Source organism: Episyrphus balteatus, chromosome 1, assembly GCF_945859705.1.
Source record: "Episyrphus balteatus chromosome 1, idEpiBalt1.1, whole genome shotgun sequence".
Taxonomy (NCBI): domain Eukaryota; kingdom Metazoa; phylum Arthropoda; class Insecta; order Diptera; family Syrphidae; genus Episyrphus; species Episyrphus balteatus.
In genome coordinates, this window is record NC_079134.1 from 12,761,329 (window position 1) to 12,905,507 (window position 144,179).

General features: G+C 31.0%; 13 protein-coding genes across 14 annotated transcripts in view; 6 read left to right on the plus strand and 7 right to left on the minus strand.

The window, feature by feature from the left end:
- Positions 1-2,082: 2,082 nt before the first annotated feature.
- LOC129921297 (sodium- and chloride-dependent GABA transporter ine) lies at positions 2,083-30,606 on the plus strand. Of its 2 annotated transcripts, none has more exons than XM_056003058.1 (11): positions 2,083-3,006; positions 8,090-8,345; positions 20,871-21,052; positions 21,686-21,820; positions 28,385-28,514; positions 28,564-28,656; positions 28,719-28,851; positions 28,900-29,529; positions 29,585-29,785; positions 29,845-30,021; positions 30,084-30,606. In XM_056003058.1, the coding sequence occupies exons 1-11, from the start codon at positions 2,418-2,420 to the stop codon at positions 30,309-30,311; spliced, it is 2,754 nt and encodes a 917-aa protein (XP_055859033.1). In that variant the 5' UTR covers positions 2,083-2,417; the 3' UTR covers positions 30,312-30,606. The 2 variants fall into 2 exon arrangements, with proteins under 2 accessions (XP_055859033.1, XP_055859034.1); XM_056003059.1 differs by having other exon boundaries at positions 2,084-3,006; positions 28,912-29,529; positions 30,084-30,605.
- Positions 30,607-32,714: 2,108 nt separating this feature from the next.
- On the minus strand, positions 32,715-38,417 carry LOC129907007 (uncharacterized). The gene is made up of 3 exons (XM_055983040.1): positions 38,005-38,417; positions 33,337-33,667; positions 32,715-33,278 (listed from the first exon to the last, which is right to left on the minus strand). Exons 1-3 carry the CDS (start codon positions 38,327-38,329, stop codon positions 32,795-32,797), a joined length of 1,140 nt encoding a protein of 379 aa, XP_055839015.1. The 5' UTR covers positions 38,330-38,417; the 3' UTR covers positions 32,715-32,794.
- Positions 38,418-39,883: 1,466 nt separating this feature from the next.
- LOC129907000 (50S ribosomal protein L27) lies at positions 39,884-40,583 on the plus strand. The gene is made up of 3 exons (XM_055983037.1): positions 39,884-40,050; positions 40,109-40,272; positions 40,324-40,583. Exons 1-3 carry the CDS (start codon positions 39,987-39,989, stop codon positions 40,525-40,527), a joined length of 432 nt encoding a protein of 143 aa, XP_055839012.1. The 5' UTR covers positions 39,884-39,986; the 3' UTR covers positions 40,528-40,583.
- A 7,418-nt stretch (positions 40,584-48,001) lies between these two features.
- On the minus strand, positions 48,002-53,387 carry LOC129906488 (gastrula zinc finger protein XlCGF26.1). The gene is made up of 2 exons (XM_055982271.1): positions 52,907-53,387; positions 48,002-49,246 (listed from the first exon to the last, which is right to left on the minus strand). The coding sequence occupies exons 1-2, from the start codon at positions 53,372-53,374 to the stop codon at positions 48,269-48,271; spliced, it is 1,446 nt and encodes a 481-aa protein (XP_055838246.1). The 5' UTR covers positions 53,375-53,387; the 3' UTR covers positions 48,002-48,268.
- A 3,464-nt stretch (positions 53,388-56,851) lies between these two features.
- Positions 56,852-64,481, minus strand: LOC129906450 (PI-PLC X domain-containing protein 1). Its single transcript, XM_055982233.1, has 3 exons — positions 63,367-64,481; positions 57,265-57,538; positions 56,852-57,140 (listed from the first exon to the last, which is right to left on the minus strand). Exons 1-3 carry the CDS (start codon positions 64,283-64,285, stop codon positions 56,900-56,902), a joined length of 1,434 nt encoding a protein of 477 aa, XP_055838208.1. The 5' UTR covers positions 64,286-64,481; the 3' UTR covers positions 56,852-56,899.
- A 6,283-nt stretch (positions 64,482-70,764) lies between these two features.
- LOC129906183 (large neutral amino acids transporter small subunit 1) lies at positions 70,765-83,959 on the minus strand. Its single transcript, XM_055981857.1, has 7 exons — positions 83,038-83,959; positions 76,173-76,368; positions 75,772-75,874; positions 75,275-75,542; positions 71,283-71,607; positions 71,100-71,224; positions 70,765-71,036 (listed from the first exon to the last, which is right to left on the minus strand). The coding sequence occupies exons 1-7, from the start codon at positions 83,310-83,312 to the stop codon at positions 70,769-70,771; spliced, it is 1,560 nt and encodes a 519-aa protein (XP_055837832.1). The 5' UTR covers positions 83,313-83,959; the 3' UTR covers positions 70,765-70,768.
- A 13,753-nt stretch (positions 83,960-97,712) lies between these two features.
- LOC129906187 (hydroxylysine kinase) lies at positions 97,713-103,139 on the plus strand. Its single transcript, XM_055981860.1, has 4 exons — positions 97,713-98,082; positions 101,915-102,039; positions 102,103-102,302; positions 102,374-103,139. Exons 1-4 carry the CDS (start codon positions 97,802-97,804, stop codon positions 102,992-102,994), a joined length of 1,227 nt encoding a protein of 408 aa, XP_055837835.1. The 5' UTR covers positions 97,713-97,801; the 3' UTR covers positions 102,995-103,139.
- A 3,282-nt stretch (positions 103,140-106,421) lies between these two features.
- On the minus strand, positions 106,422-112,717 carry LOC129906184 (male-specific lethal 1 homolog). Its single transcript, XM_055981858.1, has 2 exons — positions 111,373-112,717; positions 106,422-107,370 (listed from the first exon to the last, which is right to left on the minus strand). Exons 1-2 carry the CDS (start codon positions 112,123-112,125, stop codon positions 106,645-106,647), a joined length of 1,479 nt encoding a protein of 492 aa, XP_055837833.1. The 5' UTR covers positions 112,126-112,717; the 3' UTR covers positions 106,422-106,644.
- Positions 112,718-114,509: 1,792 nt separating this feature from the next.
- Positions 114,510-115,574, plus strand: LOC129906189 (protein TIPIN homolog). The gene has a single exon (XM_055981863.1). The coding sequence runs from the start codon at positions 114,614-114,616 to the stop codon at positions 115,475-115,477; it is 864 nt and encodes a 287-aa protein (XP_055837838.1). The 5' UTR covers positions 114,510-114,613; the 3' UTR covers positions 115,478-115,574.
- Positions 115,575-115,599: 25 nt separating this feature from the next.
- On the minus strand, positions 115,600-119,862 carry LOC129906186 (sorting nexin-29). Its single transcript, XM_055981859.1, has 2 exons — positions 118,565-119,862; positions 115,600-115,945 (listed from the first exon to the last, which is right to left on the minus strand). The coding sequence occupies exons 1-2, from the start codon at positions 119,693-119,695 to the stop codon at positions 115,616-115,618; spliced, it is 1,461 nt and encodes a 486-aa protein (XP_055837834.1). The 5' UTR covers positions 119,696-119,862; the 3' UTR covers positions 115,600-115,615.
- Positions 119,863-123,064: 3,202 nt separating this feature from the next.
- On the plus strand, positions 123,065-125,914 carry LOC129906182 (polyphosphoinositide phosphatase). Its single transcript, XM_055981856.1, has 3 exons — positions 123,065-123,234; positions 123,298-124,915; positions 124,977-125,914. Exons 1-3 carry the CDS (start codon positions 123,154-123,156, stop codon positions 125,831-125,833), a joined length of 2,556 nt encoding a protein of 851 aa, XP_055837831.1. The 5' UTR covers positions 123,065-123,153; the 3' UTR covers positions 125,834-125,914.
- A 2,118-nt stretch (positions 125,915-128,032) lies between these two features.
- Positions 128,033-135,329, minus strand: LOC129906181 (NAD-dependent histone deacetylase sirtuin-1). The gene is made up of 2 exons (XM_055981855.1): positions 133,904-135,329; positions 128,033-129,898 (listed from the first exon to the last, which is right to left on the minus strand). Exons 1-2 carry the CDS (start codon positions 135,177-135,179, stop codon positions 128,559-128,561), a joined length of 2,616 nt encoding a protein of 871 aa, XP_055837830.1. The 5' UTR covers positions 135,180-135,329; the 3' UTR covers positions 128,033-128,558.
- Positions 135,330-138,282: 2,953 nt separating this feature from the next.
- LOC129906188 (dnaJ homolog subfamily A member 2) overlaps positions 138,283-144,179 on the plus strand; it is a 6,710-nt gene continuing 813 nt past the window's right edge. Inside the window, exons 1-2 of the mRNA XM_055981861.1 lie at positions 138,283-138,589; positions 143,773-144,179. The exon at positions 143,773-144,179 is cut by the window's right edge and continues 4 nt beyond it. Of these exons, the coding sequence (XP_055837836.1) occupies positions 138,515-138,589; positions 143,773-144,179 (482 nt within the window). The 5' untranslated portion in view covers positions 138,283-138,514. The remainder of the gene's footprint in view (positions 138,590-143,772) is intronic.

Sequence of the window (144,179 nt, forward strand, 5' to 3'; positions counted from 1 at the left end):
TTTTCTAAAAATGCATGTTAATATATCAATCAAAACTGCATACTTGTTTTGGAGGACAATTTAATTTCAGATTTTATTTTTTTTTAAGAATTTTAATTTTTTTCCAAATTTCTATATAAAAAGTCTCAAAAATTTAAGCAACTTTAACTCTAAGAGCAAGTTCGTGCGACCCAGTCGTGCATTTTATTTTTTAATGCAAAAATGATTTTTCTCGCTTAATTCTAACATAGGAGAACTTTGCTCTTTTTTTAAGATATATATTTGTTTAGATTTTACTACTTATTGCAAAGCATTGCTATTTTCGTCAAATAAACTCTCAAGATTTTACTTGCCATATAGGTACCTAGTAGGTACTACCATAGCCGTATTTAGGGGGGGGGGGTATGTTGTTTAACCCCCCCCTGAAATTTTTTTTCAGAAAATCAAAAGATATACCTAGTATAAACAATAGAATGTTTCAAAATAAAATATTTTTCTTTCGTTCAAAGTTATATCGAAAATATTGTTAGAAACGACGAAAAAAATACTGTAAAAGTAATGGCCCTTAATATTAATATTAAGTACTGCCTCATCGAAAATTTCTATTTCCCATATAAATCACATGGCAAAGATTGTGTTTTTGAGTTTGGAATTTTATAACTCTTAAAAATTCAATACAAGAAAATGATTAAATCTAGTCTTTTTGATGAAGCATTAAAAGTTATAAAATTTCAAATTCAAAAACACAATCTTTCCCATGTACATACATAAATCATATGGGAAATAGAAATTTGCGATGCGGCAATACTTAATATTAAGGGCTGTAACTTTAACAGTATTTTTTTTTCGTCGTTTCCAACAATATTTTCGATATAACTTTGAACGAAAAAAAATATTTTTTTTTTTAATCAGTCTAATAAACCAATACAAGTCTAATATGTGCAGCACTAAATCGTTTGTTTGTGTATTTTAGTAATTTTATTACCTATCTGAAAATCTCCCTTAAAGTCTCTACCAATATTGTATCCTTAAAGAAGCTGTCGATGAAATTTTTATAAGGGAAAACAAAAAATTTGTGGTCCGTTACAACGTTTGGTTTTTTCCTTTTTGATCATATAATAAAGCACCATGTGATCAGCTTAAAATGATCCTTTAAATAAGATAAGTATTTCTACAAGGTTTACGGTGCCGAGACTAAACTATACTTTTTCAAAGGGTTGCTGAACTCGAATCCGAAGACAGAAATATTAGATCACATCTCGTTTTTGAAATATTACCGTTAAATCTATTTAAATCTTTCCGACATCTTTTCTACTGTCCGAGATATCTTCAGTTGCTTGTTACAAACTTTTGTTCCAGTGTATAAACGAAAATAAATGTATTCTTTTATTCAGAGAGTATAGTACCTATGTAAAACATTTCGTTATAAGTATTTGTAGCTTTCTATTATCAAATTGTTTCAAATAAGAAAATTAAACAATTTAAATTTATAGTTTAATTTCAAAGTGAAGTACTTAGCTCATGCCAAACAACTTGGATTATTAAAAAAATTTTTTTTAAGTATTCCCGATTTAATTTAGAACTTAATTGAAATAATAGAATAAATCAATTTTTTGCTACAAAATTTCAGTACGAGAAATATTTCATTTTCCAATGTTTTTATATTTAAAATTGTACGAGCTAATTTTTTGTATAGGTAAAGCCTAAGAATGGTTCAAATTCATTTCTTAAAAAAAAAAAAATTTCTTGCTCGCTAACGCTCGCAATTTATTTAAAACAACTTATCACTCTTTGTACCAATTTAAACTAGAGATGCCGCCGAATATTCGGCCATTTTATATTCGGTACATTTTTAAATTCTTCTACGGTAAGCAGAGCTTTTTTAAACTTTTAACTACGAATTTCCCTCCTAAAAAATACTTAAAAAGGATATTGTCAAGTTTTTCGCTTCGACACAGTTCTAATGACCATTTGCTTTAGCGGAATTAAGAATCGACTGCAGTTACATATACATAGATTAGATATAGATATGATAAAAAAGTTTTGTGATTTCTAAAAAAAATTTTGTTTTTGAAAATGTAGATCTCTTTGTTGAAATTATTTACTATTGAACTTTCACCACTCAACCGACAAGCAGTTTGTAATGATTCCATAATGAAAACTCATAATTTTTCCTTATACAACAAAATATGCGTGACATCAAGTGAGACCATTTTTATAGCCCTTTCCATATAGAACAAAATATAAAAAAGCAACACCATGTGATAATAAAAAACAAAATCAAAAACAAAAAAATCTAACAAAAGAAAAAAACCCACAACAAAAGTGCCAAAGTTATAGAACATAACTAAATGCGAATATACCATACTACACCAGCTTCTAGCACCATACATTAACAATTCTCTTATAGTAATAAATAATTTCTAAACAATAACACCATGGATAACTCTAACTCTGCCACCAGTAACAACAACAAGTCACCATCAGTTGGTTTAGGTAACTCCAACCAGAAACCACCACAACAGCCACCAACAACTCTAAACTTACGCCAAAGTCTACTTCTCGAAAATCAGTCAGACAGTTTGGATGGCGGCGGCGTTGACGATCAAGCCCAACTTTTACGCACCCCCTCGTCTAGGACTAAAAAATTCATAATAATTCCATCAACACCGCCAATTTTAAAACACCAACAGCAGCCCCAATTTCCTGCTGCTGCACCAAGTGAGCAACAACTGCACCATCATCAAGAAAGCTGTGGTCTCGGCAGGCCCATTAGCGACGATTTGTCGGTAGCAACACCTAGCAGCACCACCAACCCCATCAAACTTAATACTGCGATCGCTATGCAACATCAAAGCAGTGGAATCTCAGCAGCTAGCAATGGAACTGCCAATGGCAATGCCTCAAATAACAGCACTTGCACTTGCACCAGTCCAACAATTGCTTCAATCAAGTCGTCATCGAGTCTCGGTGCTGATTTGAGGCTTAAAACGAACCGCAATAGCAGCATGAGATCGGTTGTGTCAGGTGAGTGTTATAGTCTGATTTGTTGTATGCGGGTGACAGTGTGATAATTTGCTATTAAAGTGACAGCATTAGTTTAAAGCCGCGACTAATTCAATTGCATAACACTCTGGGGGGTTATTATAGTTTTTTTTGTGTGATCATTGATCGTGCGAAAAGTTGCAATCGTTTAAGAAGGGGAGTGAAGTAGGGGTCTGCTATTTTGTATAGCATTGATTGTTTTAAGACACGCTCTTGTTTGGTTTGGGGCAGTGATTCTATTAGCACGAAGCTTTAGCAGACTATTTGCGTGGGCATAAATATCCTCTAGTGTGATTTTTGCATGACTTTTTTGATTGTTATAAATCATTTTTTGCAAACTCTCAAGTAACTCAACAAGTTTAAGTATTTTAATCTGAGGTATTTTCAATTTCAAATTGGGGTCTGTGGCTAAACTACCCACACACAAAATTTGTTAAAGAAATTTGTGCTTGTATATTCCAGATCAAGTACTTCAGATGTGACGTGTGTTTTTTTTTTTTTTTTTCTTTCTGGTAAAAAGAATCCCCCTAATTTAAGAACCGTGTCAAAGAATTATTTTATGCAACAATCCGTGAAGTCCAAGTTTATCTTGAAAAGTTTTCCTTGTTTGTTTGTTTGTTTAAATTACTAGTACACAGGGCCGGACCTTGCAATCACAAACAGTGCTCTGGTATGTACATAGGTATCTATAACTGCACCATGAAAAACTCATTTCGGGGACAATGTGATCGGATAGGGGTTGGTTATAATTTTTTAATTGCTCTATAGACTAATAGGACAAGTATTGGTTTCGCGTTTTTAATCAAAACCAGTATTACGATGATGGAGAAATCCGAAAAAGGGGATTTTCGTAATAATTGGCCTGTTCGTCTTTCTGTAAAATATAATATTTTCCAGGTATTGCAATTTTCTCGAAAACAGCTTTGAGGATTGCGATTAAATATGAAGCGAAAAGAACTTTAAATGATTCTAATAAAAATGCAATTTTAGTTTTTCTCAGATAAAATCGTGTAATGTCAATATGGCATTTGGGGGTATTAAAAAAAATGCCTTCTACACTTTTTTCGTTTATCTAACCGTTTAATAGATATTTGAGGTAGAAAAATCGAGAAAATCTTTAAAAATTATTTTTTTGTTCTTAGTTTTGTAACAAATTGAAAAATTATAATAGGTAATCAACCGCGCAAGACTTATTCTTGTAGGAAATTCATTGCTTCACAAAAAAGGTCTTGTTAACTTTTTTCATTAATAAAACCATTCTTAAGATATTTGAGGTCAAAGTTAAAAGAAATTAGGTGTAAAAAATTTTTTTTACTTTTCAAAATTTTCTAATTTACTGAAAGTTCATTACTTTCAAGTTAGCAAGATGTATTTTTATAGAGGCTTGAACGTTCTACAAAAAATTCCTTGGCATCAAATTGAATGCTTTGACCGTTTAGAAGATATTCGTATCCAATTCGCAATGCATACGGGTCATAAGAAAACTATTGAAATCAGTGGCCATTGGTTTGGTAACGAATAACTTCTAAACGGTCAAAGCAATCAATTTGATGTCGATGAATTTTTTGTAGAACGTTCAAGCGTCTATAAGAATACATCTTGCTAACTTGATAGTAATGAACTTTCAGTAAATTAGAAAATTTTGAAAAGTAAAAAAAGTTTTTATAATTTCTTTTAACTTTTACCTCAAATATCTTTAGAATGGTTAGATTAATGAAAAAAGTTACAAGCCCTTTTTTGTGAAGCAATGAATTTCCTAGAAGAATAAGTCTTGCGCGTTTAATTATTATAATTTTTCAATTTGTTACAAAATTAAGAACAAAAAACGAATTTATAAAGATTTTCTCGATTTTTTGGACCTCAAATATCTATTAAACAGTTAGATAAACGAAAAAAGAAAGGCCTTTTTTCTAGCGCGTTCAATTGCCTACACGAATATCAAAAGAAATTTGCTAAAAAGTCAATTAATACAAAAATGATTTTTGTTTAGTAGAAGCTTGATGTAAAAATGGAAAATTGCAAAGCGGAGGACCTTCCCATTAATATAAAGAGCTCATATTTGGTGTGTATATTCTAGAGGTGTCTAGCAATCGATTTTTCGGAGTACCAAATCAAAAAAAAAAAATTTAGATTTTTTGACCCACCCTAATGTATATATGTAAATATAAAATAAAAATAAAAATATATTAAAAAATTTTAGTTACGTATTTATATATATTTTTTTATTTTATTTTAATTTAAAAAATGTTTAATTTTTTACAACATTTAATTATTTTATATTGCGACGCGTTGCGGTTTTAAAAAACCACCATCGGGCTCGATTCAGCGACTTTGGTTGTTGGGTTGCCAAGATTTATTTGTTTTCAGTGTTTGCCGTGGTCTATGTTGAATTATTATAATTGTTGTTTGTGATTTATATATTTGTCTTGTTTAAACTGGGTTTGTTGTTTGCCTGTTTTGGTACTTAATAGCTGTATTAAATAGTGTGTTAGTTTTTATTGTTAGTTTGTCGCTAACAAGACAAAATACTAAACGACAAACTAACAATAACTAACACACTATTTTATACAGGTATTAAGTATCAGAAAAATAATTTAAAAAAATCGCAGCCATATATTTTGTGAGTTATGGGCATACGAATCGAAAAAATGGCCACCCTATGACGGTTTTTCATGTGCCGTGACTACAAATCTTAAGTTTTCTCAATTTTTTCTTTTGCTACGGAACCTCGAATAACCCTGCTACCAAATGCATTCAAAAATTCTAACTCAGCTGCATCAGTTTAAAAGCCAATATCAATTTTTTGCCCAACTAAATACTAAAAGAAATTACATGACCCTAATTCAATGAACCGCAGTATAAAAAAAATGCACTACGATGTTTCAGCAAGTTACCTTAAAAGTTGGTGAGTTCAATTCTCTTCAAAATGGCATAACATTATTTAGAATATTCCATAAATAACAGAGATACAATTTTTTTTCTTAAGAAATCCGACTTTTTTTATTAGGTAATTTTTCCATATTTTTTAATTTTTGTACCCTTTCCGAACTGAATTTGTATTTTTAAAAGTAGAAAAGTTTAAAAGATAAAAGAAGTTTATTTAAAACTCTTAAAGAAATAGTTGGTAGACTACGTTTTAGCAAAGGTTTATAAATGAAAAAAGTAGAAAAACCTATCCTTTCGGTCTTTAGACCGGATATGGCGACCGTAAAACACTGCGTACGAATGAATAGGTATTTGCTAGAAAATATTTCTTTAAAATTTTGTTAAGGTTAATTACACTGTGTTACAAAATAAAAATCATGTTAATTACTTGTGATGTGACCTAGCAGCGTTTGTAGGTATTACTGAGTACATCATATTTCGGCACTTGAAACTTTTAATATACCCTCAAAATTTCAAGTTATCGTCAAAAACGTTTTGCTATGTGTATGTTTTCACATTTCAACGATTTTTTACTCGGTCATTTTGCGGCAAATTTCAGATTTTTTTACACTTCTAAACAGTTTTACTTGCGTTCATTTATCAATTGCTCGGTTATCTTTGATGATAAAGAGTTGATTTTTTTCTGTAAAATGCAGGTAATAAAGAGAGCTATACAAAATTATGTTAGATAAATGTTCATCATAATATAAGCTTTTTTCGAAATAAAAACGAAAATTAATTTTTTTAACAACTAGAATTTGACTTTAACTGGCTGCCATTTTGTAGTAACTCACTTTAATACAATATAATTACATACAACGATAGAAAATATTATAAGAAAGAGAATGTATGTTTATTTTTTTGGTCTACGACAAACTGGAGCAAAGATATTAGCTTAGAAGTAAAATACCCCAATTTTTGTGAATAACTCCGCTAAAAATAATGATCACGTGGTTAGAAATTGGGTTTAAGCCTTTTAAATATACCCCTATCGATCCATAAAATAAAAACTGACAGTGCCTCTGTGCGCAAGGTTAAGAACTTTTTTCCGACGCTTTGACTGAAGTACCAAATTGGGTGTATATTTTATGGACTGAATCTCAACATTTTTCCCCGTTTTTTTAGGATTCTGAGACCGTTTTAAAGTAAATTTTGTGTTTTGAAAAAAAAAAAAAATGTTTATACCTAAACAGTTTTATTGTTCTATTTATGCTGAAGCAAATAAGTTTTTACTCATGAAAATCAATTTGAAATTGTGGAAGTTATGATTTCTTTACTCGAGAAAGATATTTCAAACTCCCATTCAGAGGAAATTGATTTGGTTCAAAAGCTATTTTCGTTTCAGGGCAGTGTTATTTAAATTGCTCTAACTTTACTTTAATTAACTGAAAGACTTTAGATTTTTTACTCAATTATGCCTTTTTATACAGTATATACGCTTTGCCAATCACAAGGATGCTGTAAAAAGTTATGCGCCCGAATTTGTTTTTCACTCGGTATAACTACATATTTGGAATTGTTGTGATGTACTTATTTTGAACTAATCTAGTTTATGACAATCCTATAAAGCATGGTCTTGAAAGCAAAAAGCAACTGGAAACATCCATTCATTGTTTTCATATGGATAACATTCTAGGTATCAGTTTCTGTTGGTTATAGAGAAGGGCTTGAAGTGAAACCACAAATCTAACAAATATTTTTCTCTACAGACCATGTCTTCTATTCAAAGGTGTAAACATTTTTAGCTAACATTTTATATTTATAAACCAGATCAAATGTTAATATCAATCACGTGCCTTCAAAAATCTCCTTACATAATAATTTAGCAAAATTTTGATTAATATACCGCTCCAAAATGATTAATAGTCAAATTGAAATGATAAGAAATATATTTAAGTACCTACTGTGTAAGTGACAGGTTATCACTTATAAATACCGCATCTGTCAATCAACTCTTACTTAAATACCATTATTTTTTATAGTTCTGTTTGTTTTCGTCGTCGTCGTCGTTTAAAATTTACAACAACCTTTTTTTGATTAAGTGAACGATTGTAATGGCAAAATGCATGTCTATTTTGTATCTCATAAATCCATCATATCGATAACATCTTTATTTATCATTGTAATTTTTTGCTTTCAGCTTATTCTCCCGATGCAGATCATCATCAAGACTCCCCCACATCATTGTTGCGCCCTTCAACAAGTGGCAAACAGCTTAGTACAAGTTCCTACACATACGCTGACAGTGCTGCCAGTCAGATATACTCTGACGTCACTTCAGTCAGATCGTTAGCGTCGATCGGTATTGGATCAACTGACGGCCGCAAATTGGTAATTCGAAGAGTTCCCAATACACCGAACGAATTGTTTAGCATAGTAAATCCACCATCTCCACCGTAAGTATTTGTTACATTCAATCAAACAGCAAAAAAAGATAGATTGCAAATAATTCTTATCTCTGTGCAAATAAATACAAAAAAAAACTTTATCATTATCTCTAAACTTTTTAAACGATCATCATTAAGCAATTTTAGTTGGGGCTTTGCTTCGGGGAAATAGGCAATTATTTGTGCGCATCTTTAAATCAAGCGAAGCATCATCACGTTTAGGTGAAGCCATGTGACTTTTATAAAACCTGCCTCTCTAGGTTCTGTGTGTCTCTAATTACCTCAAGGATTGTATAATTCTTTTTTTTTTTACTTTTGACATTCGACGAATGCCTCGTTTGCGAATTCTCAGATTGCAGTCCAATGGATGCATGATGCATCTATTTTATCCATAGGAAGGTATTGTTTTTCAAACAAAGTTGCTTTCATAAGCTCTGGGCATTGGGCATAGCCTAAATTGGGATGATGGCCTTGCATAGAGAGATAAAACAGGGAATTACTCAATCCATCCGTTCTGTACTAATATGTATAATCCATCGTGTCATATAAATATTGTTTAATTGCTTAGCTTAGGTAATCAACAAGTTAGTCTTTGCAATATAAAACTTTTAACTAGCAGATGACTAGGAATTTTTTTTTTGCTAATCACGAGCTTTCGAAATAGAAACAAAAATAATGATTCCGCAAAATATGGCCTAATTAAACGTGTCTGGACAGCAGTGTTTTAATTTTAACTCAAATTATGACTTACGTGAGTCGAGCTTCGTTTAGGAAGAGGACATTTATAAATTGTTAGTAGGTTTTTTATAAAAACTTATTATATGAACTTTGGCTGGAGAAGGAATTAAATTTCAACTGGAATGTCAATGACAAAAATGCGGCTTTGATCAAAAGCACATTTCGCTTGATGATAATCCCTTATGAAATAGGTTTCTTGTACAAGCTTCTACGTTTATTTCATAATGATAGCACTTTGCTTGAACTACAACCTCAAATGTGCAGTTTCATTTAATTACCTACTCTTAAATTTTTATTAAATTGTTATTTTTTTAATCATAGTGGAATGTAACTACGCTTTAATGTTAACCACAATACGACCAAAAACAGGATTTGAGAAAGGATCTTGATTCACACAAGTATTTAAGTTCGGAAGGTAAATTTCGGTACGACTTTAACCGAATCAAACGATCTCATGCTACTATTTTCCGACCACATAAGAGTCGATTTCAACATATCTTCGTCGGAACAAAGTTGGTAACGAGCTAGAAACCTCTTAAATGGTATACTTACAAAGTGAGTGAACTTAAGTCCATAATGGATTTATGTCCCAATGAGGTGGGTCAATTAAATTGGGACACAAGTTCGTAATTTTTTGTTGAAAAGTTGGACATAACTCTATAATCATTCTAGCTCTTAAAAAAAAAGAAACAAAACTTTCAAGTTACATTGGAAGATTTTTAAAGATTAATAATGCGCATAAACATTAAGATGCTCTCTTTTTTGGTTTATAGATTGTCAGTGTCACGTCATTTTTTGGTATTGATGTTTCGCTTTCAAAAGCTGTAATAATGCAGCGAAGCGGCAAATCACATTTGTCTCTATCTTCCTTCGTTTAAGCATTCTTTTTCAAAGTCAAATCAGCACTAGCTCTAACTACACCGGCACACAAAATAAAAAAAGTGTCATGTACCAGGAACCAGACCTATCTTTCTATATGTTTTTGGGCACGCTGAATCCGAATTTCAAGTCCGTTTGGCCCGGTCACCCTCCAGTTTAAGATCCAGATCCAGATAGGTCTGGTTCCTGGTATATGACACTTTTTTTATTTTGTGTGCCGGTGCTATTATTGGATTGGAGGCTTTCTTAAGGGCGACACTAGTCGTCAAATTATTGAATTAAACGTCAAAAAGTGAAATCAGAACCAGGGCCCCTGTTTTGTAACTTTTATAACTGGCGATAAAATGTTTCAGTGACTTTAAATTCCATTTTATCTCATTGAAATAAATGAAATTTCATTCAAAATCTTAATTTCTTAGTTCAGAAATTTTGAATTTGAAAGAAATTTTGCTTTATTTATGGAAGAAAATGGATTTTAGAGACGTAAAAAAACATTTATCGCCGGTGGTAAAGTTAAAGAACAACTCTTGGTTCACTAGTCGAGTGCTTTACCATCAGAGTTGAAAATTATGGAAGAAGAAAATCTTAAAATTTGCACACAGTATTAAGACGGAATCTTTTCATTTTAAGTCGGTTTAAGATGAAAATTCTTATTAAAATGAAATGAAGTTCACCTTAAATTTAACAGAATTTAAGCGGATTCCACTTATTTTAAGCGGAAATCCAATTGTTTTACGAAAGTGGAATTTAAAGTGGGCATCATTTGATTTTAAGGTGCCCTTTTTTTCCGTGTAGGTACAAATATAGCAGTCACACAGAGATAGCAAAAAAACAAATGGAAAATGAAACGGATCAATTAGACTCTCCTTCAAATACTTATTTAAAAACAAATCCTTAATTCAAAAATATTTAAATACTGATTCAGTAGAAAGATAAAATGTACACATTATCAAATCTCTGTATGTAAAAACTGTGTTACCAAATGTAAATCAAATAACGAAAATAAAGGTCTATCTATCTATCAATTAGACTCTTATTTTAGTTGATATTTTTCAAAACAACGCAGGACTAATTTCTGTAAATGCTTGACGTTCAATTCAAATTTTTTCGACTGCTAGCACATTCCAAATTTAACATTTAACTCGATTCGCACGAAGAGCCTCATGCTCTAAATCTACAGTGTTGGGCGCCATTTGAAATGAGTCTTACGATGATCAGCTTTAGTTCATATTTGTGTGAAATTTCTAGTGTGGGGGAATAAATCCAAAAGATTTTGAAAGATGGAACAATTTAAAGTTAAATGTTTATGATTAACTTCACTTGATAGGCAAATATTTATGGGCTTGTACACTGCGTCAGAATTTAATCCGCAGCTTGGTTTAGTTTCTATTGTTATCGGTAGCTGCGTGTTGTTTTTGTAATGCATGAACCTGACACGACGCGTCGTTATTTCGCTTTGACAAACTGCAATATGAACTGATATTAACTGTGTTTTTTTTGCCATTACTATCCACATCCGCAGTTGACGTTAACATGCATTACAAAAACACCACGCAGCTACCGATAAGAATAGAAACTAAACCAAACTGCGGATAGAATTCTGACGCTGTGTATAAGTTTACGTTTTCTTTTCTCTTGGTGCCTGCATATAAATTTTTTTTTTTCAGTGTTAATATTTGGGAAATCCTACTGCGGATAGCTTTGCCAAAAAAAACACGCCTATTATGTCAAAAAATAGAGCTTTTAGAAAGAAACTATTGTGTAGGCTTACCTACTGAGCTTAATAGACAAAAATCTAGTAAATATCCCTGTAAGTATTAATGTATATTCTTTATGACTTTTTAGTAAAGTTAGGTATATCATATATAGTCCAGTAATTTTAGGCATTTTTTACCCCAATCTGCGGAAAAATTCCTACTGGGCTCGATTTTGGTATAGACCTTCGTTACGGCGTTGTTATGAAGATGTGAAAAATCGACATTGATATCGCGTCCGCGTTAGAAGTTATAGAGGTCAAAAGGTCACGAAAATCAGTTTTTCGCATATATCTCGTGACCTGTTGCTCGGAGGTCAATAGGGGTCTATGGGAAATCTGTTTGTCTTATGCATTTTTCTCTAAATCCAACCGATTTCGGACTATATTAAAACGTAGTCATTCAAACTACAGAAATTTGTTCAAAGTTTCGACATGACTCTTAGAAGTAGTCTAAGATTGATTTGGGGTGTTTTGACCCTCAAATGTTTTTACCCTAAGACCAAAACGTCTCAGGGTAGTTAATTTTGACGTGAGGGTCAAAATTAATTGCTTAGATTTTATTAAGGGGGGAAATCCCTCTGGAATTTTTTATTTTTGCATTATTTTTTTTTTGCGTAATAAATTTATTTATCAACCGAAGAAACTATTTTCAGTGGTCTTAGCCTTAAATGAAGCCTCAAAAGTGCCCAGATAGTCCCGAAACCAATGTGCTCCGAACCTACCATAGTACGAAAACGAAAACTTTAAACGCATTTTTTTCGAAACTAGTTTTTTTCCGCGCCGTGCAATGTAACTCAAAAACTAATGAAGCTATCGACTTGAAATTTGAAGCAAATTACTCCTTAACTTATTGGCCACAACATGAACCTAAAAGTTGAATAAAATTTGTACAGTAAATATTTTTTTTAACTACTTCTTTGTAAAAAAAACATGGTTTTTTTCGTTTTTTTTATTTCTAATTTTTATTTTTCATTTAAAAAAAATAAATTTAGGTTCATGCAATGCGTACTAATATCATCTAACGGAAAAAAATTTCCTTTTTGATTTAAGATGATTTCCTGGACCTGTGCTTTGCACGGCGTAAACTAGAGGCGTCAACTTTGAAAGGCTCCAGAGCCGCCATTTTGTTATTTTTTCATTTCAAAAAAAATTTTTTCAATACTTAATAATGTCAATAATATCTTGTCTTTTTCCAAATTTCAATAAGTGCTTTCAGTTTTTCATAAAAAAATATTGAAAAAGGTGTCGTCCAGAGGGATTTCCCCCCTTAAATAGTTAGTTAGTAGCTAAGTAACTTAGTTAGTTAGTTAGTTAGTAAGTTAGTTAGTAAGTAAGTTAGTAAGTTAGTTTGAATATCGATTACAAGTGAAACTTATACAAACGTATTAATAAAAAGCAAAAGAGATTACACATGTATATACTGAATTATTCACTCTTAAATAAAACAAACCTATTATTACGTATCATGTATTATGCCTACGCTTGAAACAGCTCTATTCCGAAAACGGTTGGATTTACAGAAAAATGCATAAGGCAATATTTGTTTATAATTTTATGACGAACAGATTTTCCACAGAGCCTTATTGACCTCCGAGCAACAGGTCACGAGATAAATGCGAAAAACTGATTTTCGTGACCTTTTGACCTCTATAACTTCTAACGCGGACGCGATATCAATGTCGATTTTTCACATCTTCATAACGAAGGTCTATACCAAAATCGAGACCAGTAGGAATTTTTCCGCAGATAAAACCTAAAATTAATGGACTAATAGATATCATAAAATTAAACTATAATCCAAAACAAAAAAAGGATTTTTGTTTTAAACTGAAAGTGTATAAAACTGATCCACACAGGCCTATTCCTGACATTTATTTGAATGGTGTAGTGCTTCCTAAGTGTGAAAAGTTTAAATATCTGGGGTCTATGATAAATAACGAAGGTACTTGTGATGACGATATCAATCATCGCGTAAGCGTAGGGTGGATGAAGTGGCGGGAAAATTCTGCTATCTTCTGTGATCGAAAAATGCCCCCTAAGCTGAAAGGAAGGCTCTACACCGCAGTTGTGCATCCAGCACTCACATACGGTTCACAATGTTGGACAATGTACAAAAAGTATAAAAGGTAGGCCTAAAAACTCCTGGTACAAGCAAATGCAAAAACACCAGCATTCAGTTGGCCTTAGAAATGGAACAATACAAAACCGGGAGGCTTGCCGCCGATTTCTGAGGTCAACCCGGCGAACCCCACAAGCGGATCACTAGTGTGAAGCAGTAACGTGGGATATTTATGATCCCCTCGACATCGAGATCATAACAGCGCCGAGAAAAAGGAAGAAGAAGAAGAAAAAGTATAAAACTGCGGTAGCCCTGATAAAACTAAAACATAACGAAATAAAAAATCCTTTGTACCTAAGTAAAAATTATAATTTTTTTCCTTGCCATAAAGTGTATCAATTCTTTGTTTTAAATATAAATCTTAAATGTATTCAAACAAAACAAATCTTTGATTTATTTATTCTAATAAATAATTGATAGTTTGATTATCTTTAAGCAATAATTACACTTTTAATTGAATCTAATTCACCAACCCCATAATAATTATCAAATTAATGCTTAAAAATATACAATTCAATAGCAATATGGTAATGACGTTCATATCAGATTTAGATAAATCTAATTAAACATTCAAACTTATAATTATAAATGCAGAACATGTTGTTTGATCAATCAATTACTAATTATGTTAACACATCTAGATAGATACGTTAATTGAATAATAAATAGTAATAGTTGTTTTGTATTATAGAACAATTCGATGCACATTTATTATTATGCGATAACACACAAAGCGTAATAATATTGATCAATAGTCAGATTTATTTATTATTTGCACTAAAATTATAAATGCGAAATTTATTCGAATATTTTAACCGAAACTGAAAAGGCAGTCTTACATGATTATTATTTCCAACACCTATAGAAAATACTGTTTAATTAAAAATTCTTAAAAACAACGCCATTAATTTAATTAATTTATTAATTAAATTAATTAATTTAGAAATCAATATATGCAGGCCAAATTTGGACGAAATTAGAGTGGAAAATTAGCTAGGAAATGTCAAAACTTAATCAAGGAAATTCCATTAATTAAAATGTATTCCTCTAGAAGGCAACCACTTCTCAAAGTAGGCGTATTTGCTATTCAAAATAAATCAAGATTCAGAGAACCATAATAAAATAAGATCCTCACCTTTTTTTTAATTTTAAGATTTGTCATTCAATCTAGTACATTTAATCTAGTAGGTACAAAGCAATTAATTTTTAGATTTCTACAAAATTTTATCTCAGTGTAGTTAAATTTGTGAATTACAATCACAGTAATAAATAATAACAATGCGGTTTTGAAAAACTTAACTCATTTGTTTGATGCATCCGTCGATTATATTAGTTATTATATTGAATAGTTACAAAGAATTTTGATATGGCTTTATAATGGTGACCATAACGGATCTGTTATAACAAAATTCAATTACTTATTTAATAGATAGGTACTCATTCATGGAACATTCAATTTACATTCAATTAGATAAATAACTAAAAATAATAACCACATTTATCAGTCGTTTAACTTCATTTCATTATTTATTATTAAATTTGCAATTATATAGCCTTGAGATAATTTTAAACAACATGGCTAATATTTAAAATAAATAAATGTTGAATACTTCAGCAAACTTTTGTCAACACAATTAATTATAACCTTTTCATTACCAACTCTAGCGCCTACATAGTCTTTTATTGATTTAAGATATTTCACTTTGTCACAAATTGTATTTTTGCATTTTACTAAAATGTATTTGTTACAATTTTGTAGGAGTCTATTTTAGTCAGGCTTTTCGAAGCGTCGAGCAGAGACTTATCTTAAACAAAAATACTTCTATTCATTAAAATGGTTCAAGAAAATAGCGACAAAAAATGTGCAGTATAATTTTTTATCCCGCAAATTTCTTTGCAAACTTTAAATTCGGTAATTGATAATAATTTTTATACAAAGTTAAATCGAAAGAATACTTATAAAAAATGAACCCCTCAAATCCTATTGAAAATCAAACATCTGATCCAATTCAAAATGTAAAGCCAATTCAAAACGGTGGGCAACCAATACGGTACATGGAGCTTACTTGGAATGGATATAATCGGGTGGCAAAAGTGTAAGTGCTTGGTGCAAACATTTTTTACAACCTAAAAAATACTTCATAACTTATATACAAAATAATTTTGAATGTTTGTTGGGCGCCAGTTAAAATCTTTATGTATGTTACCCAAGAGAAAAATAGATTCTCAAGACCTTTGTAAATGGAACAAAATACAGCATTTTACAGTGAAATATCAAGAGTTTTTATGCATTCCTCAATAGTTAAAAAAACTGGATCAACGAACTGAGTTTCGAAGATGATACTAAAATTGCCGCAGTTTCAAAATACCTGAAAAGAATATAGTGACTCATACTCATACTCATCTCATACTTTTTAGGATTATGTTAAAGGCGTATACCTACATAACTACAAAATAGATACGTTTTAGGGTTTTGAATACGAAAATGACATTTTTTTCGAGATATAAATAAAAAGCCGACTTTTTGTTGTTTTTTCAAAAGGGGTTTTTTAATTTACTCCTTCTTTGAAAGAAATATCCTTTGACCTTAAATTATTTTAATACTTCCCTTTATTCTATATTGCTATCTAAAACGTAACATTATTACCAAATTTCATTAGGGTGGCCCATCAATTTCGTTTGTTTCAATGAAAAATGGACCCTTTTAACCATGCTTTTCTTAAAAGCACTTAAGATTCTGGTTTCCAATTTCAAATGTAACATAAGCTGTGTTTTTTGGCATTGATAACAACATGCAGCTGCCGATTAGAATAGAAGCTAAACCAAGATGCGGATAGAATTTTGACGAAGTGTATAAGTTTACGTTTTCCTTTCTCTTGGTGCCTGCATATAAATTTGTTTCAGTGTTGATATTTGGGAAATCCTGCTGCGGATAGCTTTGCCAAAAAAAACACACCTATAAATTGATGAATTTCAATATAACTTAGATTTCGCAATAAATCCGCATTTTGTCTACACCTTAAACACCCTTTCACATGAAAAAAAAATTTATAAAGGCTTATTTTTTTGTGATTTTCAGGCAAAAAAACATTTTTTTTAATAATTACATCGGACTTTTCGCGAATTTTCCTTGTTTTCCAAAAATTAAAACAACCCAAAATATTTGTATGAACTGCTTAGATTTTTTTCTTCTGTAAATGAAACACGCTTACCAATTTTCATTGGGTTATCATTTTTGTCACAGTTTTCTGAATTTGAATTTTATCTTTTCATTACAAAAATATACCCTTTCAGTCAGGATAATATTTTAGATTCTTGATATCATAATTCGAAGCTTTTTCACCAAGTTTAAAAAAATAAACAAAATTTATTTCAGCTGATATGAAACCCTTCTCAGACATAATTCAGCCTTTGAAAAAAAAAAAGAAAACATTCTTTCAACAAAAGTATTTAAGAAACTTATAGATCCCTTGCAACTGTTTTGCCAAGTTTCGTGAGGCTAATCATTTTTGTATTCATCAATTTTTTTTTATTTTACTAATTTGTTTATTCCTGAGTGTTTTCTAATAATCGAAAAGAAATTTCAAACACACAAATATAATCTTAACATGGCACTTCTTGTCATTTTGATTTTTATGTTTATCCGAGTAGCCAGATAGTCTATAATACTATAACTTCCAACTGCTCTTCCGAAACATTCTTACGTCAATCCGATCTACCCTGTATAATCATTTCATTTATTAATCATCGTTACAGGTAATTCATAATAATATTTTGACATTAATTAAATACTAACAATGACAAGTGACAACTGAGTATCTGTTTATCCATCAGAGTTTTAAATGTCACATGTAGGGAGAACTGATGCAAACAAGATAATTTAAACATTAATGGATATGTTTTTTCGTTATCTTGATGCAAAAGTTGTTATCATAATCGATTAAAATTTAATTTCTTGAAATAAATTCTCTTTCTCGATTCGAGACTACGAATGATAAAACTAGACACTAATTTTTTAACATGAGTTTTAATCTGCAATTAGACTTAACAAATGTCAATCCATCAATATTTTTTTTTTTTATTTGAAAAAAAAAAATCAATAATCCGAAAATTGTATCTACTCGTACTCAATAACATGTTTGTGGATCATATTAACATGGTAAAAGGTTGTTAAGTGAACAAGGTTAGACTTTTAAATGATCATTTTTTATTTTTTGTAAATAAGAAAAGTGTTTATTGAATTGTATGGTCTGTTTTCATGTGATTTTTAACAACATTTTTTCTCTTTTATTTACATGTTTGCTAAGTATTTAGCAAAAAGTTTAAATTTTTAAAAAGTGTTATTGACGCATGTTATATTGGTAATAAAAAATATAGCCAAATTTGCAACAAGGAGCATTATATAATGTAGACCAAACTTTTGGACAGTGGCCAACTTGTATAGATTTGGGAAGAATCCTCTCATTAATTTTTATTTTTGTTTAATATTAACAACTCTTTAGATATGTTTAAATTGAAACATTAATTATATAACTTTACATTTGCGAAAGGAATGTTTTTGCAGTTACAATAAAAATTCTCTCACTTTACTATTTTACCTACATATGTATTTTACAATTTTGAAAGTAAATAAAGTCAATCAATCTGTCAATATAAAATTACATAAGCAATTACGATTTGCATAAAACCATATTTTTGTCCAAGGTATATTTTTTTCTTTTTTACATTTCAAATTGTTAAACAACACATGAGAGCGGTAATTGAAAATAGTTTGACACTACATTGATTTTAGGAACCATTAAGTGGCGTATTGTTTCACAAAATTAAAAATTTTTTAATATAAATATTCGATGCCAATAATAATTATTCGTCAATAAAATATGTATGAATTTTGAAAAAAAGCATATCAGCCACAGAAAGGTCAAAATCTTTGAGTTGGGAAATTTCGAGAACCGAATTAAAAAAAAAATCAACTTTGTTTTATAATAAAAATTTCATGCTCAAATGTTCGCTGTAACTATTATTTGTCGGTTTATAAGGTAGTGATCGCTTTAAAAGGACTTTAGGGGTCTAGAAATAAGTAGTATCAATGTGAATGATGTATTGTTAGTATTAAGATAGTGTGTCTTAAATAAATCAAATACGACTTAATTTCTTTGTTCAGAGGCCAATTTCTACAAAAAATGCTTTTTATGCATTGCCGAAATACCAAGGCCATAAGTATTTTTTTTTTTTTTTTTTAATTTTTTTTATACAAGTTAACATATATTACAGACACAGGACAGGAAAGGATTCTAATTAAAAATACCCAAAACAAGTGGTGTTAAACGACATTATTTATTCAAACTTTTAAAGCGTCCCCGGAAATGACGTTTTAACCATAATTGATTTTAATTTTTACTGTCACAAAGTTAAACGAAATATTTTTGAGATTATATTGTAGTGGCAAGTGGCCTCGTGACCAAAAAAACAAAGTTTTAATCTTAATATATCCAAAAACAAGCTTTTTCGAAATGATGGTTAAATGATGTAGGCGACTAATAAATGAAAAATTTGCAAATTTTCTGTGAGACATGTCGCTCTCGAGATATTGAAACCTGTGCGTTTTTCAAAATGGCGAAAGCCCCAAAAGACCAATTTATACGCAAAGTGATATTTATACTCAGAGCAAACCTATTTTGTATTCTGCATCCAAACTTACCTCTTATCAAAACTATTTTCATATCCTCTGAAATTGACTCCTCATTAAATAAACTAACTGTGATATAATATACTTGATTTCAGTCGTTAGCAAAATTTTAAATTACAATAGAAATTCACAACACCAAAATTCATTTTCGATGATCGACAATTGACAAAAGTCGTCTATCGATAGACAAACGACAATCTCCACAAGGGCTCTGGTTTCAATTTAGTTTTAGCATTTTTATTTACGATTAATTTTTTTCGAGAGAAAAATATTACGAGAAAAATATTACACATACACCACAGTGACCATTTGGGTTTATTTATTAAATAAATATACACGAAACAAATACATTCCCTGAAAAAAAATATACTTCATCATAACTTTCTTTGAACAATAATCTGAAAAGTTTAAGTTAGTTAGAGATTTCTTCTGTGATTTTTGCCTCGTTTCTCAAATTCATGTTAGACTTGAACTATAACTTCGGATACGTTTTTCTTAAATGTGCTTCTATGGAAAAGATGTTTGGTCGGAACCAAATGTGCAAGTTTTGAATGGTTTGGTTCCAAAATTGTATATAGATAGTAAGATAAAAATTAATATATAATTGCTGGCATTGGAAAAATTGCATCAATTTTTTTAACCGCACACATCAATGGTCAATTTAAAAATTAAGTTCTAAAATTTAGATCAACTTGATTTTTCTTCAAAAAAGCTACATAATATATCATATTACCACTTTTTGCTTTATTTCGGCAATAAATTACTATTAATGAAATCCCCTCAATTTAAAAATAAAAATTTTATTGGATAATCAAAATCTCACTCTAGCCTCTTATTGCCACTTAAACTTTATCTACAATATTCAACCCATTTTGCAGCTTTTGCAGCTTAACCAAATGACACTCTCAAGTCAAGTATTTCAATTAAACAATATCATCGGCTTTAATTGTTATAGATTTTTTTTTTGCAACAAGTCAACGTGGATTTGTAATTAAATTGCATTTCCATCCTCTTGTCCCCTTAAATAAAAAAAAAAAAAAAAAAAACTTGGGGGCGATCACATACAAGTGTGTTGCTTACTTGTCCGTGTAAACTGGAACAAAAAAGCCTATAATCAGCTTAACCAAATGACTATACGATTGCATCTCATCTACTGAACAGGGCTGTCATTAATCACCATAAACGATACTTAAAATGTATAATTATATTTCCATGCGATTGTGATCGTTAAAAAATTGTGACTAATTGTTTTATTCACACCCTCTCCCATCATTTAAATAACTGTATAGAGCTCCTATAGCACTTTACAGAAGAAGATATGAAAATGTATGCTCTTTTTTTGACATTTTTCAGACCCCCAGCTGAAGATGATGACGATGACAGTTTTATGGACTTTTCGGATAATTCGGCATATCTGAAACCGAGACAGCAACATTGGGCGAATAAGATGCAGTTCGTTTTAGCCTGCATCGGTTACTCTGTTGGGCTGGGCAACGTCTGGAGATTCCCTTATATGTGCTATAAAAGTGGAGGAGGTAAGTTTTTGTTTAAGTTTTCATTACAGATCACCAACCAGCAGTTGGAAATTGGTCACTTATCTTTGAGAGAGATCAGCGCCAAGTGTCACAACAGATTTGTTGTTATAGCGCGTTTCCTTTTCGCATTTAGCACTTGTGCGGCAAAGGGTATCTCTATGTGTGCCTCCTCAACAGCGCCTAAGGGGTCGACATAGACACTTAGAGCTGTTGTGAGATTTTAACCTACACAACTTGTCCCGCTCTTTGTTGACAACTTTTTGAAAAAAAAAATAAATGTGTCAAATAGAAAAATGAGAGATGAAGATTAAAATCTTCAATTTCCTGGCGAACTTTTGTTCCAAATGAATGATGACAGATGCCAGTCAGTTGCCTTTGCCAGTGTTTCTTCTCACTTTGACTACAGCTCAGGGTGATGAAGCTGTTAAGAGATGACACTGACGTGCGATTTTTTGTTTACACCCGCCCGACTTGACAATGTGATGGTTGGTGTATTTTTTCATTGAGTGGGACGTTTCTTGTTCTATTGTCACTTCTCGTTGTTGTCACCCATTTTATTACTTTACATATTATGGTAATCAAGATGCTGATGATGTTTGTTTTTTTTTTTTCTTTCTTATTTTTTTATTGCAGGCGTTTTCTTAGTACCTTATTGCATTATATTAGTTGTATGTAGCGTACCGTTGCTGTTTATGGAATTGTCGGTGGGACAGTATACCGGACGGGGTCCAATTGGCGCACTGGGACAAGTTTGTCCGCTTTTTAAAGGTGAGTTGTTTAAGAAAAAAAAAAAATTGTTGGTTGGAAATGATAAGTGTGCATTTTATGTGTGTAATTGGGTGGTATGGTGTTAAGTGTGGATTTTTTTTTTATTAGAATGATTGTTAATAAATGGGATAAATTGTTTAAATTATGACGAGCATCAATGTAGTTTTCCAAATGATGTTGATTTAAAAGGTAATTGATGATAGCTTTAGTATTGGGGATTCTATAGTTTTTTTTTCGTCAAACCACAATTATATGTTCAGAAAAAATTGAACATTCCTAAAATATCCCTATTTTGAATGAAAACTACCGGGGAATCGCGTTCGGGATAAGGGCTCCCAAATTTTTTCATCATTATTTCAATTTTTTGATTTGGATACCTTTTCCCGAAAACAATTCCTCGGGAGTTTTCATTCAGAATATGACTGTTAAATAAAGTTCACAAAGTTCATAAAGTTCAGTCATATGCGAAAAACTTTTACCAAAGCAATATGGAGATAACGTAATTTTCTATTGAGAACTCTCGAAAAGATGTTTGTAAGATTAACTCCGGGTTAACTCTGAACAGGATCTGGGCTTACTACAAAACTAAGCTTTACCGAACTAAATTCCATCAATCAATAATTAATAAATACGACGAAGAAGTTTAAGTACCAAAATATAAGTAACTTTCGAGGATTGATTTTTGTCGTTTTTAAAGATGTCATGAAGAAACTTAACAAACAAATCGTCAAAAAAAAAAACTATTTGTGCAAATTTGTACTAAAAACATAATATCTAAACTCAATAAAAAAATAGGTACTTTTTCTTTTAAAAACGATAAAAAAAAAATTTTTTTTAATTTTAAAAATATTAATTTTTTATTTCTCTTAGTTTTAAAACTAAACTTTTTTCTACCAAAATTGTCTATGAAATCGCTCAAGTCTTTAACGAGAAAGTCAGACTTTAAGGAAGTCGTTCTTTGACTAATTTTAAAAATTCGACCTCTTGAAAATTACGATTTTTAGATATGTTTTTGTATTATTTTTTCGAATCATAAACTTGGTCTATATCGCAAGTAAAATAGTGATTGGGTACCAATGATATTTGGATATTGCCTTTTATGAAAACTTTATTTGACCTGGAGTGTAATTTACGATCAGCCATTTTGAATAAAGGATGCAAGAACCTGGAAATTAAAACTTTTTCCAAGCTGAAATTATATTTTTATAAATTTTTAACTGGACATTTTGTGGTGCATCATCATCATCATCAGTTTACCCTCGAGTCCAATTTCGGACGTACCGTCAAATACAGAGATTCTTTCTTCAGCCGCACTACGCGAATGTGGAACGCATTACCCGCCTCTGTTTTTCCATCCCATTTCAAGACTCATGACTTCAAAACTAATGTACATTGGTATCTACTTTCAAACCCCTCCTTCCTAATGCTCGTACTGTGTTCATCATATTAAGGGTAGATTAATCCCTTTAGTGCGCGCTCATTATAAAAAAAAAAAAAAAAAAAAAAAACAAAGTTCAAACTTCTTTTCACCAAGAATAGAACAATTTGCATTGAGAAATGTCAGTAAAAAAAAATCCACATACGCCACAGTGACCCAGAAGTTCCCATTAATTAAATCGCTCATTGTTCATAAAAAAACATATTGAAATAATAATCTTTTTTATCAAAAAAAAAAAAACCGAATTCTATGGATCAAAACTGGGTTTTATGGTTTTTCTAATAGTTCATATGGCTATAATTGAACGAAATTGAAATGGGACCACATTGCAGCCACCAGCTTTCCAATACAAAAAGAATTATCATAAACATAAACAAACAAAAAAATACAGGCGAATTGAATACCTCCTCCTTTTTGGAAGTCGGTAAAAATAAAAAGCACGACTGGGTCCCACGTACTTGATCTTGCAGCTCAAAACACTTTTATGTTAGATAACTGCTTCTATATAAATTTTAAAGAAATTTTGTTGATGTTGGGGAAGAGAGTTTTGAATATTACGTTTGTAAAGTTTAATCAAAATCGTTAGGGCCGTTTTTGAGTTATTTGTTATAAATTGAAAAATTTATATTGGAGGTACCTACACTTTCTAAGCGAGATATAAAAAAAAAACAACTTTCAGAATTCCATAAAAATTATCTGTACCAAATTTAAAGAGAAAATCCATCCACCCGTTTAGGCTGTGGAAATGTGTACAGATAGACGCATCACAGACGCACGGACGGAATTGCGAGACCCACTTTTTCGGACTTCTCCATCATCGTAATATTGGTTTTGATTTAAACCTCAGATTTTTTTTCGACACGAAACCAATATTTGTCCTATAGAAAAAGTAAAAAAAGGTAAAAATCAACTAAACACCGGAAACTATCATTTTCTAGCCAGAGTACGAAATTCGAAAGAAATGATAAAAAGTAAAAAAAATAACGACAAATGTATCTGTTATGAGATTTGATCGAAGCCATTTTCCAAATAACCTCTTTAATTGGGAATTGTGATTTGCGATCTGATAATGATTTAATAAATTGCTAATGGATTTAGTTCTAAACATCGTATACGGTTAGGTGTCCTTGCGGTCGATAGTTAAGTTAATGTTCTAAGATAACAATCTGTGACTACCGTAATAAGAATTAAATAAACAAAGTCTTTAATTATTGCACACAATTAAAGCTTTAACTAATTTCAATTAATAAAAAACCAGAAGCTTATACATACATATTTAACTGAACATTTCCCGAATAAATTCATTTAGATAATGATGTCAAATCCAATTGCACAATAATTTTCAATAATAACCAACGCATTTTTACGTCAAGATAAACAAATGTTTCTTTCCAAAACATGGACCATGATTAATCATTTGTTTAATCTTTAAGTTATATCAACATCATGATTTATTGATTTTTAAGAATGACAATTAAAACAGCAGGTACTCGTACATTTATAAATAAAATATACAAGCAACAAGTACTTAAATAGGAAATACAACTTAACATTCAAATTGTATAGCTATTTTTCCTCCCTTCGTGATTGTAAGTTAAAAATTATAAACAAAAAACAACTACACGTACCCCCTGACACTGGTTGTTGTAATGATCGAAATATATCATTTAAATTGATTTTAAGTATAGGGTTGGGTGTTAGTTATCGTGTTAGAAACTATCCACCTACAAACAATTTGCACTGATTTGTATAATTATTTAAGCTTTCTTGATATTTTAAATTCACATGGGAGAAATTTATTTTAACACAAAGTTCTGTAGGTAGGCAAATTAAAAAAAAAAATAATTCGACTTTAAACTTTAAAACCAAAACAAAAGCACAGTCATCGTAATAAATGTAGCAATCTCAGCTTTATATTTGAATTTGAACTTTGGTAGAATGTAGAAATCTTCAAAAGACAAAAGAATTGTCTTAGCTCAGAATCGAGAACTGTCCTAATTTAATGAAATATATAAGTCGATGTACATAATGTGTTACTTTTCCTTATTTTTAGTAAAAAATGACGGATTTGAATGTAAGCCGAAGACATTGAGAAAAAATAATTCTAAACCTTTCTTCATTGCTATGAGAGCAATAGTGGCGTAAGCTATAAAATTCAGTTTTGAGCTACGAGAGATTTACGAAACAGGGTGTTTAAAACAACACTTTTTGAGTGCCATCTAGTTTTGAGTGTAGCTAGCTGCATAAAATAGATATATTAAGAGACCCATTTTAATAAAAAAACTCATTTTTGAAAAAAAGTGCATTACGCCACTATTGTTTTCATAGCCTCAATTATAATGTCTACTCCATTTTTAAAGACAAAAAAACATTGCATTACAAAAAAATAAAACAAATGAAAATTTTCAATTTCACGTTCGAAACTCATGTCATGTTTACCATTATAATGTGAGTGCAAGAAGAAGGAAATATTGAAAAAATATTGATTCAAAACTACTAAAATCGTTTTAAATGGTTTTGATCTCTAATTTGATTTCTTGTATAAAATTGTAACGACCGATTTAAAAAAAAAAACTATGTCAATTTTTTAAACATTTAAAAAAAAATACAGTTCATTAAAACTTAACTGCAAGGAATATTCATTAACTCAGAAAATTGATTTTTGAAAAAAATATTTTTTTGTATATTTTTGAAAAATTAGAAATTGTCTTTTTGTTAAATTTTACTGTGGTTAATACGCGTTTAAATCGGCTTAGTCGTTGACGAGGAAGACCGAAATAATAAAAACTGCACAGAGAAAAATAGACCACATAAAATAGAACAAAAACAATAAGATTTCTCTATGGTTTTCATCCAAGAAGGAAACCTTATTAAAACAACCGGGTTTTACTTATTATTTTAAAATCTGCACTTTTAGGGTTTTGAAAAGAAAAAAAAAAAAAAACGACGACTAGACCGGAAATTGATTTGAAGACTTCAAATATTTAGTCGCACATCTCAAATTTTTTTTCAATTTTAAATTAATTTTTTTTTTTTCATCATCTTAAAACTATCTTAAAGCTAGACAAAAATTCATAAAAACTAGCCTACTTATCAATTACTTACAACTAACTTACTGGACCTATACAGGCACTCTAAGTTATACTTCATTTTTATTAATTCTAATGCGGTTCGGCCTTATAAGTATTTTAATACTAATATTTCAATGGTTGTTATTTTTCACCAAGAAATAATTTAAAAAAAAAAACTTGGAATCATATCAATTTTTTTTTTAAATTTTTTTTTGTATTTTTTTTTTTTTTTTTTTTTTGTTTTTTATTTTTTTTGTCACCACCTGAACCAACCTGCTATAAAAATATTGATCGCGATTTTTGTTCTATAGCCAAGTTGAAAAAAAAATGAACTTTTCACTCAAATTTTAATATGATTTTCTCTATAAAAATAATAAGTAATCCTTATAGAAAAACCTTATTAATCGTTGTTTTTAATAAGATTTCCTTATTAAACATAATGGGCATTAAAACAATAAGGCATAGTTTTTAATTGGTCATATTTTTCCCTGTGTCAAGGTATTAAAAATATATTTATCTGTATTTCTAACTGCCACTTATCCCTTACAAAAATCAAGCAAAAAAATATAAGATATAGAAACAGAGAAAAAGATAGAGCTAATCTTTTTGGTATACCAACCCAACATCTTGAATACCTGATGGCAAGAGTTTTTTTTACCACTAAACTTTTTTCAGAACAAATGACGAAATTGTTTAGCACCAAAAGAGACATAAAGTACTACTGTAACTTACTGTTTTCAAGAACACTTCGCTGCTTTTACTCTAATTCTAGCCAGAAACTTTTTGCCCTTCTTGAAGAGAGACATTTAACAACTTTAAATACAGAAAGCCAAAGTTTCGGATCATTACTACAAACTAATATCAGACCACTTGCGAAATTCGTGAACGTTTCCCTCGAAGGTCTTTAAAATTAAATTGCACGACTGGGGTCGCACGTACTTGCTCTTATGCTTAAAGTAACTATAATGTTAAAGCTTTTCATTCAAGAAATTTAAAATATGATATTTTGAAGAAATTTCATAAGTAGTATAAACAAATTAAATCTGTTTTTATAATTAATTAAACTCCGTTTTAAATTATCTTAAAAAAAATAAAAAATATGCCATTTTATTTCTTGTATAAAAAGGTATTTTTAGAAAAAAAATTTTCGAAAATTGTAGGAGCCGTTTTTTAAAAAAATAATTTTTTATATATAAAAATTTTTTAACATTTTTCAAAAAAAAAGTTGGTATGCCATTTTGAAGAAATAATTAATTTACACATAAAAACTTAATTTCAAAATTTTTCATTGATTCGTTTTCGAAAAATTGATTTTTCAAAAAAAAATTTTGAAATATTTTTAAAAAAACCAAAAATGCGTTTTTTGAAAATTTTCTAAAATTTTAATATTATCTTTACTTACACACTTTTGTATAAAAATTTTCATTTAAATCGGGTTAATGTTGTACGAGATATTCAGAAACGAAAAAAACCGTTCTATGACAGGTACCGTTAATAACGGCACAAAAAATATTTTTTTTATTTTAAAAGTTGGCTATTATGTGTAGTACTACACACAAAAATTTTAATCAAAATCGTTAGAGCCGTTTTTGAAAAAAATTAACTTTTCTATTTCCGTTATATGGCAGGTACCGTTAGTTTTGGTCATAAAAAAAAAATTTCAATTTCCCCTCTAGGGAATCACCAAAAACTGCTAACCACCAAGTTTGAAGAAAATCACTTCACTCGTTTAGGCTGCAGCTCCAGATAGAGACAGACAGACAGAATTGCCGGACCGACTTTTTTGGCATTCTCCATCATCGTAATGTCATGTAAAATTGTTATCTCGAGTTCGATTTTTTTTACGAATCCTAAACTTGCCCTATAGTACCTATATCGCAAGTAAAAATTCTAATGTATTCAAGCTAGAAAACTACTATTGCATGCTTGGCAATAAGTTACCCCTATTATGTAATATGTAAATATTGAAAAAAAAAAATGGTTTGGAAATGCACACATTTAAAAAAGAATTTAAAAACAAATATTTTTTATATTATATTATATTTTCAATTTCAGGAGCTGGCCTTGCAAGTGTGGTTGTATCATTTTTAATGTCAACATATTATAGCGTTGTAATAGCTTATTCCATTTACTACTTCTTCACATCATTTAAAGAACATAGCCCATGGACTGACTGCAATAATAGGTAACAACCTTTTTTATATATCTTTAAAGCTAATTAATTTATTTCCCAGATGGAACACACCCGATTGTTGGGTACCACGCCGAAGAGATTTAAATTTAACTGCCCCCGATATGTCCCGAACACCATCTGAAGAATTTTTTGAGTAAATTCTTTCATAATAATATCATCACATTCCTTTCTTACTTTCTTCCCTTTTGTTTATAGAAATAAAGTTCTCCAAATTAGTCCTGGAATTGAATTTCCCGGCATAATGAGATGGGAACTCTTTGCTTGTCTCATTTGTGCTTGGCTAATGGTGTACTTTGCAACATGGAAATCAATCAAATCATCAGGAAAGGTATGGTTTTTTTGAGATGCCAAGTTCGGTTCATTGATTTATTTTAAGAAATTCTCACAGGTCCGCTACTTCACAGCTACATTTCCATTCTTCTTGATTGTTGTTCTAATGATTCGAGCATTGTCTCTGGAAGGTGCTGATGCAGGTCTAAGATACTTCTTCCGACCAAATTGGTCAGAATTGAAGAATGCTAATGTTTGGATAAATGCTGCCTCACAGAATTTCAGTTCACTTGGAATTGCTTTTGGTTCTATGATATCGTTTGCCAGCTACAATAAATATAACAACAATATTTTAAGAGATACTATTGCTGTATCGTTGGTAAATGTCGTCACCAGTTTTTTGGTGGGAATATTTGCCTTTGCAACTCTTGGCAACTTGGCTCTGGAACAAAATACAAATGTACGAGATGTAATCGGCGATGGTCCTGGGTTGATATTTGTAGTTTATCCACAAGCTATGGCCAAGATGCCGTATTCCCAATTCTGGGGTATTATGTTCTTCTTTATGCTACTCTGCCTCGGATTGAATACTCAATTTGCGATTGTTGAAGTTGTCGTCACGTCCATTCAGGATGGTTTCCCCAATTGGATCAAACGTAATCTAGGGTACCATGAGGTCTTGGTGTTCTTCGTTTGTTTGATTTCATTTCTATTTGGACTGCCAAATTTAATACAAGTAAGGAAGTTCTTGCATTCGATGAGTTATTCATTTTTTTTTCTTTTTCTAAAAGGGAGGAATCTATTTCTTCCAATTAATGGATCATTATGCTGCCTCGATATCGATAACATTTTTAGCTTTTTGTCAAATGATTGCTCTTGCATGGTTCTATGGAACTGGAAGATTATCCAAGGATATCAAACAGATGACTGGAAAGGCTCCGTCATTTTATTTGAGGTCGTGTTGGTTCTTTTGTGGACCATTGTTGTTGTTTGTAAGATAAAAAAAATGTTATAAACAAGGAACCAAAATTGATACTTTCAATACTTGCAGTCCATTTGGATTCTTAGTTTGATAAACTACCATGAACCAACTTATCACAATGGAAGATACAAATACCCAGAGTGGGCATATGCTATGGGTTGGATATTTGCCTCGATGTCATTAATTTGCATTCCAGGATATGCATTATTGAACTTTTTACGAGCTCCAGGAAATGATATTTGGGAGGTAACCGTTCTACTTCAACTTTATATTCATTTCAATCTTAAATATTAATTGTTTTCTCCTAGAAATTTCTAAGTGCCATCAAGCCAAACATCTACGAATGCAAAATCTGTGGAGAACATCATTGTGAACATGATTATCCAGAGCAGGAACTATATATGCTGACACATGACCTTCCAGTTTATCCACAGGAAAAGGTCTATTTGAAGCAACCTCCAGAGAAGAAAATCCATTTACAAAATCCGCTGTTAAAATCAGATGATATAACATCGCAGATGGACGAAAAGAGATAAGAGATTTTCTTTTATGAGAAAAATTTAGTTCATGTATATTCTAGGACTTCTTTAGAAGATATTTAACATTCCATAATGATTTTTCTGACTATAAAGACATATTTATCTTAATTTGTTTATTAGCATAAAAACATGTTACATAGTATTATTTTATCATTTAAAAAAAAAAAACAAAGATGCTATATTCGAATCCGAGTTAAATCAGTTGCAGGCAACTTTCAAACACATTTTAATGAATAAGACCTCTGTTCAAGTATTAGCTTTTAATGTAGAAGCAGATTGTAAAATATTATAGAAAATGTTTCGTAATAAAATTCATTTAAAATAAAGTTTAATAATAATTAAAATAATACTAAACCGTGTTTTACTTTTATATGAAACTTATTAGTTTCGTATTGTGTAGTTATAACTTGATTCTGATCAAATCTAATCTTTAATAAAGAACTCCATTCATTCCGTTTTTCCACTAGGGAGTTGCTTTTGCCGCTACGCAATTGTTTTCCATCAGATACTGATACTGATGTCCTTGAAGTTCTTGGATGATAAACTGTAGTCAAATTGGCTTTGGGAGAACTCTAACTTTCGAAAGCAATCCTTTGTTTTGTTTCCGTCTGCTTTAGTAATTTTAAAGAAAAAAAAATTGCTTAACTTTAATTTTAACCGACATTTAAACGCTTCTTATTTTAACTTTGAAGTGAATCTTCGTTGACCGAAAGTTACAAATTCCGATATTTTTCGATATTTTGTCAAAATCAACCAATTTCTCGAAGAAATCTCGATATTCTTCAATAATGATACTGAATCCTGATACTTTGGATAACATTTGGGGTTGACTTAACTGCGACAAACCCGCACTGTTAACTATCCAAGACTCCTAAACGATCTTCATGGTGTTTGACATCAGCTTAATCGAACGGTTATTATCACAGCACAATACTCACGCTATTTGTGAAGAATTTCATTGACTTCCACAAGAAGTTGACCTTGAACACTCTTAATAAACTTCGCGAACAAATCATCTGAGCAGTTCTTCTTCTTCGAGCGGCTATTTTGAAAATCGTTGAGCTTTTATTCGTGTTTGCTTGCAGGTCTTGAATAGCACCAGCTGTCGTGGTTGAAATTTCCATATTATTTTCTTCAATTTGGCCGCATTGGTGGAACAAATTTTAAACTGAAAAAAGGGTAACACAAATGCGTCTCCTTGAATCTTAAACAATATCAATATACTACTGCACTGTATTTTATTTATGCTTCAGTCAAATTCCATGGACTTTTAAACATGCTAAGAACATTTTTATAAACTGCGGCAGTACTTTTAGGCAAACCTTTTTAAGGAATCTTTATTTAAAGCATTATACAACAACGCTATAGAATTGCTGTAAAAGATAAATTAGGCATGTGTCCGATCTGATGAGCTTACGTAGTCCCCGTTATGAGTCTAAAAAATCTCAATCTTCTTCTTCTTCTTCTTCTACCACGTAATCGATGTGACGTTATCTCGACGACTGTCTTGGCGAGTGTTTTGGACAGTATCAATATCTGAACAAAAACTTCAGATTTTTCTGCAATATTTCAAAGAATGTTGACTTTAATGATTACGAGAAACTTGAAGCAATTTTAACAGCAAGAATTGACGATGAAGTTTAAAAGGATGTAATAGCTAGGGATCTCTTTAGGGATCTCTTTTAATATATTCAATCAAACGCCAAATCATACTGATCTCAAACCGCTATCAGTTTTAAATTATTTAGCTTCAAACCATTTGCTTGAATTGTATCCAAATTTAACAACTGCGTTAAAAATTCTCTTAACGTTTCCTGTGTTGCTACAGGGAAAACTAGTTTTCGAAAACTTAAAATAAAATTAGGTTAAGTTAGAAGAAGAATCTAAGATATTAATTTAAACGTTTTTTTTTTTTAAGTTTGAGGCGCCAAAATTGAATTTGCCTGGGGCGCAAATGTCCCAGGTTCGACACAGATCGCAATCCTTCAATTCGGCTTACCTGATATATCCCATTTTTTATCGTAATACTTGGAAGGATTTCACATCGAAAAAAGGACTTCGACCAGCTTTGTTTAGAGTCTGACTATTATAAAAAATACTTATCCATGATCATGGGTGTATACATTTTGTTAATCCATATTTTACTCAGAGAAATGTAAATCTCTTCACAGCTTGCGTTAAGCATACAATTTACAACGCCTTAGCCAGGAAATAGGACTAAAAGTTTGAATCTCAAGAATTAAAGTCAGGAGAGGGAGACATAGAAAATGAGTCATAATCGTTGTCTGTCGAAGCTTACATCTTTTGAGCAGACATGAAATTTAAAATAGGCACACAAAAAAAAAATACTGTAGAATAATAAAGTCAAGGAAAGTAATTTTAAAATAAAAATCATTCAAATTCGATTCGAATTTTAGTAACAAGATATTTCAAAAATTATTTATTTACAATTAAAAAACTTAGTAATAAAACTTAATTAATTAAGAAACCGTTGTCACCGGCGGCAAACTATCCCCTGGTATATGTAGATTCTCGAAAAAATACGATGCTGGAAAACTATTACTCTGACAAGCAACAATATTCTTAACTAACCACAATACCTCAACACTTAATTGTTTATTTTTTATTTCAAACAAACGATTAAGTAATTTTACGAGATTTGTATTCCATATGGTGCATTTATCAATTAATATATTAAAACATGCCGAATCAAGAGCTAGTAAATTAGCCAACAATCTTATGGCATAAAGAATTCTCATTCTATTTGGGATTCCTTCGAAATTCTCTGTTTGACTCAAATTGGCCACAGAAAAGTTCATCAAATAGTTAACCTGCTCCTCAGTCAGAATAACACCGGGAACTATGATTCCAGAGTTGAATATGATCCGCAGATGGTATTCAGCACCCGGAGATGTTGGATTCTTTGTGTGAAATTTAAGTAAAAGACATTCCAAATCGGAAGGTCTGATTGGATTTTTTTTATAAATTTTGTATAGTTTTGGTGGAAGAAAAATAAGCTTACCGCAATTTTATATTCTCATCGGAAGTGATAACGTCTAGAGCAACAGCAGCATCTTCCCGATAATCATCTTCATTGTCTTCCTGAAGATATATTGTCACCAGCTTGGGAACAATTTCCATAGAGATTAAGACCAAAGCGCCTTTTCCCCCAGTGGCCATTATGTTGGTCAATGTCCAAAGACACGTTCGCTTTAATCTCTCCTCTGTGCAGTCAAGATAAGTGACCAAATAGCTTCCAGCCATTGAAGCGATTTTCTCACAAACTGGAGCCTCCCCCAACGAGAGATTACATAAAGTTTCGCAAGCATGGAATTGTTGTTCGGCATTAGTACCTTCAAACAACAGAAAATTGTTAAATTAGTTTTCTCGAGACCAAGCCAAAAGTGACTTAGTCCACATTCATAAGCTTTACAAAAACTCTTTCGAGAATACAGTTTCAAAGCATGTCTTCTTTCCTAACTCTAAATCAGAAAGAGGTAGTTAAAAAACTATTGTATCGGTAAGTGTATATTCCGTTTTGGAATGTTTCTAAAAAAAAGGCTCATTTTGTTCGGTCAATAGAATAGGTTCACCCACTGTAAAGTAAGTTTGGGTTCAAAATAACTTAGATTAGTGGTCGGTTTTTTTTATGCGAGTAAAGTGAGGCTTATAGTGCTTTAGTTTAGAAGAAAAAAGAAAAATTGAGTTGTAGACCGAACAAAATGCAGGTGTGTAAAATCGAGAAATAATGAGCACCTAGTTAGCACTTCTTTAAGAAATAAAGACAACTAGGAAAAAACTATAGTAAAAATATGATACGAAAATTTGAAGAGCCTAAAAATAAAAAGAAAAGCCCACTATCCTATAGTTGGTATTCGATTCATCCGTATTAAAATCTTAAATTAAATCTTCCCCTGTAAGTATTCTTTGTACTGCGGCAAAAACTAAGAAATCACCAAGCAGACGACCGAGACGATTTACCATGGAAAAACTTGCCGAGAAGCAAACGGAAGCCGGAGAGGTTATCCAGAATCTACCAAAAAACGGAACGGTTATTCACGAGATTTACAAAGATGAATAGGATAAGTAAATAGATGAAGGATATTTCGAGCAAATCAACACAACATACGAAACAATGCTCAAACTCAAACCATGAAGCCAATGCAGTTAAAAAAAAAACGAAGGAAGATGGACCAAAAGATAACCATGCTGAAACGAATCTGCAATTACAGCGCTATAAACGACAGACAAACAACAGATCGCTGGCTGAGAATTATAGGGTTGTATGTTAACTCACCTTAGTTTTGAGAAAAACGATCTCAAATTTTTGTTTAGGCTAGTTTTTGTATAAAATAGTGAAATAGCATTAAATTATTGATGTAATCTTATAAGGGACCCTTAAAAGTTATAAAACCATGAAAAAAAAACATTAATTTTACCACAAAAAAGGATTTTATGAGAATTTTTAAAAAATGACAGAACCTTTTTATGAAAATGTTTGTTTAAAATTATGAAAAAAGATTCTATGTTGAAAATAGAACCTTATAGTTATAAAGAGCTTACATGTAGAAAATGGATTTTATATGGAAAAAGTGACTTTAATAGGCTTAATTTTATTAAAATATAAATTTATTTAAGTTTTGCACTTCTTCTTCTTCTTCTTCCTTTTTCTCGGCGCTGTTATGATCTCGATGTCGAGGGGATCATAACTATCCCACGTAACTGCTTCACACTAGTGATCCGCCTGTGGGGTTCGCCGGGTTGACCTCAGAAATCGGCGGCAAGCCTCCCGGTTTTGTATTGTTCCATTTCTAAGGCCAACTGAATGCTGGTGGTTTTGCATTTGCTTGTACCAGGAGTTTTTAGGCCTACCTTTCTTTCTATTTATTCTATTTATTTTATATTTAAGTTTTGCACTAAACAGTGAAAAGGCTTGTCAAATTCTATTTTAATAGCAGAAAAAAATACCACAAACCACGTTGTTGAATTAGAATAATAGAATATAGAAAACAACAATTCCTGCTTTTGTTGAAAAAAAGGACATGCTTAAAAGAATTAGAATTTGTATTAAATTAAGTGAATTTTAGCATAGGTAATTTTTGCAAAAAAGACAGTCGTCTTAAAAACAACCATCTACGGTGCAAAATGTATGAAAACAAATTTAAAGTTTGTTTAATCTCTTAATTTCAAATAGAATGTATGTACATAAAATTACTGAAAAATCATTTATGTGAATCTTAGCAGGTACACTTAAATTTTCTTAAGAAGAAAATTGATTTGATTTTAGCAGAGTTTGAACGGATTATACTTATTTTTATTAAAATTCTAATTAATTAAAGAGGATGGGATTTTAGAGGAATGCCTTACTTATCTCCATGTTTAACGTAAGTAAATTTTCTTCAAGTTAAAAAAAAAGTTTTATAGAAATTGTAATGACCTGCAATTCTTCAGAAATAATTAATAACAAACAAAACTATTCGGTTGACAAAACAAAACTAAAAAGTATTTATTATTTTTCAATAAAAATCTTTCACTATGACTACTTTGCAACCTTAATCAATATGATACAGTGTATCTTCTACTGACTAGGTCGCCACAGAAATAAACAAATATAATTATTATAAAGACGAATAACGAAAAGCTCACTTGGGTTAGTAGAGTAAAATCTTGACCTTTGGAAACAAATACTCAATTTTCCAACTAAATTCAAAAAGTAGTTAATTTTTTTTTAATATTTTTGTTTTTTTTTTTATACTAAGTTGAAAGCTAAATCTCGTTTGCAATTAATATAGTATTTAGGTTTGTCCGAAGGTAACTTTTTGGTACTTTTGAGTTTTGACTTCTTTTGTTTTAAGTTACGAAAACCAAGTATTCTTTATTATTATTAATACGAACTTTAGGAAGTTCCCAACTTCGATTATGAAAATAAAGTTTTCAAAAACTCACTTCCAATTCTTAATTAAGATGTAAGAATGTAAAGGTTAGGTAACCCGAATGAATTATTGCAAATGTTTAGGTTGGATAGTACATATTCTGGTTTGAAGAGTACAGAACGAGATCAAAAAATTTTTTTGCTTTTTAGCAAAAACTCTGGGGTGTAATCGGCTAACTTGATAGTCGATAGTTGATAGTAAAAAAACGACAAATTATGGAGCAAAATCGTCGTTTTTTTACTATCGAGTTAGCAGATTCCAACAATCTTTTCTTTTCACTTTAAATAATAAAAAGATAATTTCTATAAGATTACATGTTGAGAAATTTGTGCAAAAAAAGTTCTATGTAACCTAAATCAAAGTATTGTTTTGTTTGAAAAAAAATCAGTAAAAGGGTTCTATGTTTCAATTTGAATAACATGGAACCTTATTATTATATTAATAAATTTGTGTGAAACCATGGAAGTTGTATGAGTTTTTTACCAGTATCTTCGCCATTAATTTATTTTTTAATTTTTTTTTTTTAATCTATCCTGAGAGACGTTGAAAGTAGGTACGAAAATTTTTTTTATTTTTTATAAAATACGACCTTTTAATTCTCAGCCAGCGATATGTATGTAGCTGTGTTCATGCGAACATATAACAAAGTTAAAGAAGAATTAACTGAGTCCCTGTCGCACCGTGTTAGAGGATATTTTCGAAACTCATGACGACATAATTACAAATGCTTTCGACCCAAAAGAGTCCGATTATCTTAAGGGGGGAAATCCCTCTGGAATTTTTTATTTTTGCATTATTTTTTTTTTGCGTAATAAATTTATTTATCAACCGAAGAAACTATTTTCAGTGGTCTTAGCCTTAAATGAAGCCTCAAAAGTGCCTAGATAGTCCCGAAACCAATGCGCTCCGAACCTACCATAGTACGAAAACGAAAACTTTAAACGCATTTTTTTCGAAACTAGTTTTTTTCCGCGCCGTGCAATGTAACTCAAAAACTAATGAAGCTTTCGATTTGAAATTTGAAGCAAATTACTCCTTAACTTATTGGCCACAACATGAACCTAAAAGTTGAATAAAATTTGTACAGTAAATATTTTTTTAACTACTTCTTTGTAAAAAAAACATGGTTTTTTTTCGTTTTTTTGATTTCTAATTTTTATTTTTCATTTAAAAAAAATAAATTTAGGTTCATGCAATGCGTACTAATATCGTCCAACGGAAAAAAATTTCCTTTTTGATTTAAGATCATTTCCTGGACCTGTGCATTGCACGGCGTAAACTAGAGGCGTCAACTTTGAAAAGCTCCAGAGCCGCCATTTTGTTATTTTTTCATTTCAAAAAAATTTGTTTCAATACTTGATAATGTCAGTAATATCTTGTCTTTTTCCAAATTTTAATAAGTGCTTTCAGTTTTTCATAAAAAAATAGTGAAAAAGGTGTCGTCTGGAGGGATTTCCCCCCTTAAGGACGATCAATATGCAAAGGTCGAAAGCATGTTTCAAGAGATTGCTGCGGAAACAAACCAAAAATAAGCAAAGAACAGCAGGGAAAACTAAAAGGACATAAAGCTAGAAAGAATCATCATCCCAACATTTAATGGACACTATGGTTCTTGGCCATCCTTTTACGGTATTTTCAAAACCTTGGTCTATAACAAAACTTTTTGTAAGTGCAAAATTCAATTCTTTATAGTTTATAGGGGGAATCTATTCTATTGACCGGCAGTTAATGTATTTAAAACAAAATCTCAATTTTACCTGTGAGTTCCTTGACCAATGTTTGAATGGCTCCCGGAATCATTGAAAATGCACGAATATTTCCAATGCCTTGTAAAAATGCATGACTGAGCCGATACATGTCTTCAGCTGAAGCATGTTTACGTCTCTTGATGCGATTAGCCAATCCTTGGACATCTTTCTCTGTGAGGTTTTCTAATTCGATTATTTTGGATTGGATTTCACCCAAACCAAAACGAAGTGAATCATTTTCACAATTTCTTTTGATGTCACGTATATTTTTGGAATATTTACGAATTTTTTCACGAAGAGCTTCAGTTGGAATTATTTGATTTTCTGCAGACATTTCTCTAGCGCTTCTAGCTACTGGACCAATTGAATTCCCCGCGTAAACAAAACGTTAGGAATATTTTCATTTGGTTATCAGTAGACTGACGTTTACCGTACTGATTAAATCAGCGATTGTCAAACTGTATTATATTCATACACTTTAAGAAAATACTATGGAAACTTTTTTTTAAAATAAAATCAATAAAAAGTGTAATCGTCAGTTTTTGAAAACTGACGCGCATCACTTTTGAAAACTGACGCGCGTCACTTTTGGAAACTGACGCGCGTCACTTTTGGAAAACTTACGTGCGTCACTTTTTGAAAACTGACTTTTGAAACGAACAAAAAATGTCCACAACAAAAGTTTTAATTAAATTGACGACTGGACCATGTACCCTGGCGGAAAGAAGCTGAAACTACTTATACACATCAAGCATCAGAAATTGTGGAAATTGATTAGTGCTGTAATGAAATTATTAAAAAGTAAAAACAACAGTTTAAATAAAAGTAAAAACTTGTTTTTATATATATAGATTTAAAGCAAAATTATAATTAAAATCGAAGCTCTTGTTGCAACAAGTGTAGTTTAAGTGTGATCTGGTAATTCTCCTTGCATTTTGTTCTTGAAATTTGTCATATGAACGAAAAGTTTTCTTAGTGCCAGTTGTACAAACGTGGGTCAGCCTTGGTTCAGGAATTTAACCCGCCGATTTCGGCGGATTAGCTGCGGGTCAACTTCGGTTCAAGCATGAATGTGGCTATTTTTACATATATGGACCTTGAACCAGTGTTAAAACTCATCCTTACTACAGATTTCACAAGATAAAAGTTGCTGATCCACGGATTAAATATTTGTACAACTGGCCCTTAGGTGGTCAATATTATAAAGTTTAAGGCACTTCAATTTAATCTTGTTTGTTATATTTCAGACAAGGGTGAGTGCTTATCACCGACACTGTGATTCCAGTGCAACTCATATAGAAAGCTTGAAATTTATATGTTTCATCTCCTAAAAATATGTTCGATGATATATTTAAAAAATGGTTTCTTTTTTTCAAAGAATCATCCAAAATTCATGGTTGCACCAAAACACGATGAAATAACATAACAACTTTTGCATAGAATTGCATCCCTCGCAAAAAGGTATTTATTTCATTAATTCATATTATACGTCAAATGGATATTTTTTATGCCTCCTTTTCTCTGATTGTGATTAAGTTTTTGGGGAAAAACTTGAATGCTACGGAAATAAAAAATGTCAATGAAGTTATTTAAATGTAATTTTTCTGAAATTAATTTCATTTATATTTTTTAATTAATTATTTTACCTGAAAAAAAACACATGTATTCTTATGACTCCAGATTTTTTATGTGTATATGTAGTTGCTTATTTTTCCCACCAGTGTCGCATTTTGACTTTTCTAGTTGTCAATTAGTGCATGTGCTCAATGCAAATTGGAAAACAAGTAAAAAATATCCTCTAATCTACATTCTCTCTGAATGCATTCATTTCTACACCAGCGCTTCTCAAACCTCAATCAACCTGTCACACAACTGTCACTACAAAAACATCTGTTTTGTAAAAAAAGAAAAAACTAAAAAATTAACCAAATTTCTTGTATATTTTTTTTTCTTCTACATCGGTCGATTATTTTTACAAATTTTCTTCGATAATGGCTATGACAATTCTTCAAAAACTCTCCTTGCAATGTCTCAAAACAGAACAACCACTTTTAAGTAATTAATTTCATTCAAAAACCAAGAATTTCCCTGATTTTTACTTAAACATTTCCAGCAACTGTCCGAAATGCTAGCAAAAAAACCGGAGGCAGTTCGCGTAACAATCCAAAACATCCGCGACCAAAACATCGTGGTTGGCGTGTACAAGATGGTTGGTATGTTGCCCAAGGAACGATATTAGCTACACAAAGGACAACAAGATTTCATCCTGGATTAAATGTAAGTAAAAAGATGCACAATTATTGAATTTGTACTAAATTGAAATTGTAGGTTGGTTTTGGACGCAATGGAACTCTGTTTGCCATGGAACATGGAAAAGTTTACGTAACTTGCGAAAAATTAGATCCCAATTGGGATCACACTTGGGTACAGCGTCATTATGCTGGACGAATGGATCAACAAATTCATAAGAAATTCTTTAATGTCATTACCGAGAAGCAACATCAACGTTTTAAGTTGATTGATGAGATTTAAGTTTAAGAAAAATAAAAAAAGAGAATACAAAATTGAAAAGGTAACTTTTTATTCAAGATCAATTGGTTTTCCTTGCTCTTTGATAGCCCAAATCAGTCATTACTGAAAACAGTAATGTATAGGTCGTTTCAAATCAAAAGTCCCATGTAAAATTGAGCAAAAATAAAAAAAACTCATTCGCTTACTGGAAGGAAGCATTTATGAGGCAGCTGAACTTTTTCTTAAATTACGATAAAATAATGAAGAACAGTTCTTGATATCCCTATTTTAATTAATTCATCCGTCTGTGAGATTCACTGGGTTAGCCTCAGAAAGCGGAGGCAAGTCTCCTGGGCTTGCATCACTCCATATCCGCTGACAATACAAAAAAACATACAATTAATTCATTATTTATCATTTGAAGGCAGTTGTGATAACTTTTCCGAAGATATTGTTATAGGACTACGTGAAGATGGACCAGAAATGTCCAGTTTATATGATAGCAATTCATAACTTAAAATTCTATTCACATCTTTTCATTTGTATAATCAAGCAGTAAATATCATATTTTTATTTTTCAATTATTTTGGAGTCGTCACCATAGAAATCATTAATAAACAAATTCAGATTTTTCGTTTGTTTATTTTTTTCTCTAGCATTTCTTTCATTCAAACAAGCATGATTTGTTGTTATTTTTGAGTTGATTTGTCGCAATGAGCCAATAAAATTGAGTTTTTTGTTTATTTGTTCTCAATTTTATTGGAAGGGAGAAAAAAACTCTGAGTCAGGACTTTTGATTTGAAACGACCTATACTGACTTAGATTATTCATATATGTAGGTCGTTTCAAATCAAAAGTCCCATGGAAAATTGAGCAAAAATAAAAAAACTCATTCGCTTACTGGAAGGAAGCATTTATGAGACAGCTGAACTTTTTCTAAAATTGATAAAGAAATGAGGACCAGTTCTTGTCTTCTTGATATCCCTATTTTAATTAATTGATCCGTCTGTGAGATTCACTGGGTTAGCCTCAGAAAGCGGAGGCAAGTCTCCCGGGCTTGCATCAGTCCATATTCGCGGGCAATACAAAAAAAACATACAATTATTTAATTATTTATCATTTGAACGCAGTTGCGATAACTTTGCCGAAGATATTGTTATAGGACTAGGTGAAGATGTACCAGAAATGTCGACTTTATATTATAGCAATTCATAACTTAAAATTCTATTCAAATCTTTGTATAAATGGGCAGTTAATATTTTATTTTTATTTTTCAATTATTTTGGAGTCGTCACCATAGAAATCATTAATAAACAAATTCAGATTTTTCGAGTGTTTATTTTTTTCTCTGGCATTTCTTTCATTCAAACAAGCATGATTTGTTGTTATTTTTTAGTTGATTTGTGGAAATGAGCCAATAAAATTGAGTTTCTTGTTTATTTGTTCTCAATTTTATTGGAAGGGAGAAAATAAACTCATGTCGTTTTCGATTGGCTCTCCGGAAGCGTCCGGAATCATTCAGAAGCCTTCTGAAAGTGTTTTATTCACACGAATATGACAGCCAAAACGCTTCTCAGAAGAGAAATTCTCTTCTCGATTTAAAATCGGAATTCACTCAAAAAGCACTAACACTTGAATATTTGAAAGTCAAATTAATCACTCAATCAATGTTTTTTTTTATTTTTTGAAATAAATTATTGTTTTCCGAAATAAATTTTTTAATTAATTTTCAAATTTACTTAAAATATTTTGGAAGCCAACTTCACCATTAATTTCTTCAGCATTAACATTTTTGAACAATTTTAAAGATTTTTTTTGAAAGAAAAATAAATTAATATGAATATTTGACATTTGAAATTTCAAAGAAAAATACACAAACACAAAAAAAAAATGAATTGAGTGGAAGCGATTTAAACTGTTTTATTGGATTTCAGAATGAGTGAATCCTTGAGTGTTTCCAATCGAAAACGACATCAGAGTCAGGACTTTTGATTTGAAACGACCTATAGTATTTTTTTTACTTCAGAAAAGCAAATGTGGATAGATAAATGTCTCTAGATAAATGTGGATAGATAAATGCCGATAGATAAATGTGGATAGATAAATTTCAATAGATAAATGTCGATAGATAAATGTCTCTAGATAGATAAATGTGGATCGATAAATGTCGATAGATAAATGAGGCTATGAGAGCAATAGTGGCGTAACCGATTTTTTTTCAAAAATGAGTTTTTCATAAAAACTTGGTCTCTTAATATATTTACTTTATTACAAAAATAGATTTATGCAGCTTGATACACTCAGAACAAGATGGCACTCAAAAAAGTGTTGTTTTGAAAAACCCTGTATCTTAAATCACTCGTAGCTCAAAACTTCCTTTTTGTGGCTTACGCCACTATTGTTCTCATAGCCTCAAATGTCGATAGATAAATGTCGATAGATATATGTGGATCGATAAATGTGGATAGATAAATGTGGATCGATAAATGTGGATAGATAAATGAGGATCGATAAATGTGGATAGATATGTGGATCGATAAATGTCGATAGATATATGTGGATCGATAAATGTGGATAGATAAATGTGGATCGATAAATGTGGATAGACAAATGTCGATAGATAATGTGCATAGATAAATGTCGATAGATATATGTGGATTGATAAATGTCGATAGATATATGCGGATCGATAAATGTGGATAGATAAATGTGGATAGATAAATGTGGATAGATAAATGTGGATAGATAAATGTGGATAGATAAATGTCGATAGATATATGTGGATCGATAAATGTCGATAGATAAATGTGGATCGATAAATGTGGATAGATAAATGTCGATAGATATATGTGGATCGATAAACGTCGATAGATAAATGTGGATAGATAAAAGTCGTTAGATAAAAGTCGATAGATAAATGTCGATAGATAAATGTGGATAGATATATGTAGATCGATAAATGTGGATAGATAAATGTGGATCGATAAATGTGGATAGATATATGTGGATCGATAAATGTGGAAAAATAAATGTGGATCGATAAATGTGGATGGATATAAGTGGATCGATAAATGTGGATCGATAAATGTCCACATTTATCTATCGACATTTATCTATCGACATTTATCTATCCACATTTATCTATCCACATTTATCTATCCACATTTATCGATCCGCATATATCTATCGACATTTATCGATCCACATTTATCTATCGACATTTATCTATCCACATTTATCAATCCACATTTATCGATCCACATTTATCGATCCACATTTATCGATCCACATTTATCTATCGACATTTATCGATCCACATATATCTATCGACATTTATCTATCGACATTTATCTATCCACATTTATCTATCCACATTTATCTATCGACATTTATCTATCCACATTTATCTATCCACATTTATCGATCCACATTTATCTATCCACATTTATCGATCCACATTTATCGATCCACATTTATCGATCCACATTTATCTATCCACATTTATCGATCCACATATATCTATCCACATTTATCTATCGACATTTATCTATCGACATTTATCTATCCACATTTATCTATCCACATTTATCTATCCACATTTATCTATCCACATTTATCGATCCGCATATATCTATCGACATTTATCGATCCACATTTATCGATCCACATATATCTATCCACATTTATCTATCGACATTTATCTATCGACATTTATCTATCGACATTTATCGATCCACATTTATCTATCCACATTTATCGATCCACATATATCTATCCACATTTATCTATCGACATTTATCTATCGACATTTATCTATCGACTTTTATCTATCCACATTTATCTATCCACATTTATCTATCCACATTTATCTATCGACATTTATCGATCCACATTTATCTATCCACATTTATCTATCCACATTTATCGATCCACATTTATCCATCCACATATATCTATCCACATTTATCGATCCACATATATCTATCCACATTTATCGATCCACATTTATCGATCCACATATATCTATCCACATTTATCTATCGATATTTATCTATCGACATTTATCTATCGACATTTATCTATCGACATTTATCGATCCACATTTATCGATCCACATTTATCGATCCACATTTATCTATCCACATTTATCGATCCACATTTATCTATCCACATTTATCGATCCACATATATCTATCCACATTTATCTATCCACATTTATCTATCCACATTTATCTATCCACATTTATCCATCCACATATATCTATCGACATTTATTTATCGACATTTATCTATCCACATTTATCTATCCACATTTATCTATCCACATTTATCTATCCACATTTATCGATCCACATTTATCCATCCACATATATCTATCCACATTTATCGATCCACATATATCTATCCACATTTATCGATCCACATTTATCGATCCACATATATCGATCCACATTTATCTATCCACATTTATCGATCCACATTTATCTATCCACATTTATCGATCCACATATATCTATCCACATTTATCTATCCACATTTATCTATCCACATTTATCTATCCACATTTATCCATCCACATATATCTATCGACATTTATTTATCGACATTTATCTATCCACATTTATCTATCCACATTTATCTATCCACATTTATCTATCCACATTTATCTATTCACATTTATCTATCCACATTTATCTATCCACATTTATCCATCCACATATATCTATCGACATTTATTTATCGACATTTATCTATCCACATTTATCGATCCACATTTATCTATCCACATTTATCGATCCACATTTATCTATCCACATTTATCGATCCACATATATCTATCCACATTTATCTATCGATATTTATCTATCGACATTTATCTATCGACATTTATCTATCGACATTTATCGATCCACATTTATCGATCCACATTTATCGATCCACATTTATCTATCCACATTTATCGATCCACATTTATCTATCCACATTTATCGATCCACATATATCTATCCACATTTATCTATCCACATTTATCTATCCACATTTATCGATCCACATTTATCTATCCACATTTATCGATCCACATATATCTATCCACATTTATCTATCGACATTTATCGATCCACATTTATCTATCCACATTTATCTATCCACATTTATCGATCCACATTTATCGATCCACATTTATCTATCCACATTTATCGATCCACATTTATCTATCCACATTTATCGATCCACATATATCTATCCACATTTATCGATCCACATATATCTATCCACATTTATCTATCCACATTTATCTATCCATATTTATCTATCCACATTTATCTATCCACATTTATCGATCCACATTTATCTATCCACATTTATCGATCCACATATATCTATCCACATTTATCGATCCACATATATCTATCCACATTTATCTATCGACTTTTATCTATCCACATTTATCTATCGACATTTATCTATCGACTTTTATCTATGTCTATGTCTCTATGTGACTTAGTCCACTTTCATAATCAAGGGCACATTTATCGAGAGACATTTATCGAGAGACATTTATCTATCCACATTTATCGATCCACATTTATCTATCCACATTTATCGATCCACATATATCTATCCACATTTATCTATCGACATTTATCGATCCACATTTATCTATCCACATTTATCTATCCACATTTATCGATCCACATTTATCGATCCACATTTATCTATCCACATTTATCGATCCACATTTATCTATCCACATTTATCGATCCACATATATCTATCCACATTTATCGATCCACATATATCTATCCACATTTATCTATCCACATTTATCTATCCATATTTATCTATCCACATTTATCTATCCACATTTATCTATCGACGTTTATCGATCCACATATATCGATCGACATTTATCTATCCACATTTATCGATCCACATTTATCGATCCACATTTATCTATCCACATTTATCGATCCACATTTATCTATCCACATTTATCGATCCACATATATCTATCCACATTTATCGATCCACATATATCTATCCACATTTATCTATCCACATTTATCTATCCATATTTATCTATCCACATTTATCTATCCACATTTATCCATCCACATATATCTATCGACATTTATTTATCGACATTTATCTATCCACATTTATCTATCCACATTTATCTATCCACATTTATCTATCGACATTTATCTATCGACTTTTATCTATGTCTATGTCTCTATGTGACTTAGTCCACTTTCATAATCAAGGGCACATTTATCGAGAGACATTTATCGAGAGACATTTATCGAGCGACATTTATCGAGCGACATTTATCGAGAGACATTTACCGCGGGACATTCATCGCGAGACATTTATCATGAGACATTTATCGAGCGACATTTATCGCGAGACATTTATCGTGAGACATTTATCGAGAGACATTTATCGAGAGACATTTATCGTGAGACATTTATCGAGAGACATTTATCGAGAGACATTTATCGAGACATTTATCGTGAGACATTTATCGTGAGACATGTATCGCGAGACATTTATCGTGAGACATTTATCGAGAGACATTTATCATGAGACATTTATCATGAGACATGTCCCATAAGATATTTCTCAAGAGACATTTCTCAAGAGACATTTCTCAAGAGACATTTCTCATGAGATTACTCATAAGACATTTGTCATTGGACATGTCTCATGGAAGTGAGACATGTTTTCAGAAATAAAGGCAGGAACATAACGAAGCGCTCTTTTGATGAGTTGACACAAGTAATTAAATAAGAATTTCAAAATCCAGAATCTTACTAACGTTAACATGTTTCGATGGGTTAAATTTAACAAGGATTTTAGCGTTTTGCAAAATTTAAATTTTTTTTTGCAGATTTTGAAGTAACCTAGACCGAAATGAATCGCTTACATTCCTGATTTTGTAGAAAACTAATCCAGCTGCAAAATCGAGGTTTCAGCATTGCATTTCGGTCTTGTTTTTTTTTTCAAATTTCTGCAAAAAATGCGTTTGCAAATTTTCGCTTTTCGAACCAATCAATGTTGTTAAGGCTTAAGGCTGTATCCAAGTCTAGGAGATGAAAGGGGCCTCCAAGAAAATGTGGATACAGGGCCTACAAAGGGCTAGTTACACCACTGGTAGCAACTAAGACAGCGTCTATGAATATGGTCCTTTAAATTTAAGTTTTCAGAACTTATTTACATAAAAAATGAAAAAACCTCATTATTATTTCTTGGCTATAAAAAGAATTTTACTAAATAAATATTTGAATAAATATCATCAAATATAACTATTATTTTTGAAAATGTTTAAAAGCTATAATATGAAAAATTCTGAACGTAGAAAAACATATTAAAATCAGATACTATTTTGGATCTTTTATTTGGTACTCAAATTGTTTGAGTACTGGAGCACTGGCTCCATAAAAAAATGAGACGTCTCGTTTTGTTGACAAAAAGTTCTCTAGAGGACAAAAAATTTCTGACTTAATTTATTTTATTAGCCTAAACAAAAGGAATACAAACAAACAAATTGCTGAAAAAATTTACCGGTGAGCGCCCTTCAAAATTTTGTCTGGTACGCTACTGATCAGTTGCTGTTTCTTGTTCCTAGGGAGTCCAAATTAGAACACACATCTTCATCTGGATCGGGATGTCATTTAATCATGTCCCCGTATAGTCTCTATTCTTTGTTCGAATAAGGTGTCATCTGGTAAGGCCACACTAGCCTTCACACTTCTTCGATTCAAACTCCTTCCTTTACTGCGACTGTGTTCGTTCTCGAGGCATTCTCCTTTACACATTCCTGCTGATTTACTTCCTCAGCTTTTGGCTTGAGTTTCCTCGGTTTCTTAGGTTTAACAAACTCGGGTTTCTTTCTTGGCTTTCTCTTAACTGGAACCTTCTTTACAACCTCCTTCCGCAAATCAGGAAGTGGAAAATCATCCAGACCAGTTTTCAACTCAAATGAATTCGCCACTGTTTCTGGAAGTTCCAATTGGACAGCCTTCTCCGTATGAATCCTCTGAACATGTTCCTTCAACTTATCCGATCGATGAGTATCAAAATCACACAATTGACACTTATGTCGCTTTGTGTTTTCAGCGTGCTTCAAAGCGTGGCGTTTCAAATTCTTATTCTGACTGAATTTGTACCCGCACACCTCACAGACAAACGGACGCTCCTGTTTGTGGGTATCCATGTGAATTTTAAGATTCTCTTTTCGATTTGTTGTGTGTGTACAATCTGGGTAGGTGCATTTAAAGAGTTCCCCAGTATGAGTCAATTTGTGGGACTTTAAGGCTTTCATGTGAGTTGTACTGTAACCACACACATCACAGAGCATCTCTTTTTCTTTTTTGTGGATCTGCAAGTGACTGGTTAGGCCCTGTTTCCATTTGAAACCTTTGGAGCAATGAGGACAAACGTATGGAGTTTCAATAGAATGTTTGGGATGATGGACATTAAGAGCGGTTTTTGTGAGGAATCTCGAATCGCATTCAAAACAAAAGAATGGTTTTGAGTCGACATGTTTCCTGAGATGCTCATCGAAGTCTTTGTTTGAGAAGAATCCAACCTCACAAAGACAACAAGTGAGATTGGATACAGAACAGGTTGTCATGTGATCAACCATCTCTTGGACTTTGTAGCATTTAAAGTCACAACCGATGCAATAGTTGATTTTGCTATGAGCTCCATTATTGACAGCTTTGGGATTCCGGACCTAGAATGTTTTCAATGAGCTAGTATAATAAATAGTAAAACAGAATGATCAATGTATAAACATATTCGAAATCTGTATAAAAATAAATTACAAAACGCAAAAAAACACTTCATATGCAATAGAATTCAATTGTCTAGTGATCAAAAATCTATGTGGTGGACAAAAAAATAAAAAAAAAGAAATCTATGAAGTTGAGTTTAATAACAGTTTAGAAAATAATAACACCGGCACACAAAAAAAAAAGTGTCATGTACCAGGAACCAGACCTATATTTCTATGTGTTTTTTGACCCGCTGAATCCGAATTTCAAGTCCGTTTGGCCCTGTCACCCTCCAGTTTTGAGTAATATGCAAAAAAAACTCAAAAAAGAAAGTTTTTTTACTTTTTTGGGGTCTTTTTTACACTTTTCTCAAAACTGGAGGGTGACCGGGCAAAACGGACTTGAAATTCGGATTCAGCGGTCCCAAAAACATATAGAAAGATAGGTCTGGTTCCTGGTTCATACAACTTTTTTTTTGTGTGCTAGCGCTGTCGCGACATGTCGCTGTCATCCCCGGCACACAAAAAAAAAGTTTCATGTACTAGGAAGCAGACCTATCTTTCTATATGTTTTTGGGCACGCTGAATTCGAATTTCAAGTCCGTTTTGCCCGGTCACCCTTCAGTTTTGAGAAAAATGCAAAAAACTCCAAAAAAGTCATAAAAATTCAAACAAAATGCACTCACAGCTCAAAACTGGAGGGTGATGGGGCCAAAAGGACTTGAAATTCGGATTCAGCGGGTCAAAAAAAACATATAGAAAGATAGGTCTGATTCTTGGTACATGACACTTTTTTTTTTTGTGTGCCGGTGTAATAAACGGCCATTCCATTTGCATTTTTAAGCCATTTTCACGCTTATTATCCAGTGTATCTCGTTGAATAAGCAATCTTTTTTTTTGAAACTTGGTAGGTCTTAAGGGCTCATTATAAAGTTCTAGAAGTTTCAAGAAAAACTTATTCAAAATAGCTGAATTATTAACAGAAAAAGACGGTAACGGAGAAGATTTGTACGCGTCTTCTCCGTTACCGCTTTATCCGTGTATAATTTGGCTACGTTTAGTTAGTTTTTCTAGAACATCAACTTTATCATGAGCCCTTAAGACCTACTAAGTTTCAAGAAAAAAAAATTTGCTTCTTCAACGAGATAAACTGGAAACAAGGTCAATATGTTTTCTCCGTTACTTTGGAATGGCCGTAAACTAATAGCAAACAAGTTCAATTCTTTGTTCATATTAAGTATAAACAGTATTGGTGATTCGATTCCGATTAAAAATAATTCCGTTCATTTAAGTCTCATTTCAAACACCCAAAATGTATTTAAATTTAAAACAATTAATTTTCTTAATTTAAAATCCACATGTAAAATAAAAAAAAAGTACTTTTAATTTGAACATGAAAATAATTATCGAATCTTTTGACACTATAAGACCAATTTTAGTTTATACCATTAATGAATCTTTCTTTGGTGGTGAATTTCCAAAGAATCTCAAAGAATCAATAAATAATTTCGATCCCCAAAGAGGCGGGTTCTAAATTATGTCAAAAATGTAGGCCTATCAATATGATGCCGATACTGGAAAATATTGTGTAAAAGTGCGCTTATGAACAATAATTATAAATTTATTGAGATAAACAATCAGCTTATAGAAAACTAATCCAGATTTCGTCCGGGACATTCATGTGAAGCATCATTAAACTGGCTGATTATAACTTTTAAACAACTTGTTTATGATGGATATAAGATAGTTGCGTTATTTTTAGATTTTCAAAGAGCGTTCGAAACAATTGACAGAATGATATTAGTTAAAAAAAAACTGGAGAAATACGGTGTACATGGTATTGAACTTGAGTGGTTCAAAACATATTTAACAAATTGATCCCAGAAAACTTTTGTTACTATGAACTATCTAGTTCAAAATTTACAAATTTTGGTGTACCACAAGGAACAATTTTGGGTCCTTTATTATTTCTTATATATGTATATAAATGATATCCCGAACTCATTAAATTATTGCAAAACTTTTTTTCTGATGACGCCGTTATGTATATGAGTGGTTATATATAAAAAAAATTGGTTTTCTTAAATGAATTTGTTCAACAATTTTATTCCTAGGAACCAATGATGAAATCAAACGTCTTCAGATTCTGCAAAATAGAACGATGGAACTATAACAAGTTTTTCGAACACCTACAGTCTTGATGTTATCTTGCCTTAAATGGCAATATGTGTAGCAGTGCATTATACTTATGGTGACCATCCGGCTTATCCGGGACTGTCCCGTATTTCTACAGCTTGTCCCGGGTTTTTATTTAAGAAATTTGCACATTCTCTGATTTTTGTATTCAATATTTTAAATACTTTGAAGGGAAAGTAAGAAAACAGTGGTTGGAAGTTGAAATTTTTCTAATTTTTCGCATAAAGCATTAAGACCTTGTACCCTGCTGAAGCAAAGCGAAAATTTTTCTAAGTCTCCAAAGTCAAAAAACTTTTGCTGCAAGAAAAATTGCCAAGCCAAATAAATGGAAGTGACAAACGATTGAAAACTCTCCATATATTCTAGCACAGGTAAGAATTTCGTATTGTGCAACAAAAAGCAAAATTTTCGTTTACGATTTCATTGTGCTGGTTTTGTATGAACATTTTCGTTTCGCCTTATGACTAGGCTTTTTTTCTTATATTTGTTCTTCAATTATTTAGTATCATCTTTTGTTTGTCAGGTTGCTACACCAGGAAAAATGTTTTCGAATAAAGAACAACATAAATATGGAAGAGTAAAGAATCCAGATAAATTTCAAAACTTTTAAGGATATGTTAAAAGTTGTGTTTAAGATCATACAATTTCAAAATCATTTAAAATAAAATTAAAATGTTAAGAAACAGATCTTCCGTTTTTGATTAAAAAAATATAATTTTAGAAGTTATTAACAATAAAACCATTTTCTTGATTTCTGATTTCGTAAACGACTTAAATGATTTTAACAAAAACGCTCCCATAAAATCGTTTAGGAACTCTTGATATCATAATAAGGAAAAATTATGAAAACTCATTTTAAAAAAATTAAATTTTTTTTTGAAAAACCAATATTTTCCCGGGTTTCGCTTCCAGAAATATGGTCACCGTAATTATACTGAATGTTCTGATGTTTGTTTTTTAAAATGAAATACAATATCGTGGTCACAAAGCCAAAACCACGAATCTGCAAAGTTGTAGTTTTGAGAAAAACGGGTTCAGAGCTTTGGAAACTTTTGCAAATTGAAAGTTAAGGCTTTTAGGCAACAGATAGAGGACTGGGATCGACGCAGTGAATAGAAAGGCTGATAACAAGTAAAATGACGCATTAAAGTGAAAATTTCAAAAAAATGCAGATTCGCGGTTTTTGCGTTGTCTCGACGATATGATGCCGAAGTATCTTACATCTAACTTGCAATACGTATAAGATGCCCTGCTTTATTCTTTGAGAAATAATTGTAACTTTAGATTCAAAATGTATAGACACTCCAGAACACAAAATATGATATTTAATTAATTGTAAATAATAAAACATATTAAATAAATTTATGCTGTACTATTAATGTGGCTATACTGACTGAATGAACTACTTATTTGCAAAGATCTTACCTTAAAATAATTCTGTTTCTCCTCAAAGAGATTCTCAATGACAACATTGACATCACCTTGTTTTGGTGTCTCTTGTTCGTCTTCTTTTCCTTCTTCAATGCAAAAGACTTTTAAAAGTTCTTTCACCGAAAGAATCTTGGCTAATTTCTTGAAATGATCTTCATGGTCTTGATTAATAGACACAACATCTTGATAAAAGAAATCAATGATTGTTTGTAAACATTCAGTGCATGAGAAATTGTGTATTTTTATTTTCAACGGATTGTGAATGGAGAATTGTAAAGATTTTTGTAAGAAATGACGACCGCCAATGAATTCACTTTGAGCTCCAATAACACAGAAATGACCCCAGGCTGAGATGCCAGATTGGAGTTCAATTTTTAAGTCGCAGAATGTTCCAGTTTTTCGTTGGTCATCGAGGTATTTTGAGACTTTGGATTCGAATTTTATTGGAATTTCTTGATACATCGTTGGTTTGTTTTTTATGAGAAATTTGGTGAAGAAATTTGTGAAATGAAAACAAAAACAATAATGGCGTACTGTCAGTTTTTGTTTACATTTTTTTCTTCTAAACGATAGGTAGTGCCATCTGGTGATATTTTTTCAATAAGTATGGATAATTTTGAAGCTTTAAACAGAATGCTTATATCCGGTCGTTATATTTTAAAATTATTTTTAAAATCAAACACGTTATTTTCAAACCGTTGGCGTTTACAAAATAATATTTTTGTGCATGTGTTATTAAAAAGACATCTTTAAGCAACGAATTCAAAATAAATACAAGGAACATTAAAAGTGTTGTTAAATAAACTGAACTATGTACTCTTATTATGTGCGTTTGGTTCTATTTTCATTCGTTTGGAAATAACTAGTAAAATATGTTAATGCACATGGACTGCATTTATTTTTTGTTCTTGTTGCAGGTTTTTTTTGTACGGATAAAAGACATAGATAAAGAATGTCAAAATTGAAATGATCGAGGACCCTACAGCATAATCTCAAAAATATTTCGATTTGCAATTTAAGATAAAAAATTAAAAAATGATTTTGTTTAAAACATCACGTTTTAATTTCTTTTTTCAATTAATTTTTTTTAACAATATTTCTAGATTATTTGAATTGTTATTAAAATTTATATTGTCACTTTAATTATTAAAATTGACACAAATGCTACAAAGAGAACGCTTTCCGCGAACGTTTTAAGTTTCTGAATAATTAATTTAGTTTTACCCACATATGAGACGTTAAGAATAATATGGGTCAAGTCCATTTCCCTTTAGGTTGTATGCTTTTGGGTCCTATATGAAATAGAACAAAAGAAAGAAATTCTGGAGGTATAGAATATAGAGCTATTGATTTGTGAAATTTTTTTTTAAAAAGCTCCTTTAGTTTCCGAGAAAAAGCTTCTCAAAGTTCGAAATATAAGGATATCAATTATTCTTTTTTTTAATAGCCTATCCAAGTATGGCTGGAATATAAACTCTTATAAAAAAAATGTGGAAAAAAATTTTAAAAAATCAATTACAGTCTAGGCGTATTTAAGAGATCCATAAAACATATTTTTTATAGAAATGAAATAAATATAATTTATCAATCGTCTTTCAAATGGATACACTCAGAGAAAAAATATTTACCTAATATCTGGATAGTTTAAAAAAATGGTTATTTGTTTCTATTTTCATAGTCAATCGAAGTACTCGTATTCTCCAAATTAACTATTAAATGGGTTGGGGTCAAAATTCTGTCGGGGTCAAAATTCTTTTGTCAAAATTCTGCTTTCAAAATTCTACTTTACAAAATTCTGCTTTCAAAATTCTGCCTTTCAAAATTCTGTTTTTCAAAATTCTGCACAAAATTAAAAAAGGTTTTGGAAAATGTTAAATAGTGCGCGCTTTTTAACATTTTCCAAACCCTTTTTTAATTTTGTGCAGAATTCAGTAAAATCATCTTCTTGAAAAATGATCGCTAATTTGATTACCTACCTTTATAATTTCACATTCTTTGAATGCATATTAATTATTGTTTTATAAATGAATAAATTTTAAAAAATTAAAAAAAAAAGGTTTTTAATATTAAGCACTTCCGAAAATAATTAAAAATTTATTTATTTATCAAATATAAAGATGACTATTTAAAAAATTGAATAACAAAAGGAATATTTTGTATCCAACAACATCGGTTCCAATTAGAATATAGATTTTTTTTTAAAGAAATTCAGTATTTATGCATTTTAAAAAATATTTGCGACATTTAAACAAAAAGTATTTACGAAAGTACCAATGTTAAATTACATTAATGAATGTATTTTTCTTTAGCATATGCGCTATGCGATTAAAAAAAACAGAATTGGCAGAATTTTTTTTGTTCAAATATAATGCTGGCAGAATTTTGAAAAGCAGAATAGAAAAAAAGCCGAATTTTGAAAAACAGAATTTTTGCTAAAAAAAGCAGAATTTTGAAAAGCAGAATTTTGAAGCCAGAATTTTGACCGGATCCCCTATTAAATAGTCAACTTTTACTATTGAAATAGTTATATGTGACTATTTAAATAGTCAATAATGACTATTTAAAATAGTTATTCCGGTTTTAACTATTAAAATATGTAGTTATTTTTTCTATGAGTGTATTTTTTCTAGGCCGCTATACAGTCGTTTAAAGGAAATCACCACCATTTCGGGGAACGTTCGTTTAGTACTACTTTTGGTGTTCGTTGGCAAAATGAAAAATATACTTTTTTTTGGTGTGTCCGTTGCCCAAGATTTGAGCATGGAATTTTTACAATAAACCAAAGTGGAGTTTTTTTTTATAATTCGAACCATGAAATTTCCCACTCCCATGATTTTGACCGATAAGTATATTTTTTTTTTTTTTTTTTCAAATAAATGCTTGCAGAATTTTGAAAAGCTAAAAACACTCAACAAAGCTATATCGGTAATTTGGTTCTGTCTCACCGGTAGTAAAACGGTCACTGGGGTGTATGTGTATCTTTAATTTAAAATAATTTGCTAAACGAAATAAACCTTATGTAGAGGTCAGACGAAACTTTTCACATGAAATGTCGTCCCTTATGCATTTTTCAGTACACGTGCAAGAATTATTCTTCGCTATAGCAAAATCAAATTGACTGAATCTGTTTTTAAAAGTGTTTCTATAATTTTTGCACTTTCTCGTTTTTGCATTAACAGACCAAATAAAATATTTTTTTTTAAATTTGTACCATTTATATATTTATTAAAAAAAAAATTCTTTAAAAACTAATATTTATTTTATGTTCGTGATATCAATTTTGTATACACCATCAACACAGCAGTGAGAAATGTTTGTAATCAAATGTCTAATATTAAATAACAATTTATGCATGTACTCTTAGCATATTATTAGTTGGCTGATAATATGGCCTCTGATAAGGCCAAAAACCAATTTGCAATTAAGAAATTAAGTTCTTTTGAAATTTTACCATAATTCAGTAGAGTATATGTCGGACACATTTTACATTCCATTAAAGATCTTTATCTTATATTTAAAGGTCACTACTTACCACACACTGTTTTAAAAATTGAAAATTTAAGCTTTATTTACTGCACGAAAAAAAAGATATCTCCTTGGTTAGAATGAAAATAGATTTTTGAGAGAAAGAATGATAATTAAGTTTTCTTTCTTAAGGTCCTTCAAAATTTCTTTTCAACAAATCGTTTCCGACATAATGAAAGCTACTCGTATCTTAAAATAACAGAAGCCCCAAAAAACTAAAGATTCGCTACCTTATATTTTTTATATTCAGATTTTTCCTCATTGACTTAACTTAACTACCTAATTGAAATTTTTTTTAAACGCATTCTAGATTACTTTTAGTGCATACAAGTGAGTTCTGGAAAAGAAAACATATTTTTATACATACATATCTACTTACCATGTTAGAAATATTTTCAATTAAAATAAACATCATTTTCATATTTTCTCAGTTTTTTAATAATAATCATTTTTCTCATAAAGTCATCTATTTATAACTTTTTTCTTATTCAATTCCATAGCAATTTCAACCAAACACGTTCCACGAATAAAATCAGCTGCAACAATATTTGCATGCTCACCCAATCGATCGCGATATAAATCAGTTATTCGCCAATTAACCTCATCGGCCATTTTGCGTAATCCACCATATTTGTCAGTTATAACACCCCAAGTATCAGGCGTCAATTCTGCCATATCAGCAACTGGACGACTTGATAGTCTCCTGTTATATAAAGTATGAAAAAAAAAATTAAACATTGCAATTTATTTCAATAAAATCGAAATTAATTTGTTTGCATAAAAAGAAATGACAAACATGATGCATGTATTTTATTTTTTTTACTTACATTCTATCATATTCATTGATTGAAATTAAATGCTTCTCAAGACGTGGCCATGTGCGAACATCTCCCCATCGCTGTTCAATTGGACCAAATAAAATTTCTGAAAATTCCCACAACGTTGGTCCATGGTCGTAGGCGAGGAAAATGTTTTGATTCATTCTCCAGACATCGCCGAGAAAGACTTGCCAAGATACATTAGGTGTCACCAGTAATTGGCCAAAACGATTTTTCAAATATGAAACCAGTAAACGATGGACACCGAGCGTTTTTCCAAAACCTTTAAAAAATATAAAAACAAAAAAAAATAAATACAAATTGTTTAAGGGAACCTAAAAATGAGAGACAAAAGATTCTTAAGCATTCAAATTTTTCAATTAAAAGTGTTGTTGGTCCATTGACCCAAATCACTTTTCTTGGTGTATCTAAATGCAAAGTCAAATAAGATGCAAAATTGTTTGCTCTTCTTAAATAATGATAACTTCACAGCAAATATTGCTGTGTACCTGCTCTGTATAGCAATTTACTTTATGCAAATTTGTTGATAATTATCATAAAATGTCGACTATGGATCATGTCCAGAATACAGATTTAAGTCATGAAATCAAAAACATAAATAAAATTAATTAAATCAAGTTTAGAAAAATCAAACATTCCCATAATTTCATTCAATTCAAAAAGAGATACGATTTACTCAATCTCTGTTTGCTTATAGTTTTTGAATAAACAAATCGTCGCTAATTACTATTTATCTACATTCTACACCAATTAAATTCTGACATCAGAGAGTAATAATAAAATTTATTGTTCCCACCCATAATGACTAAAGTTATTTATCTGTAATATTGAAACGAATAGAATAATGTTTTTAACAAAATGGGCAACAATAAACAATGGTGAACGAATTTTTACTTTTTAATAAGTCCAATTAAATTACACAAATGAAAGCGTGTAAATCACATAAGTTTGTAACATGCTGTACTTGTGTACCTATTTAAAATGCAATATTAATCGATATTTATACCTAATTTATTCCTAGAAATAATAATTTTTTTCATTTATCAAGGGACTGAAAAGTTCCATAGATGAAAACTCAAATGGCGATTTTCGGATGAAATTATAAGCAAGTTTTCACATTCAACAATAATTACACGTTGTGTATAACTAATTTGAATTTTTTCGTACTATCCATATTAACCGTATAGGCCTTACTCTACTGTACAGTGATTTACGCAAATTTTCAAATAGTTAAACCCTATAACTATTAAATCTTTAAATCTACTTTAAAACATTGGTCAAGGAAAACCAAGAATTATGCTCATTTGAAGTGAAGGCCATTTTTGTTTTTTTTTGTTTGAAGTGAAAACTTCTTTAGTACCGTTTAGTTTAGTTTTAGTTTAGTTTTATTTCGATTAAATGCTTACACATTAAGACTTAAATTATCTTATAGCAAGTGAAGCTTAAAAATTTGATTGAGTTGAGCTATAGAACATAATATACGTTTATGACAATATAACAGTATACAAATATAATAAATTAAAAATTACAAAAAATAAAAGCGAAATTGAAAAAATATTAAACAATTATAATTTATAACAATAATAATAATAATTTTCAAAAATGTATAAGTTTTTAAGTTTTTTAACATACATCTCCATTTATGTTTTTTTAATATATGAAAGAAGAAGAAAAAAAAAAAATATATTAATTAGAGTAGTGAGCTTTAAGCTCGATCCTGAATCTCTCAGTCCCGCCGCACCTCCGTATTTGCCCTGGTAGAGAATTCCATAGGCGAATAGAGCTAACTAGGAATTGTCGCTCAGATGTTAAGCATGTAAATCGTGGATAAATGAGTTGATGAGATCTGCTAGAGGATCCAAAGCGTAGCTTATCAAACAAATAACTAGGTTGACGAGTTTCAATCACATTCGAAAGTAAAACCAATGCCCTATAGGCAAGGAGGTGATCAAATGGCATATTTAAAATTAACTTCGAATAGTTTGAAACACGATCAAATCGTCTCAGATTAAACACATAACGCACGGTATTATTGAACGCAACATTAAGTTTTCTCTTGCTAGATGCATCGCAATTTCTAAAAACTTCACAACCGTAAGAAAGAATGGGAAGTATGAGCGTTTTTGCCAGCAACATACGTATTTTTTGTGGAGTGTAATTATGAGACATCCAAAGTTTCCTTAAGAGCCCCCGCACACTACAAATTTTCTATCGGCCAACAGTTTAGTCGGTCTCTTAATCAGAATGAAAATATATGAGAGTGCGCACACTACAACGATTAAGTATCGGCCGATGAAAAAGTTTGTTTGATCGAAAAAAAAGTTTGTTTTGCTACACAATTGCCTTCAAACTAAAATGTTTCCTAGCGACGCGACTGTTTAGTTGGCTGCCTGTGCGCACACTAGGAGCCCAACCCGACTAAACTATCGACCGATAGAAAGTCTGTAGTGTGCGGGGGCTCTAAAACACCATAAACTTTGCCAATTGTAGAATTAATGTGGTCATTCCATGTAAGGGTTCTATTAAACACTATTCCTAAATTTTTTGCTTTTTCAACATAGTTTATTTTTGAACCTTTAAGATTAATGTCAGGAAAGTAGGAAAGATCCAACACCTTTTTGCTAATAACCAAGCATTTTGTTTTTAAAGGGTTCAAAAACAATCCATTTTCTTCAGACCAGGTCGAAATACTATCCAAATCGTTATTTATTGCATGCGCACCATCTTCAATCATACCTAAAGGACAACCGTAGTGATTTGAAACACGATGAAACGAAAAAGCGACAGGAAAAATCAATTGATTGATAACTTTCTTGTTTCAATAGATAGATGAATGAAATTTATGCTGTAGATAGGTAATTAAATAAACTATAATTGTGCAAAATTTCAATTAATTTCATATTCAAAATCCTGTGATAACAGTGAAAAGATGTTCTTTTTCTCAACGCGTTATATCTTTTATTACGCATGCTTATAATATTACCTTCCAAGTTACACAATCTTAAATTGAAAAACTTGAAAAATACCTCAAAACACCTGTGGATATCTGTTGCCGATAACCAGCCACCAGTGTAGGAAGTACCGTAATCTCTGTTTGAAGTTTCGACATTGTTGGCTTTAAAAAATTCTTACTGTAGAGGTAGACATGTTAGAATAATGATTGAAGCGTCATATAAAAGGTGAAAATAATTAGCTTTCAGACAATGAAAAATTTATTATACCTAAGTTGTCATTTAAAAATATGGATTTATTGGTGTTAGAAGAGAAAAAAGATTGATGTTGTTGCTTTTTTGATGAAAACTGATTGGGCTCAAAAAATCCTAGCTCTTTTTGTAGTATTGGATAGGCATAATCGATACAAATATTTGGAGCTGAAACAATAAGCTTTCAGATATAACATTTATTGTTCTCATATAAAAAAATGGATTTAAAGGTGATGGAATAAAAAAAAGGTAGTTGCAAGAAAAATGATTTGAGGTTTCACTTCTACCACGTGTGAATTGTACACATGATTTTTATTGAGCTTCTGGACCCATAATAATATCATTTATTTGCCTTTATTCCATTTTGTGGCGAAAGTTCATCAGAATCTAAAACAAAGTTCCTTGGCATCAAATGAGCAGCCTTTGTTTTTATTTGTCTTATAGTCGAGTAAACTATTCGTTTCTGAAGAAGAAGAGCGTGCGTTCCATTTAGTAGTGAATGAATATCTTAAGTTTCTGTACAAAAGTTTCGAATGCATCCAAAATACATAATCTTATAAGCTTTCAGATAATCGCTTATAAAATTTTCTTTAAATAAAAAAAAATGCGAAAGCTGTTGGATTATAAAAGATTTCTTTTGAGAACAAAATAACGTTGGGAAACGTACGGCAAAAAAAAATTTGCGTGTTTGCATTTGCATTTCAAATTAAACATAAATTGCCATTATTTAGTAGCTTTCCTCTTTAAAAGGGTTTTTTTTAATTTCAACTTCTATGGCGCTGAAGAAGGTTAAACACTTAAAACATTCTCTTTCATTGATAATTTTTAGAGATAACAAAAAAAAAAATCAGCAAGAAGTAGAAATGTCTTTTTAAAGCTAGTTTTATGTGCCTTAATTTTGAATTCTAAAGAATCGTAAGAAAGCTACTCTGAGTTTTGTTAGGCAAATTGAAGGGGAAGATCTAGGCTTCAAACATCTCTCGAAATAAAAGATCTTATCTAGCAAATATAAAGTTTGAGTGCGGATTTCACTTACTTCATTTTATGCTTTTGAATGTGAGTTTAACATTTTGGTACATGCATAAGATATTTAAAAAGTACCTACATATAACTTCACCTTATCAAAATTAAAAAAGAACGTGTGTTATCCATTTTTGGGTACACAAAAATGTTGCTCATACGCCACAGTGTACCATAAAAATGTACAGTTTAGCCCATAAAAGATTTTAATTTATGTTTTGTTGTATGAAGAGCTTTGAAAGTATCATATCAATTTATTTTTCTCTCCCAATTTGAACGCCATTATTTTGGTTATGTTGAACTAGTGACATTCTTCATCAACTTCAATTCGTTAATACTAGGAACTAACTTTTTTGAGTTTTTTAAACGTTTTTAATTGCAAGCAATGTCATGTAGTATAATGACATGCCAGACTATGAAAAATAAGTTGTTCTTACAATTTTGTTCACTTTTTTGCTAAAGATTCACTCAGTCCAGGAATGTGTGTTATAGATGAATAGATTTTTGGATCACGATTAACTGTATTATGGTGTTCTATGACATTCCTAGTCATTCAAATTCAATGCAAAAGCTGTAAGTCATATGCAAATTAATTAGGGAGACATTTTACTTCAAAGCATTTTCTGCAAAAAAAAAGTTTCAAAAATCTGAACTCCAAAATCTGCAAATGATAAAAGAAAAATTGTTTTGAAAATGAAAAAAAGTGCGCACTTTTTTTTAATATCAAAACAATATTTTTCATCATTTACAGAATTTTTAAATCCAGAATTTTGTCAGAATTTTGATTTTACAGAATTTTAAAATACAGTATTTTGAGTTTACAGAATTTTAAAATACAGAATTTTGGAATCCGAATTTTGGCACATACAGAATTTCGACCCCAACCCTTTTAAATTTCCGAATATTTCAAAAAGTTTGTTTAAATTTTCATATTTCTTTTCTATTCTTGTTTTTTTTTTTAACTCTTGTTTTGTAGTGTGTTTGCGTACTTTGCTGCTTTGATGATCTGCAAATTAGATCGAAATATTGAAATTTAAAGTTTTACATTCATAAATACGCATACAAATGTTGCTCAAGCCGAGTACGCTGCTGATGCGAAACGAAATTTTCCATACAAAATTTCGTTAGCGAAATCCTGAACGAAAAATTTCGTTTTGCTTTTCGTTTTTCAGCACGCAGCTCTAGCGAAAAATTGGAGAGCTTTCACTCATTTGTCAGTTATTTTTTTGCTGTCTTGTGCATTTTTTTTTTTTACTTCAAGAGCAGTGTTGACGGTTTTTTCACTTTTATTTCATTTATTTCTTGCTTTTAAAATTGTTTTCTTTTGATTTTTCTTGATTTTAAATTAATTTTTATTTTTTTTTATTTTGACTTTGACAGAATACTCGACGATATTTTTTCGTTAGCATTTTCATTGTTACATTCTATACAAGTATCCAAAGATCGGGTAAGTATGGTGGGGGTATGTGAGACCTAATAAATAGGTAATTCCTTATTCATGAAGTTTCTGATTAATTAAGCGCTATCCATATTAAAACTTCAAAGTATCATTATACAATCTTCTGTCAACACAGATTATGTCAATAAGGGCATATGTTCCTTTTATGATTATTCCACTATTACAAAGTTAATTACACAAAGCAAAATCACGAACTTGAAAACTATATTTTCTTGATAATTGAAACAGATAAATGGTACTTAGTTCATCCGAATGAGTAATTCATTGAAAAATGAATAGACTAACCTCAGAAATCATGAAATCCTCATTTTCAGATTTCGTTTTTTTCTGAGATATGACTGAGTTATGACGCTTTAAGAAATTTTACTTCTTGATTATAAAATTATCTTAAGATTAAAGGTAACTCACCCACTGGAAACTCCTTAACTCCAAATATCACAATTTCATTTGTCTCCAGCACAAAATCCATAACTTGATCCACCACCTCCGACAGCGGCCTCTGCCGCGTTATTCCATGATTAACATAAAACAAATCTGGTGTATTCTTATAATAACCCACTCGAATATCCAAATACCTTACACCATGCATCAATTGCCCCCGAATATCATCGTCTTGTGTCAATGCATACTTCGTCACAATAGTTTCTCTTCTCGATGGTGCGAAGTTCGGCCGATATGACCCCGAATCGTGTGTGCCCGGTATAAATAAATCTCTAATTCGCAATCCACTCACAACAGATCTCATTTCATTCATCCACTTTGGATAGGCCCGCATACAATTACTCGCCAAAATTGTTCCATTTTTATCCACATAACTCGCCCAATAGCCATAGCATTTTGTATAAGCTGTCACATTTTGTGACAGACCGTAATCAAAGCGTACCGGAGTGGTGAACCATTGTTTTGATTGAACTGGTCTCACTAATGCGACTACATCTGCCTGCCCACCATTGCTAATCCAATAAAATTGAGATGAGTCAGTGCCACCGCTGCTAGTGTCTAGGGGGATTACGTCTAATAATGATTTTGGTGAAGTGTCAATTTGAGGTATTAAACCTCCACCTGCCCCACTTCCACTACCCTCAAAACTTTCACCCAACATTTCGGTGGTCATTTGTAGTTTGACCTTTTCGAATGCTAACGGTTCTTGATTGGTTATCAATACCATATCGCCGGGATGAGATCTGGCATTTATCCATGACACTTCTAACTGACGTTGTTGTGCACTTATTGACAGCCAAAGTTGCACATCCCCCGCCGATTCGGACGATGCAACTGAATTGACACAAACGACAACAAGTGTAAACAAATAGGCCAAGGTTGCCATTATCAATTTTTAATTGTTTATAAATACAAATCGAAAATTAGTTGTTTTACAATGATAACTTTCGCTTATAACAACTATATAGCTGTCATACCGACTAGTGTTTGAATACGAAAAAATAAATGAACGAGAAATTTGCTGCGCGACGACAGCCAGTCCGATTCTGTTGAAAGCTCGAACGTGTCTGAGACTTGAGAGTTTGAAATCTGTAAGAGCTGCGCTCTGTTTGATTTGTTAGTTCTGTGCTTGGTGCTTATTGCTCTATTCTCCCGGAAGTTGGACATTTTCAAGATTGTTATTTTCAAATTGTAACAGTAAAAGGCATGTGTGGTGCCCGGAAGTGTAAAATTAGGATTTGAAACAGAGCGATTGCAATGTCGTGTGCTTAATGCTCCCCGTGGTTAAAATGCTTACTGCAAAGGCAGATATCTGCCTTGATTAAGAGATACTGTGTATCTTTTTGGTCAAGCATTAGACTCTCTGTTTTAGTTTTGATTTCTCTTTGTTTAGATTTTTTAACTGGGTATCTGTATTCCGTAAACATTGTAATGACTACTTTTAGATATCTACCATACATGTATTTATTCTCAGTTTGGTTTTAAATTTTTCGAAAGCTATCTATATGCCTTCGAGCAACATATTACTTTTGTGTGGTTGTTGACTTTTAGGTTTTTTTGTTTTTTCTTTCTTGCCTCGAATGCGCTAAGTATGAAGTAATTCAATTACCATCAAGTAGATATGAGCGGTGGTTTATTATATGGAACGCATGTTAGCACTTTAAATCAATTGGATGTTGCTGCTGCTGCTCAAGCTGGGCGAGAATTATGTTAATGAACTGGTTTAAACTGTTTAAAGAAGTACCTACAAGTGGGTGTAAGCTGGGGGTATTGTATTATAAGATAAACCAGTAAATTAGGGTCTTGAAACGTGCTCGTCACGGGAGCAATTTTAGTTATAGTCTGTTAGGTTGGGTTGCAAACGATGACGATGAGTTGTTATGCGGAAGTCAGTTTTTACTGCAGAAATGGAAATAGAGACATTATAATGATTTAGATAATGAACTTAAACCTCAATCTAAAACAGAGCAAAAAATAATGAAAATCAAAAGTTACTATGAAAAAGATTTATTAATTTTTTTATGTTTTCTATATATTTTATTGTGAAATTTTGCTTACCTACATGGTTTTAAAATTAGTACTGTTTTACAGAATTTCAAAAAAGCTTAACTTTTATATTTGATAAACTTTATCCAGCTTTAAGCAAGAAATCGGGTGCCACTTTTTAAATTATAGGAGGACAGAGAAGAAAAGAATTGAACGAATTTTAAAGATTAAAAGGAACCAATAAATAAAATAACTTATACAAATTTGCAACTGCTAATCTTAAAAACAATTAGTTTGTTTTTAATTTCATATGCATATTGCATATGTACTGTTTTATATTATTCAAAATACAAAATTTATTGAAATGAACGTTTTATTTGTATTTCTCCTCAATATTGAATTTAAAAAAAAAAAAATGTTACGCATACACCTCAGTGACCCCAGAGGTCAAACCGCAAAAAAAAATTTTTTTTAATTTTATTGTTTGATTATGAAGATTATTATTATCTTACATTCCATTCACTGGACTGTCTTTTGTGTTTTAAAATTTCACTGGCGAGTTGATATAATGCAGCCGCTCTGAAGTACCTACTTACACCGAGGAAAAAAACAACTTAAAATCAACAAAAACCACTTTCGTTTAACTATTTTTCGAAATTACTTTGCGTTGATGACGATCATTTCAGAATAAAAGTAAAACGGCTTATGTTTAAGTGGTTTAAATCATAAAACATCTTTAAATCAATATTTGAAAAAAAAAGCAATAATTAATTAAAAAAAAAAAAAAATTGACACCTACTGGGAATCCATCCTACAACTACTTGCCTAGTGACCCAAGAGTTGTAGAATCAATCATCAATCCCTTTTAACCATCAGGCTATCTCACTGTTGAAAATTTAGTCAGATCAAGAAAAACTAAAGCTGAAGAAAACTGACGAAGTTGTGGCATCATGAACGTCGTCGGGCCAGTCATACAAGAAATCTTCTTAATGTCTGAACACAAGAAAGCAACTGCTCTGACTTAAAATTCGCTAAAAAACACAAAATAAGCAACAACAAAATTTCAAGTTATTCTTCATTAAATAATTTTTTAAGACTTTTGTCAGGGTTTAAGAAAAAATATCCTTATGAAACCCGATTAAACGAAAATCAGAAATAGTCTGTGGCCGGAATACCTTTTATTATGAATTTTACAAATACAAACCTTTTTATCTCTTATTTAAAGATCAGTATTTATGAATTTAGCACTTAAAATATGTTTTTGAAAAGATTAAGCTTTTTTTCAACTTGATTGTCGATTTGAATGTGAGTTATTAGTTTTAAATAGTGGATATTTGCATCTCATTTATTCTAAATAACAAAAAAAAGCATAAAATAACCTTTAAAAATGATGTAATATATTTTTTTTTAAAGTTTTCAAAACTGATGACTTCAATCCTGACGTAGAATGTAGAATTAAGTTATAAGCCATATCCGATTTTTTTTTTTTGAGATTTTTCATGATCAAAGCTTTGCAACTTAACAAAACAAAAAAGCCACTTTATTATTATTATCCTTCTACCTCAAATCTTGTTTGTTTTTTGCTCCTAAAAAACTCTGTTTTGTTGAATTTAAATTACAATATCTTCATTCTAAGCTCAAATTCGAAAACTTAAAATAATATAGCAAATTTTTAAAATAATAAAAAAACATGCGATTTTTTTTCAGGGTACTGTTCGAAAATAAAAGTTGGAAGTTTGTAGCAAAATGGCGTACTTGTTAAAAAAGTTTTTTTTTTATTATTTTTTCATTACAATAAACCAATGTTCAAGTGCAAAAAAAAGCAGTTATTGACAGACGAAGCAAAATACTAATGCAAGGTAGATGTAAATAGAAATTTCACACAAAATACATTTAACATAAAACCGGTTTAAGATGAACAAGCATATTCGTTTGGACCATTACTTTTGGGACAGCCTGTATACCAAATTAGCAAAATAATTTATTATAGCTAACAGAACGAAAAAATTGTTAGTTTTAAATGAGGTGTCAAACTTTTTCCGGGAGTGTGTATATTCGTCATTAAAAAAAAAAAGTTATCGTAGAAACCGCTTTGTTATGTAGGTATATAATTTATTAACATTTAAAAACAAAATGTTAAAAACAAAAGTTTTTGAAAAATGTATTTTAAACAACAACAAAAATTTAAGAAGAAGAAAACGTAATTAATGATATAAAATTCATAATTTTTTATAAGCGGACTGTACTTTTTTTAATTAAATTCTCACACTAACTTGGTCTTAGAGTTTAATTTTCTTAAAATTTTAGAATTAATTTTTAAGTTGATTCAATCTATAAACAATTTACTAAATCTCTTCTAACATTCATAATCGTAAGAGCCGTCAAAAATACAATTTAGACAAACTTGGGTAAACCATTTTTAATTAAAATTTTTAACACAAAAAAAACTGTTCCATTAATAAAAATTTTTTAAATTTAATTTTCAAAAGGTGCATTTGATTTTGTTTTCTTATAGAAATCGCAGTACTTTACCTTTTCTGCGAAAATTAAAGTTTTTAAAAATCGGAAGATATATTTCAAATATCGTTGTTTTTTGTTCTAAAATATTTATCCTGGAGCGTGTACAAAAAACACGACATGTCGAATTTGTGTCAAACTGACAATTTATCAGCCAGAGATAAGAACCTCTTAAATTATTATTACCGACTTCCAAAAAGGAGTAGGTATTCAATTCGTCTGTATTATTTTTTTTTTTATGTTTGTTACCTCATAACTTTGGACTGAGTGAACCAATTTTGATAATTCTTTTTGTATTGGTGCCTGCAGTGTGGTCCCATTTCAATTTTCATTTTTAATTCTGGGTATAGAAACTATGAGAAAAACCATAAAACCCAGTTGTGATCCATAGAAGTCGGTATTGTTTTTTTTTTTTTAATGATTATTTTGTTAATTCCTTAGGAGAATGATTTTATACAACCTCTATACATTTTTGCCATTAAACCCTTTGAATGTCAGCTTTTTAGTGCTCTGAAATTTCAAATAAGGCGAAACCCAAAAATGATACGCATGGCAGCCAAATATGCATAAACTTTAATAGAGACATAAATCTCGATAAATAAGTTTTCAAAAATCTAATTTTTGGCAAAAAGTGCATTTACATGTTTGCATCTTTATCTGACGATATTTATTAAACATAAAAAGTGCCTATTTTTCTATATGCCACTTATATCAAAAAGTCGAACAAAGTTTGAAGAAAAAAATTATTTTTTTATGAATAAATTAAATTTTAATAGTTTGGTTTTATAATAATTTAAATTTTAAATAATGAATCGTATGCCTTTCTCTCTTCATAAATTTAAAATTAAATTTAAATTTGTTATACAGTACATAACGCTTATAAGAAACTCAAAAATTGCACAATATTTGTTTCTTATAACCGAGTGTTTCTTATCTTAGAACGGATATGAGAAACAAGTTTCTTATACGGATATAAGAAACAAGTTTCTTATACGGATATAAGAAACAAGTTTCTTATACGGATATAAGAAACAAGTTTCTTATACGGATATAAGAAACAAGTTTCTTATACTAATCTACCTACCCATTAGTACCACAAACTTATCCTCGCCTAAATATTCAATCCAATAATATAACTACATTTATGTAGCTATTTTATATTTTTCACAGATTTCTTTTCTATTTTTTCCCGATTTAATTTATTCAAGGATTATGTATCAATTTAGTTTTAAGTGAAATATGAGCTATGTTCCTTTGGCCTGAAGTATCTACTGCTAAGTAGTTCTGGTTGTATTCAACTCCATTTCTTCAATAGAAAAAAGTCTTTGAATGGATTCAGATGCACTAAAAAGTACTTTGCTGAACAACATTTTTAGAAAAGGTAAACACCAGAGATACCCAAAGGAGATGGAAAACTTTTGACGTCATACGCGTTTGCCTACAAGCTCCGTCGGATACTTTTGGCTAAGTATGCGTGAAAAATCGGACGCTTTTGACTAAGTATGTTTAAAAAATCGTACATTTTTGGCTAGGTATGCATGAAAACACCGTAGCTACACTGTGTGTGTTTTTCACATTTATTCACGAATACAAAAGAGATTACAACAACACGAAATAAACAAATGGGTTTTGGGGGGTAAAACGTACGAAAGTTTCCAATCTCCTTTGGGTATCTCTGGTAAACACAGCAGGGATATAAAGAACACAAACACAACAAATAACAAATTAAACACTGACCTGAAATTCTCTTCAAATAATGTCAAACTCAAATGACATTTGCACAGGTTGCTTTGAATTTTTCTTAAGGGTTCATGTTTTTTAGTTTCGTTATTTTTTTGAAAGTTTCTTAAATCCAACCAATTTTATGTGTGTGCAAGAAAGTTCGTGGTTTGAAAAATGTTTATATATATATTTATAATTCAACATTAAAATATATGGTAAAGTACACGGTGCTTTTGTTCTAGTTTCTTTTAAGCGAGGTTTTCTTATAAGCGTGTTTCTTATAAGCGATAAATACTGTACCTAGTTTGCAATTTTTTCTCACGTCTGAAGAAATTTTTGGCATCTTGAGCTATTAAAATCAAAAGTTGAATAGGGGACTACTTGGTTAACGACTTTGAACTCATCTTGAAAACATAACTCACAAAAAATGTATTTTTGTAATCATGAAATGATATGAATTTTACTACAAATATATTTTATCCATGCACCACTCTTTAATAGTGTTTGTCATAAGTACCTACACTCTTAAAAAAAATATTTGGTTATCAGGTCACTTAAAAATTAAATGGTATTATATTTAATTATTTTACTGTAAACAATTTGTCATTGTTTAATAAAAACAAAATAGTAGTAAAACTGTATGCATAATTATAGTATTTTATTCACAGTAAACATACATAATATTCCCTATTTATGTCATTAAAACTTAAAAAAGAACATATTAATGAATGCAACTTAAGTATAAAATGTTTTAAATTAAAAATATCTATAAATTAAATTTTCTTAAAAGCTAAAAAATACTTTTCATTTTTTTTATTAAAATTAATTAATTAATTATATTTATATATTTACGATTTAACTATACATTTAAGTACACTTTAAGAGTACATAAAGCCAAATTTTTTAATTCGAATTTAAAATATATAAACTTAAATAAAAAAATTAAAACCAAATGTATTTCTAAAGCGCAACTTTTGCATATTCTTTTTTTTTTAATTTAAATTTGAAAATATCCTTGGAATGAAATAGGAAGCTGCACATATTTTATCGTGCCGTGATTTTTTGAGTTTTGAAATGGTCCCAATTATTATTTATAATTTATATTTTTTTGTATATTATAGTAAGTTTGTATTTTTCTTAAAAATTAAGAACTAGGACTCTCAATAAAAACAGTATTAAACATAGCTTGGCAGAATGAAACCATTCCCTTCGACATCATGCCATAAACTTTTGGTTTATTCTTCCATTTAATGCAAGCATAGTAAAATGGAATTCCAGCTAATGTGATTGAAATTCCAACAATAAGATTCATTGGCTCTGAGAAACTTGGCATTAGGACGAGTACAATACAGCATACGACAAAAATGATTGGCAATGCCAAATGGACCTTAATCGGTCTAGGAAGATCAGGTCTAAAATAGAGAAAGTTTATTTAATACTTTTTTTGAAAATTGGGAAAAAAAAATTGGTCTTACTTGGTTTTTCGCATCCATAAAAGTCCAGCAATACTTGCAGCTACTGAAAGCCAAAGAATTTGGCTAATATAGTTAATGAGTATGTACACATCTGCAGTCAAAAGCATCACCAAGGACATGCAGCACTGAAAATTAACAAAATTTGACTTCATTATACTTTTTGTAATAAATAACGATACTTACCGAAAAAATTAAGGACGGAATCGGTGTCTGCTGCTTCGTGTGGAAAAGTGAGAAAAACTTTGGTAGATGTCCCTCTTGGGCACCTGTTGCAAAAAGTCTCGCCGATGTAAACAAAACTCCATTTACACCTCCAAAGGTGCTCAAGGCGACAAATATTGGAACCATAAAAGCTAATGGTCCAAATACGTGATTACCAAAAGTCACTGCGACAGCAAAAGAGCTCAACATTTCAGTCTTTGAGACAACAGCAAAGTAGGCCAAATTAACGAGGACATAAATTCCTGTGACAAGTGGCATAGCTATCCAGATAGCACGAGGTAGGTTTCTTGAAAAAAAGAAAAAAAAAAAGAAAGAGAAAAATTAATGTTAAAAGGTTGAAGAACAGAATCAATAGCACTTCCAATTGCAAACAAATGAAACCACTTAAGAAAATCAAAAGTCTTTCAAAGAACAGAACCAAGAGGGAATGGTTGGGAGGAATAGAAAAAGAGTGATTCAATAAAACTTGAAGATAAATGTGTTTTTTTTTATTGGAGTAGAGGAGATCATGAATTGCAAACGACTTGACTATTGCTTTCTGTTAATCGAGGACGATGAATACACAAAACTTTTATCTCTGAAGACAACCACTGTATCTGACAGTGCAGAGGGGATTTTCAGGGAGTCAAAGAATAAGAGACTAGCCAAAACCCAATGACGTAAGTTCTTCAATGTGATTTAATGAGGTCCTTTTAACCGAAGCAACTGGTTGTTGGTGAGGTTTTGTTTGATTTATGGTAAGAGTGATGTAGAAGTGCAGAGTAAATTTGATTTATGGATAAGACTGCGTGTAGACTCACCATGGTGGTTGATGAACATTAAACACATTATAAGGAGGAAAATTGATGCATTTTTTGGTGTTGTTGTACAAAAACAACTATAAAGACATGCGGCTTTAACATTTTAAAGTTGTGATTTTACGCCAACTGTTACGGTCATATTATTCACTAGTTTAAAAAGTACATCTGTATGTAAAATTGTCAAATCGTCAGCGATGTCAAAAATAAATCCAAATCCAAAATAGTTATACCGATTTAAACTATGAAAATAGTTAAAAAAACAGTTAAAAATGACTATTTTTTTTTCTCTGTGTGATAGTGAATATTATGGATTTAGATTTATTTTTGACATTTCAATTTCTTTACATCCAGATGTATTTTTTAAACTAGTGAATAATATGGCCGTTAGAATAAAATTTTATTGGTTAATAAATGTAGAACAAATGATCTAATTATATATATGTGTATTGGGGACGTCCCCTAGATTGGTTTCAAGTCAGGAAAAAAAAATGCCATAATTTTTACAAATTTTTATTCATAACCCTTCCTGACCCTATTTCATTAAGAAGTTTATACGTATGAATGATCAAACATCCACCATTTACCCAAAACTGGACACAGAATATCGCCCCTGCTCTAGTAACTTCTTATCAAAATAGGGTCAGGAAAGGTTAGAGATAAAAATTTGAAAAAATAGGGTATTTTGTATTCATTATTTGGAGTTGATTGAGGGGGCTTCGCACTCAATTTTCGCAAAAAAAGTAAAATAAGGACCACCATAATGTGTATATATTTAGGGAATAGTGGTGTTAGAAGTAATAGGGAAAGAAGAAATAATTGAAAAAAAAACAGTCTTGCTCTAAAAATTAGGATTCGCTTTAAAGAGAAAAAAATTGGTATTTTTCCATAGCTAACGTTAAATGTCCTTCATCTGTAAAATGGACCTTATTGAAAGAAGTTTCCATATGGGTGACAAAAAAAATCACTTTTGTAACTTTTTTATTTTTGTATTTTTGGACTCTCTTTTATCATAGAAGAAAGGTAAAAATGTTCACAGAGATGCTGCTCAGTGGGATCTGTTCTTTTATTTGCATATAAACTGTGACTTAGACGAAGAATATTATTCTTTGTTGAGATAAAATTAATTAAACATGGCATAATGATAATAATGAAAAAAGGTGGGTCCGCAAGTCCGTCTGTCTGTATATTAGGGTGTGTCAAAATGCTAAAGTATGGAATTTTCAAATGTAATAGCTTTTAAAAAATGCATTGCTTATCATTTTTTAGAGATATTTGAAATATATGTTTGAATACAAAAACAAATATATTAAATATTTTTAGGCTTTCACGTGAAAGATTATTCCAAGAAAAAACTTTTAAGGTCATATTTGTTGGAATTCAACACTAAATTAAAGAGCTGCGAAAAATAACCGAATTAAAAAAATCATTTTTTATATGGAGCTACAGCTTAAAAGGATGATCCAATTTACTTCAAACCTGGTAGGTATATAACAGTTTTCGGTGATTGTACAGAGGAGCTTTGGAATTACATTATTTCTTAGGACCAAAAATAACGGTACCCGCCATATATGATTTTAAGAACAATACAATTTTTTCACAAACGGTTTCTATGATTTTGGTTTACAAAATTCGAGTTTTAGTTTCTAAATATTTTGATGATTAGAACTAATAATATTCGCTAACCATTTTTTTTTTTAATTTCTGAACTTCTCCCTAACACCATTATTTAATTTAAACCAATTTTTTTTAAGTATGTAAGTCAAAAATGTTTCCATACAAAATATCGATAAATTTGCAGGTAGCTTTGAATTGTTTTACCTAAAAATTCGGAAAAATTGTAAAATTTGATAAAATTTATTTTCAAAATTTGCAAAGCACTAAAAAAAGTGCACAAAAATATATTTTTTATTTAATTTTACCGAATTTTTAAGTAAAAGACTTTAATACTATTTGCAATTTATCTACAGTAGCGAGCAAAAAAAATGCAAACGAAAGAGATTTAAAGAGTTTTGAACAAGAACTAAGTTACCAAATTTTGCATATTGAAACTGTTTTATTTTCATTAAACAGAGTCAATTTGTGTAATATTTTACTCCAAAACCATTATTTGGTCAAAAGTCTACCTAACTACGCGTTTTTAGACGAGCAAAAAAATGCAAATGTTTTTATTGTTTGCATTTTTTTTGCTCGCTACTGTACATCGATATCAATTTGTATGGAAAAATTAAAAATTAATTCGAAAGTTAGTTATGAACCTAACTTTGGGAGTATTTTTTTGTGTTTAATGAGCTACTTTTGAGCCCGTATACTTATTAAAATTCAGCCGTGTTCAAAATAAGGGATATCCTAATGTAAATTTACGAAAAAAGCTTGTGACTAACAACTCTAAATCATTCTTGTGTGCGTGTAATTAAATTGCAAGAATGGTAGGGACTTACAATCTACCGATGAGTTCGAAATTCTAAGGAAAGAATCACTTTTCCATCCCAACAGATAGTACACCAGAAAAAATGTCTATAGAGTAGAGGATGGCTTTGAACTCAAACCTCTCTGCCTTGATAAGCCTAACTATTGCACCATTTGGTAGTCTTATAAAATTAGAAATAAAGCACAAAAACTAAATATCGAACTGGCGATTTCTCTAAAAAAATAAGATCAGTTATTATATAAACTCAATTTGTTTAATTTTTCTTCTTCTTCTTAGTTATTATAATTATGTAAGAAATTAGAAAATAATCATAAAAAAACAGTTATTTAGTTTTTAAGTCTCCGATAAAGTTTTTAAATTCAATGTTTTTCTATAGAAAATAAAATGATACGTATACGCCACAGTGACCCACACATTTTTCGTTCTTATCACCTAAATATCCTGCTTATGTATATTTGGTTTAGTATAGAGTCCGAAAATAAGGTGTTTTAATATATGTTTCTTGACATAGCTAAATTGAAATGGCAATATTGTTTAGAATATTTAAAATAATTCGTGAAATAATGTTCAGAAGAAAAATGAAATAATAATCAAATTTTAAATAGAAATGTAAAATAAAAAAACCTTCCAAAATTGAAGATTTATAACATGGATTTTGGGATCTTTTTTATGTTGACATTACTTCCCAAATTGAAATAGGTTGCCAAATTTAGTACAGAACTTACTTGTATGGATCTTGTAACTCTTCTGTTACAAAATTCAAATAATTCCAACCGCCAAACGCAAACAATCCCGAATAAAAAGCAAAACCAATATTCGCTGCGCCATACTGTCCTTCCCATAGATTGTCGAAGTTTTCCATTCTTCCCATTGCCATTGAATATAATCCCGCCAAAATAATCATCACCAAAGCGATTAGTTTTCCAGCAGTGAAAACATCTTGAATTTTCATCGACCATTTCACAGACAGACAATTTATCGCTGTTAAAAAGCCTATAATAAATGAATAAATGAGTTAAATAATGTTTGTTTTTATGATTATAAAAAACTAATTGAACAAAAAACAAAGCCACTGTATTTTTACGCAACAATGCATTTAAAGAATGCACAGTTGTTATAGAAGCAATGACTTTGAGATATTTTTACGATTTGTGGTTTTTAGTAATGAATCTCTTGGGTAGTATTATTTTCATAAAAAAAGATAAAAAGATATCCGACTTACATAAACAAATGGCAGCTAAGATTTTAACCGCCGATTCAGGTGGGGAACAGTCTTCAAAAAATGGTTTGGCTGCATATTGGGCAAATGTCAAAGCCACGATTGTCTATAAAGAAAGTTAAAAAAATTACCTTTTTTTGTTAAGCTCTTAACAAGTTATAATTGATCAAACTTTATTCTTTAGGCACGTTTTTTTAACAAACTAAATTGTATATGAATACTTTATGATACCAAAACTATACAAAGATTATAAATCTTTCAGTCTTAACATTATTTATTAAGTATAATAAAACTCTGAGTGGCTGGTAAATATTTAACCAGATATAACAAAGGGGTTCAAACTTTGTATATTGTGATTATTGTTAAGAATGAATGAATTTACATGTAAATATAATCAAACTCACCTGTGTTGTGGGTCGAATGATCAGTAGTGCGATCCATAATCGTAGAAATCCAACCAACGGACCAAATGCAACTAACAAATAAGCATAATCACCACCGGATCTTGTGATGCTCGTACCTAGTTCAGCGTAACATAATGCACCTATGGTTGAGAGTATTCCACACAATGTCCATACAACTAGTGACGTTCCAACTGACCTGTTTAGTGGGAGAAAATAATACAAAAATTAAAGTTGTTTTATAGATATATTTAATGCAATGAATTGGATTTGTAAATATTTATCATTGCCACCCATAAAAACATTATTATAATGGTGAAAACAATGGGGAGTTCTGTATACAAATAAATGAAGGTATACCGATTAAGAGGCATCCGGACAAAATTTTGAGAAAAACGAGAAATTTGGAAAATTTCTGCACAGTGTGTGAGGTCCACAGAACACTTATTGCAAAAAACTAATTTGCTAATGAAAGATTGACATTTAATCTAAAATATGGTCTAGCCACATTTTTTTTTTTTTTAATTTTGTTCATACCTTATGTATGCGTTGCGTATCTACTTCTTTTCTTCTTTCTATTTCTTTTTTTCTTGTATTCCTAACAATCGAACGATGTTCGTTCGAAGTTAAAACATGTTCTTAAGTCTGAGTTTTTTTTATTTCATTTTTATTCGAAGATACGAATCTTCGAATCTGAGTTCGAACTTTTGTCCAGAGGCCTCTTAATATTTAAAGTTAATAAACTAAAAAGAGTTTTTTTAGGAATTTGATCTTCCCATTAATTGAATCATTTATTTGCAAAACATGATAAGTCCATGATTTTAAATTTTTCAGGAGAAGAAAAAAACGTTCTATTTTCTTTTGATATGCGTAGAAAAATTTATAAAAAATAAATTCTGTAGAACTCTTGCCTAGCTACAAAATACCGTTTCGTTTTTAATTTTTATAGCGATAGCTCAAAAGATAAAAAATAAAAACGCTTTTGGACTTATCATACTTTGCAAATAAACGGATGTGAAATTAGTTTTTAAATGGATATGCAATTTTGCTTTTAGCCCCAGTCTATCAAACAATTGTATTTGAGAATAAAATACAATGTCCGGACTGCTAATTTAACTTTAAAGTAGCTTTAAACTTAAGATTTTCAGCCAATAATCTAATATACCATTTACACAAAAAAAAGCTGTTGTTTATTTTCAAAAGATGATAAGTCCGGGACTTATTCTGTTTTTGATACTAAAAAAATATTTCGCGTAGCTGTAAAATCGGATATAGATGGAGTAGATAGTTGATATTTTAAAGACAGACGTGGTTATCCCTGGAGTACAAATTTAGTCAAAAAAACGAATTTTGAAAAAAAGTGGACTTATCATGTTTTGCAAATAAATGATTCAATTGCTTTTTAGATTGTTTTTTATTTTTTTTTTCTCTTGAATGTCATAGATACACATATAATTATAATGTTAGAAACTCAGATTTAAATATGTATCAAATTTCTTATTTTATTATTTTTTCGGATTATTTCAATATCGTAGGATATTAAAGTTCATCATGTATAGATTAGACTAATAGAAGTTAGGTCTCTGTATGGAGTAATTTTGTTATCGAAACATACTAAACCCATGCAATTTATTTTATTTATTTTTTTTTTAATTAAATAATAAATATGTTTCTGAAAAACACATTCCGAAAACACATACCATACATTTCTTTGATGATTCACGCAATTGTACAAAAAAATACATATACAATACAATACAATACAAATGAGTAACACCTTTTTTAGTTGAATTCTATCAACTTATAATTATTTTAACGTGATTAACGGAACTACACTACTTTTTGAGATTATATACTAATAAGCATAAGTACAAATAAAATGGCGCCGACGACGCCGTTTGACAAAAGAAGTTTGTGTTGCAATAATTTCAAGAATTATTGTTAGATGTAAGTAATCGTCACATAGTAGTAAAATAAGATAACAACAATACAACTTACACTTTTAATATTTAAAAATCAGCTTCACTTACTATGTGTGAACTCATGTATTCGTAAAAAAATGATCTTGAGGTAATTAACATGGCATTACGATTATAGGAAATACCAACATTTCAGACTATAATTCTGTAAAAGCTGTAAAAGTAGGTACACCCGAAAATGATGAGTCAATTCACTTTGAACAAGTTTTGAAAAGATTTAATTTTTTCAAAAATGGTTCCAACGATTAAAACAAAAAACATGGTTGTGCAATTTCTATCTTTCGGTGATTTGAAGTTATTTTTTTAACTTTCTCCTAAAGGATTTGACAAAAATAAAAACAATGGAATAGTAACAACTTTTAAGAAGCAACTTTTAAGCAGCCTTATTATACCTACATAAATCAAAACCAAATAATTAATGATAAAAAAAATTGTCTTTTTTTAATAATTTCTCGAAAACAAGAATCGGCCAACGCAACACTTGATAGTGAATAAACGACAATTTATGGAGTAAAATCGTCGTTTTTTGACTATCGACTATTGTGTTAGTCGATTCCAATTTAGCCAATTGTTATTTTTTTTATTTTGTTTTTAAATGTTGGCCAAATATTGAAGCATCCACTGCCAAAATTGGATATTGAAAGTAAAGATAACGAAAAAAATTTAATAAAATTATTCATTTGGTTAAAATTGGTTTATTGAGGAAAGATTAAATAGAAATGAAGTCTAAAGAAATTGTTTACGAAATTGATTTTAACCAAAAATTATAATCTTTAGTTTTTAGATTTGTCTGGTTCCTGCACCGTATTTCTTAGAAACATTAAAAAAAAAACTTCACTATATTTCGAGTTTCAATTTTTTTTTTGTTATATAACTGGGATATAAAAAGTTATTAAAATTAATATCTTTTAAGAACCAATCTTTAATTTTAGTACAAACTTTCGTTTCTTCTGCCTTAGAATCGCCTTAAGGACTTTGCACATGAGAGCGACCAACGAATGAAGGAATGGACGAACAAACGAGATTTAACACATTTCTACGACTCAATTTCAAACAAAAAATGATTCAAATTATAAGAAACCAATTGATACTAATGTTAGAATACTAAAATTTGCATTTTGTTTGCTAAAATAAGAAAAATTTGTACAAACAATTTGGTAGTTACGAATTGCAGTTTGGTTGCTACGAATTGTCAAACTCTATTCGCGTTCCACATACCATCCACACTACAGCGAATAAATTGTTCGCGCGCGACTTAACCTCAAAATTACTCTTGTTTTTGTTTTCTATTATACAATTCGTCGCTGTCTGCGAATTGAAATATTAACTCATGTGAAAGATTTATGTCAAAATATGCGACCATCCACAGTTCGCAGTTCGTAGTTCGTAGCTCATGTGCAAAGTCCTTTAGGATGACTTTTATAAACACAAAACGGTGAAGTTTTTTTTTTGTAATTTCTGATTGAACCCCATTTTTCGTCAAAAAAAAAAAGTTATCTGCTTCTTGCACTATATTATATATAGTATTATACATATATTTACAAATAAAAATATTTTTTTTTATTACTGCTTTGAATATTTTCAATTTATTTTTCTACAAATGCATATTAATTGAAGAATTCGAGTGGCCAACTTTTTGCGAAAACCATCATTGTGTTATAAAAAAAAAGAATACAAAATACTAATATTCAATAAAACAAAACATTTATTAAGAATAGAAACTTTTATAATATATGTAGGGAAAAATTTACATTTTTATATTTCGATTTTAATAAAGAGAACAATGTAATACTTAAGTTAAGTGCCCAAAATAATCAGTCACGCCTGACAAATACTTAATGGCAAGTGGCAGTTAATAGCTTATTAAATTTATTACAAAGTTACATTTTCCTAAACCACCAAAAAATTGTCAAGAATTTATTTAAAAAGTACACACTTTTTTATCTCTTTATCAATAATAAAAATTGATAAACTGAAAAAACTAAAATCTTTGATATCGAAACTATGCGTTGCGTTAGAATCGTAAATATTTTCTAAAGTAACAAAAAACGGTGGCGGTAAGTAAATTATTGTATCCAAACCAGTGAAGTCCTATGCAGAAAAATTTGTTCTTGCAGGGCTTTTATCAAAACATCAAAAGCTAGCAGCAGTTCTTTTTGAACTAAATTTATGACTTGATTAAACTTTTTTTTTTTGTAAAATATGAAGCAAACATTTCCAGCAGACTAAAATTTGAAGAATAAAAGTTAAATAAATATTGATCCAGCTGTTAAGCTTAGATATATTCAAGGTTAAATCGACAGCTAAAGTCTTTTATTAAGTGATCATGATTGATTTTGATTTTCAAAAGGTGTATCAGTGAAAATAATCAATTTTAAGCTATTGCATAGATTTTAACGCAGGCCTGGCATGGGGTGTGAACCAAAAAATATATTTACGAAAATTAGTAACGAAAAATTATTACGCCGCACACATCGATGGTTTACTAAACGTATATGGTAAATGTGTACATGTACATGGTACGAACAGGGATGCCATTCTAGCGACTTTGTCGCTAGATCTAGCGACATTTCAACTTCTTCCGAGACAAAAAATATTTTGATGTCGCTAGATTATTTCTAGCGACTTTTCTAGCGACTTTTGAAGCCGAGCATTTCTGAGATCTGAGATCTTAAAGCAGTGAACAAATATTTACTTTGTGCAATGGAAAGAACTGCATGATAGTTTTAAATTTTGGGGAGAAGTTTCAAAGTACAAAGATAAAGCCGGTGTCAATACTTATCAAGAATTATTTGAGCGAGCTGGAACTGTGATGTCACTTCCCCATTCTAATGCTGAAGTTGAGCGCATTTTTAGTACGATGAACCTTGTGAAAAATAAAACCAGAAATAAATTGTCAACAAAAAATTTAAATTCTATTATTCTTATTCGAAATCAGCTTAAATTACTTAACAGAAACTGTCATACCTATGAACTACCAGAAATCGTTTTAAAAACAAATGTATTTAAAAATAATTCTGTTGAAGTTCTTGCAACTGAGAATATTGAAGAAATCGATAGCGATCTTTTTGTATGTGTAATACTAAGTATTTTATTCCAAAAGATTTAAGAATTATCTAGATATCTAAATACCTATTAACAATGAGACTGAATTTTTTTTTTTGTTTTACCTTTATTTGTTTTTTGGCTCTAGCCCTAAGTTTGTTTGTTTGAATTTTTGAAAAAAAAAAAAAAAATTAAGTTATTCATTTTTCCATGACATTACGATGGTAGAGAATGCCAAAAAAGTGGGTCCCGGAAGTCCGTCTGTCTGTCTGTCTGTCAGTCTGTCTGCATAAGGAGCTACAGCCTAAACGGATGGACCGATTGATGTCAAACTTGGTATGTAGCGTTATTTGGCGACTCTCCAGAGGGGTTTTTTGGACCAAAAATAACGGTACTTGTCATATACCGATTTTAGTAAAATTGAAATATCTCAAAAACGGCTCCAACCTGTTGTTTAAAAATTAAAATGTTAGTTTTAAGCTAAGGTCTATCTTCTAATGAAATTTTTTTTTTTGGAAAATCATTATTAACGGTACCTGCCATAGAACCGTTTTTTTTAAATTCGATTATCTCCGAAACTGCTTATTCGATTTCAACGAAACTTTTTGTGAAACAATTTAAATATATAAACCAAAAAACAAATTTCCAAAGAAATAATTTTTGGATTTAAAAAAAAAATTTGAAATTTTTTTTTTTTTTTTAATCAAATTTTCGAAAACGTATTTTAAATGTATTTTAAAACATTTTTTCCAAAAAATTATTTATAAAAAATTAGTTTTTTTAAAAAACAACTCTAACGATTTTGAAATTTTTTTTTTAAATGCATCTTAACATATCAATCAAAACTGCATACTTGCTTTGGAGAGCAATTTGATTTCAGATTTTATTTTATTTAAAAAAAAAACGAATTTTATTTTTTTTTCCAAATTTCTATATACAAAGTCTTAAAAATTTAAGCAACTTTAACTCTAAGAGCAAGTTCGTGCTACCCAGTCGTGCATTTTATTTTATTATACAATGATAAAGTACATCATTGTATTATTTCTCCAATCTAATTAGAAAACAAAATTTTAGATTTAGATAAAATATCGATCTAGTTATCGAACATTGGTCTCGATTTCTATTTTGTGTGGTCAGATTTTGATTTAATATCTAGCTGTACCTACATACGTAAGTAGATTTTGCGTTTTAATTAATTTTTATTGTACCTTAATCAAATTCAAAATAGAATCAATTAAAACACTTTCAATATAACGTTCAGACTCATATGTATAATATAAATTTATTGCTGTCAAAGTCATTAAAAAAAAAGCATATTAAAGAAATTATATTCCTTGTTACTATTCGTCTATTCTGAACTAATTTTATTCGTAGCCAGATTATAAAAACAAATACCAACAATCTTTTGATACGGCTATAAAAAACCTTAATTCAAAATGTTTCCATGATTTGGGTTCATCAAGAGTCAAAATAATGACTTCGATAACTTTTGGATCAATTTTCTATAAGTACCCTACCCTTCTTCTCATTTCATGAACTTAAAAACCCTGCTTGCTAGTTGCTCTCTCGCCACCGTTCAGTAATCAAAATACACTTCATGTCCATTAGTGTAATTACCCCTGACTGATAACCGACACTATTTCAATAACAAAATGCACCTACTTGTTGCTCCTATCATTTTACAATATTAAATTCACATTGCAATCAAACTAATGACCCGAGTTTAGGTATTTGCCAATGTGGCTAATCCAACCCTCAGACTAATAACATTAACAAAACTATTGACCCAACATTTCCAACAAAAATAAATACTTCAATATTAGATATCAACTCAAACAACTTACTCTGTATAAAAGAAGACTCCAGTAGGTGATATAAATATCCCAGAACCAATAATCGTTCCAACTATGATAGCCACTCCATTCATCAAGGTCAGCTTGCGTTTGAGTACAATCTTATCAGTGCCTTCGTCGTCATCATCTGCCGCCGCACTTGATGGGGATTCCTTCAGCGGTGCAGTCTTTCTACTTTCACTCAATGCATTCGCGGCACCATTTCTATCAAACATATCAGCCGACAGTGGAACTGTCTCCACGTTGTTATCTACTTGACGCGGCATTATTAGACTTTGTGTACTTATAATTCACGTTCAAATTAATATTAACACGCTTTTGAACTTAATATCACCTACTCACGCTGCTGAGCTGGTGAAACAAAACATGTACACTAATTTCAATTGATTAATTGGGTTTTCCTCAAAAACAAAAATGGAACAGAAAAAATAATTACAAAAAAAGGTGTGATGGTTCACTTTAAATTTGTATTAAACAACGAAAAAAACACGGGCTTCTTTTTGTCTGATGCAATAACAAACGATGAGTAAATTTAGCCTTGTTGGCAAATACATTCGTATATTTGCGCCAAAATGTACCCAAAATATAATTTAAAAAAAAAACAAGGAATTCACTTTGCGAACATACAATAAAAACCGGAAGAATTCAGCTTTCTTTCTTTTTTGTTGTAGGTACACTTTTATCTCAAAAACTTGTTTAACAGACGAATTTGGAGATTGTGAGTCAATGACATTCCCAATATCTTCATGGTGTACCTTTTAAAATGCAACAAAAAAAGGTTCCTTTTGCAAAACTTTAAAACATTCAACAGAAGAAAAGATAAATTCGATTGTTGAATTCGATAAAACACAATAAGTTATAACGGAGGAATTGCATCTTGCTTTGAAAACCGCCTCGTGAAAACTAAACTTTGAGCATAAATTTAAGGTTTGTTGTAGCGAATTGTTTGAAAAGTCTCATTTCCAATGAGTTCATTCTTCATTTTGGTTTGGATAAAGTAAGAGAAAATATTTAGGTACGTGATACGTCATCGTCAATTCTATGAACGTGTACAACATCTACCCTCAACGCCAGTCAATTTTATATGGTATTGGTATACGTAAAAGTGAATAACATTTACGTTGTTGATTTCGTTCATAAAAGCTTTTGATAAAAGTTGGATATTCTCTTACATTATTGATAGGGTTACCTATGTAACAGCTTGAATTTGAATTCAAATAGACACTTTCTTCCTGTAAAAAGTTCTCTCCAAAACCTTTGCCTGCCTACATTTTGGATAGAATTAAGATTTCTTAAGTAACCTTAAGTAACTACTGAAGAACCGCCTCTTTGACTATTCAGAACGACCAGCTGTAAAAATTCTGCCTTGATTTACATAATAATTGGAATATTATTAAAAAGTTTTAAAATCTAGGGCTAAGAAAGAAAATAAATAGTTGTTGGATGTTTGAAGATACCTGAGGAAGGATTAATTAAAGAGTGTGGATACCCGGGGATTTGTTGTTTTAATTTTTTTAATAAACCTTAAACTGTAACGAACATTTTAAGACATGTTATGTATCGAAACATTAAAATTGGCCAAATTATAGACAGGAAGCGACTACAGGTGGTCGACTTTTTTTCTTTAGCGATTATCTCGAAATTATATTTCTTGACCTGGTACCTTCGAGATCTCAGAAATTATACGTTACAATGTAATTCTTGAAACCTTTTATAATATTGAGTTAAAAATAATAATATTCAGTAATTGTCATCAAACGCCACAGCTATGCATTCTATGAGGCATGCACAAGCACTTTCGCAGACATCAACTTAGTTAAATTTTTAGCCCTGAGCCTAACAAATTCCATCTGACTCAGGGATTAAAATAAACTGACCAAACGCTGCCGCTGTGTATTCGATGGATCAGTTGTAGGTAGACCAATATTATAAAAAGAAAAAGATCTTCAGCGACGAGATCCATTTTTTTGGTGAATATCAATATTTCTACAACCACAATTTGGGGAAAGTTCGTTTTTTGATGTGGACTGTGTGGTGATCGAATTACAATCCATCAGTCCGTAGGTACTTCTCCAAGGGAACCAATTAAATTTTTCTAGTCCAAATTGGATTGGTTAAATTTGAAGAAGATGTTGTTTTAAAAGGGGAATGGAAAGTGCCCGAAACTTGTCCTACGACCACGTTAAGTAAAGTTAGACTTTTTAATAGTGGGTTTTTTAGTGGGTTAGTTATAATAAATTCACTCTGCCTCCCTTCGAATTCGATAAATACGAAGTTGGTCGCTAATTGCTTCGTAAATAAATTTGACACTATTAAAAGAGTGCTATGGACAAATTTTCGGTTTTACTCACTCCAAAAATGATCATACTAATAAAATTTGTTTAAAAGAACATCAAAGAAAGTATCTAGGTCATCAGAAGTCTTACTGCCCGCCCAGCTTGAATTATCATTTCAAACTTGCATGGTTTCTCTCTTAAAAGTTGTTGACCAGTGTCAAGCGGAGTGTCTGGTAGTACCTTAAGCAAATAATCAAATAAGCACAAACAAGTTTCTTTTAATCTGGAAGTATGCCTAATCACAGGAGAGAGTAATCATTTTTTGTATTTTCTTCCTGCATTATGTTCAAAGAATTATTTTCTCGACAAAGAACTGTCAAAACTAAAACCCAATAGAAGCAATATTATTTCTTAAATATGATGTGTTCTACATAAAGAAATTCTGTTAGTCGTATTTTGAGCTTAAGATATCCGATTACGTACTTTAATCATATTGATTTTGCTAATAAACTTCGATATCTCAAACACATTTCATCATAAATATTTCGTCGAATTCTACGAAAATCAATTTTACTTCGGGAACTAAAAAAGCACTTAAAAATCTTACTTTATCCCAAATAACTTCAATTTATTGCACTTTAAATACTGTTTACGCGAGATTTTGTTTTAAAAAATATTTTTTTTTAATGAAAAAAAAAATCGTATTCATATGAGACAATCGGCAACTCTTTTTATTAAACAGTAATAAAATCTTCACCACTTAAGAGACAACGCTTCTTTCCATTTCCATTTGTACATGCGCGACTTTAAAGAGACATATCACATCACTTCATAGTAATCAGATAAATTCATCATTCCAATAAGAACCACATGGTCACTTCACTTGAATTAATCATCATAACTAAAATATTTCCATTTTATGTTTTCATTTATTTTGTTAGATATAAACTAAATTGATGTGACATCATATAAATTATGATGACACTTCAAATATTATTTCTATTATCAGTTGGGATTTATTTAATTCACTTTTGAAGTACTATAGGCTTCCTCAATTAAAGATTTAGACAATCTTATCAGAAATAAAATAAATTATAGCCGGCTTTTGTATAAACTTCTTGTCGGTTTATCGGTAAACTAAATTTATTTTCTCACAGTAATTTGAATAAAGGGAAACCACCCAAAACCCTTCTTGGTTTAAGGGTAGTTTTCTATTTCTCATCATATCGGATATCCATGTTGTTCAACAGCGCATGTTTGTATTTTCTTTGAAGAAATATGTAAGAGTTTGGTTATATTATGAAGGACTTAAGAAAAATTAAAATAAACATAAGCTTTTTCGTTGCAAGGTTAGAAAAGCATTGACCATAAAGGGTATATGCTTGAATCTTCTTTTCTTTATGGTGGTTGTTGAAAAAGTTGCTTGATCTTTTAAGCAATGTCAAAGTTTACAAAAAGTTAAAATAAAGCAAAAAGTAAAAAAGGTAAAAATTTTATTTGTACTAGTTTTACTTGTGAGCATAATTTGTTGACGAAAAATAAAACATGTATTTGAACAAAAAGTTGGTTTCTTAAAAGTTAAAAGGTAATTTAGCTTGTTTCTATAGATATTAAAAGGTTTAATCTTTAATTTAACTGCTAAACAAAGTTTTGCATTTGGGACTGAGCTTTTCAAAATCTTTTTGGAGTACTGAGTACTGACAACGAAGTTGTAGTCAGAAAATTCTATCACGTCAATAAAAAAAAATACCGTTAGAAAATGCAGAATTTTGTTTAAAGTTAAAGGAGTTAAAGGGCCAAAGATCGTAGAATAACAGTTTTAAATGTTTTAAGCCCTCACCAAATTTATTTGACTTATCTTAAGATAACCTTGTGGATGCCGCTTCTGTAAGATACAAAGCAACAAAATGCGAAACGACGCGACACAATGCGACACGACGCTTTATAATGTAACACAACCCACCACAACGTGACACAATGCCACAAGATCCGATACAACGAGAAAGAACGCAACACATAACACCGCAACACAACACAACAAAAACACAACACAACGCAACACAACACTACACTACACCAGGGATGGGACTTTGCTGCAATTGCAGTAGATCTACTGCATTTTCTTCAAGAAACAAATCAACTGCCTTTAAATAAAATCTACTGCACTTTTTGTTTTACAAAAAAAAAAAAAAATTATCAGCCTATTGTGAATTTCATGTGAACAAGATTTCACCCGAAAAAATTGAATTTTACTTTTATTTCTATTATGAGTTCCGTGAAAAAAGTTGTCGACGTTCGGAAAACTCCCCGTATTTTTTACCGACTTCCAAAAAGGAGGAGGTATTTAATTCGTCTGTATTTTTTGTTTGTTTGTCATGTTTGTTACCTCATAACTTTGGACTGAGTAAACTAATTTTGATGATTCTTTTTGTATTAGAAAGCTGGGGCCTGCAGTGTGGTCCCATTTCAATTTTGTACAGTTCTGGCTATGAGAAAAACCATAAAAGCCATAAAAGTTTTTAACCATGGAAGTCGGTTGTGTTTTTTTGATAAAAATGATTATTTCATGTAATGGGCGAGGCAGTGTGGCCAGAGCCGGCTATTTATCGCCAAACAAGCTCCTTGAACATTTCACTGGCTACTTAAAATTTAGATTTTCGATTTATCGGAATTTCGTTTTTTTAATTTTGAACTTGGCGACTTAAGGCTCCTTTGAAATCAAAGCATTTTACAACAAAAATCCATTAGAGATGTGAACAGAGATAAGCAATTTGCATACATTTTTCATTATTAACTACTACTAATTTAATTTCATGCCCGTTAATGAGCATAAAAACCAGAATATACAAATATCAACAAATCTAATAGCAAAAAAAAAACTGTATGCGTTTTTTAGGCCATATTTTAAAAAGGCTATTTTTGGCTCCAAGATTTTTCAAAATCGGCTCCTTGCTTCTTAAATATTCTGGCAACACTCTGCGAGGTAGTCGACAGATCTCTTCTCACTTAAAGTTTTTTGGCGAACAAAGAACTTGTTTTGCCGTTTTTAAATTCCATGCCAACAAAAATGTTTCGTGTGGAAAATTTCCACGTGAATCTCATGTAAAAATATTATCAGCATATCGGCCAAAACCACGAATCTGCAAAATTGTAGTTTTGAGAAAAACGACTTCAAAGTTCCGACGATATTATTTATATTATTTGTTTGATCGTTATTCTGAATGCAGTCAATCTCATTCTAATACGTAACGTGTATTTGAAGTATAATTAATACAACAATGCATACATTTTTGTTTTGCTCCGTTTTTGTTATATTTTCTAATAAGAAATGAATGTTTAGTTTTTGTTATTTTTTATGAAATTCTAAAAATATAAAAATCTACTGCGATAAAAATGAATCTACTGCGTTATATGTTCAAATCTACTTCGACATTTTTTTCAAAAAGTCCCATCCCTGCACTACACAACACACTACAACACAAAACAACACAACACAACACAACGCAACACAACCATCACAAAGCAACACAACACTACACAGCACAACACAACGCGAAACGACATAACGCGAAACGTTTTAGGAAACCTCATATATTTTTTTTTTTAATTTTGAAAATGAAAATAAGTTCATTCCGGTTCTGCTAAGGAAAGTTGAAAACGGCAACACTAACATTTCCCCTGATTTTGAATTGTGATGTCATCCAACAAAAAAACATACATACACTCAAAGAAAAATCATTTTGCCTTGCATTACGTCAATATTTAACTCATCTTTCTACAAATGCTGTGTTCCTGCTAAAAATAGAGTTAAAATATCAGTATGGAATTACAAACAACGCACGCTCTGTTTGTAGCCTGCTGTCATGCTACATGCTACAAAAGCAATCAACCTCTAACAACAAGTAGTCAAAATCCATCCATACAAATCTCACTCAGCAGCAACCGGCTGCTATTTTCTTCATTCTAACAGAATTGATGACGACTATAATAATTTCGTAGTCATTGCTTGTTGTATTTGTTTTTAGAAACGAAAAAGTTAATAGATTTGTTGTTGAGTGTTCAGTCTCTTTGTCTTTTGATTCGAATTCAGTATCACTCTCTTTTCTACCAATGCGATTTTTGATTGTGAGCAAAAAACCTTGCATTACATCAAATTACGGTTACGCCCAATCGAATTCAATCCAATCGTCATCATCCAACTAAATCGTCCAATAGGAATCATCAAAAACATTTTGAATTCTGATTCCGAAATATGCGGCTAGCAGAGTTTATAGTAGGTTGTTATTTTGTTCGATGTTTTAAATAGAAATTGGGATTGGGACACTGACTGGTGACGACCAATGTTGCCGTTTTGGCGGGTTTTCTGATAAGATTATGTAAGTTTCTGTTGTTTAATACAGTTTCAAGAGACGATTTTGCTATCCCAGCACACTTAGTTTTGTAAAATGATTTTTAGAGACATTCACCCCTATTACAGTTGTCGTTTATAACAAAAACGACTCGTTATAAAGCAAAATTATTGAGGTTTTAGTGAAACAACTATTGGGAAAATAAAAAGAGGAGTTAAGAATAAAGAGCTCTACGTTTTTTCTAGTTTTATTAGGTACAAACGACTCTGTAATAACTTTTGCATTAGCAAAAAATATTGGCAACAATGTAATTTCAAGCATGGAAGCATAATATCTCATTGATATAAATTTTTTTCGCAGACTGGAAACTGTGATCATGAGCTGGTATAATTTTTTTCCCAAATTCAGGCACGTAGTCGGGAAAGGGTTTGAGGAGTTTTGTCTGCAAAGGGCTGGCAAGCTACTTTAAAGTTTCATCTTTCAGCTTATTTACTATGCCCAAGATCAGAAGCGCATTTTTTTTCTATTTAATGTATGAAACGTTTTCCTCATTTTTTTTTAATTTAATGTAGCTAACATTTTCCTCATTTTAACGTTAATTGGAAATTTTAAGTTCAGTTGAATCAAGTATTTTCGAAAGTTATAGTTCATAACACTATTTTTGCTAATCCGATATTTTAAGAATTCACTTAACTCGTGTGGTTTATCAGCATCCCGCCAAACCCCAGCCGATATTGAAAAAAAAAATAAGGAATTTATTACATACTGGACTTTTCCCTTCTATTTCAAAAAGCTACCCACGCTACTGGCCAGTGATTCTACTTTGGACTCTGAAATGAAAATGACAATTTCTATCAGAATTGCGGTTCAACTTGATTTCGAATACAGCACTCACTTCTTATCCAACAGATAGTTCTTGTGATACGATACGAAAACTACCGAGTGACAACAAAAACACTTACAATTTCTTAATCTCATCGCTCTTCTGATATTCTGACATCCTAGTTACTATATTTTTCTTTAAAGTTCCTACCTCACGGCAACACTAACAAAACAAAGAAAAGAGCTCTTTTCTTATTGTGTGTTGTTAACTATCAAGAGTTTTGTGTTGGATTTCCCCTTACCACTTCGTGAGATTTATATTCATATTGGATTGGCGCCAATTCAAAGAGTCTTTCATGCTATTCGACAACTACAAAACAACGAATGTGACTACACTACCGATTTCGCTGTTTGCCTGGTAATAAATTTCGCTGACGTGCCTAAAAGTATGGATTTGGGGATTTCAAGCATTTCGATAATGCATGGAATTTCTCTTATGAAATTTTGTTGTTTCTGTGAAGATAGAGACAGAGAGAAAGAGAAAAAGCACAAATTTAAAAAAATTTAACTTTTTCACAAACATGCTCTCACTTTGACGTTAGCATTTTAATACACAAGATGAATATATTGTTCACATAGCAGGGAAAAGGGAACAGGCTCAGCGTCAAGATAGGTAGGAAAAATTTTTATATGGGTAAGATGAGTGATATAAGAACAAAGGTGGGCAGGCAGATGTGTAGCCATAAGCAGTTGGGATTATATGATGTTTTGCCATCCGAGAATAGGGATTGGATAAAACAGGGCACTTGCGTGTTTTGAGTTGTATTACACATTGTATACTGGTGACAGTAAGTTTTCGTACTAAAATCTAGTACAAATTTCACTTTGGCAACAATTTTCCAAAAATCGTTTCGACCTCGTTTTTTGCCGGAAACTGATTTCTTAAACATATTGCTTTTATTAGATTGATCCAATTTAACTTTGTTTAGACATAATTTGACAGTTGATATTTCAAAAATGTAATAGTACTTTGTACTAGATTTGTTAATTCTTTTACATTTTCTGACACAACTATAGTATATTTAACTGTCTGTTGGAACCCGTTTATAAATAAGAATTTAGGCAACTTTTCTCAAAGGCAAATTAAATATTTAAAGAAGTTTACCTTAACAACCTATTAAAAAACAAACGTATAAATGCGGCTGTAAATATGTACTTTACAAAGCGTTTATTTCAAGTTCTTCAATTTTTTCAGTAAATAAAATAATTTTAAAATAGTACTAATTTTTTTGAACGCCACTGTATCAATGTTTTGAAATAAAATGTAAGCAAAAACGACCTTATCATTGACAATTGTAATGGCGCAAAGACATTGTAAGCTTTTGATTTTTTATGTGCGCCTGGCTGAAATAGAGCTCGGTGACTGTTTTATTGAAAAATAAAAATTTAGCTTGACGCTCTCTACTGTCAAAAGTCTGTGTCACCATGAAAGCGGGAATCAAAAGCATAATCTATTTGGGAATCAGGTGGAATGAATGAAAAAAATGCTATGCGCCTTTAAAAATTAAAAATTAAATGACACCAAGTGACAATGCGTGAGTGTATTGAAAAACGATTTTTAGTACCATGGACGTTTTGTTTTTATTTATTTTCGGTGTTCAATCGAGTGATTAAGTGCGTCTAGTAAATTTTGTTTGTATTCACTTTGGCTGGCCAAAATGTTTATTTAAAGACCGAGGTATCAAATTTTGGTTTCTAAGCTAATTAAATTTGTTATAAGAATTTTATCTAAACATCCACTTCAAAAGTTGATAATCTTAATCGATTCTTCCTTTACTTTACTAATCTAATATAATGAAATGACAATGTTTAGTTAGTTGTTCGGCAATGATAAGAACTTTTTGTTGTTCTAAGTCTGGGTGAAAATCAATGACCCAGGGACTGCGCCCGTTATAAATTTGGCTGTTAATCAATCAATAACAACTATTTTTGTATGTTCTAGGCAACAAAATTGGTGAATTTGTATTAAGATTAAAACAGTAGACAAAAATTGGATTTATGTATGTATAAATAAATGACACCATGGATAAAGTCTGCTAGGATGATAACATCTGATTCAGAATGATTTCATTTTCGCATTATTTTTTTAACATTCCGGTGTGAAAATAAACTTGCCTACACTGAAAAAACAGTTGAATGATTCAGTTTTTTAGTTTACTCTTAAAGTACTTTGAGTCAACTAAGTATAATTACCTTATAAGACCGTGAGTAAAATCCGGTAATTCTGACTTTTGGCAGAGTTGTTTTAGTTATTGCATAATCAACATGCCAAGTTTTCAACACTGTCTAATATGTAAAATATGTCAAAACAAATCTGACTCAGAAACTTACTAATATTTTTCTACTTCCTAACAAAAACAATAAATAACTACTTTGTCAGCTATTACATGAAGCCTCAAGAGGCTTGACTCTTTTTTCGAATTTTCTTTTGATAATCATTCTGTGAGGCGCGTACTATTACACGATGCCTCAAAGACTCAAATTTGACATTTCTCATTTGATTTAAGTATTGTTGTTGTTGTATTTCACCAAGAAACAAAAAGAAATGCAAGGGAATGTTGAAAAAAGAAAGAGTGGAAAAAGAAACGTCAAAAAAGAGTCTCAGAATTTCGGCCCACGACTCTCCGGTCGGATAATTTTTTGTTTTATCTTCTTTCTCTTTTGCACTCATTAGATTTGAAAAGAGGCGCGCCTCTTGAGGCTTCATGTAATAGCTGACTTTGGAGTTGATAAAATAATTTAAGCCTAAAAACATGAGTGTAGGCTAAAATGATTTACAAAATATTATCGCTTTTCAAATATCTTCAAATTTGTTGTAATAGAATAATTTTTGAAATACTTTTCTGTGAGTGGAAAATTTAGCACTTGAGTTCATGAATTGAATTAATTTCAATTTTGTTTATACGAAAAAATGTGGCAAAGCTTTTAGTGCATATAATAAATCTTTTAAGAACAAAACCATGTTGAAAACATTTTAAAATTAAAAGAGTTTATGCTAAGTCCTACCATTTCACAACTATTTTGAAATATGGTTTTTGTCTTAAAAGTTTTTTATGCCTTAAAAGCCTTGCCAAAATTTTAAGTTAATAGCAAGTTAAAATTTAATTGAAAGATTGAAATTTTGACTGCCCACATACATACATATGGGCATTTTTTTCCAAAAGCTTTAATATGTTTTTGTCATTTAGGTTACTCCAATTTCGATTGGGCGACGTTATATTTTTGTTAAATCGAAATTGAAGACAAAAAATCTAATCTATGGCAGTTATAGATTTTTAATGTTGAATTTTTTTATAAACTAGTGCCCTTTTAATGTTGCATCCCATTGCAAATGTCCACTAGTCTAATTATTCACTCAAAATAGAACAACTTATACTTTAAGATTTTTCCAAGAAAAAAATGTTACGCATACGTCACAGTCACCCTCATAAGTTTAATCGATTCAGTCAATGAATAAAAATAATAAAACAACATTTGCTGTCTGTCTATTCACTGACTGTCAAAATTATATAGTAGATGTACATAAGAGTACTAAGCTTTAGAGTCGAAACATTGTGATGGAATTTAAAGAACCTCAGAACCCTTAATTAAACAGATCGCAATCAACAAAACGTGGTGCAGTAACTAGTAACCCATGCGGAAAAATAATCATAGAGCCAAATGGCGGAAATTATCAAATTTTTTAATTTGTTTACCTTATTGACAAAAAATTGTTGGAAGATTTTGTAGTAGATTTTTAGATACCAAATTTTTTATATTCAAACAGGGATACTATAATAACTATAACTATTGGCTGATAGCTAATCTTAATATTCGAAAATAAAACAAAAAATCGTCTGGAAATACAAAAAAATTGCTAACCCTTTCGAACCCAAGCTATGAAAATCAATATTAAAAAATGTTTTTTAAGTATTATCGTGTCAAAAACATCACAACTAAAAAATATGAATAGCAAAAAATTATTTTCAAAAATAATAAATATCAAAACTAATGTGTTACTCTCATGTTACATGTAAAAAAGTAGGACAACTGAGAAAATAACTTTTTATGGAACTATAACGTATGCTACTTCTTCTAAGCCAAAAAAAAAAAACACTTTCTGGATTAACATCTTTTTTTTTTCAAAATTATGACCATATATAAAAAAAAATGTGTGCCTTTTTCGATAAAAAAAAGTAAAGGTATTTGACTAACTTTTTGTAATAATCCAGTAACTAGGCATTATTACACTGGTTAACAAAATTAAACTTTTTTTTTGTTGCCGAAACAAAATTATACTTTTCTGAAGGTTTTCGTGTGTGCTTCACTCGAATCCGAAGTCAAAAAAAATTAATCAGCTCCCGTTTTTGAAATATTCCCGTTAGAAAATGCAGTACTTCTCATCTTATTCTTTCATATAAGGAAAATTGTTTGAGCATATTTAGTAACGGTTTTTATAAGGAATATTTTCCACCTTTTTAAACCTGTTTAAATCTTTCCGATATCTTTTTGACTGCCCGAGATATCCTCAGTTGTTTGGTATTTTTATAAATTTTATAACGTCATTATCTCCTTTATGAGATATGAAGCCAAATCCACTTACTTCATTTTAAGATATCTCGGGCAATACAAAAGATATTGAAAAGATTTAAACAAGTACCGTTACTAAATATGCTCAAACAATTTTCCTTATACAAAAGAATAAGGTCCGAAGAACTCAAAAAAACCTTTTTTTGCATTCTCTAACGGTAATATCTCAAAAACAGGAGCTGATTAGTAGTTTCTGACTTCGGATTCGAGTTCAGCACACCGAAAACTTTCAGAAAAGTATATTTTTGTTTCGACAACAAAACCCTTGTAAACCAGTGTTATCTTTCAATTGAGCTATCGAAACCTAAAAATTTATTTAATGGAATATTTTGTACGAATTTTTTAAAATATTTTACATGAGAATAACGCTAGGTCCGAAAGGTTTAAAGTCATTTTAAATAAAAGTCCACACCACCAATGTTGCCAGGACCGGCTATTTATAGCCAAACCGGCTCCTTCAAGTTTTCTCCGGCTCCTTCAAATTCTGATTTCCGATTTATCAAATTTTGGCTCCTTAAGTTTTCAATTTGGCGATTTTTGGCTCCTTCCATATTAAAAACTTTTATAATAAAAGAACTTGATTATTATGATCACGCCTTAAAAGTCTTCGAAGTAGAACTAAACTTCTTCTAAGTAGAATCTGACTTCTTGCTGAAAAGCGCAATTGTGAATGTACCTGCTTCCACTTTCATTCAGATATGAGGCGTTCAGAATTATAATGGGTCAAGTTCACTTCTCTTTAGGTTGGATGTTTTAAGGTCTTAAAAATATGTCAAATGAAATAAAAGAAAGACAATAACGAAGAAAAAAATAACAAAAATAATAAAAAATTATTAAAATTATTTTTATTTTAAGTGGAGTGATTGAATATAATTCAATATAAGTTGAGGTCACTTGAACTTATATTAAAAGAAATTTAAATTTTGGAAATATGGAGCTATCGATCTGTGAAACATTTATTTCAAAAGTTACTTTAGTTTCTGAGAAAAATCTTCTCAAAGTTCAGAATAATGCACAAATTTCAAATGGACTTGACCCATTATTATTCTGAACGCATCATATTTTGTTTCTACTTTTCCACAATGTATATTTGTTTTGTTATTTTCTTACTAAAATAAAAATTAAAGAATCTAACTTGAAGTCTGATAAACTTAATACAGAGTATTATTTCTTTTTAATTTTTTTTTTTTAATTTTTTGTTTATGTTATCATATCATATCTAAGTTAATTTGAAGTTGGAAAAAAAAATGATGAAAAAACAAAAAAAAAATGGTACAAAATGCATTATTATGAGTTTTTATCAACAATTTTTGAAATTGGCGATTTTTTTCTCCAAGACTTCTAAAATTCGGCTCCTTGCCTCTAAAATTCTCTGGCAACACTGCACACCACAACAATTTTTAATGAACCAGAATTTTTTCTGAACCGGTAAATTTTGGAATACCAATAAACCAACTGTCTTGAATTTGAAATGCGTAGCTTTAATGAAGCTAGCATTGAATGCAATTATTTAAATGAATGCATTGGTGCTTGTTTTAATTATTGTCTTGCCGAATGATTTTACTATTTTAAAGTCCTATCTCTCGGCATGCACTTTTACATTAAATCAATTACGTACTTATTTGAATAACAATATGAATATTTTAATAAACGTCCTTTACTTAAGAGTTAAGACCCTCTAAATATTCTCTAAAATATTTCAGGGGTAGCAAATAAAACTGCCACTCACAAGCTGTCACTTAAGTGATTCTATCTCATATAACAATGTGTGACAACTACTCAAGACTCAACTCTGAAAAATTTGAACCGTTTAACTAATATATATTTTCTGTCCTCTTTAAAGATTGTTATCTTAATAAAAAACATTTCACTTAAAAATCAATTAGTCAAAGCTACTTAAAGTGCGAAAAATGATATACTTTTTTGTTGTTATCTAACCACAATTGAATTTTTGTTTTTGTTAAAAAAAAACTGCAGTTGATATAAGATTTTATATTTTTTGTTTTCCTTTTTTTACCCCAATAACTATAGAATAGGTAACATGGCGCTGCAACCCTTATCAAATCTTGTTTATTACAATAAACTTCCAAGGTAAAAAAATAAAAATATAACAAAGAAGATTAGATACACAAACATTGAATTAAAGAAACAAACAAAACGAAAGGGAAAATAACATTCGACCGTGTATAGTGGGACAAAATATGACAAAAATTTAGAAAAAAACAGCTAATAAATTTAAAACAAATTGGATCTAACAGATTCAAGCAAGTAAATGAATGATTTACAAAAGTCTTTATTATAGGAAAGATAAATTAAAAAAAGGGGGTTATTTTCTTTGGTTTGAACCATCTGCTTCTGTCAAATGCGACAGTCAATCCTTGATAAGAAGGAACCTAGAATAAAATAAGACAACGATATTTTAAGACTCACAGAATTGTTTTGATTTACCTATAAAGAAATATCCACAAAAATTCAAAAATTAAGAAAAAATGGATGTTATACAAAAATTTTGAAAAATAATCCCAATTAGGGCATACAACCAGACCACTGTACATCATCATCATTTTCGTCGAATCGTTTCTTTTGTAGAACTGTTATCTTTAGCAGTTGCTGATCAAACTTCAGGTTGATATCATTCAAAAAGCAAGATAGTATCTGGCAGTTAAAAAGTTACATCTTATGGAAATGGAACTAAACGCTTTGTCGAAAAAATCCTACACGCTCAATACAAATTTTGAGCTCGGTGAAAAATCATCTGGAGAAGGAAAATTTGCTACTGTTTCGGAGGATGGCAAAAAAAATGGTACCGAGGAACTTCTTCAGCCTGGATCTGATATCCAACCAAAAGTTACCATAGAAGATGTTAATAACCTAGCTCAGAGGTTGTATGGGATTACAGTTGGGGAATTGAAAGAGATGATTTCTTATGATGATCGGAATTATTTTATTACTGAAGACAAGTAAGTTTCATTTTATTTTTAAGATTCGTATAAGTGTGCCAAATCAAGTCTTCAAAGTAGTTTCAATAAAGCATGTGATTTTAAAATTGTGTTAACCCGAAAAACAAAAACAAAATAATTCTACCTACTTTTTTTGGAGAATTTATTTGCTTAAAAAATGATGTACCTACGACTTATATGCGTCTTCATGAATATCAAGCTAAATTCGTGATGACTTTATTAATTTAGAAGCTTTGGATATTTGTCGTAAGATTGCGGATACAAAGCAAATATAGATTGTCTTAATTAACAAAATACACACACTGAAATAGAAAAATACAAAATAATATCTAGGTATTTGTCTGGGATAAGATGAAATAAGATATTACAATAATTGTTAGATCAACAATTTCAGCTTTCAATTTTTTTTTTTTCTAATTAACGATTTCCTAACTTTTCGATTTCGAATACAGGTGTAGGTATGTGTTATAAGAGTGCCGGATTACAAAATAGCGCTATAGATAAATCTTTCTCTCACCAAAACGAGTAAATATTTGTTAAATGGCAGAATTACTTACCTAAGTCCTTAAAGTCTTGACTTTCCTTTACTTTAACAGCAGGCTTTTAAAACAGAATTGACAAAAATAATATAATTAGAAGATATTTTCTGAATTGAATTCAAATTTATTAAATATATGTACAGTACATATGATTTTACTATTCTATCCTTCAATTTTTTGTTGGCTCTTCCAGGTGCACTTTCACTGAAAAATTGATGTTGGGTATTCAAACTTAGTTCTATAGTACCTACTTGTTTTTAATGAAATTTAAAGCCTGAATGTTAAAATTTTTGCTTTTTCATTTCTTTATAAGATTCCTTTAAATTCTTTGTTTTATTGAAAAGTTGTTTCTAGTAAATAACTAATAAATTTAAAGCCACTTTTATTCATAATTAGATTTTTTGGCTGCTTATATTAAATCTTTCAAATTATTTTATTTTGGAAGTAACCCAACAGGTGCTTTAAGAATTTCACATCTTTATCCAAATCTAAGAACCACGAAAAGATTTTGTAATATCATCCATACCCACATTATTAATGCTGTAGGTCCTTAGTCTATAATGTGCAAACAGCGTCACAATCAATCCTAGCTTATAACACATAATCTTAGGGTATTTTCGACATGGAACTAAATCCGATACAATCTGACTTTCTTGAAAATAGCTTGCATGAAATATAATTTTAAATTTTTTGGGCGACAAAAAAAAAACAGTTTTTTAGGAGCAGTCCCTTTAATGGCATATTGCAATGTAAAATCTTTTTAAAAAAGGATACAATTTTTCTATACTTAGGCAAAAGTTTTTTTCGGGTTTTGATAAAATAAGAATGAGCTCTTTTTTTTCTTTTAGTTTGTATCAAAAACATAAATTAAGATATACTCTTTCTTATAAAAATAAGAGAATCAATGCTTAAAAAGCTAGATGACGTCTTGTCCTTACCTTACCTATAATACCTAATATTTCTAATAAAACCTTTCCTTATCAAACCAAATCCTTCACAACTTTACCCTGGGGGGCACAATCAGTGGCGTATCCAGAAAAAAATTTGTGGGGGGCTGAAAAATTTTACAAAAATTTTTGATAAGGTAAATGTACTACAAATTTGTATCTTTTTTTATTCATCTTTGATCGAGAGAAAAGCGCTGTGCTGCGGTACTAAAAGTCGTATAGTAGCATTTTACTGCTCCCGACAACTTCGTACTACTGTCTCCTTTCACATTCAAAGTAGCTATTTTTCCAAGTTCTTGTATCCCAAACATTTAACACAAACAGCAAGGTGTTTAGTAATCTTTAAAAAAAAAAAACACTTTTTTGTTCGAACTTTTTCAGGTGCTGAATTCAAAACTGTTTACAGATTTATTCCTATCACGTCTAGTTTTTGAGCTATACTCATCACTTTTTTCGGTATAAATGCCCATATTTCCGCAATTCGACCGAAAGTGTACTGGCATCACTTTTCAATTTCACGTGAAATTGATCTTCGATCGATTTCGAAAACTTCGAAAATGCTTCGAACTGTCAAAACTGAAGGATCATCCATTTTTATTTTGTTTCTAAAGTTAAATTACTGCTACTTTGAACATGGATGCAATTTTATTGGCAACTTTATTAAGCAGAATTAAAAAGAAAAAATAAGAAGTCACATTTTGCGAGACATATGAAATATGTAAGTGAAAAAAAATATAAGTTTTGATAATATTTTGTCCAAAAATTGGAGATTCATTGAAAAAGATACCAAGTTCACGAGCAGAAACAAAGCGAATTAAATTCGATCAGAAAATCGAAATGAGCGAAAAAATGTAGAACACCTAATTTCACTATCGGCAACGCAAGTGAATGCTCAAAAAGTGAAATCCAGAACGAAAAAGTCTCAAAAACTAGTTTTCAATGAAATATTCTTTTGATGTTTAATCCGAAATATATATTTTTTAATAATATATTCCATTTTTAATACAAATCAGAAGCACAAACTGGAATTTGCTTAAATAAACCATTAGTTATGTTGACCACTAAGATATTGAGATATAAAAAATTTGTATTTCCAATATCTTTGAGAAAAATATTATTTTTGAAAAAAAGTAATATACTCAAGACAATAAAATACGACGTGATTGCATAAGAAGCTTTGCAAAATTTAACGGTGATGTTATTCGACGTCAAAACAACAAACGCATTATTTGAAGAATTCTGAATTGGACTAAAATCCTGAAAATCCTAAACCTCAACGTGAACTAAGGCACTTACTCAAGCAAACACAAACAACCATTTTATAATTTGGAGGGGGCTCGATCATTTGAGCTTCCTCTAAATCTCTACGATTTACGAAGAAGTTTCAGTTAATCATGTAGATTATGATGAAATCAGCTAAATAGTAACATGATTTTGGAGGCTGGGGGGGGGGGGGCTTGAGCCCCCTGAGCCCCCCCCCCCCCCCCTCAATACGCCACTGGGCACAATGGATACATCCAGATCCTAGTGAGATCATTCGACTCGTCGGATTATCACCCCGTTCAACCTATTCTAACCTTCTCATAAAGGAGTAATATTCGATTCTAAATTTAACTTAAGAATGCATGAGCAGCATGTGTCATCGCTTATTGTAAATTGATGATTAGTTTTCTGATAAGGAATTCTAAGATTTTAAAATCATTATTATGGATATTCTTCGATAACTTTTTAAATATAAAAATCTTAGATTTTATATGACAACATTGCATTTTAAAAATATGTACATCTATACATTAATTTAATTTAATTTATCGGAATAAAGACCAAGTAGAGTTTTATGTGATAGAAAAAGAAATATAAAAAGTCGATTAAAATAACCGATAAACATAGATCGACAATTTAAATTCAGTTCCGACAAAATAAGTTCTTTATAGTATTTCATGACTCCTCGGATTTTTGATAAGTTCAATGCTTAGAGGAGTAATAACATTTTAAAATTGTCAATTGTTATTATCAAAGTTATTTTTATAAAAGGAAACAAAAATCATTTGTGTTAAGAAACAGGTGACATGAAGAACAAATAAAAAGAAATGAATTATTGCCCTGTTTTATAATTATCTTATCTTTGTCGGTGTTCCAACACTAACTTTATCAGAAAGTGTCAGCATTTTAATCCTTACTTAATTTCTCAATCCGATAACAGAGTTTTATTAGGTGTCAGTTTAAATAGGCGTATGTTTTGTTTATTCTTAAAATAGCAGTGTATAGTACAAATTTATTTATAATTTTTAAAAATGTAAAGATGACACAATTTTAAAGTCTTCTTTTAATTCGTCTACTTAACAGGAACGTAAAAAATCCTCTTATAACTCGAACCTGGCCGCATGGATATACTTTGAAAATTTTAAATGCTCACGACTCCAAAGAACCGGAATTCATAGATGCCCAAAATGAATTACTAATGCATTTATGTATGAACACATTTTTTAAATCTTAAAAACAATAACCTCAAAAATCTTTTTTTTTTAAACCAGCTAAACAAGGCATTCAGTGTCCAAGACCTGTTGCTAACCTACATGGTAAATACTTCTCTGTGGAGAAAATTAACGGTGTCAATTATGTTGTGAGACTTTTGGAATTTATTCCTGGAAAAATTTTCAACCAAGTAACAAAGTCCAATTACTTGTTCTTCCAAAGTGGAGAGTACCTAGCAAAGGTCAATCGTGCCTTGAAGGTAGTATATTGAACTTGTATAGTAAAAAAAAAAAAAAACACATTAATAACAAATTTATCTTCTTTTTGTAGGACTTTAATCACGATGCTTATCAAACGCATAAAACTCTGTGGAATCTTATGTCCATTCCTAAACTTAGAGACTTCGTATACGTTCTAACAGATCATGGACGTAAATCGATCGTTGAACAGATCATCGAATCTTTTGAAACCAATGTCTTGCCACATGTCGATAAGATGAAGAAGCAAGTCATTCATGGAGACTATAACGAACAAAATATCATAGTCGAGCCGAAGAAAAACTCAGATGAATTCAGAGTTTGTGGTATCATTGATTTCGGTGATACGACCTACTCACCGATTATTTTTGAAATTGGAATAGCAATGACTTATATGATTTTGCAAGCAAAGAGTCTGGTAGCTGGTGGAGTATTTTTGGCCGGTTATGATACAAATAAACCTCTTAAGCCGGAGGAGAAGAAATTTTTAAAATATTGTGTGGCAGCAAGATTAGCTCAGAGTCTAACGATGGGAGCATACACACATTCATTACATCCGAGCAATGATTATGTGCTGGTGACCCAGGAAGATGGTTGGAAATTGATCGAAGATTTATGGGTTCATAACTTTGAGGGAATCGATGAAATATGGGCTGATGCAGCTGATAATTATCTGAAACAGAGTGACAAGTGATGGGAATGAAGATGATAATATTGGAAGTTTTTTTAGTTTTAAGATTTGTATTATGTTATGTTTATTTGAAACTCATTCTATATTCTTCATTATGCAACTAAAGTCAATTAAATAATAAATAAAGCAATAATATTTCGATAAATAAGATTATAAAAATATGATAAAATATGGTAAAAAAAGGATATTTAACCCCGAAAATCAGGTAACCTTGAACTTTTTTCCTTTTAGTTTTTTCAAACACAAGTTAATTTTGAAGCATTATCAAAAAGTCAATAAGTTTCAGTCTTTGGTAATAATTAATAAAATTGTAAGTAATTTCAATCAATAAAAAACAACACGTATACGCCATAGTGGCTATTTTTAGTGAAAGCTCTAAAAGTCGATAAATGATCGTTAAGTTTACGTTGTTGAATCCAAAGCTCACCACATATCGATTAGATGAAATTAGCGAAGTCGAAAGGAGTGCGAACTTATTTCGAAAATTTGAATAAGATGTTCTGTGAATTTGGCATAGAAATAAAAACACAATTCATTTCTAAACATTTTTATAGACATTTCCATAATTTTTTTTTTTTCATTCTTTAATTTATTTTTTTTTACAACAATTTTTTACATTTATTAATTTTTATTATTGTTTTGTTTCATGTTTTTTTTTTAATTTTTTTCTTGTCTTTTTTTTTATTTTTATTTTATTATATTTTTTTTTCATATATGACTTTTTTTTTTATTTTTGCAACAGAGTTTTTATTATGTTGAACAGAAGAGATGACATGCAGTAAATAAAATTAGAGAAATTTCTATTGTTTTTATTTTGTTTTTTTGTTATTTGTTTTTTTTTTTTTTCTGAATACAATTATTATGTAGTTATAGCATAGTTAATTTCACTGGATAACAGTTATATTTTCTTACTTTGACATTTATTTGTATATAGTTATTTTGTAGTAAACTATATTTCTATTGTTTATAGTCATTAACAACAATTATTTTTTTTTTTTTGTAACAACTAACAAATGTTGTATATTATTTTATTTTGTTTGTTTGTAGGTTCTTAAATTCAATTTTTTTGTTTTTATTTTTGTATTTGTATTGTAATCTATTTTGATTAGAGTTTAAATTGTACAGTATCCAAAAAGCATAAATAGCTGAGTGTTATTTTTATTTCTTAGTTATGACATGCCTACACAAAATGTATATTAAATTATTATTTTTTTTATTATTAAATAATGGTTTGATATTAGACTCTCACTGTTTTCCTGAGACAGGTCCAAAACAAAATTTAGCTTGAGAACGTAGTGATTCTCCGAATTCGGAATTGGGTGTTTGATGCTAGATTGGAAACAGTTTTTATTTCCACTTTAATCTGAATCTGAATTTTATTTCCAAATTCTCAAAAAAAAAAGTTTTGGCAACCCTGAGGCCGAAAAATATACAATTAAAGTCAAAATTATAGTAAAGGGTTTTATATGTGCCTTTTTGAATAGCTACTCATATATTTGTATGATGAGGATGAGAATTGAGGAGGCAACCAGAATTGTTTTCCTTGTAATTTTCATTTTACAGCCCCAAAGTAATTCATGATACTAAGATTTTCCTTATTGTTGAACATTGTTCCTTTACTTTAATTTTGGAGGCGAAGATTAATTTTTTTTTTGTTAATTAAATAGGATGTTGAGAACTAAATCACTTACGGGCTGTCGTTTAATGGAATGCATATAGAAAAATCATGGGTGCTTTCATAATCGCATGGTTGCTTTGTTTACATGCGGTCATTTGCGATCAGACTAATGTCAGAAAAACTATTTTCGCATGTATTTTACTTTGAATTTATGAACACTTTTTATGATTTGGGTCTTTTGTCAAAAGTTTGAAGTTTCAATTCAGCCTCTTCGTCAAAATAAATCAATTCCATCCTTTAAGAAAAAAAATCTTTTTTTAAACATTTCTCCAAATGTTTACAAATTTATTATATGCAAGAAATTCGCGGCTATTTTTGTTATTTTGACTTGAATTTTGAATTTACATTCAAAATTTTGATAGAATTGAGAAATAAAGGAGAGCTGTATCATTTTTTACGTCATGTTCCTTCTTTCTTCAAGTTTAAATGCATTGCGCATGGGAATTTTTTCATTTGCACATTTGCGCTGCAAATATTTGCGTTTTACATTTATGAACACCTGACATTTGTCATTTGCATTAATGAAAGCTTTGCATTCGTCAGACTTGCGCAACCATGCATTTATGAAAGCACCCCATTTATTTAATTCAAGATTAAAGCGCGTTTTAAAGAAAAATCAATGGACAAATAACATTTTTCAGACAGTAAGCCCCTTAAAGCAATCCAAAAATAGTCACATTTGCTTTTCTCGATGCACTAATATTGTCCAACCATGCAAAATTACCAAAAATGTCAAAAAAAAATGTTTTTTTTATCAACAAAAATCGAATTCTATGCACCGAAACTTATATAACGGTTTGCCATAGTTGCCATAATCAAAACTGTACCAAATTGAAATGGGACTCAATTTCAAGCAAAGCACCAATTTTCAGAATCATCAAAATTGGTTCACGAAGTCCAAAGTTCTGAGGTAAAAAACATTAAAAAAAAAAAAGTACAATCGAATTGAGAACCTCATCTTTTTCGGAAGTTTGTTAAAAAGAAAAGAAATTCACCCACAATTTGTATGCCAATTTTTTTTTTCACGAGTAAAAGCTTCCGATTCACACAAATAAGGTCTTTTGGAATGAAAAAAAAAAGATTTTATTTTTTGTTATTTCAAAAAATACTGATTTGAAAGAATTTTGCAACGGTCTTTTGAGTAAAAGCAAATATTCGTACAAAAGAATGGATGAAGCATAAATGGTGAAAAATAAGGCCAATATCGGACTTACTCGTATCTTGCAGTAAATCTAAAAACTAAACTTTGAAAAATGTTGTAAATTTACAATTGGAGCATATAACAATTTAAATGAATAAATTTGTCTGCCAATAGCTTTTCAATGGATTAAATACAATGTATTAAATACTATGAATTCAAAGAAAAAAGGACTCGTATTATTAATTATGTATTATTCATTTATGTATTAATCTTCGGGGTTTTCAATTGTGTGTTTTCATACATAACTTACTTTTTGGATTTGTGTTGGTGTTTTTACATTTCGTGTATACCTTTTTTTAATGCAATGCAAAAAAAAATAAAATAAAACAAAAAAAAAACTTTTTTTTACATTTAAAATACATTTATATTGTTTATAATTGTCGTTTACATACAAAAAATACCCTTTTTCTATGCTATGCTTTTGGATACTTTTTTATCATAATATTTGTTTTTGTTTACAAAAGACAAAAACGAAAAAAGACTTAAAATTATTACATTTTCTTATGAAATAAAAATAAAATTGTATATTATTTTTTTTTTTTGTTGTTTTAATTTTAAATTAGAAAAGCATACAATCTGTAACTTATTTAGGGTGTGTCACCAGAGAATAATTGTTTTAATGTTTTTATGACTATATTTTGATAGTGTGTATGAACAAAAAGAAAAATTTTTTTTTATACTTCAAGTTCAGACACGACAGACCTCTGAGATCTTTAAAAAGAATTTTTTGTAGTTTATAAATTTTTTTCTAAAAAAACTAAAAGTTTCTTTTGTTTAATTTCTTCCACCATCAGAACTAGTTGGCGGCAAAGCGGGTTGAGTTGTAGTTTGCCGATGATGATGCACCCCACCGCTAACAATAGTTCCACGATGACTCTGCATTACCGAAGAACTCTGCGGACGTCGACGTTTTTTAAGAAAAACAAACGAGCTGTTCTGTGATTGCTGCTGGTACGGATGATCCCGATGCGATACGGAAGCATGTCCGTACAGTGGATACCAGGGGAGGGCGAATTCAGCGGCCGATAGCCGCGGAATACCCTCTCCAAATGCCATCACAGGTAACTCAGTTGTAAAGCAAATTGTTTGAATTGAATCGGGTGCAGGGAAGAAACTTGTTGTAGCTGAATCTTCTTCACGCAACTCGTCCTTGCAATGGCGACGTTTGAGTCGTTCGATTCTCCTCTGTTCCCGAATCTGCTGGACATCCCATTTCTTTCTTCGTTTTTCATCGTATTCGAGTTTTGCATGGCGCTTAAGGAAGGTTTCATCGGATAAATCTTCTGTTCCTTCAATGCTGTAGAGCGGATGCACTTCGTGCACTGTCCATTTGGGAATCTCTAGCATTGGTGCCTCGGATTTAAGGGCATTGGCTTCCTCTTTGATGAATTCGTCACAGAAATCCTCATCTTCCCACTCACGGGTGGAGTATAACTGGGTTGTGGTTAATTGACCACAGCGTCTGGATCTGCGTGGGTGTTTTGCACCTCGAGAAGATTCCTAAAAACAACAAATTCATTAGTTTAGTTTAGTTTGTTTTGCCAAAATTAGACAAATTAATATAAAAGTATAGACATATGGTTAATAATATGACAAAATAATAAAATTAAGTAAGAAAATTATTACAAAATGTAAATAGTACAAGTAATCAATAAGTAAATAGAATTAAATCATCATCCATTGTAATGATGTTTTTTTTAATTTTTCCCTGTTTATATCTTGAGAACGATTAAAAGTTTCATAAGAAGCATAATTAGTTCTTGTATTCGATTTGTTTTAAAATCTGTCCGAATATTAGGATTAACAGATATTTTGGAACATAAAAAGGACGAGTCATTATTTCCTTTTAAGAGTTCAAATGCAAATAAAGCCTCAGATAATTCCCTACGATTAGAAAGACTGGATGTATTAATAACTTTTAAACGATTGGAATAACGTGGCAACACAAACGTATCCGGGTTCCACCCGAGATCTCTCAATGCAAATGTTTAACAAAAATTGTTTTTGGACTGATTCAGTTTTTCTAACATCAACATCATAGAACAGAGACTAAATAATACAACAATATTCCAACAATGAACAAACAAAGGTACAGTAAATCGCTTTGGTACTATAAGGATAGTCAAATTCGACAGATCTACGTTTAACAAAGCCAAGCAACAACATGCTTTTATAGTGTGCTATGTTAATATGTTGTATAAAAGTTAGTTTTTTGTCAATGACAATTTCTAAATTGCATCTTTGCGAACTAATCTATGTTCCTAAATGGAATGGAACTCAAAATAATAGTGTAAATAATAATGTGAACGAAATTTTTACTATCAAATGTAAAAGATTCATTATAAACTGTTTCAAAAAAAAAGAAGCAAATAAATTACATATAAATATTGTTTCAGAGGATACAGGATTTTCAGAATACATCGTTGATGGAAAGTTGCTTAAATTTCGATTTAGGTTTAAAAATTTGTTAAAGAAACGAGGAATTCTTTTTTATGATAGAACCTGTCTTTTAAAAATAAATCTATCGTAAACATAAATCTTGTCGTGTTTATTAAATTCATCATTTATGACCAGAGAACGGATTTTGTTTTCTTTGCTTTTTTTTGCGTTATCATAAGAAAGTATAGACGGTTCATGTGCCCCTAATTCCAAAGACATGCTTTCAATTATGCGTTTTTTTAATCTTTTTTTGGCAATTTTGTTTTTTGTAAGCCTTTTTTCAGTATATTTTAAATCGAAAAAAAAACTTGAATCTAAATTTCTATAAATCATAATAGCTTGAAATTTCGTTCACTTCAGTTGAGATTATTTCGCTTTAAAATATGGCAGTAACACTGAACACATTAGAAAATAAATTACACTGCCCAACACACAAAAATTTTCCAGAACATGGTTTATCATTTCTTACTAAATTTAGGGTGCTGATTCCAAAAGTAACATTGGTTTTTTTCTAGAAGCTCTGGTTTTTAAATTATTCATACATGAAAAGGCATAGAAATTCATACAATTTATTTTTGTTAAATTTTTTTTATATACAAATTTTTTTTTCTTATTTTTTATTTCACTAACTGAACCGAAATACATTACATTCAAAAAAAAAAAATTTCAACAAAACCTTAAGAACGCTTGTAATAATAAAATCTAAAAAAAAAAATAGTATGAAATCACCCCAAAAATGTGAAAAATTAAAATATCTAAAAAAATAGAGCTTTTAGAAAGTAACCAGTGTGATTTTTAGGCTTAGTGAACCCAAATGCATTAGGTTCGATAAGAAAATTTCTGGAAAATTTTAATAAACAGTTAAAATAAGCATAACTTTAAAATAAGTACGAAATAACCCCCAAAATGTGTAAAACTTAAATATTTCAAAAAATAAAGCTCCTAAAAAAAAGGAATGTGATTTTTAAGTTTATTGTCGACCCCAAATACATTGAGTTCAATATAAATTTGTCTGGAAAATTTTAACAAACGCTCAAAATAATGTCGTTTTCGATTGGAATAACTCAAGGATTCACTCATTCTGAATTCCAATAAAACAGTTTAAATCGCTTCCACTCAATTCTGAAATTTTATATCTGTATTGGTGAATAATCAAATAAAAATTTTTTGCTTTTCTACTAGAAAATTTAGTTTGACGTTTACTTATTTAAATATTAGTGATTTTGAGTGAATTCTGTTTTGAAATCAAGAAGAGAATTTTTATTTTCAGAAGCGTTCTGTCTGTCATATTAGTGCGAATAAAACACTTTCAGAAGGCTTCTGATTGATTCCGGACGCTTCCGGAGAGCCAATCGAAATCGACATAAGAAAAACTTGAAAATTAGTATGAATATTTCCCCAATATTATTTTTGAGCTTACTGAACCCAATTTTCAATTTTCAATTTAAGTTTATTGATGTCGTTTTCGATTGGAATCACTCAAGGATTCACTCATTCTGAAATCCAATAAAACAGTTTGAATTGCTTCCACTCAATTCTATTTTTTTTGTGTTTGTGTTTGTTTTTCTGTGAAATTTAAAATGTCAAATATGGCATAAGACTTGAAAAATAAATTAATATTTGAAGAAATTAGTACCTAATATTCAACAAATTAATCGGGAATTCGTTTTGCAAAATATTTTAAAAGCTTAATTTATCTGTTTAAAAATAAATAAACAAATTAATTTCAGAAAACGAAAAAAATTTAAACGAAAAATAATAATACAAAATGATTGAGTGTATCTTTGACATGTGAGTATTCATGTATTAGTGTTCCTTGATTTGATTCTGATTTGAAATCAAGAAGAGAATTTCTCTTCTGAGAAGCGTTCTGGCTGTCATTTTCATGCCAATAAAACGGTTTCAGAAGTCTTCTGAATGATTCCGGACGCTTCCGGAGAGCCAATCGAAAACGACATAAAACGCTTTCAGAAGGCTTCTGAATGATTCCGGACGCTTCCGGACTGCCAATCGAAAACGACATGAGACTTTCTTTTTTTTACATTTGTTTTTTAAAAGTAATAATACTAATACTAGGTTTTATTGCTGACTTTGAATTGGTCTAGCATAAATATTTTATAAAAGATTTACATTGTCTTGTGGACAAAGTAATAGATAACTTGACTAACTTGAAAGAATGTACATGTACACATTGTGATTGGGTACTTAAAACTAGATAAAAACAAAATTAACAAGAGGCAGATATCGACTCGTGCCAAAAAGGACACAAAAGTCCCCTCATTGACACGAGTCGACATATGCATCATATACTGAAGCCAAATCTATAAAATTTGATATACCTAAATCTTTCTGGAAAATTTTAAAACGTTGAAAATTGTTGGCCAGTATTATAGGTAAGATTGAATAGGTACTTTTCTTTATTTATTTATTTTATAGCAGGATGCTCTTTCCTTAAAACAATTTTTTTGAAGTTCAATAGATTCATAATTAAATATGAATGCTTTTTGTTTGATTTATATTTGCCTTTTTTTTGAATTTTGTTGGTCATAAAAATCCTTTCCCTGAGTATGATTCCTGAAAATTTGATAATCGTCGGAATCAGCTGAGGCTATCCATTTACGATTATTTTTCAGATTTTTCAAATTTATCAATATTTTATCATACCATAGTGGAGTGTTGTTGCATTTAATTACTTTTTTTTTTTGTCATACAATTTTCAAAACTTATCCATTGAAATGAGCTATGCTTTGGCCATAGGGGCGACTTTATGCTTAAAAGGACGGCGGCATGCTTATCTCGGGCACGGCTAAAGCTCGTCGGACGAGGTGGTTCTTGTCCTTTACTAACACTCTTGGCTCACCGATTTTTAAATTAAAAAAGGTTTAAAAAATGAAGAAGGAGAAAAGTATTATTCTATAACTTTGATCGGACGATAGAAGAAAAGAAGTAAAAAAAAAAAGTGAATCTACTCCACATTGCCTATGCCATTACCTTGACTTGTCGATTTTCGATAAACTAAATCTTAAAACTAGCTAAATTCAAGTCAAAAGATTGTCGACTTACCTGATCACGTTCCATTGTTGAATCACAGCTAACACTCTCATCCGAGTCAATCTTAATCTCGGGTATCTTCAAACTTGGCGCCGACATCACCGACAACGGTGAGGACATGTCAATCGGCCGCACCTTCGCCCCAGTCGACATAAGTTCCGTAGGACTTTGAATCTTTCGAATCTCCTCATCGACACTATGCTGACTGTCCTCGACCATTCCTATCACAGAAGCTGCAATCGTCGCAGCATCTTCCCCCTCCGACACTTCCCCAGATCCATTTGATGGACTCTTCCCCGGGAGACTAATTCTATGCAAAATGATTTTACTAATCAATTTGCCATTGCATTCGCCAATAATATTGCCACTCTCTTCGTCTTCCTCATCCTGCCCATCGACAGTTACATTCGACTGAATTTTGTATTTACTCTTTTCTGGTAAGACTTCTTCTTTAATTTCAGTTTTAATAGTTTCTACGAATGATCTATTTTGGAGTTGTTTCTCCAAACTATCATTCTTTGCTTTTAGCGAGAGATTCTCTTCTTTCAATCCGACCAAAAGCTTGTCTTTGGCTAGCAATTGATCGCTTTGTTCTTGAATCAAATCCATGTGTAGAATTAACATGGCTTTGAGTTGTTTATTCTCCTTGAGGAGTGACATGACATCGTTCGATTGAGCTTGGGGATTAGCTCGAATGTAATTGCTACTTTCGTTCGTGTGACAGTACACATGATCCAAATTGTACTTTGTTTTACTGTCCATCATAGCGACGGCTATTTAAGACTTCTTTTTTCTAACAAGAAATATTCCTTCTAAACGTTTTCAATCGACGTAAATAATAATAAATAAATAACAAAAAACACAGATAAAGATTTTTTGTTTCCCTCCGTTTCGCATTCGTGTGTGATTAGAAGAAATTTGATGACATTTCTCTCAAAATGTTGCTTGACTAGTTTTTGAGGGGAAAATAGAAGCTGTCAAGAGCGTGTGGTGAGTTTTTATTTCCCCTACCACCACCACCGGTTTTTGACAGTTCACAACAAAATGCGTAGATTTGCTGTGTGGTGAATATCAACCCAGGAGAGATTTTTGTGTGATGCAAAAAATTTCTAAAAAAAATTTAATTATTTTTTATGATGCGGAAATTTCTTTTGTTTACAATTGCAATAAATTGTATTTAACTGCAGATTTTTGATAAAAATTTTAGCGGAAAATATATTAAATAAAATGAATTTTAATTTGACAATATTTTTATAATTTAATTTACGGCGGAAATTAGTAAATTTTTTATTATAAACAACTCGCGTTTGTGGCACATCTTTTGATGATTTCCGATTCGGCTTTTTTTTCATTTTGGTGTGTTGTTTGGCAAAAATATGATGGCATGGAAATGGAAATTTCACCATGGTGATGTGAAAAAGAGGGGAAATTTTTGTTATTTCGTTGTTGGTTAGATTGAAATTCAGGGATGGTATGAAGTAAGGTAGAGATTGCACTGGCAAAAAAAAAAAAAAATTAATTTAAAAGAAATGTTCAAAATCATAAGGTGTGTTTTTTGTTTATCTATATAGATTTTGTGCAAAAAGAACGACATCGAGATATTTGAAATCAAAACAGTTTACGTGTTACATACAACAAAAACTTTATCTGTATAGATTTTTGAAAAATCCAGATAATTATCCAGATTTTACTTTCTCTCGATAAAAACAGTAGTGCCAAGTGCCAAAATTCCCATACAAGTTATCGATAATTTGTATGGGATCCATTTTAGCTCAGATAAAATTTATCGATAATTTGTATGGGAGCTAAAATTTAGCGCGAGCAGCGTACCAGGCTTATGCTGTTTTTCTGCTTTTCAAAATTCTGCCAGCATTATATTTGAACAAAAAAAATTCTGCTAATTCTGTTATTTTTATAGCATATGCGCTGGCGAAAGAAAAATACACCTCATTAATGTAATTCAACATTGGTACTTTCCAAAATTTTTTTATTTAAGTGTCGCAAATATTTTTTGAAATGCATATACTGACTTTCTTTCAAATAAAATATGTATACTAATTGGAACCGATGTTGTATATTCCTTTTCTTATTCAAATTTTTGAATATTCATCTTTATTTGATAAATTAATAAATTTCTAGTTATTTTCGGAAATGTTTAATATTAAAAACCTTTTCTTAATATTTTCAAATTTATTCATTTATAAAACAAAAATTAATTCGCATTTAAAAAATGACAAATTATGTAGGTAAGTAATCAAATAAGCAGATAATTTTTCAAAAAGATGATTTTACAGAATTCTGCAAAAAATTAAAAAAGGGTTTGGAAAATGTTAAAAAGCGCGCGCTTGAAAAGCAGAATTATGAAAAGCAGTATTTTGAAAAACAGAATTTTGAAAAACAGAATTTTGGAAAGCAGAATTTTGAAAGCAGAATTTTGTAAAGCAGAATTTTGTAAAGCAGAATTTTGAAAGCAGAATTTTGACAAAAGAATTTTGACCCCGGCAGAATTTTGACCCCAACCCGTTTTTTTTTGTCCAGTTAAGACCAGTGGTACTAAAAACCACAACTAATGTAGCTAAGAATATACAAATGATTTTTGGTTTTTTTTTTAATCCAACATGGATGTAATGGCCATACCAATACGGAGTTAAAAAAAAACATGAGCATGGCACATTTTTGACAGACAGCTGCCAAAGTGGTGCCAAACATTTGGACGGATTTCAAAAATCCCGATGTTGTTTTTTGCACAATGTATATAGATAAACAAAAAAACACAACTATTGTGCCTGGCTACACAGTGATTTTTCAATCGATTGAAAAATCACATGCGGTGGCTACACACTGTTGTGCCCAATCACGTTCCACTTTTAAGCCAGAACTATACTTGTCGGATCGTCGGATGAAAACGGGGGGGAGCAGCGCTCGCAACCGCACTCGACGGATGAAAACTTGTCGAAAATACAAAGAAAACAACAACAATTGACAGTAGCTTCCGACTCCATCCGCCAATTATGGTTCTGGCTTTACATTTTTTAGGAACAAACCCTTCGTGAGCATCTTAATATTCACCCAGTGAATGCTTCCATTATTTTGTTTTGTGTTACATCCCTGGATTTTGTTTTTCGGAGCAATATTTTTCCGAACTCCGAAAATCATTGCCGCGCTTTTGTTTACAGTTCAACCTCATTCAACATCTCATATTTTTTATTTATTATTTATAAATTTATAAACAAATTACAAATCCAATAAAAAAATGTCTCTCTTCGGTGATGATGGCGTCGAAGATCTTTTCAACAATGCAAATGTTGACGAAAATCGTCTTCCAAGTGATGATGAGCAGGAGAGACCTTTTGGAGAAGACGACGAAGGAGCTGAAGGTGGTCAAAGTGGTGAACCAATCAAAGTGGAACCGAAAAAAACTCGATCGGTAAGAAACCCCCGACCACGTCTAACAGTTGACACCCTCCAAGGTGCTCGTGGTATTCATACAATCGAAGATTATTTCAAAGACATGAAATTCCTCGGAAAAGGTCACGAACGTAAAGATTTAAATGAAGTTATGCGTCGTTTACAACATTGGGCACATCGAATGTATCCAAGTTATAAATTCGATGATGTTGTAGCGACTATTGAACGTTTGAGCAAAAAAAAACCATTACAAGTTCATATGAGTAAATATCGATTGGGAATGATTCAACCTCAAATTATTTCCGAGAATCAAGGAGAAAATGAGGAAGACGAAGTTGCAGAAGATGAACCTTTTGATGAATTTGATGCTTTGCTTGGGGAACAGATTGCTATATCGAAACTTGCTCCGAAAACACCGAGTAGTAGTCGCCCGCATAGTTCAATGTCGGGTAGTTCATTGACAACACCGGCATTTGGCAGAGGAGCCAATGTCATGTCGACTCCTTATTCGGGAGTCTTCAATTTAGATGAAAGTGATTTGGCACAACCTTTGCCACCTAGTCAACCTTCAACTCCTGCCAGAGAAGCATCTCCAGAGCCAATATCTGAGAAACCAAAGCTTTCTTCCGAACAATTGGCTAGAATAGCAGAGAATCGAAGACTCGCAATGGAAAGACTGAAAGCAAAGAAGGCTCAGGAAACCTTCTAAGGTTAAGTATATTATTTTTTATTTTTTTCTCTTTTTTTTTGTACAAATGTTTAAAAATTCATACACAATAAATATTCTGGTTTCTCTTATGTTTGTACTTCCTCCCTTTTTTTAATACTCTCTTGCGACTTTCGACTTTTATCGATCCTGAAAGAATGGGAAAATCCTTTGTAATTCCTCTTTGTTCCGACACGCCTCGACCTGAGGTAGAAATTCCATCACACTGATTAGATAGATCTGTAACTGCTGTCGTCGTTCCTCTACAAAAATCCGATTCATATTGCCAAAGTGTTTCTTTGGTGGGAATTCAATTGTCGATATTCCTGGGTGGATTTTCTTCAATTGCTTATGGAGTTTATGGAACTCCCTGTATCGCCGCATTACCAACCAATGTTCTAGTCTGTCACGCATTGTTATGTGGACTTCGTAAGAGTAATAGTTACGACTGCGAGTCGTAATGAGTTTGGCCTAGAAAGAGTGTTAAAATAATAAGAATACTTGTTTTCACTTTATCAGAATATTGAATGATGTTAGCTTTGATAAAAGCTTTTGATATATTATTAATTTTTTTGGAAGATACTCATTGGTCTTTAGTAATAGTAAATTAAAAAAGTGCTATGATTCTAAGCAAATTCTAACTCAATTTTAGGAGTTAGATATACCTATGTTTTATTACCATTAATTTTTTTTTTAAATCGAGTTTTGCTAAATTCCGGTTTATTATTAAGGGCTAATGTTTTTAATACAAAATCGAAGGATTGCCAAGACTTTTTTTTTTCCTGAAATATTTACATTCGTTGTAAAAATGACTGTTAACGATAATTGCAATCAAGGAATAGAAAAATTACGTGATAAGGAAAATTTTCAGACATGGTAATTCGGCCATTCCATTTTAACTTTGAGTACATTTTGACGATTGTTATCGAGCCTATCTTGTTGAGGAAGCAATCTTTTTTCTTGAAATTTTTTGAGTCTTAAGTGCTCATAATAAAGTTGATGTTCTTTTTCACGCAAAAATAATTAAAAGTAGCTAAATTATTCACAGGCAAAGACGGTAACGTCTTCTCTGTTACCGTTTTTATTTGGGATTAATTTGGATACGTTTAATTAGTTTTTCGTGAAACTTCAACAACATCGAATTTATGATGAGCTCTTTATTTTCACCAAGTTTTAAGAAAATAGAAGAGTCAATATGTCCTCTCCGTTGCTTTGGAATGGTCCAGCTGAATGTTTTTCATGATTGTGTAACGGATCCAGTTATTAAAAAAGGATGCTGACAACTCCGGAAGGCAAAAGCAAAAATTGTTCTTAGTAGAATCGTTGTACGTTCATATTCAAGAGTATGTGAATGAAATCATAGGCACCTCAAATAAATTAGGAATCATTAAATTTCCCGTACCTGGAGAATGGATTGGTGCTGTAAGGCTCGCAGGTCTAAGAGAAAATTTCAAGTGTTTCAAAAATGGGTATTAAAAGTAGTGGAAAAATATTACTTTTGAAGATATAAAAGCTAAGCTTTTTTATCGTTTTCCGGAGCTAAGAAGGAAGAAGATAAGCAAAACAAACAAAAATCTAATTTTCGATGCTACGAATGAATGAAAAAAGGGCATTAAGCTAAAAAAATTTAAAAGAAGAAATCTAAAGAACGCTTTAAATGCAACATGTAGCTTGGCCCAAAGTTCTAATGTTTGGTATGTCGATGCGGGGCTTCACGACACATGACTTCCGACAAGAGCTGATAATAATAATTGAAGAACCATCAGTACAAAAATTTGTAACCGATAACAACGAAAAACTCAAAATGGCAAGTTCAGGCGATTTAACTTTGGAAATGAATGGCAGAGTTCGGGATAAGAAAAGTTTTACTCGTATTATTCACAAACCTTTTGTCAGTTTCTCAAATCGTTAAGAACAAAAACAAAGTTATTTTCAAAGATTTTATGTGGAGCTTACAAGCTTCAAGAGTAAACTCCATCATGCATTATTACAAAGGTAGAAATGGCTGTCAGGAAAACGACTGACACACTTAGACCACTTATTGGTCCATTGTGATAATTATTACAAAAGCATCAACAAAAAATCTCAGCATGGGACCGAAGACCAGGACTACGTTGACCTTTGCCAAATGAAAGATCAAATTGTCAAAGTTAGAGGATTCTACGAAGATGGCGATGCTCTAAAAAAATGTAAAGTATTATCCAAAGTAAACAAGCTCGACTAATTTTTAAGCACATTTGATCTCGGGCTGAAAATTTTAAATGCTATGAAGAACTAGAGGAATTCACGATACACTTCAATTCTATCGTTGATTGCGTGGGCTGTTAAAAAAAGGATTAAAATTGACTAGATGGATCCTATCACTGCATTTTGCAATGCGATCTTTCTGACAATATTTACATCTAACAGCCATAAGGATGTGATGATGGTAGCGGCCGCATATGAAAAAAAGTCAATTTACGGTCTCAAGAAAAGCTGTCGGCAATGGAATATGAAGTTAAATGCAGCTCTGAAGAAATTTGGTCTCAATCAATCGAAAGTCGATCCCTGTCTTTGCCATAGTCAAGAAAAAGAATTCTTCGGTCTAAAGGAAGAACTTATTAACTACATACGATTTCAATAGCGGTTAGTGAGTTTTTCTTTTGAACCGACGAATCATGGTTGGAGTTTATATTGATGACTTGCTCATATTTTGGAAGAACATCGAAACAAGAGATCAATTGAAGACATTTCTAAGCAATGAATGTAAAATGAATCCATATACATTGATCAATCAAATTATACCAGGGAAAAATTAGCAAGATTTTGTATAGAAAACTGTAAACCCGTTTCGACCCCAAGTGAGTTAAATCAGAAGTTATCAATTAATTAATACAAATTAATAATAATAAAAAAAAAAAAAATGTCCTATATTAAGAAGCGGTGTAAAGTTTACTTTGGATTTCCGAATGAGTGAATCCTTTATTGAAACCAATCGAAAACGTAAAAGATACAACAAAGAACTACTCAAGAGCACAAAAATTAAAGAAACAATAAAGATCAATGAGTGTAATTAAATTTAATAACAATCCGATCCGACTATTTTCTTACCTGAGGGATTGTGATTAAGAAATTTGCTGTTGTTTCCGTCACAGCATTGTGTGTGAGCCGTCGCAATTGCCTGTTTTCCAAACTCAACTGGGCCACTCTGGTTTCGAGCAGAGTGCATCGCTCTGTCATGTCACGGAGTTTCTGCTCCAGCTCTGTGGTACTTTGCTGACGAAATACATTTGGATTGGAAACAGCTGACGATGACTTGCTGCACTGGGATGATGTTTCACTTTTTGTGTCAGCTTCGGCTTCCAAAAGAATCTCCGGTTCATGAGGTATGATTTCGTGATCGAATTTCTTAGTTAGCATTTCATGGAGTATCTCGGTAAGACATTCCGGTTCATAGTCAACTGTTTCTTGTGAAGGGGTACTTTCGGTCACTTGGGTAACAAGCTCTTCGCTCCCTCTGCAGGACTCTTTTCTCACTCTATTTGGTAAAACCTCGCTAACAACATCCTCCGCTGCCTCAACACCTGCAATGGGCCTCTCTATGGCTGTGGTCTTTTTTAGAGAGCCAATTGGAGATGGAGCATAAATAATTGGTTCTGGTTTTCGTGCCAAACCATAACCAACTTGTAAATCCACCTCCTGTGTGTCGACAGCGAGAGCAAACAAAATCGTATTCAAACCATCGGCAATTGATGGGAGCAAATTGGCTGCCTCCGGATCAACCATAAATGCCCATGATTCATAAATATCCCCAAGACTTGGATCATAAAGCCAAGTCAGAATATACCTTCCCAAAGAATTCTCATTCAAAGAAGCTCTAATAAATGCCTTGGCTTTGCCACATTTCGTCGTGACATTCTTCAATCCATCAAACCTTTGTTGTTCATGATTTGTTAAATGTTTTTGACAAAAATCCCAAAATAAAAAATCATTTGTTGTTGTTGTATTACCTGAGACTATCTCATGAACATTTTGAAATATTGCTATCGGCAAAGATGTTGGTTGCGATTTAAGGCCAAAAAAGAAGGCGTCTTCGAGAGAATTTAATAATCGAGCAGTTACGTCATCTTTCTCGGTAGCCAACTCTTTTCGACCGCCAAATTGTTCCTGACATTGTTTGGCGGATTTTATTAATTTATTTAGAATTTGATCACGTTTGATTTTTCTATTTATTTCGGGCATTGCATTTGAATGATGAGTATAATACGCATTTTATTTTTTGTTTTTTTTGTGGAATGGAAAAATTGGTGTCTTTATTTGTTTAGGAGTTTACTCTCATTTATTTTGCAAATTATTTAAAATGATTATTTTTGTGGCACTTTCCACTTTGAAAATTGAAGAAGGAAATTTTGATTATTTTCAAATTTTTATTTATTTATTTTGCATTGGGAAGAAAAAATATCATCAGAGAAATGCAAATAAATACAAAAATGGCATCGGCGATCAGCTGACTAGTGGCAGATGTGTCATGAATACAGTTGGCAGAACTGTACATAAAGGTGGAAATACAAATTTATATAAAGGCAGGTAGGTGAAACATTTTACTCTTTTGGTGTGAACACCGAGAAGGTATTCGGTAGCGGAGCGGTACACCGCACTGTGGTAACTTTTTCCAATAAGAGCGGCCAAAAGAAATTATGATATAAATATGCATGCCCACTTGTTGGAATATATTTTTTAGTTAATATAGCTTTTTACGGCCTTTAAGGTATAACTACAACGGCCACTTTTTGCAAAAAGTCAAAATTTTAAAACTCATTTTGTGATAGTTTTTCCGACCAAAAAATTAAAAATAATGATGCAGAAAGCTTATTTTTTGGTTTAAAAAACAATTTTTGTATTTTTTTACAAAAACAAATGGGCTTGAAAGAAATAAAAAATTTTTACTTTTGTAAATTTCCCACTTTTTCACTTTTTAGGTCATTGTAGTTATGGCTTTAGTCCAAACAAAAATTTGGCATTTCATTCCGGTGGAGCTTACTTGGGCTCATAAGTTGACTCAACGTGAGACTCCTTGTTTGGACTAAAGGCCGTAAAAAGTTCTATTAATAGCCCTATTCTGGCAAACCTCACAAGTTATAAGAACCTTACAAGGTGAGCTGAATTTGATTTTGTGAGGTTTTCGGGTCACAAAAACTTTCAAATTTGTGATCTGCTTTCTGCTCTGAAGGAGGCCACAACTTACAAAATGGGTTTTGATAGTAAGAAGCTTGTGAGAAATAAATCCTGACAAAATCGAGTTATGATCACCTTGTGAGGTTTTTGTGACTTGTGAAGTTTGCCAGAATATAGTAATATTATTCACTGAATTTTGCTTTTATATGCTTTTTAATTTATCATCGATCATTTTTTGTTTACTAAAATAAATCAATTGGAAATCATTATTTTTTCTTGATCCTTTAATGTTTTTGGGCTAGTGTATATTATTTGACGAAGCTAGAAGGCCCAAAAAACCGTTTTTTGACCCTAAATCTAGATTTTGGTGAATTTTTACATACCGTTTTGTTGCCAGTGAAATAAGCTCGCATATGATGGTCTACCTTTCGGTGGGGTTTTTTTTGTTGTTGTCATCTTTCGTCGTTCCTTTGGGAGAGCCTTTTCTTGAAAATTAAAAAAAAAAATGAAAAGGTTGAACCTCATAAAGAAATAAAATGCACGAACTTGCTCTAGTGCCAGTTGTAAAAACGTGGTTCAGCCTCGGATCAGGAATTTAACCCACCGATTTCGGCGGATTAGCAGTGGATCAAGGATGGATTTAACTATTTCAACCTATATGGACCTAGAACCAGTGCTAAAAATCAATTTTACCACTGAATTCAGAAGATAAAAGTTGCTGATCCACGGATCAAATATTTGTACAACTGGGCCTTAGGGTTCAAGTTGCTAGAATTTTTAAGGCTTTTTATATAGAAATTTACGGCCATATTATTCACGATGTAAAATTGTCAAAATGTCAAAAATAAATCCAAAACCAAAATAGTTATCAAGATTATAACTATGAAAATAGTTAAAAAGTAGTTAAAAATGACAATTTTTTTCTCTGAATATTATGGATTTGGATTTATTTTTGACATTTCAATTTTTTTACATCCAGATGTATTTTTTAAACTAGTGAATAATATGGCCGTTTGTAAATGTAATTATTGTAGGTACATAAAAACAAAAAATTAAAAAAAAAAGACATACAAATCGTTTTTCAAAGGAATAAAGGCTTAACTACATTGGCTCAAAAAGTGAAAAAGTACAAAGTGAACATTTTCAAACGCATTTTTGTATAGTTTTTCGGCCTGAAAAATTAAAACAAATAATGCAGAAAGCTTATTTTTTGGTCTAATAAACAATTTGTATACTCTTTTCCACAAAACAATTGCGCTAACCAGAAAAAAAATATTTTCACTTTTGTACTTTTTCAAAAAGTATTGTATGTAGTTAAGCTTTAACACATCATCTGAAATCAAATTGCTTTTTAAACCAAGGATACAAATTCATTTATGTTTTATTAAGATGCATTAACAAAAATTTAAAAAATAAATTAAAAAAAAAAACTAATTTTTTATAAATAATTTTTTGGAAAAAAAGTTTTAAAATAAAATTGGTATGCCATTTTGAAGAAATCACTAATCAACATCTAAAACCAAAATTTCAAAAAAATTCAATTTCCAGTTTTTTGAAAATTTTATTTTTCAATTTTCAAATTTTTTTTTTAAATCCAAAAAATAAATTTTTCAAAATTTTATTTTTGGTTTATATTAAAATTATGTAAATGCTTTTTTTTACAGAAAATTTCGTTGAAATTAAATAAGTAGTTTCAGAGAAAATCGGATTTAAAAAAAGGGTTATATGACAGGTATCTACCGTTGATAATGATTTAAAAAAAAATTTTTTCATTGAAAGATATACCTTGTTTGAAAACTTACATTTGAATTCTTTTAACAAAATTGTTTGAGCCGTTTTCGAGAAATTTCAACTTTATCTACTAACATCGGTATATGACAAGTACCGTTATTTTTGTCAAAAAAAATAAATTCAAAAAAACTCTCTGGAGAGTCGTCAAATGACCCTACATACCAAGTTTAACATCAATCAGTCCATCCGTTTAGGCTGCAGCTTCGTTTACAGCCAGACGGATGCCCGGGACCCACTTTTTTTGCATTGTCTATCATCGCAATGTCATGTCTGATTGTTATATCTCAACTTTTTTTTGTACGAATGCATAACTTTGATAGTCCGGCCTTATCCCGCACTCCATATTCGTATCGGAAATTTTCTACGATTCCCGAAAAAACAATCACGGAATCCGTTCGTAATGGAAAATTTCATACAAATCGATCTTGTGATTGTTTTTTCGGGAATCGAAGAAAATTTCCGATACGAATGGAATTCGTGATAAGCCCAAGTACCTATATCACAAGTAAAAAATTTACTATGTATTTATGAATTTTATTTATTAAAGTGGGAATATAAATTCAACTACATACACTAACTTTAAAGTGTCAACCCTGGCACATACACAAATTTTCCAAATCAGCTGTTTCACTGATAAGAAAAATCGCTGAAAAGATAACTTTTGTATTTGTTTTCTATTTTTATTATTAAAAAAAATATTTAATAGTTTTGGAACCCAAGCGTTGTTTGCAAAAATGAACAACAACAACCCAAATATTGTATTCCATCCTCTTATAAGTTCAATTCAGAAAGTTATCCTCTATGAAACCAAAACAGTAAGTTCCTTTTGCATATTGAACAAAACTTCTATAGGAACATGTATTTTCATTCCTTCCAAGAAACTTTATCTAGTTGGAAGTAACATCCGCGAAACCCGCTTCCGTCTTCTCATAATCGACCGAACCAAACAAGACACTCTCGACATTACAGAAGATCCAAATGAAAAAAATGCCGCCGAGATACGTCGTTTTGTTAGCGCTTTAGGTAATCCCAAAGTTGTAAGTGCCTATGGGGTTTTAGGGTTTGTCAGATTTCTCGAGGGTTACTATTTAATTTTGGTAACTAAAAGAAAAGGATGTGCATTTATAGGAATGCATTTAATCTACACTATCAAAGACACTGTCATGGTTAGGGTAAATGAGTCATCACATCGTTTGGCTCACCCGAATGAACAACGCTACATTAAAATGTTCCAAAGCATTGATTTGCGAAGTAATTTCTACTTCAGTTATAGCTATGATCTGACTAGAACTCTTCAATATAATTTGTCAGCTCCACGTTATGTCGGTCCTGGAGTGGATATCGAGAAAGATGATCCACTACCTGATTGGGATACTCTCACTAATAATGTCGAGAATGAGAATGAAAGAGTTGACTATGCTTTTCGTAGTAATCCAAGAAATCGTTTCGTTTGGAATGCTTTTCTTTTAACTCATATGCAGCACATTATGCTGAAAGATTGGCTTCTGGAAGTCGTTCATGGCTTTGTCAGTCAATCTTGCATAAGTATCTTTGGAAGACACGTTAATGTGTGTCTTTTGGCTCGTCGAAGCACACGTTTCGCTGGCACACGGTTCTTAAAAAGGGGAGCAAACTTTAAAGGTGACGTTGCCAATGAAGTTGAAACTGAACAAATCGTCACAGATGGACATAGAATGTGTAGTTTCACTCAGATGCGTGGATCAGTACCATCGCACTGGTCACAGGATATTAGTAAAATGGTTGCCAGACCACCGATATCCTTGGATATCTCTGATCCATTTGCACAAACTCCATCGCGTCATTTTGATCGTTTACTCTTTCACTATGGAGCTCCATTGATTGTCCTCAATCTGGTTAAGAAAGGCGAACGTCGTAAGCATGAGAGTATTCTTGCCCAAGAGATAAAAAGTAGTGTAAAGTATTTGAATCAATTCTTGCCTCCACACTTTCGCATTCAAGATATTCACTTTGATATGGCTCGGAAGAGTCGAGGAGGTGGTAATGTTATGGAAATGTTGGCAGATATTTCTGAGAAAGTCGTCCAACAGACTGGAATGTTCTTTAAAGATCGTAATGAAAAGAGTTTCCAAACTGGACTTGTTAGGGTTAATTGTGTGGATTGTTTGGATCGGACGAATACTGCACAGTTTGCTATTGGGAAGTGCGCTCTTGCCCATCAGTTGGCCAAATTGGGATTCATCAAACCACCTCGTTTGGAGTTTGATTCAGATTGTGTGACAATGTTGGAGAATTTGTATGAGGATCATGGAGATACCTTAGCTTTGCAGTATGGTGGTTCTCAGTTAGTACATAGAATTAAAACTTATCGAAAGACAGCTGTTTGGGCTTCTCAAGGAAACGATATAATGCAGACGTTGAGTCGTTATTATAGCAACACTTTTAGTGATACCGAGAAGCAGCATAGCATCAATTTATTCCTTGGGTATTACATTCCCAGTAGGACCCATTCCAAACGTAAGTAATTGCCTTTGCTTGAATATTCAAAAGTGAAACCTATCTCCATTTTGTTCTCTAGAAAACCAACCGATTTGGGAGCTCACATCGGATTATTACATGCACAACACCTACAAGCCGCAGAGTCCACGGAACGAAAGTACACTCTTAACTGACTGGATTCGTCCGAAAGTTCGTTCATGCTTGCCATGGCCTTGTTCGGATAAAAATAAAATTGTTAAAGAACTCTTTCGAGTTCATTCAAAAGATCTGGAAATGATTGATTCATATTCCAACTATCACATGTCTTTCAAACTAACTGATTTTGGAGAACATATTGCTTTCGAAATAAGTCAAATGTCGATTCGTTACTTGCCAACTTTCCGTATCAATTTTAGTCCTTTCCAAAGACATGAGGTTCGTGCTAGTCGACAGAATCCCTCCCTTACTGGACAAAGTTCATCCACCAGCAATGATTCAAGTTCATCGTCGGATGAAGATAATGCCAGTTCAGATGATGAGTCTTATGGTGGTGGAGAAAATATTTCCAATCAAATTGAAGATGAAGAACAAGGTCCATTGACTTTTGAATCGTTGCTTCCATCAATGGAAATAGTTTATGGATGCACAATAGCCAATCCAAGTAAATCGAGTACGGCTCTTTATAAGAAATACGTACAAATAGGGAAGTTATCATCGCCGCAATTGTATCCATCGGTGTCGAGTCGAGAACAAGATGCTGGGAAGATGATGCGTAGCATCGATTTGAAACCGTTGAGTGATTATGGAACGGATTCATATGAAAGTGTCAAACCGCCAATAGTTAGCGAGAAAAGTAAGAAAATATACGAAGAGTATTGTAAGATTCCGAGGAAATTTAATGCAGTGCCAAAGTTTGAGGATTGTGCTGCACTTTATACTTATATTAAGATGATTTAATTATAACATAGAATGTAATAAGACGGTATTTTTTAATGAAATATATTTATTCACAAACAAAATAAAAAAAAATTAAGGATTAAATCCAAGGTTACAGTTCTTCTTTATTTAAATGAATGAAAATATTTTATAGTTTTTGTGAGACAAATAAGCGGAGAGGTGATCAACTTTTTTGATATATTTTCAGGGGTCAAACCCTAATAAAAACGATTATTTGTAATATCCAAACAATTTTATTTACTCAAAAGTTTTTGTGTACAGAATTTTGTCGAAATTATTTATGATTTCAAACGTGCGTCGTTACAAACCGACGCACGTTTAAAATCATAAAAATAGGTTTACGATTACGATGTAAATGTAATCTTTTCTTTAAGCTATTCCTATTTAGTTTTAGTTAGACGATTAACATAATAGGGGTGAATATTATACATTTTTTTTAATTTGTTTATTACGACACTTTTTAAATTTAATAACAGTAAATTAAAAATGGGAATTTACTTTTAAATGAAAAACATAAAAAAGTATCGAAAATGCCATTTTCTTAACCTATGTACATAAATTGTTTTTATAAAATCAAATAAAGAAAATAGTTTTTGAAAAAGCTGTTAAAATTCTATAAATTGAATTACATAACAAAAGTTTTTGCAAGTTACTAGAAAAAAAAAAGAAAATTCCGGGGTAAGAAGTTTTATTTCCGTATCGTAATATCGGTATCGTAATATCGCAAAATCTTAACCCGTCCTGTTGCAACTTATATTTAAAAAAAAACCTCTTCAAAGATAATAAAATTCGACAGGAATACTTCGTTTATCGTATCGTAATATCGCAAAATCTTAACCCGTCCTGCTGCAACTTATATATAAAAAAAAACCTCTTCAAAGATAATAAAATTCGACAGGAATACTTCGTTTAAATAATTTTTTTTTTGCGAAAAATCCATTTTTTTAATTTTTATAAAGGGTGTCCCATTACTACCATTTTATTTACCGCCTTCCAAAGAGGAGGAGGTATTCAATTCGTCTGTATTTTAATTTTATTTTACATAACTGTATTTTACATTAAAACTGAATTTCCAACTTTCATTGTACAACTGAACGCTGGAAAAAAATCGTTGGCTTCACTCAGGTTTATTATTTAAAAACTTGTCAGTTATGGTAGTTTTCAAAAAAGTATAAAGTAACCCAAGGATGAACTTGCAACGAAAAAAAAAAATCGGATTTTTAACTCTGCATTTTGTTTTTGAAAGCTTACCAGCGAAACTTGACTAAATTCTTATTTTCTGAACCTGTCCAATGTAGTTGTGTCCACTGAAATTCTTAAGAAAAATAAAAAAAAAAAACATTCAAAACTTCTGTTTTTATAAAAAATAATATATTTCTTTTTATTGAAGCAAATATGTATACATATAATTATATTTTTGTGTGTAAACTAGAAACAAAATTTAGTTATTGTGATTTCGGTGTTTATTTTTTTTTTTAATATAAATTTAAATTTTTAAATCAGTAAAAAAAAAATATTTAAAAGAAAACTCAAAAAAGACAGAGTGAAAATGTACACAAAAAAAAATTAAAAGAGAATCTTAAAATTGTTCCAAAAAAAGAAGGAAAAAAAAATCAATTTATTTAGAGAAGAAAAAAAACTAAAAAAAAAACAAAGAGCACTGAGCGATGTTAAGAACGCCACAAAAGAAATGCACTCGAGTTGATTAGTATTTTTATTCTTAATTTTTTTAATATTTATTTTTTTTCTGTTTAATTTTTCATTTTTTTTTTAAATAACTTATAACAAATAATACAGCTACATCAATATTCATTTTATTTATTATTTTTTTCTTTATTAAAAAATTGTTCTTTGCAAACCTTTCCGAAAAATCAAAAGGTTTTAAGGAAAAAAAAAGAAATATAATTAAATATATTTATTATTTTTATCTTTAACATCTAAATTAGAACTGGAAAAAAGAAGAAGAAGAAGATACGAAAAAATTATTTAAATAAACAACAAAAAGTGTGTGTATTTTTAGTTATAATTATTAATTTCATTTTTTTGTTTTTTTTTTATTTTTTTTTTTTGTTTTGTAAAAGATTGCTCGACATTTAACTACATTGATAATAAGTATTTTTTTTTTTGTTTTTCTTTCTAAATTGTTTATATATATTTATTTTTTTTTTTTTATTTTTATAAACTAATTTTTTAAACTGCATATTTTTTTTTATTTTTTTGTTGCAGCCAGCCTGCTTGAACTGATCAATGTTACTTCCTGTTTTTGAAATATATATTTTTTGTGATTTGTGCTATTTTTGTTTTATGTTTATCTGTTTTTTTTTTTTTTAATTTTTGTTTGGAGCTGCAGAGAGACATTGAGAGAGATTGTTGTTGAACGTTATTTGTTATTTATTTCTTAAAAAGCTTATTTTTTTTAATGATATAACAGAACAGAATTTTTAAGAATAATAAACTTCACTGTTTTTTTTGTTTACTTGTTGTTGTTTTATTTTTTGTTTAAACATAAGTATTTTTGATTTATTTTTGTAATTTTCCTAAATCGAGAGGATATGAAAAAAACAAACCTGCCCGAAGCCACCGCATTTATAAACTTAAGGCTGATTGATTAATTAATTAATTAAAAAAAAAGTAATAATTAAAAGACAAATATAAGAAACCTTTATAAATAATAAAAAATAATTATATAAAAAAAGAAGAACATTAAACATGCGTTATCGGGGGCTTATATCTGCGGAGGCACTACTACTACCTCAGCAGGTAACTCAGCTGGAATCACATTGCCAGCAAGAAGATTTCGTCTCTTTTTGATAGGCGGGCCGTTGTCAATCGTTGACGACGTAGTAGTTGCGAGGATTGTGTCATTGCTAGCTTCACGCTTCACCGATGAAGGTGATGGGCTGACACTCGATCTGGCGGTTGTTGGTTGTTGTTTAACAGGTGTTTCCGGTGGGGGCAGATCATCGGCTGACGTCATAAGTGGCGACAATTGATCTTCATCCTCGAAATCTTCATCAGCCTCATCCGAGTCTTCTGAATCTGAGCTCAAGTTGACTTGCGCACCGGGAAATATATACGAACAGGTAGATTCGTGACAATAGAAGGTTCCGTCTATTAAACGTTCAGCGGCAGTTTGACGTTTCGACCGTTTGTTGCGAGTCCAATTGGAATTCCTTCTATTACTACTGGTTGATGGGCTGCAATCTATTGAAGATACCATGTTATTTTGTTCTTTCGCAGAAGCTCCTCCTCCGCATACGGCGCCACGGCCAACTTCACTAGCAGCAATGCCATTTCCTATGCCTGCAATTCCGCAAGACACTGAATTTGATGAATCGCAAATGCCACTGTCCTTGGATGAATCGATAGACAAATGCCTGTAGTTGTAATTAACTGGCTTCTTTTGTAGCCGTCCATCGAAACTGAAACTTTCGCTTTCTTCATCTTCAATTCCCGGCTCATAGCCTTCTTCCTCACGATTATCTAGATCAAGCATTCCATGTTTAATCTTGGTTATAGCAGCAACATCATCTTGTTCTTTGAACAAGGGGATGTCACAGAAGTTAGCGCGTGTTGGCATGCTGCATGATGGCGGCATGTCGTCAGGTCTACCCATCGGTTGGATCATTGATGAGGTTGAACTCTCAAAACCTGAGTCGGAGTAGCCTGTCGAACGGAGTGCCGTATCAGTGGATGTGGAAGATTTAACTGATTGTGTATCGGTATCTAGACTGCTTATGACAACAGCTTCATCTTCGACTGTTGTGTGCGGTGCAAGGTGTTTTGCTTCGGATAAGATTGTTTGATCGAAACATATATCGGTCCAATCTTCGGATAGTTTGTGACATAATTGATTGATAATAACATCTGAATCGCCAAGTAATTCGACATCGAATTCCAAATGACGTAGTTGTTCGCGATTGATAAGAATTTGTGGTACATTAGCTGGAATCGAACTGGGTATGAGTGCGACAGGGCGCACTTTTAGAGAAGAGCCCATTACAATGAGAAGATCACACTTATCTTTATCACTGGCCATAACTGTGTGGAACTCCTCGGGAAGACCTAAATTAAAGTAAAAAACAATGTTTATGATAAAGTTTTGTAATAGATTTCATGAATAAGCTAGCTTCGCCATCTCAACAATTAAAAAAAATATTAAATAGAGTTCTCAGCAAAATAATTGTTGAGAACTAAAAAAAATTGCGATTCGTTTGTTTTATTTCTTCGTTCTCGTTTAAGGAGCTTCAAAGCAATCTTCGTCACATTTGCTATTTTATTTCAGGAAAGACAAAGAAAATTGAATTGAACAATAATTCATTAAACTGAAAATAAAGACAATTTAGAACTTAGTGTTGTTTAACATTGCTCCAACTACGAAAACATTTCAGTCGTTTCCGGGGTATAATAACACTGGTCAACAAGGTTTTTGCCACAACAACCAAAATATACTGTTCTAGTAGTTTTTGATGTACAAAAAAAAAAAAGTTAAATTTTGTTGACCAGTGTAATTAATAATGGCTCCCCATCCGTTATCAGCGCCAATCCTTAACACTCCTCTTTGAGTGGATGTTTTCATATTTTGAAAATAAGCAGTTGAATTTAAATGCAATGTTGAGGAAATAAAAAAAAAAACATAATTTTTAATCGTAACTCAAGAGAATTTATTCGAGCATTTATATTAAGGTATTCATTACCTATTTTACAATCGAATGCTCCAGCATTTTCTTTAGAATCTCTTCAGTTTTCAATTTTAAATTAAAATTTAAGAAAATATTTGAATTTTATTCATTTTACCTGAAATGCGAGTATGTAATTGTGTTGTACGAGGAAGATGATCGATTTAATGAGTAATTAGAACAAGTGCGAGTTAAACTAGTTCCAAAATGGTAGATTCAGCCCTATCGGCAATCTCACGTGAGAAATTTCCCTGGGAGTAGGTTTTCTCTCCCGGGAATTTTTCTCCTTATCGGGAATATCCATCGGAATTTTTGAAAGAAAAACACGTACATTTTGGCTTCAAAAAATCTGTTCCCCATAAAAATATGATAGAAATACTTCGGGGAAGAAACTTCATTCCCGATATGTATTTTTGTGTGGGAATTTTTTCCTAGGAAATTTTTCCGTTCAAAAAGTATTTCCGATACCGATTTTTCGGAATAGAGAAATTTTTCCAGGGAAATTGTATTGCCGATAGGGCTGATTAATTTCGACGGAAGCTTTGCATTGATCCCCAATTACCTTCCTACCGATCATTTTCCTAGAACGTATAACACCGAAAAGAAACGAAGATTCCAAATATCGTGTGTTCACATCAAGTTTGTCTTGTGACCGTTGTTTTATGACTGTGATTCGGAATACTCTACTCGGTAGATTTTCTGTATTTCTGTTTCAAAAAAGTGTTCTGTAATATCCACATAAACTAGTTCGCTCAAATCAGAGCTTTTAATGATAAATAATTTTAACTCAAGTTAACATTTTTCTAATTTTAAAATTAACTAGATTCATAATGTTAAAAGAGAAAAATATGTAGGTTCCAAATTTTCAGTTTAAAGTTTTGAACATTTAGGATTTAAGGTGTTCAGAAATGAATAGTTTTACATTACCCAAGAAATATACTAAATGATCATCACTTTCTTACTGAAATGTGGAATATTTCAAAATTTGCACTAACTGACAAGTAGTTTCATACAAATGTACTTGATTTTCGAAAAGTTTTGATTGAAACGTTGAAAATAAAAATAGAAAATTGCTGATGCAATACGACTCAGGTAAACAAAGACAAAGATTTAATACAACATTTTGCCACAGCAAACTCAATTGGAAATGATTTTTATACAAATTGTAATGATTAACAAAGACCAAATTAAAACTGTCACAGTAAAAAATAAATAAGTTTTCATCAAACCTGTCTGTTCGAGTACTGTGTTTGAGTACTGTAAGTATTGGTCGATTTACTTAAAATTCAACAGCAGTGAAAATTTTGTTTTGCAACAAGTATAAACGTTTTTAATTTGTATTTAATCATCGCTTTACACTTTAGAAGGTTCTTGATTTAACTAGGGTAGTACCCAGTAAAAATAGCTCCCCGCACACCTGTGTATACAAATATCCAGGTTTTATCAGAATTATACGAGCGCAATTTTAACCTTCCGATAACAACACATTTAATATGTGTGTTAGGATTAAATTAACAAAAAAAAATACTTTTAGGTATGATACAAATTATTTATTTAATCATAACACTTCTTGGAGTTTAACAAAAACAGAAAATAGACAATTCATGAAAAAAAATAATAATCAAGTTTGGGGTGGTATAGGATTAAATACAAAAATTTTAGTTGAAATAGGTCCCGTCATTACTAGAAAATCGGACATCAAGAAAACAGTTCAAAAGCAGGGACCAGAAATGACGGCCCAAAAATAATATTTTTTATTTTAAAAGTGGCACCTTAGTTGCCAAAGGACTTTTTTGTATGATGGTCTCCGTAAAATTCAAATATTGTTATTGTGTCGTCAAAAAAATTTGATTTTGAATTTTTTGTTCCAAAAGCGCATCTTAATAGAAAAATCAAGTTTCGTCAGTATTTTGTAACTGGGGAATATTATTGTCAAGCTACACACAAAATTTCAGCTCGATCGGTTAAAAAATGTAGGAGTCAACAGGAGTTTGCGATCATCCTGAACTACGCCGTCATTTTATCATTACAAAAATTCAAGTAGCCTATTCTGATACGTATTGATATACTAAATCAAACTAAACAAACTTCCAAAGAAAATAATATTTTTCCTTTGTTTTATTAGCGGATGAAAATGACACTCGATTTCGTGCCTACAATGTGTTATTACCCCTTAATCTGTGATATTGGCAACTGAGTACAACAAACGTTTGCTAAGTAAAAGAGACGTTTGTAATTATTAAGTTTTGTAATATTTAGTTTTTGACCATTCCATAACAACAAAAGCAATAGTTTTTTTGTTTTTAACTGAACTGAGTACTAACTTACCAATAAAACACGTTTTAAATAACATTTTAATGATATTACTTTTTTTTTTGGCAAACTGATGTCATATCATAAAAAATTAAAAACTATTTTACCTATTGTAATTAAAAGGTCGCAAATCACTAGGCAATAAATGAAACCACTATAACTTCCTAGCCCGTATATTTATTAATTAAACGCATTGTGAAATTTTATAAGATACAAGTTGATCATTGTTAAAATTCAACAGAAACAACCACACTTACTCCATTCTCAAAACAAGTTAGTGATTTTTAAAATTTCTTTCTGTCTTCTTAAAAAAAAAAACATTCAAAAATCCTAGGTAGCTTTTTATTTTAATGTTGCTCCACGAACATTATCTTGTTTGTGAACATAAACAAATGATTCAAAAAGATCAAACATGTCATCTTGAGGCTTTTGGGGTTGTCCTTTTTGATATACATATGTACTATGGTCCAGTTTTTCCAGGCTTAATGTCAGTTACCTCAGAGTAAGTAAAAATTGAGTCTAGATATAAAGATTTTTATTTTGATTGATTTTTAGACATCTATGGTTGAATCTTCGCATACGCAACGAAACAAAAGTTAACCTATAAGTAGTTTTAACTTTTAAGTGCCTTTATCCTCAACAACAAATAAGTTAGAGACATCAATATTGTAAACGTTTATGTTCGTTTGTTTTCATTTTCCGTGATTCCACCCCTATTCAATTAAAATCAGACTCGAATTTAATATCTATGCTAGCATTATCTGGTGCTAAGTGGGACTAAAAAATATTTAGTATTTAATCCGTTTTAGATAAAAAAAACCGATGAATAAAATTCATAAAATTTAAGAGGCTAGAATCTAATAAATTCTTCATATTTCAAAACAGCTTAATCTCCAAATAAATTAATTTAATAAAAAAAAAGGGAGTTCATAAAAAATTGGGTAGTTGTATACTCTTCGTATTGATTAAGACTTAAAAAGTACCGAAGCTTAGCTCAACTTGTCGAATTTCCAAAAAAAAAAAAAACTATTTAAAAAATGTATTTTTATTTTTTTTTTTTTCCAACAAAACAACTCACCTTCACCAAAGAAAACAATATCCGGCTTCATAATTCCATTCTCCACAATCGTCTTCAAATCTCCCTCAGCAACACTATCCGAAGCATCTGAACTATGCATAACATTTGGTTGACATTTCGGACAAACTGGAATCCGCTGTGCAAATATATCCTCACGTATAGCATCGGCAGTTGTCTTAAATTTACATTTAGTACAACTTGCAGTCGAAAATGAACCATGACATTCAATTACATTGTTAATTCCTGCTACTCGCTCTAATGTGTCAATATTTTGTGTATAATTGCGTAAAAGTTTTTGTTTTGCTTCCAACAATTTGATAAAACGATGACAAGGCGACGGTGTAAATTGCCCAGGATAAATTTCCCTAGCAAATTTATAAAACGGTCGTGGATCGCGAGAGAAATAATTGATATCAAACATTGCTTGCGGGTCGGGAAGGTCTGGGAAATCTTTGGCCAAACGACTGTAAATTCCGTCACTCGAACGGAAATCTGGGATTCCACAAGAAACGGATACCCCAGCTCCGGTTAAAACGATTATGTTTTTGGAGGCTTTAACCAACTCAATGACATCGTCGAAAGTGTTTACAGTGCGCAATTTACGTCGTCTTGGCGGTTCCGACAACATACTCGCTAAAATACGCCACAAAGTCATATCATTCAACCCGGGAGCAATTTGTGAAGCCGCGGCGCCATTGGGCAAAATCTGTGACAGCAAATCTCTCGGATTTGCACCTGAATGTATTTGCTTTTGCACCCAATTAATGGGTTTTGTTGCAGCAACTGGCTTCCATTCTCGACCAGAAACTTCAGATAATCCACTCAAATCAGAGAAATCCGAATCGTCGGATGAATTTTCATCACTTTCGTCAGTTTCATAATTTGCATCATCTTCGTCGTCATCGTCTTCATCGTCGCCAGGAGGAGCAGCAGCTTTATCAACTTGCTGTTGGCGTTCGTCAGGAACAATTGCCGTTGAAAAGCAATTCTTTTCCAACAATTGTTGTTGATTGGTTGAATCTATTGGTCCAATAAAATTTTCTACTATTTTTACCTGTTCATTTGGATTTGGATTTGCATTTTCTTCCTCGACAACTCCAACGACGACTGTTGTGTTTTTTTGTGGTGTTGTGGAAACATTTATTTTTTCAGCGTCGTTCTTTTCAGCGGGAGAATAATTGTTTTGGTTATTTTTGGTGCAATGAATTTCAGATTCAATTGCAATCGTACTATTACATTGTGTGGTTGAAAAATTTATTTGAATATTATTTTCCATTTTGGTAATATTTTTATTTCGATTTGATTTAATTAAATTGATGAAATTTGGAATTTTATAATTTTAATATTTTGACTTTATTTTTGCTGCATTACTTTACTTGACACACACTAAAGAGACTACAAATATAATGACGTGATGGCTGACATTCACAAAAATGGCCGACCAAAAATTTGTTCTGTTTGTTCTGCATTGCAAATGGATAGATGTCAAAATGGAGGGAGGGTGTTGCCAGTTGTGTGGAATGGGTGTGTTTGATTTTTTTGTGATAAAGACTAGTACACCATACAAAATTTGTTAACGAAATTGAATTTTTTATTTTTTGTTTTGCTTCTGCTGCGTACTAGGCTTTAGAGTTGCATTTTGGAGTTCGTGAGTAATTTTGAACAATTTTTTTTAAAGCTGTTGGGTGGTACGCAGTTCGAGATTAATTTAAGCTCCCATACAAATTATCGAAAAATTTTAGCCGAGCTAAAATAGATCCAATATAAATTGACGACAACTTGTATGGGAATTTTATCTCGGCTAAAATTTAGCTCGATATTCGACCAGACTTAAGCTGTAGTAGTGTAGTAGTTTGCTTAAGACAAACAACCAGAAACAGAAAATTACTGTGTGAATGTACACTCAGGGAAAAAAATAGTTATTTTGTAACTATTTGCATAGTCACTTTATAGAATGCAATGAAATTTTGAATAACTATTAATAGTTACAAAATAGTTAAAATGACTATTATAATAGTCACATGCCAAAACAAAATAGTTAAAAATAACTATTAAGGCTTGGCCACACCGGAGGGTACGCGGTAGCGGTAAGGGTAGCGGCAACGATATTTGTATTAAAAAAATTCCACACCCGAACGTTGATGTGTCAGTTTGGAATTTTTTCCATACAAATACCCGTACCGTTACCTGTACCTCTACCGCGTACCCTCCGGTGTGGCCAAGCCTTTAAAATAGTTAAAATTGACTATGCCGTAGTAATTACGTAACTATTAAAATAGTCATTTTTAACTATTATGTTAGTAGTTAGAAATAACTAGGGGTATTCACGATCCGGTGTAACAAAAAAGTGTAAAAATGCAAAATTTTGTTTTCTACTACTACAACTACAATAGACAAATTTTGTACCATTGTATTTTATTTTTGCAATAGGGTTGGGGTATAGCAAAAGTGTAAAAAAAATGTAGTCTGTATATTTGGTTGTTTTATTTTAAGAAAATGTTACACTTTTGCACTTTTACAAGGATACAAGACCATTTGCATCGAATCGTGAATACCCCTAGTATGTAGTTACGTATGCTAAATTAATAAAATCGCAAAACAACTATTTTATGATCTTTGTATGCATAAAATAGAGCATAAAGCTCCTCGGATAAACTTTGGCGCAGGTCCACTCGTCCAACCTGCTCGACATCTTGATTGCAACTGAAATTACACTCGTCAGTGTATTTCCTTATGGGACATACGACAAACGTTTACTGAAATTCCAGTAAAATATTGTTGTATGTGTAGCAAAAACAGCACATACGACAATTATTTACCGAACGAAAAAAAACACAGATTTTGTATGTGATAATTTTTGTCGTATGTGCACGTTTTCTGTGCACTTACGACAAAAAGCTACTGAAAATGTTTGTAAACCTACACATACGACAAAACTCATAGCGATTATCTTGGAAACGGATACAGATACCGAAAAACGGATTACACAGAATGAAAGAGAAAAAATCAATTAGCAAAACTGCATTCAAATCTCAAAACTTCAATTTTGCACATACGACAATATTTTATTGAGGCGACGGTATGGAAAATTTCGTTTCGCATCAGCAGCGTACTAGGCTTAAAAGTACAAAAATTGGCTCAACAAGTGAAAAAGTACAAAAATGAATTTTCAAAGGCATTTTTGAATAGTTTTTGGGACTAGAAAATTAAAACGAATGATGCAGAAGACTTTAAACCAAAAAATAAGCTTACTGCATCATTTGTTTTAATTTTCAAGACCGAAAAACTATACAAAAATGCTTCTGAAAATGTTCACTTGTGTACTAAAATCTTATATTTCGTACTAAAAAATGACATTTCGAAATAAAATCTGAAGTTTTTTTGATACAATTTACCGTACTGTCACCGCATACCTTCGCGATGTGGTCAAAAGCCCTTGAAATATTAGGGGTATTCACGATCCGATGCAACTGGTCTAGTATCATTGCAAAAGTGCAAAAGTGTAAAATCTTGCAACACTACAACAACAAAATATTTGGATTGAAATTTTACTATGGTCTTGCACTTTTGCTATACCCTAACCCTATTGCAAAATAAAAATACAATGGTGTAAAATTTTTTTGACAGATGGCAGCTCGCCGTCGCGTGTCGCCCATGATGAACAGTTTATCTTTTTTATTCTTATTCTTTTTTATTTTTTTTCTTTTGATGTAATTTGTGAAAATAAATTAACCCGAACACAACAAAGAATGAAATTATAAAAAAAATGAAAAAAAAGAAGAAGCATCGGTGGAAAGACAACTCCGTAAAAAAAAAGAGTGAAGCTGATATAAATCATATCATGGATTCCATTCAATATTTACTATAGATAAGAAGAGGTGCGTTCACGATCTATTGTAAAAAAATAAAATTTTACACTTTTACTAGGCCTGTTGCACCAGATCGTGAATACCCCTATTCATTTACGCACGAAATCAATGAAATTGTACTGTGTACAGTTGTTTTTCAAGGTACTCCGTGAGCACCTTCCTCCTACCCACTTCAAGGCTTGGCCACACCGGAGGGTATGCGGTAGAGGTACGGGTAGCGGTAACGATATTTGTATGAAACAAATTCCACATCTGAACGTTGATATGTCAGTTTGGAATTTTTTTCATACAAGTACCGTTACCTCTACCCGTACCGCTACCGCATACCCTCCGGTGTGGCCAAGCCTTCACTCCTCATCCCTCTTGCCGGCAAACTGTGATTTATCATGCTTTAAAATTTTCCCAACAATAAAAAAAATTAGTGATAACTAACCCTTAAAAATCATTGACAAATCCACAACAAAAAACTCCATCTGTGAACACTACCACTGTCAAAACACGGCTGTCAGTCAAAAAACTTTGACAGTTTGCTCTGATCAAAGTTCCAAAAAAATTTTCTTGGTTTATCTTCCAGTTTTCCTCAGAAAATTATCCAGACATTTGCTAAATTAAATACATAACTTAACAATTTCATCAATAAATTTGAACAATTTAATTAAAAAACCATTCACACAAATATCTAATAAATCAAGTGGTAAGATTTAAATCCAATTACCGCGAGTGTGCTTCTCAAATTTGTGTGATGGAAGAAGGCGATATCTCACTTTATGATTTGCTTGATGTTAGCAAAAGTGCAACAGATGCTGAAATAAAAAAGGTAAAATTCTTCAAAAGAATTTTATAATAATTTTTAAAAAATCAATTGTATTTGTTTACGTAACACAAAAAAAGAAATAAAAGAAAAATTCTCTCATTGTTTTGTATGAATGGAAAAAATAGCAAAAAAAAAAAAAATCAAATGAAAAAATGGCGAACTCCAAATGAGTTCCACAATGCACTGGGGTATAAAAGTTTTACAACACTTGTATTATTTTTCTAAGAAAATATGATTTCTTTTATTTTGATGGGATAAAATGAATTGTATAGCCATTCAAAATATTTTAACCGCCATCATTGATAAAATTTACAGAACAGAAGCACAGCTTTCAAATATTGCGTTATTCTCTACAATCGTGAAATCCCAATATACAAATTTATCAAAGCTTGGATTCCATACCGCATTTTTGAATTGGATATGTTCCTATCTCACTAATCGGATCCAATTTGTAAGGGTAGATAAATCTTTTTCAAAATCTATAAGAGTGCCTCAAGGCAGCCACATTGGTCCTCTATTGTTCAACCTGTTCAATTTAAAAAAAAATTGAAAAACAATACTTCAGATATTTGTGTCAGATCAACATGAATAAGGTGGATTACTTTTCAGGCATGGTCAGGTTGACTTGTTTTTGAGTTTTGTTGGAATAAGTGTTAAAAAATACCTTTAAATCATGTCGCTCATGTTGGTATACATATACAAATTTAAACTTTCCTTATTAATTTTTTTTTAAATCTATCCTTAACTTGGTTTAACCTGCAAAATTAGGACTTGCGGACATGAGATTTTTTTTTTAGATTTTTGACATAAGTAATAGAATATCCAAACAAAGATAGAAACAACATAAATTAGCCTATTAGCACTAATTCCAAGATTGTACTAGGATGTTTTTTACTGCATATCCGAAAATTTCCCCTTTTCTAAAAATATACAAATTTTTCATAGATAAGAATGTTTTTTTCATTGCATTGTTTTGATTCTTAATGATAATGGATATGAAAATCTTCATGCAATATATGGTTCCTCTAGCAAAACTTTTAAGGGTTTTTTTTCGGTAGTAAGTTTGCAACTGTTATAATAATATGGGTTGACAGATGAATAACAGGTATATAACTTTTTTCATAGACGTCAGATTGTCTTGATTTTAGATTTTTTGGCATCAGCATTAAAAAATATCTCGAAGTCATGTATCATATGTGTATATGTATAATACCATTGTCTATTATTGCTACATTTGAGAATCTCCATTTCGCGCTTTGACCTTGAAAATCGCGACTTGCGGACATGAGATTTTTCTAGACTTTTGAGGTATGTTATAGAATGCTAAAACGAAGATATTGAGCAAAATAAAATTTCTATTAGCATTCATTCCGAGGTTTACCCCTTTTTTCACCTTATTTGACTGTATTAAGTTTTGTTTGATATTGAAATTTTTCAATATAATATCATGTTTTCTAATATTTATTTAAAAACATAGTTGGTAACCATATAATCTCAAAATACTCAATTTTTTAATGAAACATAAATAAAAGAGGTGTCAAAATGGTGCTAATTTACAAAATTATATATGAAATAGCGTAATAAGAGGTCTAAAAGTGTGTTTTACTAATTTGCCACTTTTTGGACTTTGTTTTAAAATTAAGCTAACTTTTTAGCTTATATACTTTTTTGAAACAGAAAATTCAATTTAAAGGCTTATTTTGGCCGCCATTTTAAATACAAAAAATATTAATTTCGTACTTTTTCATCACATTTCGTCAAGAAATGGCCGTGCAATTGAATTTTGACGCCAAAAAGCACCAAATGCACCACTGTGCGGCGGTTGTCATTTACTTACTTGGACACTAGAGAGTTCTCGGATTCTTTTGCACTTAGATCTCTTTATATAGTCTTTGTTAGGTCAACTCTGGACTACTGTTGCGTGGTTTGGAATCCATACTATGACTCTCATTCATATGCGTATGATTGAAAAAATTCAAAAAGTTTTTTTTTTTTAAATTAAATTGGAATATTGTAAAGCCTCAATTTAATTTTAGATTCCTACTCTTTGGTATGCAATCGCCTGAGATCAGAAGGAGATATTTTTTAATTATATTTGTAAAAGATTTAATCAATAACCACATTAGCTGCCCGTACTTGCTCGAGCGAATTAACTTTTACTTTCCTAGCAGGAGCCTCTATGAAAATTAAACCTTGGATCAAATAAACCAATGTAGTTATTGATCTCATAGATATTTGTATGCAATGTTCTAGAGATACGAAAAAAAATGTATGTCGATATTAATCTTATATTAGTTATTTGTTTACGCCGATATTATTGTTAAATTTCAAAACAAGTTTTATATCAAAATATGTTTTATAACTGCTTAATTTTGTAATAGCTCGACCAATTGGCAATCAAACTGAAATCTAATTTAAGATTTTGTCTTCTTATAGTCAAATCTCTCTATAATAGTGCCAAGTTTGCGAAAATTTGCAACTTCTAACATTCACTAAACATGTTTTGAGATAAAACATGTTTTGAAATTAGTCAATGTACATATTTTCGTTTTTTATTTTGACCTATTGATTTTGCTGTTTATTACATATCTGTATACAGTAAAACCTGTTTAAGGGGTAATAACACTTTGTAGACACGAAATCGTTTCATCAATGAAAAAATGTATTTATTCCAAAGACAAAATTCGGTGAAAAAAGACCATAAAATCGTTAAATTTTAATATTTCAAAAAAATCCTACGTACTTCACTAGAGAATAGTATTGTTAAGCTTCAAACAAAATATCTGTAAGAAAAACTGTAGGAGTTAGTTGGTCGCCCGATGAGAACACAGGAGTTTGCAATCATCCTGAACTACGCCGCCATTTAAAAAATTTCACATCATTACAAAATTTAACACTAGCCTATTCTGTTATCTATTGATATACTTAAGCAAACTTAACAAACAAAGTGACACTCGATTTCGTGCTTACAAAGTGTTATTACCCCTTTATTGGACCACCCTCGGGACCGAAGAAAAGTGGTCCGATTGGGAGGTGGTCCACTAATAGAGGTTCCTTTTTAATCGGACCGGTCCATTTAGAAAGATTTTTCTGTCATTCATATCTCTAAACCACGTAAAAAATGACTACCAATATAGGTACCAACAAATTGAAAAAGGCTTTATATCTTTAACTTTCTTTTGTAAAATCAATTTCACTATATTACTTTGCTCAATCTTTTTCCTTTAAAGAAACAAAAAAGTATCGAAACGAAAAACAAAACAATCAACTTTAAAAACTCTATTGTACTTTCAAATTGTTTCCTTTGCCAAGAAACGAAAATTTAAATTAGACATTTTGAGGTTTTTCAAAATTGGCTTTACTAGCAAACCAAGAAAAAAAAAATATAATACATATGCAATATGCATATGTACATTAGGGTGTGTCAAAATGCTAAAGTATGGAATATTCAAATGTAATAGCTTTTAAAAGTTGCATTACTTATCAAAAATAAATCCTGCGTTTACAATTTTCATTTTAATTAATATCTTTGGCTCGCTCAAAATATAGGAAGAAATCGAAGAAATTTGAATTTTTAGAGATTTTTTAAATACATATATGTTTTTTTTTAATTAGACCAGTGCCGATGCCTTCAAAAACATTAAAAAGTACAAAGTAGGATGAAACCCATTGGAAAAGGAGGGGAATATGATAAGAATTAAAGGAAAAATAAATAACGGGCGAGCCGAGTTCGGGAAGTGGGTGGGTTGAGTTTTTAATGGTAAAAAATGGTATATCTGGATTTCCGGCAAAACTACAAATCCTATAGAAAAAAGTTGTATGGCAAAGTTGAAGGCTGATATTTTGACACGTGAATTTTCGATTGAAAATTAGGGTGTTTTTTTGGTATTAAGTCAAAATAAGGTGAACAAATTAATATTTTTAATCAAATAAATTACAGTGTATTTGGGACATAATAAGGTAAGTTTTCACCAAATTTCGTAGAAAAATGTTTGTTTTTGAAAAGATAAAAATAAAAAACCAAAAACTCGGTTTTTTTAATTTTTCACATAAATTTTGAGGTTATGTGAAAAAATTGTTGATACAAAAGTTGTAGATCTTTTTATTACCTACAACTTTGCCATACAACTTTTTTTTTTATAGGATTTGTAGTTTTGCCGGAAATCGAGATACACCATTTTTTACCATTAAAAACTCAACCCACCCACTTCCCGAACTCGGCTCGCCCGTAATTTATTTTTCCTTTAATTTTCATCATATTCACCTCCTTTTCCAATGGGTTTCATTCTACTTTCTACTATGATTTTTTTTGGTTTCAAAAATTATCGACCCTGGTCTAAATTGCGCCGTTTGAATACAAAAACAAATATATTAAGTATATATCTTTATAAGAAAAAACTTTTAAGCTTATATTAGTTGGAATTGAACACTTAGTAAAGAAGCTGCGAAATAGTATGCGAAGAAAAAAATCATTTTTTCATATAAAATCGTTTTTTTCCTAACAACATCAACCAATTTGAGCGAGCCAAAGACGAACGATATTATAATTTTTTTTACATATTATTAAACCTTAGACCCTAATAAAACTTTTGACCACTATTACATTACAAAATTAGGGTACTTTTTTCGGCCATTCAAAAGTGACACACCCTAATGTACATGAACATTGAACACACATATTTCATGTTTCTAACTGTTGGTCCAATTAAACAGGTAAAACAATAAGAAAAGAATGTTATAAAGGTGGTCAATGGTCCGATTACCAGTTGTCCCGATTATAGAGTGAACTTTGTATGAAAAATAGCAGGGAAAGCATTAAGTGCGGTCCGAATACGAGGTGGTCCGATTATAGAGTGTCCCGATTAGCAGGTTTTATGTATAAGTATTTATACTTCTTATTTTATTTTAATTCGTATTTAATTATTATTATTATTAAATTAACTATAATGTAATCTGAAAGAGAAAATCTCAAATTCTCCTGTTAACTTCTTACTTTTCTTTCCAAATCCTCGTATCCGTTCATACTGCATTCTCTTCCCTCCCTTCCTTTCTTTTAACTCCTCTAAACATTACCTTGCCACTTCGCTTCCTTTTCTACCTTCAAGTTTTTTTTTCATACTTCCATGCCCTTTTCCCTGCTCTTAGAATTACATATCTTATCTCTTTTGTTTCCTATTTTTTCTTAGAATTACAGAAGACTTGCTAAAGAATTCCATCCCGACAAGAATCCCGAAGCAGGCGACAAGTTCAAAGAAATTTCATTTGCTTATGAAGTTCTATCTGACCCCGAGAAGCGTCAAATCTACGACAGATATGGCATTAAGGGATTGCAAGAAGGCACTGGCAGCAGTGGCATGGACACAGAAAGTCTCTTTGCCAGATTCTTCTCCTTTGGCAGCAGCAATGATCTCCAGATAGCAATGCCAGTTACCTTAGAAGAGCTATACAATGGCAATCCTTCTAAGACATTAGAATACACCCGCATGGAAGTGTGTGCTGATTGCGAAGGTGCTGGAGGTGATGCTAGTAAAGAAAAATCCTGCTCTGATTGTGGAGGTCTCGGCTACCGGACAACAATGGGAATTATTGTTTC

What these genes read in the sequence shown, in the direction of transcription:
- LOC129921297 (XM_056003058.1), top strand. Translation starts at nt 2,418, where the DNA reads ATGGATAACTCTAACTCTGCCACCAGTAACAACAACAAGTCACCATCA. An exon ending in CCATCTGAAGAATTTTTTGA is followed by an intron (nt 28,657 to 28,718) that starts GTAAATTCTTTC and finishes TTTTGTTTATAG; the next exon opens with AAATAAAGTTCTCCAAATTA. An exon ending in GTGGACCATTGTTGTTGTTT is followed by an intron (nt 29,786 to 29,844) that starts GTAAGATAAAAA and finishes CAATACTTGCAG; the next exon opens with TCCATTTGGATTCTTAGTTT.
- LOC129907007 (XM_055983040.1), bottom strand. Translation starts at nt 38,329, where the DNA reads ATGTCTGCAGAAAATCAAATAATTCCAACTGAAGCTCTTCGTGAAAAA. An exon ending in ATTGGTCAAGGAACTCACAG is followed by an intron (nt 33,668 to 38,004) that starts GTAAAATTGAGA and finishes TGTTGTTTGAAG; the next exon opens with GTACTAATGCCGAACAACAA. An exon ending in GATGAGAATATAAAATTGCG is followed by an intron (nt 33,279 to 33,336) that starts GTAAGCTTATTT and finishes AAATCCAATCAG; the next exon opens with ACCTTCCGATTTGGAATGTC.
- LOC129907000 (XM_055983037.1), top strand. Translation starts at nt 39,987, where the DNA reads ATGGCTATGACAATTCTTCAAAAACTCTCCTTGCAATGTCTCAAAACA. An exon ending in AACAGAACAACCACTTTTAA is followed by an intron (nt 40,051 to 40,108) that starts GTAATTAATTTC and finishes AAACATTTCCAG; the next exon opens with CAACTGTCCGAAATGCTAGC. An exon ending in GATTTCATCCTGGATTAAAT is followed by an intron (nt 40,273 to 40,323) that starts GTAAGTAAAAAG and finishes TTGAAATTGTAG; the next exon opens with GTTGGTTTTGGACGCAATGG.
- LOC129906488 (XM_055982271.1), bottom strand. Translation starts at nt 53,374, where the DNA reads ATGTATCAAGAAATTCCAATAAAATTCGAATCCAAAGTCTCAAAATAC. An exon ending in AGAAACAGAATTATTTTAAG is followed by an intron (nt 49,247 to 52,906) that starts GTAAGATCTTTG and finishes AAAACATTCTAG; the next exon opens with GTCCGGAATCCCAAAGCTGT.
- LOC129906450 (XM_055982233.1), bottom strand. Translation starts at nt 64,285, where the DNA reads ATGGCAACCTTGGCCTATTTGTTTACACTTGTTGTCGTTTGTGTCAAT. An exon ending in AGTTAAGGAGTTTCCAGTGG is followed by an intron (nt 57,539 to 63,366) that starts GTGAGTTACCTT and finishes TATTTTTTAAAG; the next exon opens with GTTTTGGAAAAACGCTCGGT. An exon ending in ATCAATGAATATGATAGAAT is followed by an intron (nt 57,141 to 57,264) that starts GTAAGTAAAAAA and finishes TTTATATAACAG; the next exon opens with GAGACTATCAAGTCGTCCAG.
- LOC129906183 (XM_055981857.1), bottom strand. Translation starts at nt 83,312, where the DNA reads ATGCCGCGTCAAGTAGATAACAACGTGGAGACAGTTCCACTGTCGGCT. An exon ending in TCATTCGACCCACAACACAG is followed by an intron (nt 75,875 to 76,172) that starts GTGAGTTTGATT and finishes CTTTCTTTATAG; the next exon opens with ACAATCGTGGCTTTGACATT. An exon ending in CTTAGCTGCCATTTGTTTAT is followed by an intron (nt 75,543 to 75,771) that starts GTAAGTCGGATA and finishes CATTTATTATAG; the next exon opens with GCTTTTTAACAGCGATAAAT.
- LOC129906187 (XM_055981860.1), top strand. Translation starts at nt 97,802, where the DNA reads ATGGAAATGGAACTAAACGCTTTGTCGAAAAAATCCTACACGCTCAAT. An exon ending in TGAATTACTAATGCATTTAT is followed by an intron (nt 102,040 to 102,102) that starts GTATGAACACAT and finishes TTTTTAAACCAG; the next exon opens with CTAAACAAGGCATTCAGTGT. An exon ending in AGGTCAATCGTGCCTTGAAG is followed by an intron (nt 102,303 to 102,373) that starts GTAGTATATTGA and finishes TTCTTTTTGTAG; the next exon opens with GACTTTAATCACGATGCTTA.
- LOC129906184 (XM_055981858.1), bottom strand. Translation starts at nt 112,125, where the DNA reads ATGATGGACAGTAAAACAAAGTACAATTTGGATCATGTGTACTGTCAC. An exon ending in CAACAATGGAACGTGATCAG is followed by an intron (nt 107,371 to 111,372) that starts GTAAGTCGACAA and finishes TGTTGTTTTTAG; the next exon opens with GAATCTTCTCGAGGTGCAAA.
- LOC129906189 (XM_055981863.1), top strand. Translation starts at nt 114,614, where the DNA reads ATGTCTCTCTTCGGTGATGATGGCGTCGAAGATCTTTTCAACAATGCA.
- LOC129906186 (XM_055981859.1), bottom strand. Translation starts at nt 119,695, where the DNA reads ATGCCCGAAATAAATAGAAAAATCAAACGTGATCAAATTCTAAATAAA. An exon ending in TCTTAATCACAATCCCTCAG is followed by an intron (nt 115,946 to 118,564) that starts GTAAGAAAATAG and finishes CACTCTTTCTAG; the next exon opens with GCCAAACTCATTACGACTCG.
- LOC129906182 (XM_055981856.1), top strand. Translation starts at nt 123,154, where the DNA reads ATGAACAACAACAACCCAAATATTGTATTCCATCCTCTTATAAGTTCA. An exon ending in TCCTCTATGAAACCAAAACA is followed by an intron (nt 123,235 to 123,297) that starts GTAAGTTCCTTT and finishes ATTCCTTCCAAG; the next exon opens with AAACTTTATCTAGTTGGAAG. An exon ending in CAGTAGGACCCATTCCAAAC is followed by an intron (nt 124,916 to 124,976) that starts GTAAGTAATTGC and finishes TTTGTTCTCTAG; the next exon opens with AAAACCAACCGATTTGGGAG.
- LOC129906181 (XM_055981855.1), bottom strand. Translation starts at nt 135,179, where the DNA reads ATGGAAAATAATATTCAAATAAATTTTTCAACCACACAATGTAATAGT. An exon ending in TATTGTTTTCTTTGGTGAAG is followed by an intron (nt 129,899 to 133,903) that starts GTGAGTTGTTTT and finishes ACTTTAATTTAG; the next exon opens with GTCTTCCCGAGGAGTTCCAC.